The 144,179-nt window shown below is 39.9% G+C and overlaps 2 protein-coding genes and 1 pseudogene across 2 annotated transcripts; 1 reads left to right on the forward strand and 2 right to left on the reverse strand.

Moving 5' to 3' along the window:
- Positions 1-5,136: 5,136 nt before the first annotated feature.
- Gucy2f (guanylate cyclase 2F, retinal) lies at positions 5,137-84,927 on the reverse strand. The gene is given in 24 exon segments (XM_042054344.1): positions 5,137-5,170; positions 5,465-5,551; positions 5,658-5,737; positions 10,890-10,984; positions 13,927-13,957; positions 13,959-14,026; positions 17,231-17,405; positions 20,655-20,847; positions 21,983-22,146; positions 24,277-24,425; positions 27,795-27,946; positions 32,719-32,873; positions 35,164-35,187; positions 35,189-35,247; positions 35,250-35,319; positions 39,126-39,146; positions 41,064-41,120; positions 41,123-41,155; positions 48,212-48,343; positions 53,881-53,977; positions 58,353-58,437; positions 59,767-60,121; positions 74,952-75,253; positions 84,198-84,927. Coding segments are annotated over 24 exon segments (3,348 nt in total).
- Positions 84,928-84,949: 22 nt separating this feature from the next.
- On the reverse strand, positions 84,950-117,874 carry LOC119804381 (annotated as a pseudogene).
- An 11,176-nt stretch (positions 117,875-129,050) lies between these two features.
- On the forward strand, positions 129,051-139,290 carry Nxt2 (nuclear transport factor 2 like export factor 2). The gene is made up of 4 exons (XM_038315814.1): positions 129,051-129,080; positions 130,025-130,111; positions 138,195-138,339; positions 139,109-139,290. The coding sequence occupies exons 1-4, from the start codon at positions 129,066-129,068 to the stop codon at positions 139,288-139,290; spliced, it is 429 nt and encodes a 142-aa protein (XP_038171742.1). The 5' UTR covers positions 129,051-129,065.
- The last annotated feature ends 4,889 nt before the right edge of the window (positions 139,291-144,179 follow it).

Below are 144,179 nucleotides of genomic sequence, written 5' to 3' on the forward strand. Positions count from 1 at the left end.
TCATTTGGGTCCCTACCAACCCCAGCCACTGTGCTAGCAAGGAACACACACATAATCCCTTGTATATAGGAATCAGAGTATACCTCACAAAGTCAATCAAATGAAAGTGAGGAATACGTTCCTTCTTCTTAAGTAATTAACAAATACTAAGGCAAATAGAAGAAAGCTCTTAATGGTGAAAACATTCATGAAAAAGAAACCAAGAATGAGTGTAACAGCTTTACATAAAAATTCACTCATGATTAAATCAAAGAAAAGAATATGTGATCATAAGAATACTGATAGGCTAGGAAAGGTACCAGCTAAAGGGCAAGAAAGGAAGTAGGGAATAGGGTCAGGCAAATAGCAAGGGAGCACGCTCATTAGGTCTTTTGCCCAATGGAAGATTTGAACTAGACCAGTGATTCTCAACCTTCCTAATGTTGTGACCTTTTAATACAGTTCCTCATGTTATTGTGACCCCCAACCATAAAATAGGTTTTTTGCTACTGTTATGAATCACAATATAAATATCTGATATGTGACCCCCTGTTTGACTCTCCCAGTGAGCCGTGACCCACAGATTGAGAGCCATTGGGCTAGACAGTAATTATTTTGAAGACCTACATATAGAGAAGCCCAGAACTGGAGAATGATGGGATGATCCTGATCCATAGAACACTGTACCTTAGCACTAAGCCCCGTCCCTTTGCCCCAATGACCCTTCCATTTTCATAATAGGGAGCCTTGCTACCTCTTCTGAAAGAGCAATACTGCTTGGAATCATTTCTCACACTAGAAACAAAGTCTTAAAAGCTCAGCTTCTGACCAAGTCCTTGACACAAGTAGATGAAGACAATTTTATGTCTCCTTCTCCAGAACATCCAGAAAAGGAAAACGAAAGTGAGGCCCACGTCAGCCTTTCTGAATCCTCCTAAAACGCTGGCATAGAAAGTAAACCACCTGAGACTGTGATAGCAATTCAGGGAACTTTGATTCAGCACTGAAGGCAAAAGAACTGCTAGGGCTGGCTTTTGACTCCAAACTCAGATTAGGGTTAAGTTGATTATGGAAAAATTAAATAGTGAGAAAGGTACCAAATTATACCCTAGGCATTTCTTCCTTTTAAAGGGGTTGTTCCAGAAGAATTAACTTCTTTACAGGCTTACATGTTTGGGTTAGGTTTTAATAAAGAGATTATTTTCATAATAATGGGGAAGAAAGCTTGCTGAACCACTTCAAACATGCCTGTTTCTTAAGCCTTGCTGCTTTAGTCCATGTGACTATGGCAAGCCACTGCCAACAGTCTCTTGAAAATACAACCTGGAAAACTAAAAATATAAGTAAAAACAAATATTGAAAGGGCTCACTTTTAGGGACATGAATAAGGGACTGAAGACAGAGTAGTCTGAAGAGAAGTATAAAACCTCAAGGAAATTGTTCACTTGCTTCTCTGACTTCTATTATCTTTTATCCTTACAGTGTCTCTTACATTTATTCTGTCATGTTCAATGTATGTCCCTGAGGCCCAGGAAGATTCTCACCTACCAAGGACAATTCAATTGTATTATCTAGATTCTCTTTACTTAGATAAGAAAAGAGACAGTAACAATTTGGGAAAGATTTTGAACAATAAACAGTAAGAAGAGAAATTTCTTAGCCTTCAGTTATCCAAATAACACAGTTAGCCAGGCTCTTTTTCACCCCTCCATTCTCTATACATTCCAGCCAACTAAGGCCACAGTGGGACGGGAATAAGCTGGACGTTGGCTGGAGGACCCTTTTCCTGGATTTAATCTCATATTTCCCTCGATCTAATATCATAGATCAGAGCCATAAATTATACCCACTAAAAAAAACTTTCTAGACATTCAAATGAAGTTAAAAGGAAAACAAAGTGGCCCCTACTTTTTTGTGAAAATGGAGATCCTATCTTCATCCAAGTCAACCCTGCTGCTTTGGAATGAGTAAGCTGAAACATGGTTCTCGACCCTTCCTTGATGTTCACATGCAGTTGAGTTTGCCTTCAAATAATTGTCGGTTTTTTGTTTTGTTTGTGTTTGGTTTGGTTTCAGTGCTACCTTGGTAATGAACAAAGCTTATGGGCAAAGTTCCTTCCCAAGAAACCCTATCTACTGAGATTGGGCTTGACTTATCCCTGGAGACTGACAACCACTGAGGAATAGTTATTCACTAATATCTTGCTCAGGCAGAACAATGTCTTGATCTGAAATGAGCTTCTCCGTTGCTTTATCAAGAGAAGATCCAGATGCCAGAGCTCTTCCACCTAGGTAGGAGAAAGAGAAAACAGTAAGCACACTTTTTCTGTCCAGCCCCTTCCACGGGCTTTCACCAATACTAATTCTACCCACATACAACCTCTATTCTATGAAAAAGCCATAAATTGCTCCTTTCCTGGATCCTTGAATGAATGACCATCATTGCCTTGGTCAGTTTTGCATGAATACAGGATTTAATTTTCACAAATATTGGACAAAGGAGGAAGACAAATATACAGGTAGTTTCAATTTGCTAATGAATAATGTGACTAGGTGAAACACGGAATGCTTTCCTCAGTAGAAACTATGGGATTGTGTTGATATTTATATGAACATACATCGGATTTCTAGTCAGTCTGAAAAGGCTGATTTAGCTCTAATTTAACTTTTCTTCTGAAAGCAGAAGGCTAGAAAGACTTTCTCCCATTCTTTAAAGTATCCTCAAGGAAAAGGTTTTAAAATGGTGGAATAGAAACTGATTTTCCCATCTTTGTAGTCATTTAACCCATCTCTCAGGGATCCATTGTACTCCTGTTCTCCTAAACCTGCCTCTGTGACTCCATTCTTCACAAGAGCAAACTTCCATAATTCTCCCTGTCAGGACTGTCAGGTCCTCTAAACCTAGTGTTTCAGTTTCATATTCATTAGGATAGATATGGGCGATTAATTGCTTCAAATTCTGCAAAAGGCACATCCATGGATAAAAGAAGTAGCTTGTCGGTCTCAAATTCACGCAGAGTTAGTGGAACTTAAAAATTGTAAGGAGGGAATGCTGCAAAAAAGCAGGCCTTGGCAAGTCACAAGTATTTAGGGATATAGATAAAAGCTATTAGAAGAACAATGTAACCCTGCCTATCATGCATCCTGTGTAGCCAGCCTCTCAAAGCTGTGCCACTCTTTCTTTTCACCCAGTGTCAGACTACCTCACAGGGCTTGATAAAAAATTGGTTCTCCCTCAGTAGTGCCAATGATGTTGGCAGCAGGTCAGAACATTCATACGTATTATGGGTCTTTTGTACGTTGGGTTTATTTCAATAAGAAGCAGCCTGCAAATTCACAGAAATTTGCAAACCTTCTGGAGTAAGTGATCTCATTGGGTGGCATTAATACAGGGCATTTAATGAGAAATAAATGAGGTACTTGGGAATTCTTGGGTTTAGGTTAAGCTTTCTGAAATTTGTCAAGGGTACTGCTCTTTCTAGAGACTTTTGGTGATTTTCACAGGCCACCAAGATCAGAATGGTCAATGAATGTTATAATTTAAAGCACAAAATACAAATGAAGCCAGGATCAGAGGCTGAATCCCCTCCTGGGCCCAATGGTTTCCACGTTTCATATAGCCAACAGTCCTGACTAGCCTGCCAAGGGTCCAGATGAGTAAGTTTTGTATACTGCCTAAGCTACATCTGTCTAAGGCTGGAGCGGCACCACCATACACACAGCAATGATGGTAAGTCAGCTGCACTCTGTTCTGCTGCGAAGTCCTGCGCCTTTTTAGGAATAGGTGGGTTCTTCTACAGTTCCTTCCAAGTCTGCACAACTCGTTGGGGGATGGGGAATTTTTCAAGAGCTTCCAAACTCTTCCTGCCATGGGGGGAGGAGGAGGGAAAGGGGACTAGAGAAAAATAAGGGAGAGAGGGAAAGACTAAATCTGTGACTGGTGGTACCCTTGTTTCCCCTAGTCATAGGAAAGAATGTTTCCGGAGTCGGATGAACTGCGTGTCCTAGCTGCTTATCTGCTTATGTTGGTCAGCAGGAAAGAACAAAGCAGACCACAGGTGGCAGAGAATCAGTAGGTAGGACTGAAAGGCCAAGAACAGCTGCTTGTGAAACGGAACAGTTTTTGACTAGTACATAATACTTGTAGTTGTTGCAAAAGTGAAGATACTCTGTGGTTTCCTTATGACCGAAACACTCACAGACAACTGACAAAGTCCAGAGATGGCATGAGAATAGGTGTATGTGGGTGCCTTTGTAGATGTTGTTATAATTGTGATTATTCTGGGCCATGCTAGAAAGCAAGAGATCAGGAGTGTACAGAGCTACTCCACTGTTTTTCCTGACTCTTCTGATATCTATAGACATTTGTGACCTTCCTAAAGATACATGGAGAAGGAAATGAGCTTTATGGCCAAAGTTTCTTCCCTGGAAGGAGAATAAGAAATCAACATATAGAAAGACGGAGTGAAGGCCATGGCTCAGTCCAGTTAAGTATTTGCCCATCCAAGCAGAAGGATCTGAGTTCAAGACTCTGCTGCTCATGTAAGAAGCTGGGTGCAGTAGTATGGCATGTGTAACCACAACGCTGGGAAAGCGGGAGACAGACAAAATGGCCTGTGCTTGCTGTGCAAGTCCAGCTGGATTGCAAGCTCAAGTTCAGTGAGAGACCCCTGTCACAAATAGAAAGTGAAGAAGACAGCCCATCATCAACCATCAACCCACTGGCCTACACACACACACACACACACACACACAACACACACACACACGAATGTTCATGTGTACCTGTATGCAAGCGCATAAAACACACACAGAGAAACAGTAAAACAAAGACACTGGAAGGAATATAAGAAAGCAGTATGTCCCTCAGATAAAATTATGTGGTCATAATTATTTTGCTATTGCTTCTACAAAGCCATCTGATCTTAGGAAAAGGGAACAAGACATGCTGACCAAGCCAATGGACAGACAATCTTATTTGCTTAGCAATTCTACCCAAGAAAAAAAAATCAAGCAGTGCTTCCAGAGGAAATGACGTAAGTATCCCCTTCAATATAGCCATGTCAATGTATCCCACAAAACCAAGGATATTTCTGTATTGCCTAGATAAATCTAAGTTTCTTCAGACTTGCAGTGACTAACCATATGTCCCAGGTGCTTAGTAATGAAACACAGGTGCACCTGCCTGATAACTGTAAACAAAAAAATGTCATAGTTGTAAGCATTCAGACATGTGATCAGTGTAGAAGTCAAAGGGTTCTCAGGCCACGGCAGTCAATACCCCTCAAATATAACTCACTCTGTAACAGGCTTCTCCACGATACTTTTTTTTTGTCCAACTCAGTTGAGTCTGGAAGTTCACGAGCTATGTTACCTTCTGCCTTCTGCCAAATGAATAAGGTCTAAGACCAACACACATACCAAAGGGAGCCCCAGCTTGGGAAATCCGGCAAAGTTTTTGTGCCATTTTTCCCCCTGGCCATTACCTATGCCTTATTTGCACCATGCTGGCTTTCTGCTTTTCTTCTTTGAATGCTGCAATCTCCGCTGGTTGCAAGCCATGGCCCACTTGCCTGCAGGGCAAGAGACACCGAGCTAAGTATAAAGAGAGTATGTCAGATTGGGGCATAGGAAAACTGATCACATGGTTAAGTCTGAATTCCACTTACCCATCTTTGCCCCACCGGAGGAGGTACAGGAAGAGGTTTTGTGAAACCTTTTTCCCCAATGAGCCAGAAGGTCTCCTCTGTGCCTTTGCCCTTATTGAAAATACAGACAACCTTAACCCACATAAGAACCAATTTTTCTAAAGACATCCTTTGGTCAGTAGGGTGCAAGTATTCAATTCAGCTCCACAACAGTCTCCATTCTCCCAGTGTCAACATTCCTTGTACCTATTTTTCTATATGACTTCCTCACCATATGTACCTGAGGCAAGACAAGCTACAGATTCAAAGTGAGCATCATAATAAACTGTCATTCAGATATTCTGTGTACTCACCACTAGGCAGCGCCATCTTCAGCAACATGTGGACTTTTTACTTCAAAGCAATCAAGCATCTGGATGGTCAACTGAAGGTGCTGTTTATTATTTTGGCCCTGATCTTTTGGCATTAAGCAAGCCATTGGCTTTTTCTTCTAGTGTACATGCATGCAGAGTCTACTTTTCCCAATGCTCTACAATCTAACGACTTGTAGAAAAACCCAGAAGAGAATGTAAATGTCATTCCCAACTTTGTTTTTAAGCCCAAGACATCTTGATTGCTCTGAGAACTCTAGATCTACACAGCATATTTTTTAATGACAAAAATTTTCTCTTGGTAGAGTAAGACCCTAAGGATGCCCCCATTTATAGGCAAGTTGGTTGGCTGTCAAGGCTCACAGGTTACCAGGTTGATGGTGGCACATGCCAGCACCTCAGGAGGCAGAGGCAGGCAGATGGCTGGGAGTTCAAGGCCAAGCTGGTCTTGTAGAGTAAGTTCCAGGACAGCCAAGGCTACATAGTGAGACCCTATCTGAAAAAAAAAAAAAAAGGAATCACATGTCCTTTAGAAGAGGAAGATCACAAATTCATGCTAATCACCACCGGACTATCTCTCTAAAGAACCTGAATCACTCCCTATATTATTTCCCCCACTTTTCTAAAAAAATCTTTCTCTTAAGTGTGTGTCTCTCTCCTTGTTCTTTTTAATTACTTTTTGCCTGTCTCTCATTTCCTCCACTTCACAAGAAAATGTTATTTAGACAGAAAGTCACATATGTCCTATCTTAATATTAATGACCATAGACATATGAAAATTAGCATATATAGTAAAGAGTCTCCAAGAAGTTTGCAAATATTTAGTTCAAACAAACCCTCCATGAGGCAAGTAGAAAGAGGATACTACAAATCCAAGTTCTATTACCTGCCAACACGGCAAACTGACTTTCACACAGCAGGACGTTTCTCAAAGAGGAAACATAAAGGCCAGAATATACCCTATCATTCATTCTTTGATTCATATATCCTTCCTATACCATAGTTTTGAATAAAAAATGGTTCTCTCCTTACGCATCTCACCGATTAATGAACAAACAAACAAAAACCAACTACCAGGCCAATTTTTGTAACAACATTAGGCACTACTTGTCTATTCCCCTTTCATCACTATACTTAGTAAATGTGTTACATAACATTGCTAGATAACTTATTAGACAGTACCTTTAACTGCAATTTCTAACTTTTGAGCACTTAGAATTTCATAAGGTTCATGTGTGAGAACTCAAATCTTGAGGATCCAACCCTTAGCCATATTTGACTGTCTCTCTTAAGATCTACAGGCCGCCAGGACAGCACATTAATTTCCAGAGAAAATTTGTGAATGTCAAGACTATGAAGAGATTTGGGTGTGTCCTGGGTGACTCTGAAATGCCCAAACTAATGCTTGCAAAAGCTGATGGGATGCAAGATGATAGGCTCAGGCACGGTTCCAAATCAAAGAGTATGCAAAGGTGCTCCAGGGGTTTCTTGGGGTTTGGGAGCTCATCCAAGCAGATTCTTGGAATCCTGGCTCCCTGTTTAAACACCCACTTGCACTATTCTGAAGACAGGGAGAGAAGGAAAACAAATAGGGCAACAACCAAAGCCAGAAGTAAACTCTCTCACCCAATATTAATCGCTAGGAAGTCCCAGAGGTTCCCTACCCCATTCCACCCCCACATGTATGCCAAATAATAGCATCTTGTTTTGACATGATACTTTTAAGATGCTTTGACATCTCCTGTCTTATTTATTCTTTTGAAAATTCTTGAAGATATTTTTATTATCAGTCTCATTCTACAAATTGGGACACTGAAGTCCATGATGTTAAATGGCTCATTAATAAGCAAACATAACAGACTAGAATCCAAGTCTAGCAGACTGCAAATTGTCAATTCCTTTCCCTTCACACTACCTGTTTCACCAATATATTGAAGTCACAGGGCATATCTAGAGGCCAGAAGTCAACTCTTAGGATCTTAAAGGTTGTAAGACTATGGGCTTCCTGGTAATCTTCAATAAGAACACACCTCTATGTAGATAAACAGAAACACAGAGAAGATGGAGTTACTTGTCTGATATCACGCAATAATTAGAGTACAGACCTTTATAACCCTAACAATATTAACTCTTTATTTCTTAGTTATCCCAACCCCCCCCCCCGTGTGTGTGTATGTGTGTGTGTGTGTTATGGGTTAAGAGAAGGAGTAAAAGAGACTGGAAAAGAAAAATCACAGAACAGTGCTAGTATTTATATACCAGTGAACCAAATACAACTTAATACAAGAAATTAGAGACAAAGTCTGAAAGCATCCACCTCTAACACTGAAAACACACATTTGCTGAGAACAATAGTTTAGGGGAACCTTTCCAGAATGTAAGTTTACATAAAGAAAAAAACTTTGAGAAAGGGAACTGATATGATACAATATATACAAAATTTCAGCAACAAACTCCAAACTTGTCAAGAAAACAGTAATCTAAGTAAACTCAGCTGAGGGAAGGGATGATAAAAATGTCCTTGAGTTTTATAGAGCCATCAGGAGGGAACTACTGAGAAGCAGAACTGGCGGGTTAGGTATTGGTAAACTTGGTGCTTGATATAATACAACACAGGGTTAAGCTGGCGTTAGGGTTTCTCTCCTGATAGGTCAAGCTTCTCATCTGTAAATGATTTCTCTCCTAAGCTACCTCTGCTTCCTCATTTTGGTCTCTTTCTTTTTATACCCAATCACTATGAATACCCAATGTAATTATTATATCCTACTCTTTTGCCCAATCTAAGCCACTGTATGAATTCCACTAAGGGAAGCCACATAGGAAAAAAAATCACTTCAGTGAAGGAAATGAAGTAAAGGAAGAACATTGCTCCTGGATCCAAAGGTGGAGCTCAAGCAAAGAAGCTGTACTGGAGGGATTTCAAGCATCAGTCAGCCGGAAAGAGACCATATGTCGGTAGCCACCAACTCTGAAATCACCACTGGTTGGCCAGCACATGTGGTCTTTCTGCCCCCCAAGTACTAAGGCAACTTTTGTTGGCAACAACAGAGTGGATGCGGGGTGAAAATCTTGAATTAAGACACCCTGAAGTGTAGTAGCTATATGATACAGTCAGACCAGGCATGCATTACCTGTTTCTAACACAGCAACAACTCCCTATGCCCAAGTTGTGCTCTACAATGTGTATTTTCTGCCTCTCGTGGTGAGGGAGGAGGAATGAATGGGAAACAAAAAGCCTTTCCTATGCTCTCCCTTCTCTTTGGGTCTTCTCTTCTTTCCTTGCAATATTCCTTCCTTTCCTCAGCTGTCCCTTTTTCCTCTTCACTTTCAACCCCAACCTCTTGATGTCTCTTCCCCATGAGGCTCCTGCCACCCTAAAAACCAAGGCCCAGCAAGGCATTTAAAAAATACTTCTTCCTCGCACTTGCTATAACATCTTCAAAAATTCCCTGGGATAGGGGCAGCTTGAGGTTGCAAAGGCTGCTTTGAAGTTCAGCCTCCTTTCTTATTCGTGTACTTGAAACTCCTACAGATTCGACTGCTCCTGTCTAGAATATGAAGGGCAATAACAAAAAAAAAAAAAAAAGGCCATGGGACGGGACTAGGGCCGGCTTTTTTCTTTTTCAGTTTTCAAAAGTGAGAGCTCTTCAGCTTTTAGGTGAACTTTTTGAACTTTCTGTAGCAGTAATATGAGGAACCTGCTTCAGCCTTTGTCCCTCAGTGCTGGCAAATGACAGAATCACAAAAGCCTTGAGCCATCCAATTGCTGCCCAAGTAATAACCCTACCCCATCATGGCATTGTGTGAATTCTCTGCAGAAGTGATGAAAAGCCTCTGCCCCCTTGTAATTGAGTCACCCCCAACTACCAGAAGATATTAAACATCTATTGGAAGGGCCTGAAACTACAATGAGGTAAGAAAAGGGGTGATGAACTAGACTTGGGCCTTCAGAAATCTAACTAGATGGAAATCATTACCACCATTCAGGGAAAGTATGCCGATGAGAGAATCAAGTGTACCACCTTGACTGCCCCATCTTTGCTTTTCCTCACGAATAATCACTTAAACATCATCTTCATATATCATGGGGTTATGGGAGCAAATCAGGCTTATTGATATTGGCCTGATTCTGAAGGCAATGACTATGTGACCCTGTCAAAAGACTTCACCTTTCCAGGTCTTGATTCCTTTTCTGAAAATGAGCAAGTTAGATTATCAGATCATAAACTGGAGTCTCCTACATTTAGATCCACAAGACAAGAAAGAGATGAGGAAAATTCAATGGAAATTCCAAAGGGAGAATGAATTATTTTAGATGCCAAATTCCAGTTCAAATAATAACCTCAATAGAAGGAAATATGGCTACTAAGTGTTTTGCCTTTCATAGGAAACAGATTCTGTCCTCATCCCCCACCCTTCCAGTCCTCTGACCTTGAAGAATAACCTGTGTATATAAATGGGTCATTGATGTGACTGAAAAGTCAGAAAAGGGGTGGACACTGAGTGCGCTAAAAGAAAATATAAATTCATCAGTGCTGTGACTATGAGTCTGCAGTCCAAAGAGTAAGTAAAAATGGAAATTAGACTATCACAAATAATAGCAGAACCCATTAGTAAATCAAATTCTGAACAATCATTTAGATAGAAGAGATAGGACTTACAGTCTAAAAACAAAAAACAGAAAAAGATTTTCAATTCTCCACACCCAGCTAAAGGTTAATTTTTCCAAAGAAAACCAATGAAGCACAGAGAGACCCTCAAATGGAACTCGAGAATCTGCCAAAGCTGCAGCTCCATGTCCCAGACTCCTGGGTGAGCATTGTCAACAGACCGTGACCTCTCGAGCACGGGGTATCCAAGTGCTTTGGTTCCCCCAACAAAGGTCATTATACCTTGAGCTCTGTCCTTCCACGAAGCTCTATTTCATGAGCCTTCACTCAGAGTTCGCAGATTGTTACTGTGCTAAGACTGACGTGGATTCGGTACGCTGTAAAAGAAGGGGAACATCACTTCCGGCTCCCTTCCTCACCGGTAAAATCAATGAGACATTAACAATGTAATAAATGTCCCCATTTTAGAGAATACAAAGCTCTCAGAAAGTTGAGAGAGAGAGAGAGAGTAGAGAGAGAAGAGGAGAGAGAGAGATTGAGTCCTACTTGAATAAAAAGAGGAGTGATGACCTCATTAGGCCCAAAGAAGGCATTAGCAATTACACCTATGAACCTCCTAGACAATATCTCACGATGAAAGTGGTCAGGTCATGCAAGAGCAAGGGGTCAATTTGACTCAAAGGTTGAGATGTGAGAAGCAGCACTGTGCTCTCAGCTGCAATGTAACTTCCTCTGAGGGAAATGTGACTTCAGGAGCTTGTTGCACTGGCTGTTATTAAGGCTGAATTATCCAGACCTATATAATCCTCCTTTAGATTCAAAGGTGTCACTTCCAAAACAGGCACCCTTGCAGCCATCTCTCAGTATTATCATGCTGAAACATCAGTGAGAAATAGCCCAAGATTTATGTCCTTCAATATCTTGTGGGCATCAGACACCCCCAACTTTTTTTCATGGGCTGTCAGTGCTTTCAGATGTAAATGTGCATGACCATAGTCTTTCCTAGTCTTACATTAGGGAACTGGATTTTTAAATATTGATCTAGGACCAAATTGTAATTCTTTACTGAAGACCAACCACTTGCCCCCTGAGACAAGGTCCCTGAGCTTCTTGACAACTGTTACTATATGACCTGACACCTTGTTGAGACTGTGTCTTAAGCCAAAGTCCAAGATCTGCTCTCATAGATACTCACAGAAGCAAGCCATCTAGAGGCTGGTTATAATCTGACTAGGAAGGCATGGCTGAAAAGAACAAGAACCTTTTAGCATGTATATTCATCTCTTTTCTTAACAGCTCAGTCCCACTGTTTGTCTTTCTCACTGAATCACATTCCTGCAAAGCCTCCACTCAGAAAAGGCTATCCTGTTGCTAAAAGCCACGTCCCTGACTAGTGTCTTCATTCCACTATGTGCCATCCCACTAGCATCTGATCTTCAGGAAATCTTGAAGTAGGGCGAGCCTGCAATATAGCTCAAAAGGCAGTTGATTTTAATCACTAACTAGCTATGTGATAAGGAGGACCACTCTTAAGTCCCTAATCACTCCCATTCAGAACTCCCAGTGTATTTAACTGGATGTGAAGGAGATACTGATGAAATTGATTTCTTCATTAAGAAGTTTGTTACACTCCCTAGTGTCACATCCAATATGAGGTCAGAGTTTCTGTCTTATCAGACCTTCACTCAGTAGCGGAGTGTACTGACATATTCGGTTCATAGACTTTAGAAAAGCACACTCCCCAGGTTCAGGAGCACAGAGATCACAGGAGCATGCTTTGTGTCCTACACAATGCCTTCCTTGCAGAGCAAGGGCTTACACAAACACTTACTGGATGATTCAGTGCATCCATTTTCTCTTCAATGCCTGACGACTAGACAAGATGCTACCTAAAGCTCAGAATTTAATTTTTCCTCTCAGCTCTCTATTTCCAAGTGGAAGTGGTGTGGGCGTTTTCCCTAGTGCACACAAGAATATGATGTCAGCCTTCTCTGAGCTTACATCAGTCTTAAGCATTGTGCCAAATCTCTGCATTGCAGTTCATGCTCATTTTCACTCCATCTTGGGTTGTACTTCAAGCACAAGTCATATGCAAAGTCATATTTCACCCAGTGGCTCTGGATGACTATATCCATGACTTCTGCCATATCAGTGGGGTTTTAAGACTTTCCCAGATGCCAGGAAATGTATGCCACAACAACTCTATAAGTTTTGTGCTGCCCCTTAATCACGGCTGCACAGGCTAGATGGGCTAAGACTGGACCATTGGTAGAAACCCGCTTCTGCTGTGCATGAGTGATGTGGAGTGGGGTCACACAGGGCACCACCTTGCTGTGTTACACTCCCCCATATCATTGGGGACTAGTTTCAGATGTTACTGAAGTTGAGAAGAGCTTGCTTAGCAGTGGCCAGGTCCAGGGCTGCTGATGGTTTTATAATGATTTCTTTCTTTCAACCTAAAAAAATATAATCCCTGGAATCTGTATGTAGGGTTAATGATGTTCTGTATGGTTTTCCTGATGATAGCATTTGCTTTGCTTAACCATGATATAAATAAAAAGGCACATTGTGGTACTGACGTACCTCAGTAGAGGGTGGTGAGTAACAAGAAACCAATAAAGCATCTTGTCCACAAAACAAACAATGGCATAACCGTTTGTACAGTTTTTATTTGCAAAGAAAAGAAGAAGAAGCAGAATTTTTGCTACTTTGATCACTTTGAAGGAAGTAAGGGTTTTATGTGTAGGCAAGTTGGAATTAATTATTTGGAATTCCAAGCTCCTTAGATTGAAAGATTATTACTAGCTGAGTTCTGCAGGCTTATTTGATAAAGCCAGGGACCCCTGGGGTCCTAGCTAGTTGAAAAATTGGACTAAAGCAACAAACAGCATTCACCAGCTGGGAGGCAGCTGGCTCATGTGCCTTCACAAACTAGTTGAACACTGAAAATGTCAGTCTCTTACCTAGTTCTTTTCTCTACAGGGCTCCTTCGCACCCACCAGGCTGTCCAATTCTTTCTTTTGCCCAAAAGACATTTTTTTTTAGTTGTTTTGATCAAATCGACTGGCTGTTTCAGTATCCCTTAGCTACAGCTTTATTTCTATAACAGGATAGGTGCATGTTCAGTCCAACACCACCCCCTACTGGCTTGCTGTTAGAGACCAGAGAAATGTGTGATACGTCTTAATTGTCTTGAATTATCTTTCACTTTTCTCTAAAACATTACAATACTGAGTACCCCATTTTCTTCCTCCCCCTCTTGCAGAATCACTTTCCCAATCATGGCCCCACTCCATCCATCCATCTACAGATACTCCACGTAGCCCTGTGGATTCCATCCGAGAAGCTGTGGTTCACAGTGTCTCCAAACAAGCAGTATCTGGGCATGGTGAGGCCCACACTGCCAGCAAAACAGGTTCCTATTAAACCGTGGGACTGGAGTCAACAGGTGTGTACTCAGTGCTACTAGAAGAGACATGCAAGCAGGACAGGGTGGCTTTGCAGAAGAACCAAAGCTGCCATCAAACCGATCTAGAAATCTAAAGGAAGACTGGTGATTGAATAATAAACGCTGGTCTACAAGAAGGCAAATTTACTATGCTCCAGACACAACTACCTTTCTGATTTACACCTCTATTCTAGCAACAGGTTCACTCAAAATGCTGCTATCTGTCAATAATGCAGAATAAACATCAAAATCAAACCAGAAAAGCCTGAAGAAGGACCCAGGATTCAAACGGGTTTGGTGCAGTGTGGGGGAGGGGTGGATGTAACTGTTTCCTATGCCTTAAGGTTGGAAGAATCTTTTAGTCTATCTCCCAACTGTGTCTACAAAGAGAATTATTGCTCCGACAATCAGAAAATGTGTAAACAAGTGGAAGTGGCTTTCACACTGTGGTAGGAGTGTGGAAGAGCAGTGTGCAGAGATAATCTAAAATTATTTCCCATTTGTACTTGCAGGAATTTTTGTTCTTACACTATTATGGCTGTGTTACATGTTCAAGATAACTGAAAAAAAAAAACCAAATCACTTCAGCAGGCAGACAGAAAAATGAACTCAACAGTCTATTGAAAGTTCCCATTCTTACCTTTCTGATTTTTTTCTATGTTTAAAATTTTCAGCATTATATTTTTTTGCTGTTTCCTGAGTTAAAGGCATTGTTTTCTTTCCAAAGATTCTTTCTGCTGTGAATAAGAGCAAATCAGAACTAAAACTATATTTTTTTCATTTTAATTTACTTCTTTCTTTTTCAGTAGCATCTATTTGGGTACCCTGCCAGGCACTGTGGGAGTAAAAAACAAATAATGTGCGGTCTAAATTATAACAGATATTCACATCTGAATGAAGAGAAGAGACTACCAAGCAGGAAGCAAGCAAGCAATGTGGCTGAGGCCAAGCAAATTGTACAAAGAGAAATGGAGTGTTTTAGAAAGTGAGGCATTATAAGGAAGAGGGTTCCTGCAGGCAAGGCTTTCCCAGACTCTTGGAAGGTGACTAAGATTCAGTTACAGGAAAAAGAGACATAAATCAAAGGCTTGTGGTTGAGATTTCAACATGCGTGGACTTTGGGGAAGTTCTTAGAGAAAACATTCTACCAATTTAGGCACCCGGGGAGAAACTATAGATAAGTAAAGGTAAAATAGGTTGTACAAAAATGTAGTCCTTGGCCCACTAGAGAATTTTGAGCAAAGGTTATATAAAGAATATTCTTTGTCTTTTTTCTTCTCTGGTCAGTGTATTGGATGCATTGAAGCAGGAGTGGATGACCCTATAGAAAAGCTACTGGGCATTTGGTGTCACAAAAAAATGAACAGAAGGCATTGGAAAGGAGGTATGGTGCAAAGTTGGCAGCCAAAGTGGACACCAAAAAGACAGGCATTAGAAAAAGAGAACCAGCAGATTTGGTAGCTGTCTGATTGATAGCTATGACTAATTGGCATGGGGCTCTAAATTTATGTTCATTCACTGGAAAAGACAGTCTGAAAATTTAAGTATGTTCTATTTGAAATAATTAGAAAGCACCCAAACTGAGGGACACTTGGGACACTGCAGACGTGACACTGGAGCACAAATGAGAGCAGTAGATTTTCTTTGGAGAAAGAGTGAGCAGCTGCTATATTTGATGCAAAAATATGGCTAAGATATGGTTCCTGCTGCCAAAGAGTTTGAAGTCTAATGGAAGTGTGATGTGTCAGTCTCCTCTGTGTGCTGTGATTACCACTAATGAATAAAGAAACTGCCTTGGCCTGTTGATAGAGCCGAACTTAGGTAGGTGGGGAAAACTAAATAGAATGCTGGGAGAAAGAAGGGCAGAGTCAGAGAGACGCCATGGAGCAGCCAAAGTCAAACATGCTGAATCTTTGCAGGTAAGCCGCTGCTACATGGCAATATACAGATTAATAGAAATGGGTTAAATTAATATGAGAGTTAACCAATAAGAAGCTAGAGCTAATGGACCAAGCAGTGTTTTAATTAATACAAATTCTGTGTGATTATTTCCATTTTGGGTGGCCGGGACCAACAAGTGGCCCCTTGCAACAGAAGTGCAAACAAGACAATGTGGATTATGCTGATAGTTATGGGAAGGATGAATAGAAAAAGGCAAGCATGGAAGCAAAATGGTGCTATTACAGGATTCATCCAGGAAGGAGATGCTGGTAGCCTAGACTTGAGTAGTGATTGTCAAAATGGCATAAGACAGACTCAAGAAATGTTTAAAAGGGCAAAAAGTTTAAAAACTAGCAGTTGGGGCTGGTAAAATATTTCAGAAGAGAAAGGCAGTTGCCACCAAGCTTGACAACCTGAGTTTGAGTTTGAGGACCAACATGATAGGAGGAGAGAACCAAGTACTGTAAATTGTCCTTTGACCTTCACACAAGCACTGTGGCATAAATACACACAGTCAAATAGAATAACTAGAAGTTGGTTGAATACTGAAGGTCAGAGGGAGAGAGGAGTCCACGATGGCATCTAAGATGATAATCGGGTCATTGGCAGTAACACTAAATGAAAATAAAGCACGGTGGAAGGACATGTGTATGGGAAGAAGACATGTTGAGTCTGAGAACAAAGTGAAATGCTCAGGTGGAAATGTTGTTAGGAAGCGTGACACACATAGGTGAAGCTCAATAGAAAAGACTCTCCTGGAGCTGCGGTGGTAAAAGGAAGTAATATAATTATATTTGAAGTTCTAAAAATGTGGTTATAAAATAGATATATAAATCGTCTACAGTCACCAGCATATAGGTAGTAGTTAAGAGGAAAAGATATAAGGGGAGGGGCTTGAAGACATTTATTTGAGAGGGGATGAGTCCGGGAGAAAAATGCTTTTGATTCATTGATTATATTATCCTAAACATCACAAATACTTGGCAATCTTGTAGCATAGCAGACATAGTCATGATGGTGGCAAATGAGAAGGACATACTGCAGTATCTGTGGTGTGGAACATGGGCTGCTGCCCACAGCAATGCTATAGGCAGAAAGTAATGAAGCACTTCTGGATACCAGGCTAATGCAGATGTCCAGAATCAGGGGACATCTACATAATTCTCCTTCCTTGTCTAAGTCATCTACGAGGTGTGTGGAAATGGTTTATCTTGCTTTGGCTAGCTTCCATTACCTGAGTGCAGGCCTATTCGAATTCGGACTGGCACTTCTGGCATGTGTCGCATCTTAAAGGTCCCCACAGAGCTCAAGATATCCAGGGACATGTTGGCAATCTCAGCAGCATGTCTACTGCCATTCCTCTTTGGGAGGCCCGAGGCCACCATGTAGGCATCTCCAATGGTCTCTACCTAGAAATTATAAAAAGTAGGATTAACAGACATGTAACCTCTTCATGCTATTTCCCACATACACAGGGTTTCAGGAGTATGTAGAAGCCACATATGTAAAGCAAAGAAGGCAGCTCAGGGCTGTCAGTCATTCACAAGCCTAAATGTACATCACAATCATTTAAGAAGTTTTATTAAAATACTCATGCACATGCCTCACAACCAGATATTCTGAAGTATAGCTTCTTCAAAGGCTATTGAATGACTCTAGGAAAGTACCAAGCTTCTGGAAATTTCTGTATGACGAGAAAATAGAACTACCCCTAAGATGTCCCTGGCAAATTACTTGTGGAAAATGTATCCAAGATACTGTCAGAGAGAAAGTCTTTCTCTAGAGAATTTTAGAAAAATGGGCAGCCTTAGGAAAGTACAGGGAAAGGAAAAAGGGACAAGAAGAGTCTGTCCCCCTGACTTGCCTTGCTAATATGATCATGAGTGTCATTAACCTCTTGGGTATGAGAACTAGGTCTTTCCCCACCAATCACCTCCTCCTCTCCTACTGCTATATCTTCGAGAGGGCGACAATCCTGGCCTTTGACTATTCTGCAAGAACCAGAGATTAATTAATAACATTTTTAATTTTTTAAAAGAACCAGGGGTGGACATTTTGAGTACACAGAGTGTACTCATTCCGAGTTAACTCGTACATGGAAGCTTTTCAGAAAAATTCAAGTCACAAGCAAATTGGACAGACTTTGATGAAATGCGAGAATCTGGACGGCCTACTATATATGAGATTATAGCTAAAAAGCAATTTAATTCTGGAGACATACTGCCATGCACAGAGTCTCAGAGTCACCACTTACAATCTAGTGTGCCCATCATTAAAATAAGATAATGTCAGTTCTCAAAGGATTCCTAGGACTAAATAATTTAATGTACATCAAAACACTTAAAGCTGAGCAGGTGGATGATAACATATATTAATTGTAAGCTATCACTACTGCTGCCATCATGACCACCTCCAACAACGATAACAACAAAAAGCACATCTTGAAGCCAGTCTTAGGACTATGGTTATTATTCAGTTCCACAAAATGAGGTTTAGGATTCAACAACAGGGCTCACATAATGACTTTCTAAATAACCAATAATAGTAGATAGACATTTGACCCCATGGGACTTTTGCTTCAACATGTTTCCCCTCAGTCTCCCAGGATTGGTATGGTTTGGAGGGACTATCTCTGCAGTCAGATAGCATGACATCCTTCACAAAAAAAGAGTTACAATGCAAATGTTATTTGGGTGCAGTGAGTTAGTGGCTGGCCATTATCAGAGCATGGTAGCTGACCATTTAGCTTTGATAAGTTGTTACCTCAGAGACCCCAGGGATATAGATGAGGACATTAGAAGAACACAAAGCCTGGCTCAGGAGAGCACTGGAGCGTAGATGGCTATGAGAAATTATGGGATCCATCAGGCAAAGGGCACTTCAAGGGAAGCAAAAGCACAGAAAAGGATCTGGTTGAAATGGGGCAGTGGAAGAAGCAAAAGTGAAAACAAATCACCAACTTTTGCAGCTGACTTCTCACATCCATTCCAGATTACCAAGGGCCTGGGGAAGTGACGCCAATTCCATAGGTAAGGAAAATGAAAAGGCATGAAGCTTTGGTTATTCACTGATGGTTCAATTTTTATTTTCTTTGCAGTCTGTTATTTTAAATAAACAGGCTTGAAAATTTAGATTCCAGTTTTGGATTCAGACAGTCCTGTTCCATCTTAAAAAAAAAAAAACAAACCACTAACTCCATATTGCAGCCAAGAAGTATCAAAACAGCTAATGGCCTCAACCCCAGGACCCCCAATGATTGTCTGAGCAGAATCAGCTGGATTGATTAAACTAGTGGCTGTGTTATTGCCCATGCTGAATAATCTTTGATTTTAGTTTCAACTGAATTAGCTTTTAGTGATTTGTTTTTCTCTTCAGGCTTCTTGAGTTCAACAAGTTAAGACAGGTAGTCTGATTCCATAGATTTTTTTTTCCTCCACAGTGGTTTCCATGTGCATTTCTTGATTGGTTTGCAGCTCCTGCTGATTGACAGGTATGATGTATATTTCAGAACCCTATTTAGATGGCATATTTTAGCCCTTAAGGGTCTCTATCTGTCTAATCTGAGATAAATACATTGCCAAGTGTGTGATTTGAGAACTGGACCATTTGAGGCTACCATGAAGGATCCAGTACATGAAGCTACTCATTCTCCAGCTCTTCCATGGTTCCTGAGACGTGAGTTATCTAAACTTGAGGATATCTGAGGCATCTTTTACCTCCAATACAAGTATCCATGTCACTAGCAATATAGAAATGTCTCTACAGAACTATGAGACTTTTAGTCATTTTCTACCTATTCTTACCCAGAGACAATATAGCATGTAGAAAGAATAATAGTAAGGAAGCACAGTGCCAACCAGAGTGAAAGGAGTTATCTGTTATCTCCTCATATTCTGCAACCTTTGATTTTTTTAAAACAGAGTGGGACTAAGCTGGAAGGATGGGAAATGGTGAGTTAACCCTTCCTCAAATCTTAGATGAATAGATGTACTTTGGGTTAGCCTGTATCAGTCCCCCAAAGTTGCATTTGTAAGAGCACTCTGGTGTAATGCTGTGTTCCTAGAAACAACACCTAAGAGGAAGAGCAAATTTCCATAGCATGTATTGTTTAAACATAAACTTGACCTAGAATCACTCTGTAGCAGCCATCAACTATGAAGAAAATCATTAGTATTTCTATATCTTTTCATTACCCAGCATGATACTTTCTCCATTGTGAAAATGCATTCACTGAACTACAACATGGCTCCCCATCTTAACCTCTTTTTAGTCATAATTCTAAACAACATCTCAAAAGAACTCTCTCAGGCTCTTTTTCATCTTCCTCTCAGAGAGGCAACTTCGCTTCTGCCTCTCCCCACTTTTCTGCCCCCCCTTCTCTCTCTCTGTCCTCTTCTCCTTCTCCCCCCTCCTCTAAGTAATAAATATCCAATTCTATTCTGAAAAAAAGGAACTCTCTCAGGCAATCTGTTCCTTGTTTGAGACTTCTTCTACTTGGCCTTCATTTCCAGCAAAATACCAGTGGAGTGAAGTGTTGTCTTAATTTTCATTTCTAAAAGACAACATTCTGTGAAATTGCATCCTTAAATTTGGGAAAACACATAAATTTCATGTAAAAATTTTCATGTGAGAAAGCATTAATCTGCTAGTTATCATACCTTATAGACATCATGGCTACCAATGATGGCATCAAAGAGTGTATACAGGTCATTCAGAAGATCCACTACTTCAATGGGCTCACTCATGGCTGAGATGGTGGTGAAGCCCACAATGTCACTGAAGTACAAGGTAACCAAGTCAAATCCCTCAGGTTCAACTGTGCAGCCCTTCTTGAGGGATTCAGCAACTGATCTGAAAAGCAGACATAGCTATTCCTAAGAAGAGAGCAGCCTCCCCAAGTGCCACACACTAAAAACAATTTCTCTAAAAATCACTGTCAGGAAAATGATGAAAAAGAGCTTCACTTGGGCAGAGCATTAATGATATCATTCAACAAGTATATACTGAGCACAAGCAATGTGTCAAGCACTGGGCCAGGTGATGTGGGCACCCCCTCTGTGTGCTGTGATTACCATTAATGAACAAAGAAACTGCTTTGGGCCTGTAGCAGAGCTATAGGGGTACAGAACTAGGTGGGGAAAACTAAATAGAATGCTGGGAGAAAGGAGGTGGGGTCAGAGAGAAGTCATGGTGATAGACATGCTGAAACTTTGCTGGTAGGCCTCCACCTCGTGGTGATGCACAGATTATGGAGATAGGTTAAATTAATATGTAAGAGTTAGCCAATAAGAAGCTAGAGCTAATGGGCCTAGCAGTGTTTTAATTAATATGGTTTCTGTGTGATTATTTCAGGTCTAAACTATCCCAGCAGCCGGGAACCAACATGTAGCACCTCCTCCAATAGCCAGATGCTGGAATATAACATTGAAAAGATAGACCTGGTCTCTGTTTCCATGGAGTTCCTTCAACTCCCAGGGCTTCTACTTCACCCTCTCTATTTGGGGGAATGTGCTCAGTTGGTTAGTTTTTCAGAAGACTAGTTTTAGCAATGATCTCTTTGAAGGGCATGGAAATTCCAGCAAAAGATAAGGTAGAAAGTTCCCTGGAAACACAAGCCTGCTTCTTTCCTATAGGAGCTCAAAGAGCTCCTGAAATTTTGTGCTTGTTGTTTGTTTGCTTGTTTGTTTTGTTTTTAAATTGGTCATCCTCTTGGCTCTATCATGAAGTAACATATAGAAAAACCAAGCCCCCAAAGCAAAAATGATCACTAGGTTCCATAAGAAGTATGGAATTAGGATGTATGTTCTGTTTCCTTGCTTTTCAGTTCTACTTTGATTTGAAGGTATGACTCAAAGCCACTGGGAATACAGAGGGTGAAGGATGGGGCGGGGGGAGACAGTGAGTTGATGGGTAACTTTTTTCTCCTTTTTTAAAAAATAGAACACACTGTTATAATGCTTCACACTCCTCGAGAGTTCACACATACAGTGGCAGCATCTGTGTTAGAAGCTTTTCTGTTTTCTGTTTTTCAATTTCCAGTTCTTTAGTCCGTTCTCGGATCAAATCTTCCAGGTTGCTAGAATATTGCTCCAACATCCGAAGCATGGAATCTATAATATTAGTCTTTTTCCCTTTATTGAAATTTTTAAACTGAAAGTAAAAGAGAAAGAAGAGCCTATGACTGCTTGAGCCCCAAACTCAGTAATGATGGAGTAGGCCTCATCACAAATCTTTGCCTCAGAAGTGCCACATCAGGAGAGATGAGCCCAGATATAAATAGGAAACATCACATTGTCACCCTGCTCCATTCACAGAGCTCTTTCCCTTCTCTAGCCCCAAAACATTTCCCCCATTATTCTGGTTCTTACGAGTCTGGGCACAGAGGTTCAGAGAAAAACCCTCCGGCTCTGAAATGCTATAACAATAGTAGCCATTTTCAAGGAAATAGGGTTTTGTCTAGAGCCCAGGACAATTGTGGGTAACATAAAAGGGAGAAAGAGGGCAGGAACTGATGTTTTATCGCTGACATTATCAACCTACAAAATCACCCTTATCCTCAAATAATACAGTGTTGTCAAAGACTTTCTTGACAACATAGAATGTTCAAAATATAACTTGGTAAAATTTCCCTCTACTTTGTACCATGCAGTCCAATACCAAATGGTTCCATCTAGCAGCTGCCTTTCATATCAGTCAAGTCATATAGTAGTTTAGCTAGTTTTGGTCTGTGTTGTTTCCTGACTTCTAACAGGTTGCTGCTGGGTATGTTCAATACACCCTCTTGGGACCTTGTCAATCTGCGAAGAGCTTCCTAACATAGGCACTACAATCAGGAGCACATAGTTCCCTCAATGCTGCTATACTCACCATGTTCATAACCAGAAAAGATTGGTAGTGGATTTTATGAATAAACTTTGAAGGTTCTGCCCAGCAAACTTCATACAGCATGGCCACACATGTTCTTCTTGCCCCAAAGCGGACAGTAAAAGGCTCCTTCTTAAATCTGCCCACATCTATATGTTCACTAAAATCCTAAGCAGCCAGTTCAAATCCTCTGGGCTCCCCCTGTAGCCTCACTTAGAGAAGCTCATTCATCTCTTTGCACTTAAATTGTATTAGGTGCAGGAATTAAGGAGGCTACTCTTATCACTGGACAGACTAAACTTCCAGTAAAGCATTTTAGTGAGGGTAGCCCCAGTAATGTTTTGTTTGAAAGTCACATGATGGGCATTCCTCCTATCTATCAGTGACTTCTCTCCTGCCTTCTGAAATAACATCTTTAGCATCAACACAAGGACAAATGGTTTTTCCCCGTGCCTCACAGTAAGTTTTTTAGAAATGTGACCTTTATGGTCCTTTGCCTTTTCCATACCATTGAACACCTGTTTGAGTGTCCTCAAGAACTCCAGCCAGACTAATGGAAGTATTGTTAGCTGGAGGACACGGATGACTTCAAAAGCAGGGCACTCTCAGGTTTTTAGTCCAAGTCTTTCTCTTTTCCACCTCAGATACCTGTCAGTCATAAAGCAGCTCAGTGCTGGACTCTAGCCAGGTTCAAAAGCCTCTCCTCCAGAGCTGAAACAACACTCAAGGAGAGCACCTGCAACTTCTGTATCGTGCAAGTCAACAAGTCTTCAACTGCCTGCACCAACAGAGGGGCTCTGTCTTTTCTCCCAGCCTCTTGGTAGCTCCATCACCAAGAAAAGTATCAAGGTCTTTAGAAATGCAAATCTTAAGGAGAGGGGTTATCACTTTCCATGCACCCATATTCCCTCCAGTACTCTCAGGGAACCTAAGCAATCTGTGTGTCTGTTCCACGTGAACACCCTTTCAAACAAGTCCTATTTCTTCTGACCCTACATAAACAACCTGGCATCACCTAAATACTATACTAGGCAGAGTTCCCTAGGAATTTTTAAACAAACGTAGTTGTGTGAGAAGTTCTCAATGTGCCATGATACTTGTCTTCCGACAGTTTCGATGTTAAGTCTTCCAAATGACCAGTGGCTTCATTCCATCATTAAAAGGTTGCTCAAAGCAGATTATAGATGGCTCAGAAAAGACATTCATGAACAGAAGAGTACCAGAACCAACCCGTGGGATCATAGAGGATGTGCTGGTGTTATTCCAGGCTTAAGAACCTCAAAGCCAGCCCTGGGTCGCTTTTTAAAGAGGAATGTCCTCTCCCTTTGTAAGGAGCCCCTTCAACAATATAAGGACTCAATGAGCTTAGCCTCAGGGAGGCAAACTACTGTGCATTGATAATATTAAGAGATTTACCTGGTTAAATATTTCATCAAAAGTCGGCCGTTGTTCCGCAGCTTCAGCCCAGCACTGCTTCATCAGCTGGAGACATTCTGGAGGGGCATACTCAGGAGAAACCACGGGCCTATACACAGGGGGAGGCTTTTGGAGTCTGTCTATGATTTCTTACAAAGCACAAGAAGAAAAAAGTTGGTGGTGAATCAGGAGAGAGGCACCAGGAATCAGCAGAGAACTGAACTTCAACCAAGAAAGGGATTTGTCAGGAGAAACCATGAAGGGACCTTTCTTTCATTTCCCCTCAGACCACTTTAATGTTGAGTACATCTCACAAAGGGCCTTTTGGGAAGGTAGTGAGAAACTGATCAATTGGACTCTTAAGATAATTGAGTCACCATGTTATCCTGCTTCTGCAAGGTTATAGATGCAGCTTATCTAATGCCAATTCCAATACGGGCAGCTTCAGTATCCTGTCCCTTTCATCCGTCCCCAAGTCCCTTTACAATTACCACAGCACAAACACTGAGCCTTCTCTGTGAGCCTGTATCCAGCCAAGGTCCATGCACTGGGTCCTAGGATAATCACTAAACAAAGGGAACTAAGAACAACAGTGAACAATTCAGGGCCTTATTAAGACTGTTGGTCAATGAATGTCACTTGGAGTGAAAAATTTATTACATGCCAAGCTATCGAATGGGCAGTTGGCATGTGTTATTTCATCTGATGCTCAACATAAGCAGATGGGGTAAGCACTTTTATTCTTTCTGTAGATGGTAAAACTGGAGCTCACAGAGTAAGTAACTTGCCAGAAGTCACATGGGTAGTGAGAGTTCAGGTCAGAACCCACACAATCTTCATCTATTACACTGCTCTGCTTCCAATGCCTCAGGTCTCAACCACAAGATCAAAGACCCTCTATATAGAGCCAACAGTCTTCAGTGGCCAAAGGCTTAGGCTATCCAAACTGAGTCTTTTTACAAAAGCAGAAAACTCTTTATATATAGAAAATCATTAGCTCCCAATGTTCCTGACTACTCTTACTAGCTTTTAAACAAATTTTTCTGCTTTTAGCCTAAACTTCTCCAAACTATTCTAAAAATATGTATCTACTCATGTCACTCTCTGGTTCAAAATGCCTCCATGACTTCTATTTCTAACAGAATAAAGTCCAACCTCTTCAACATGGCCCTATTTCTTCAGACTCACTACCTGTCCCAAGTCTCCTCTCGACCACCACCCTCAACTTTGCTCCTCAGCATCCACCCCCAAACTTTGACTGCCTTTTCTACCTCCGTATTGACTGTAACACTGCAGGAGTGCTGTTGCATATTCTAATGCGAGATGCTAGGCTCCACAGAAGGAGTTTTGTTCTTGTTTCCAATTTCTCTCAGTTCCGTGTACAGCTCAGCCTCGGCTCCTTTAGCCCAGAGCAGCCTGTAATAGAGCTCTCCGTGCCATAGATTCCATGGCAATGAATCCCTTGGAAAGTGACTACCCAAGGGAGTCTACTTTTTATCAGAACATATGTAGTTGACTGGATCACTTCTCTGCTGAGTCCCAGCATGGCTTATTCCCTTGAGGATGTCACAGTCCAAGGAGATAAGCAATGGGAAATATTACAAATGCTTTGGCAGGTACACAGAGATGCAGGTGAGAAAAGGGGGGACACCTGACGCAAACTGAGCAAGTCAGAGGAGAATCTCCAGAGTTGGGGACCAGAGTTGAATGAGGCCAGGTGGGAAGAGAGTGAGGAAATTCCAGATACTATGAATGGCATGGGCAATGGCATAGAGGTGGGTGAGACCATGTACTCTCAAGGCACCAGAATACTAGAAGTGGCAAAAGATAAACTCAGACAGAGAGTGGATGGACTATGAAGGGCCATTACATCACGCAAGGAGCCTGAGCTGATTTCGAGAGAGACGAAGAAAAGTTGGAGAGCTTTAAACAGAGGTGTGATGTGGAAAGCTGCTGACTCTGGCAAAAGACAGCTTCATGACTTAGTAATGGTTCCTACATTTTAAAAACCTTTTCCTTTGAGGTTAATTTAGACTTCCAGAAAAAAAAACACAGTAGTACTCAGTGATGACCTGCATACTTCTCACTGAGCTTGCCATAATGTAAACACGAAAGAACAATGAGGACATTGGTATTTGTAGAGCGCCATTACCACAGTCCTTATTTGGATTCCAGAAATGTTTACTCGAATGTATTTTTTCTATTCCACAATCCAATTCCAGATCTTTTTCCGCATATAATTGTTATGTTATCTCTTCCAACCTATGATGATTCTTCATTCTTTTTCTCTCTTTCATACATTAGATACATTTGATAAGGATTGGCCAATTATTCATTTATTTATAAACCCCACACTGGCCTGGAACTTGCCATCCCCCTGTCTTGATTCCCCAAGACCTAGGATACCAAGATTGGGCCACCATGCCCAGGTGCTATTATCCCCATGAGGTTATTTAGTAGCATGTCTTTCAACTAGGATTTATCTGACATTCTCTCGTGATTAGACTAAGGCTATTCTCTGCTTTCGTCTTTGTTGTTGTTGTTGCCAAGAATGGTACGCCACCAAAAATGGTGTACCTGTCTAAGTATGAAGCAGCACAAAGGTGATGCACTATCTTACTGCATCATGCCAGGGGTACATGATGTAGGGGTGTATTATTATAAGCGAAGGTAACCTCGATCACTTGGTTAAGGTGATATCACCAGGAGCCTCAACTTGTAAACTTACTATTTTTCCCTTTGTATTTACTAAGCATCTTCCGAGATCAGATGAAACCGGGTGCATTCAGAGTGATATGACCGTATGTAGACAGTTGCTAAGCATTTTGCAAGCTCACATGTTGAGAATATACAACTAGCTTGTTAGCCCTAAAACTTCCACACACTGATTTTATTCTCTGTTGATGGATCTGACCTAACACTCATGTGTTTCAATGGGAGACAGGCAAGAAAAATCTGAGATACTGCTATGGGGAAAGGCTGGCACCACAGGAGTACCATGAGCAGTACCAAAGTACTTGTGAAGAACTATCTCAGGTGGCTGGGGAGATGGCTCAGTGGTTAAGAGCACTGACTGCTCTTCCAGAGGACCCAGGTTCAATTCCCAGCAACCACATGGCAGCTCACAACTGTCTGTAATTCTAGTTCCAGGAGACCCAACACTCATGGCAAAGCACCAATATATGTAAAATATAAATAAATAAATATATTTTTAAAAAAAATAGCTATCTCAGGGCAGCAGAGGTACTACATGGTGGGGGTAGTGCAAACTAGAAAACTAACATAGGTTTTAAAGTTCCTGGATTATACCTGAGTTTGTAAAAGGACCAGCTTCCTGGGTGAGGGAATTTCTTCCAGATGCCTAAAGCTGTCTGGCTCCAAGCCCTGCCTTCTTATAACAGACCAGCTCTTTTCAGACTAGCAGGCTGCTGTGCTAACACACACTGGCAAATTGTGACCTGCTGATATGGGATGGGACACAGTGGGTCCCTAGTATCCTGTTCTCACTTCGTGCTTACCTTTGGCAGGCAGATCCATCATGCAGAAAGGAGCACCCCGGACCATCACTTCTTGCATGATGATGGCAAAGCTATAGACGTCTCCTGCAAATGAGCCTAACCTGATGCCCCTAGGGGCTCTTAACAGTTCAGGGGCTGTCCACAGCAGCTCTGCAAAGAAAGAATTATCTAATAAATGCAAGGAGGATTAACTGACATCTGCAACGCCCTAAAGGGCTCTGAGGGTGCTGTTTTATTAACTGCCTTATATTTTTATTAGACAGACTGGCATGCTAGTGCCCCTCAGGGTCTGAATCTATTAATCTAAGGGATTACATAGAGAGAGAGAAAACTTACTATTCTCTCCACCCCTTAGAACTATGCAGCAAGACACAATATAAAGGTGTGGGGAAGGTCAGGACACCAGAAGTAGAGACACTATCTGGTGCTTGCTTTCACGCTCTCTTGAGCCTGCAAGTAGCAGTTGGCAGGTTTCCATGGAAAGGCAAGGGCAGTGCCAGACTGGTTGCCATGGATTTGCTGCTTGCTAAGATCTATATGTATCTGGTAATTTGATTTTGCCGGGGCTCAACTTGCTTGCCCCAGGTCTTCTCTGAAAGGATGAGAGCATCCCCATGCCTCTTGTGTTCTTTGCAGAGCAAAAATTCTAGCAGCTGCTTGCTTACCTGGCTCTGCAAATATTCATTGAGTGTCTACTATGTATCAGGCACTGTGCTGTGTGGAAAAATGGTGCCAAACATGACTCAAACTTTCACTCACCCAAGAAGAGTTTATAAACCAGAGGACAAGACAGCCACGTGAATCCCTTATTGCAATTGCAATATATGGAAATCAATATATTATACAAGGAAGGGAATCTAATAAAAACCAAATTTGAGTAATGGCTGTGCTCTGCTGAACTTCAGGCCCTATACAGGGCAAAAGTTTTTCTCTACTTTCAGAGATTATAGCAGTCAGAATATCAGAACATTTGTAGCAGGCACCTTAACGCAAAAAGAAAGGGACTTTTATAATATAAAGGAGGAAGACAAAAGAGGGGATGGGCTTTTTGTTATTGTTGTTGAGTGGCGATATAAAAAAAATACCATTTCTGTAAAATGAAAAAAATGGTTTAATATGGGTAATTTCATCAGATTTAAACTAACAAACATCTGAGCTGGCTAAATTAATCCAGGAAGGCTTCCTGGAAAAGTTAAATCTCAACTGTGCTCATTAAGAAGGTCAAGGGTGCAGCTTCTGCAGCTGAGAGGTGAGGGCTTTGCAGGAAGAAAGAACAGTATGTACAAAAGAACAAGAGGCAGAAAGGAGCAAGTTGCAGGTGGTGGGAAGGTGGTAAGCAGATTAGTAAAAGGCTGAAGACAAGGGCACTGTTAAAGAATAATGAGAAAGGAGAAGTGGGGCTGGTGAGGTGGGGGAAGGGAGGGTGGCAAGAAGAATGAGGGCAGAAGGTGAGAGGCCCTGAGATCCAAATGAAGGCATTTGGAGTGAATACAAAAGGCAGTAGGGGTGCTGGGGCTGAAGAGGGATTTGATGAAAACCCTGTTTGGGAAGATTAATCTGGCAACCGGCACAAGCTGGATGGAAGGAGAAAGGCTGGAGTCGGAGCGATCAGCTAGGAAGTTCATGCAGTAAAAGCTTGCCTGAGGTGAAAGGGACCTGAATGGGGGTGGGGTGCAGCAGCAAAGCTAGGACCTGAATAGCTGAGGGGCTACAATAGAAAAGGAAGTGGCAGGGTCAGGTGCTTCCTCCCTGGGCTTTGTGAAAGAGGAGTTGGGAAAAACGTCTCGAAGTCCAGACTGAAAAGCTGGAGAAAGCCTGTTAAGGGGTACAGATGCTAGGGCCAGGATTAGGGCTGGTGATGGCTAACTTTTCATCACGTGCAATGCAGGGGTATTAGGAAGGGAGCCTAGGAGACAAGCTCCTAAGAATCAAGAAGGTACGTAGAAAACAAAGATTATTTGCTTTGTTAGAAAAATTCAGGAAAGAGAAGCACAGCCTTATTTCTAGACAGCCACAATGAAGAGGCTGGAACAAGAACTTCTAGACCCAGTCTTTCTCATGTGCCCATCCTCTTCCCGCTTTGCCTTTCAAGCATCTATTTCCAGTAACAGGCACCTCTGACTTCCCAACCAACATCCACTTCTATGACAGTCTCTGGTACACTCACAGTAGAGGTTCACTTGCAGTGGCGGTTTGCTCTTATGTCTCCCTTCCTAGAAAGTCCTATTTACAAAACCACTGACGTGACTCTAGTCACTGTGAGAGTTTAAGCAGAGTAGGTTGAGAAAGGAGAGCCAGAGTGGATATTTGAAAGCAAAAACAAAAATGGCACTTGTTCCTGGCATGGTCTCCCTGCACATTTAAAAGCACGAGAAGGGGAAACAAGCCAAACCATCTGATAAAAAGCTCAGTTATTAAATACAATCATTACCAAATAGTTCTTTCAGAGAGCACAGGTGCATATGTTGTTAATGGCTGAAATGAGCTTGTATCTGGACTACACTGCAGTTGAGAGCGAACAGTAATGAACACTCATCCCATCTTCCAACCCATCCCCCCTTCTTCATGTCCACTCCAGAACCAAGTAAGAGCCACTGGCTGCCATTAGCTATGGACTGTCAGAAAGGTGAGAAAAAATACTCTGGCTTCTTTTGTATTGTTCTGCAGCTACTACTTACACGAACTTGTTATATTGAATATATAGTCAACTTGAAAAACCATGATGATACAGCATTAATAAATCAGAATGGAATTCAAGAGACCTGGTTTTAGGGTTTAGAAAGCCCAGTTTGACCACTAATCAGTTTTGCTTTCCTGAACCTCAATTTTCCCAAAGCAAAGTTGAGCAGACCCTATAAGCCTCATCATTTAGGATAGATAAGTTCCATCGTTTCATTGTTTTGCTCATTCATTCATCAACCTAACAATATGTATTCTGCCAGACACTGTGATGAAGTTACTGCGGGACCTCAAACCTGCTCCTTATCCCCATGGAGCTTAAAGTTTGGGAAATGAGTGCATAGATAATTGGAATAGATAAATATTACTAGCAAAGTCCCAAATCTACAATAAATTTGGGGACCTTAAAGATCTTGAGAGCAACTTAGCTGGGCATACGAGGTCATAGGAAACATCTTGATGCAAGAGTACTTAAGCTGAGTCCTAAAGGAAGAGAACTTAGCTGTGCTCGGATAAACATTTAATGGGAAAGGAAGAACATCCCAGGCAGAAAGTGTAGCATACGTGAAAGGGCTAAAGGGAGAGCTTGACGGAGTTCATCAGGGCTGGAGCAAAGAGACAGAAGTGAAAGGGTTAAACCCAGACCAAGTAAGACTCAGGTTAAGAATTTGAACTTTGCCCTAAATGCAATGAGAAGCCGGTCAGTGAGGGACACCTGGAATGAAGCCAGATTTGCAGTCTAGTAAGTTTAAGTTTGCCATGGCTGCAGTCTGTGGAGAACAGACAGTGATTTGGCCAGTGGAGTAAAACTGGAGTGAGAAACAAAGTTGCAGAGACAGTACACGGTACACGCCCACTCTCACGCACACACACAGAGGCACATGCACAGAGGCACGTGCATCCACAGAGGCACAGCTAAAGACAAACTGCAGAAATCCTGTCCTCACTTTACAACAAGATGTCCCTAAGGTTGAAAGTTTTGCACAGTCTGTGAATTAACGTGAATTAAATGGAACCCTGGGAAAGTATTGTGTTTTACCTTTTCTCCATGTCTAACTTTTACAGAATGTTAAATTACCGCCATCTCTGCAGCTATTATCGCAAACACTTATTGTAAAGCAAGGCAAATGGCAAACTAGGCATTCGAACTAGAATTAGACAAGTAATTACCACACAGCTATGTCAGGGACAGGAAAAGGGAGAGGGAGCAGGAGAGGGGAAATGTCATAGCTGTCACTGTTATTTTTCCAAGAGTTCAACTCCTCCAAAACATGAATGGGCAGAGAAAGAGGAAAACTAGGGTTGTTGCCTGGGTGAAGACCTGAACTGAATTGCAGTGAGGTGACTGGATGGTCTGCGTAGCTCGTGAGCCTCTGTCCTCTCATCTGTAAATGGGAGAGTTGGGCCAGATGGCGTCCTGCAGTTAGTGTTGCTACATTTTGGAAAGTGCAGCTTTGATGCCCTCATGGCTGGCTGTCCATCTCTATCCGGGCATGTGGCTCTCTGTCTTTTATTGTTCTTGCCTCCCATGAGGTGAAGTCAGCAATTTTTAAACTTGCAGGGCCACCAGGTTCTAGCTGCCTGTCTTGTGGGGATTGTGTGTTCTCCACACCTCAGGTCTCTCTTTTAGCTCTGATGGGTTGGGATTCTGCCCGGCATTCCTTATGCTGCCACTTGTGCAGCAGACCAGAAGCCAGAGCCCAAAGTGAGATGTCCCAAGCATTGCTGCTTACTTACAAGCCTTTGACTCTGAAGCCATCCTATACAACCCTTAGAGCGCTCATTTGCAGGGGGCTGCCTCTTTGCTTCTTTCTCTCTGATAGGTACAGATATCAGCACTGTTGCTGATATGCTCTAGTGACATCCCATGCTAGAATATAGTTTGGGAAGTCCAACTTCTAAATCACTTCTCCATTCAATCTGACAAGTATTTATTGAGCACCTACTGTGTGCCTAACACTCAGCAAAGATTCTCCAGGGGACTGCTGGGGTGTCTAAAACAATACAGCCTAATACTGCCTCAGCAGGGACTGAAACAGTACGGCAATGGCTTTGTTTGGAAGGAAAGACTGGGCTGAGGTTACAGACTGCAGACTGCATTCAAGTCCCTTGGCCTTGGAAATGAGGCTGGGATTTTCAACAAAGTGAGAGTTGAACTCACCCTAAGGCTGTAATTCAGTGCAGAGTTTCATTTGAACCTTGAAGTTACCTTGTGTGCACCAGGGCACAGTCCATTGCTTACCCTTCTTCAGAAGGTTCCTCTTCAGAGAGTCTCAGCATTTCTAAGATGTCATTAAAGCCGTAATCCGTCACCTTTAGTACAAAACGCCCATCTACCACACAATTCCGAGATTTTAGCCTCCCATGAATAAATTTTCTGTGGTGTAAGTATTTCATTCCCTGCAGATGATACAACAAAATTTATTTAGCCACTCATTTAACTGTTTTGTGCTTTTAGAGTCAATTTCTGCGATTGTTAGTGGCATGGGTCATTATGATCCAGAATTCAACCTTTTTTTTCCTATTTGCAGGCAAAGCAATCCTTTGACATGATATTGAGGTCTGGTCTATCCCTAAAATGCTTGGCTTTGATAAAGAAAACGTATCTTGTGCTTATTGAGAATCATGTGCTACCGGGAGATGTATTGACATTTCAAGTACAGGATGGATCCATACGCATGTAATTGCCAGGATCTGGAAGATTCTCATTCTCCCCCATAGATCTAATGCAATTCTCAATCCATTATTAGCAGAAGCAGAAAACTGGCGAGGCAATTTAACAGGAGCTATGAATTGTTTACATATGTATACTGTTTAGAAGGTTCTACCTCCTCAGAAAAACCATGTATGCTTGTAGATATGTACATAAACAAAACAAGAAAACACTGCAGTTTTGATTTTCTATAGTGCATAATTGGAAATAAACTGAGTATCAATAAGGGAGTAGTTAGATTTATGATACATTCTTATTCTTGACTATTCTGTAACACTTAGAAAGAATAAGGTTGATCAGTATGCACTTATAGAGATATAACTATAAACCAAATACAAAATAGGGAGCTGCCAAGTTATGGGATGGCATGTGTATTAAAAAGAAATACAATTGTTTTAATAGATGCAAATAAACATAAAAGGAATTCAAGTCTAGTTTCCAATGTTTTTTCAGTAGCTAACTTACAGCAGATGTGATAAAAAGGAAGACAGTTGGATAAATGTCAATATTTTTCCCACATAGATTTGTAACACTTGATTCTAATTTAATGTACTGTTTTATAAGGGAAAGAATAAGCTAAGTGGAGAAAGCTAGGCATCTCCGATCTGTGGGACTGCATGAGAGCCTGTACATGATGTTCAAATGTGGTGGTACAGAAACTGCCCATCAGATGAGTTTAATTGCTTGACACAGACATACATCTGTATTTTAGTATTTAGAATTGTTGATGCCAAGTGGCCTTCTTAGTGAACCAGGCTCTGCTTCAACAGGCCTGATACCTCTTTGCATTCTCATGCTTTCCATTTGTGCTCTCAGGAAGGCTTGCCCTTCAGCACTTCCAGGCTAAGTCTACAATGGGCATGGTTTTCCCCCAGGTTAGCTAGTGTTTGAATATCACTCATCTATGGGCCCTGAAGAAGACTGTCTCCCTTAACTAGCCGGAGTGATGTGTGTCTGTAGTGTGAGCAGAACAGAGTACTAGAAGAGAAATTGGGGGATTTGCATTTATATCAGCTATGACAATATAGCTATATTGTCATATTTTCACAGCATTCTATTATCCATCTCTGTCACACAATAGTCAGCTGATAAATTCCATATTAGGAACCTACTGTGTGTGCTAGATATTGTAAAATAAAGGCTGTCTCATGTAGCCTTTCTATGCTTCTGGGTGGTTTGGGAAGGTTAATCATGGGCCATTTTACAAACTGAGAGTGAAAAATAATGTCTTCCCCCTTTTATACCTCCTTGAAAATGTCTGTCACTATACAAAAACTCAAGGCTGTGATTAATGTGTACATAGCTCAATATGTACTCAGACCAACTCCATCAAAATGCACATACACAGAGCTTTATGTCATCCCATGGAGTTCATTGACTCTACAGAAGTTCATCCATGGACCTTTTCATAAATTCCCATTGTAGTAGGTCTATGGCACACATAATGGAGATGCTCTCTTATCTAATCAGTGGACATTAGTGTTCCAGCTCGGTAGAGGCCCACATCCGCAATTAGATTTACAAAGTCTCACCATTCAGTTCTAGACTGAGACATCTTTTAGAAAAATACAAGCCAGCAGCAGTTTTAAGTAGTGTGAAAGATTCTAGGAGTGACTGTTCCCCGATATCTACAAAGCTGCTAGAAGTGGGATATGGCTAAAGGGAGAAGAGAACTTGGCGGCAAACAGAAGAAAAAGGAAGGAAATGCTGCCCTCAGACTGAGAGGGAGACATGGGCACATACTTTTGTAGCAATACTCTATATTTATATGGACAAAAGGGCAGTGAGAGTGTGGAGAGTCAGGACTTGGGAGAAAATGCAGAGGAGTGAAATGATCACAATAGCCCACAGAAAGAAAACATATCTCCAAACCTTACATTCTATCCTAAAAGAGTAGAACAAAACAACAGTTAAAAAAATCTTTATAAATTTCAAATCTATAACAAAATCCAAGACTCCCATAGTCTTGCCAGTAACCTTGATGAGGTCCAACAGTAGTGATTGATTTGAACATCCAGTCGAGTTTCATGTCATCATTAGTCAGTATGTCTTCTAGCTCCTTCGAGAACAAAATTCTGTCACAATGGCAAACATCCCTGAATCACAGAAGAAGCCCAATAAAGGGTTGACATTCTCATCCGCAGGTCTTTCATCTGCAAAGAAGAAACGCAGAGAACAGTCACAGCTGCCTTCTGTCAGTGGCGGACGGTGGGCTGCACTACATACACAGAGGTACCAGAATGAGGATGTGCAAGATGCCAAAACTGTAAAAAGTGAGAAAATATCTTAGGTATTTACTTGAGATATGAGAAAATGATAATATGATCATAGGAGAAAAAATGAATACAGTGCAGTTACTTGTCCCAAAAGAGCTCACACTCAGTAAAGAGTAATAGGAATGTGATCTCGAAATTATATCTCATCACGCACTGTGTTTTAAAAGAGACCATGAGATGTTGAGTGAGTTCAGAGGTTAAACAGCTCATCAGACAGGCAGTAGGGGGAGGCAGGTATCAAAGGAAGCTTTCCAAGAATTGATATCTAGACTGTACTGAAGAAACATGCAAAGGATTGACCAATTGCCATGATGGAGGGGCAGAGACATTTCTGAGTTGGAGGAAACTGCAATGGGTTTAGTCTTCCCAGGCTACTATGAAAATGTGGAAAATGTGAAATATCAAGGGAGTAGAAATAGACAGAAGCCACAAACCATGATGTGACTATCAAAATTTCACTGTCCTGTGTCATATAATTTGATGGAGAATTGTGGAATAAAATTAAATAACTATACTCTATTAATAGTCCCAGTAAGTAGTATAAGGCACACACATTACGTGCATGAGAGTAATTTATGCATCTGCACAATAAACTAATTATAAATCAAATTATTTGTAAAAAGCTGCATTTATGCTGAACATGTACAAACCTTTTTCTTGTTACTCCCCAAAGCAATGCAAGCATCATGTACATAGAATTTACGTTGTAATGGATATTACAAATAATCGAGACATAATGCAAGGTATATGGGAGGGTATCCATATTGTTTGGATGCAAAGTATTGTTCTATTTTATATAAGAGATTTGAGTTTCATAGATTTTAGTATCTGAGGGGTTCCTGAAACCAATCCCCTGAATATAGTAAGTACAATCTCTGGCTATATGTAACACATATAATGTGAGTGTGCACACACTCATGTGCACACAGGCTTAGAATGGTAGCAATATTGAATGACTAGAAAACAGACTAGATCTTATATGCATAATGTCATGAGGGTGAGAAGTGAGAGGACAAAGTCAAAAGATTGTCAACATGGAGTATGGAGAAAATAGCAGTCCATTTACTGGCATGGATTATACTGTAAGACTCAACAAAAAAAGGTCTGAGCCAAAAAGAAGTTAATCTTCATGGAAATTGACTATCTCCTTTGCCTATTAAGCATAAAAGCCTGACACCCATGACAATTATTAGTCTACTTCAACCTAAACCAATTAAGAAGACATGATTAACTCGCTTACATATAGCAAATTAAGCACATTTCTCCTAAGATTTCATTCTCTTATGAACCAAAAACACCAAACCACTGGGCTCTAGAACTGTATTTAAAAACTAATGCAAACTGATTAAGAAATAATTCACATTCCCTAGCCTCTACTGAAAGTAAGCATAGCAATATGAATGAAGTCTAAGCAATGGAATAAAAGTGAAGGGATGTGTTCCATTTCTAGTTAAAGGCTTTTAGGAAGCAAGTAAATATTATTCCATATTAATTTTCTAATTCCATTGATAAAATACCACATTTAACAGGGACATCAGACATCGTAAATCCATAAGATAGCTGTAGCCTGGGTTTCTGAACCATCATATTGAAGGAAAATCACCTACCAATCAAGAAACTTGTCTTTTGTTACTGATTGAATGAGAATTAAATTTATGCAGTGTTTTAGGATATTTAATGCCCTGGGTGTGGTGGGATACACTTTTAATATCAGCACTCGGAAGGCAAGGCAGGTAGATCTCTGTGAATCCAAGGTTACCCTGCTACATAACAAATATCCATGCCAGCTGGGGCTATATAATGAGAATCTATCTCAAAAATAAAACATTAGAAGGCCAGGGTTATAGATGAGTGATTGACCAAATACATGACTTACTGAGTTCAATCCCCCAGCACCAAAAGACATTAATTATTCAGAAGCATATTTGTTAAAGCATCTAGCATTATGCGAATAGCCATAACACTGGCGTATTTTGGGCCTACATCTCTGCCTGAACTTACAGTCATCCATCCCCTATGTAAACATGAGAGAATATTCTGTGTGAAAGTAGACAGATACTTACATGGCAGTCTTGCCCTTAGGGACTCTAATACTATGGAAAGGCTAGGAAACACTTTGCAAGGTGAACAATTACTAGATAGACAATACTTTACCTCTTCCTTAATGCTTACTTAGCTGTCTACCATCAAAATTTCAAGGGTGTGAATGTGTCTTGCATCAGGATATTTGTTATTTCCCTATCTGACATAAAACCTTTAAGCATTTAACTACACAGATACCTGCTTCTGAGTCAAATACTAACCCACATAATCTTAAATACTACTTGGTTAATTAAAATGATTCTGAAATATGGCCAAATCAGATTCACCCCACCCACCTTCTCTCACACATGTATTATTAAATTATCCATTGACACATATTGCAAGCAGCAAGATATTTTTCTACCATTGGCTAATTGGCTATATATGTCTATTTCTAGCCCTTTATTTTGTTTTGATCATTGTATAAACTATTGTTCATATTCCTGTATCAACCTATCTACTACCTAACACCCAGAAGTCAATAGTCATACAGAAAATATTATTAAGGTACTGGCAATGAAACTGTTTTTTAGGATTATTTTGTCTTTTATTTATTTTATTCTTTTAAATAGTGTACATGTGTGTGTGCATGTGTATGTGTCCATCTGTGAGCACGCATGTGCAGGCATGTTTATGTGAATTCAGTTACCCCTAAAGGCCAAAGACATTAGGAACCCTGAAGCTGGAGTTACAGGTGGTTGTGAGTCATCTGATATTGGGAATCAAACTCGGATCCTCTGGAAGAGCAAGACATCCCCTTAACCTCTAGAGAGCCATCTCTCCAGCCCCATACTAGAAATTTTATGATCTAATACTACCAACCAATATACTGCAAGAGTCACAGGGCTCTTTGAATGCTTTAAAATGTAGACATTTGTATTTTTATTTACGTGTATATATGTGTAAGACTATATGAACATGTGGGTGTGCTCATGACAGTCCGTAGAGGGTGGTAGATCCTTCAGAGAGTAGGTTAGAGATGATTTAGATCCACCGCCATGTTAAAAAACAAGGAGAGGGCTGAAGGGGAAGGGGAGACAGGGAGGGGAAGCAAGAGAAAATGTATAGTTCAAAAAAATCAATAAAAAAGAAAAATAATATAATAAGAGAGGAGAAGGAACGTTCTTTCTTATAATAAATGTCAGCCAATAAGTATACAAAGTATGTTAGTATTATAAAATTATGACCAGGTATTGGTGGTACACACCTTTAAGCCCAGCACTTGAGAGGCAGAAGCAGGGGGATCTTTGTGAGTTTAAGGCCAGCCTGGTCTACAGAGTGAGTTCCAGGACAGCCAGGGGTATACAGTGAAACCCTGTGTTGAAAAACCAAAGAAGAAGAAGAAGAAGGAAGAACGAAGAAGAAAGAAGAAGCAGACAGCAGAAGAAGAAGAAGAGGAAGAGGAAGAGGAAGAGGAAGAGGAAGAGGAAGAGGAAGAGGAAGAGGAAGAGGAAGAGGAAGAAGAGAGAGAGAGAGAGAGAGAGAGAGAGAGAGAGAGAGGAAGGAAGGAAGGAAGGAAGAAATCAATTAGTAAAGAAAATAATGAATAAGAGTAGACTAAAAGAACAGAAAGATACAAACATGGTGTCTCACGCCTTTATTCTCAATTCCTTGAAGGCTAAGGCAGGAGGATTTCTATGTTTTGGGGGCCAGCCTGTACTACAAAGTGAGTTATAGGCCAGCCTGGGTTACAGAGTAAGATCCCATCACAAAAAAGAGTAAACTATTTCTATAGATTCAGATTATTTTAAAATCATGTACTAATTACTGTGGGGCAAAGTAATTCACATAGGAAGCTATGTACTCAAAGTTAACATCACCATCAATGGGGTGCGAGCTGACATTGTGTTACTCCTGGATAAAGTGCACAAAAAAGACTACATCCCTCCTGAAATTATCTGGCTGAAGATGCATAAAGAAAACCATGAGAATGTTAGGCAAACCCAGGTAGAAGGTTACTTTACCAATAACTGACCAGAATTCTTAAAAACATATTAGGGTGAAGAAAGAGAAGTCTGAGAAGCTGTCATATTAAAGGAATCCTAAGAGACAAACAGCCATGGGAACCTATAGTGTAAACTGACATGAGAAGAATTGCATTATACTGGTATTGTGTTAAGGCAATTGATAAATTAAAATATGGGTCGTAATTTAAATAGCGGCACTGTATAAATGTCAAATTGTCTGGATTTTGATCATTGTACTCTAGTGAAGTATAAAAAATGTTTTTCGGCTTTAGAAAACAAATGAAAAACAAGTTAAAGGTGAAAGACAATGTCCTGCAACTTACCTTGAAAGGATTCTGAATGTATAAGTAGATCAAGTAGACAACTGAGCAAACTGAGCACGTCCTAAATCTATGTAAATGACCCCTTAAAGATTCTTGAGGGTTCTTCCATAAAATTGAATTGATGCCAAAATAAAAACTCAACATACACACACACACACACACACCAAAAAGAAAAGGTGTGATGCACAACACTTATGTTGGCTTATCTGTTTATTCACACTTATATTTTATAAGCTTCTGCAGTTTGGGCCATTTCGCCTCTTTATTTTGAATGTAGTTTTTAGGGTTAGTATCTAAGGTCATAAAATCACTGTGAAATAAGCTGTTTCTGCTGCCTTTGGTCCTTTTCAATTTATCTGTGATTATTTTCCCTTCAGTTCCAGGCACCAAAATCCTATGTAAGGGAAATACCACATCACGATAGTTCTTCTTAACCCTTAGAAAAACCCCTGTTCCCCATGGGCCATATCGCTGGTTTTCTTTCTTTCCTTGCTTGCACTGTGGTCTGCAGGCAGTTGGTCCTCATCCAGATCTGTTGGAATTCTTTGTCTGCTTTGTAAATGTGGAGAAATTTACTATTACTATGAAAGAACCGAAGACAATATCCACAAATTTTTTCACAGACTCCAATTCAAGTTAAGGAGGAGGCAAGAATTTAAGTGGCTTAGGAGAGATCATGCCTGACTTATTTATAGGCGCTTCCTTAAGTAACACCATCCAAGGACACTTTGAACATAACCAGTGGAGGTTAAGAAATTACCATATTTCAAAACCTAATTACCAGATGAATCTTCAAGGTCTAAAACATGGGCACATGGATGATTATGGTATACTTAATTGATAATTATCTTAATAGGCATCATTTTATAAAGAAGTTATGAGGCAGGAATATGCAAGAAGCATTGGATGTATTACCTCTTAATTCTCTTCCCAATATAAAAGAGAAGCAATAAAAAGCAGACAGACCATTTTGCAAATAGGGACATGAAGGCTCAGGGAATGTGGGTGATGGGTGCAAATTAATAAAGCTCCTTCTTTGGTTCACAGTCTGTGTTTTCCATTTTCCTTGCATTTGCTATTGTGTCAGAAGATCATACCAAGCCAGTAATGGCATTTCCTTTCCTGCACAGGGCTTTCTCACACTGCTCATGCTGGCCGGCTGCTGCTAATTACTTAGAAGAAAGTATTGGTTTGAATAGGGATGTACACAAATGAGGGCTTCCTCATACCATTTCGAACACATCACTTGCAACTTGATTTGATAGCCTTAATGTCCCCATATCTCCAGGAGGGAACCTTTTTCAGCCACAACCCAGTCACCCTGGAAAGAAAAGGGAAAGAATACTGAGGAGACTTAGTTGTCAGTCACTAGAGAACTATCCCTTCCACATAAAAGGCTTACAGTAAAATTACCACTACAAGCAGATTGTCATTCTCCTCCCCCACCCTCGACCCCAAAGGAACTCCCATTCTCGGTTAAAATGAACTCATACAAAGTAGCTAAAGTTAAATGTGTCAAAGCACTCAGGGCAGGGAAATAACCCAAGTGTATGCAGATCCCAGGAAATGCAAGAATACCACTCTCAAATGTCTTCCTTAACTAACTGCAGAAAGTGCCAGGTCACTTCACTTATTCATGGCTAAGTGATGTGGCACAGGGTTTGCTTCGATTAATGGTGATGGTTGGTGATTGCAATTCCCACTGCCTTGAGGCATCTGTAGTGGGAAACGCAAGGCAGGAGATGGAATGCCCCAAATGTTTGCAGCATTTACCTTGATTCATTTTTCTCTTGTGTGACGGGCCATGGGGTCAAGGTAGGGGCTCTCTTACTCATCGATCACAAACTCACTGATTTAAATGTAGATTAAAACATTTTTTGTTATTTTGATTCAAACATGTACTGCCACGGTAACAGGTCATCTAGACCCTTTCAAAAGACTATTTCCAACTTTTTCCATTTGTAATCATTTGATTTTTTGGAGCTGAAATGTTTGTGGGTATAATGTGATAATTTGATACAAGTATACAATGTGTAAAGATCAAATCTGAGTAATTAAAATTGATTCTTAACTTTGAAACACAAACCAAGAATTTCTAAGGTCACTGTCAATTCTAACTCAATTATTTTATTCTTTCCTCACTTCACTGCTAGTACCTGATAATTTGCTTCTGCATGCACAGCCTCAAGGAGTCATCAGTCAACAAGCCCTACTTAGTTCTGTCCAACCAAAAAAATTTTAAAGGCAATATAAATATAGATTTCTTTTCCTCTGTGATAATGATAATGTCTTACACTGTGCTCCCTAGTCTTCAAAGTGCCTGCACATCTATTACCTATAGCCTGGAGAGTCCATTTCAAGCTGCACACTACTTGTCAATCAAGTAGAGATAATAAGAAGAGAGCTCTGTGCAATCAAATTGTGAAAATAGGAATGTGTAACCACTCTCTTATTAAGGAATATAGCCAGCTGTAGCAGCTCATCTGGAAAGCTGCCAGAGGCTAAGGCTAATGGTAGCTACAGGCATCTCAGTAACTCCCCTGCATTTTGTGTTACAAAGCATCTCCTTGCCAAGTAGTTCAAAGTCCCTCAACTAGGGAAAGGCTCTAGATTTGTCTGGACAAATCTACAAGAGTCAAGCTCAGAAAGGCAGGGTAGCATGAGTTGGCGCCTGTAACAGAATGGTCAAAGCGTGGACCAGCTGCCTTAGTGTCAGCTGGAAACTGTTCAGAAGCTCCAGTAATTGCGTTCCACAGAACACCTAGGGAATGACAAGGTGTAGGGTTGGGACCAGTAGTCTGGATGTTAGCAAGTCCTCGTCTTAATTCTGACCCATATTCAAGTCTGCAACCTAAAAGCCCAGCCTTTCCCCTTGCCTTATCTCTGGGATTCCCTTCACTCCCAGCCTCTCCATTTGCCTCACACTGATCTCCTACAAAGTTTGCTCTCAGGCAGGGACCTAAAACTCATTCATAGTAGTCAAGAGGACTTGCCACAAGTTTAACTGCTTTATCTCTTAAAGAACTTTGCCCTTAGAGTCAGCAAAGGCTAAGCCCTTAAGCTAAGAGAACAAACCTCTAATGGAATTTTACAAAATGAGATAATGTATAATACGTACTGATAGGTTCAAAAAAAAAAAAAAAAAAAAAAAAAAAAAAAAAAAAAAAACAACCTTTACAGCCCCTTGGCAACTATCACTTGGCCCTCAGTTACTACCAGCTGCTTTGGCACCTTAGTGCTAATTAGATTATGGTGTTTTTCCTCAGGTTAAAAAAAAGCCCTAATTCTTTGAGTATATAATTGTGCACTTTGTTTTTGGGCAGAAGCCTTGGCTGCGCAAATACACGCACATTTTATAAGCATGAATGTTCCACCCTCACATTTACTCACCCACACCCTGGCACAGAGGAGGGCATCCTGCTGGTAGTGTGTGCATTCTATGTGTCACCAAGGTCTCCCTGCCAAGGGAAGCCTCTTTAGGGGGACATGGAGTCATGCTATCAGGATGGGAGAAAACAAATGGACTCAGGGTTTCCATGAATACGAGATAGGAGAAAGAGGGAAGCTCAAGGAATTTCTGAGCATAGTCAAAATAATGATTGAGCAATTGTGTATAATTGGGAGTGGTGGGATAGCTATAGATGTGAGGCTTGACCGCCCTACCCATTCCAGAACTAGGCCTGAAAACCAGAATGTGTGCATCTCCTTCTGTACAACTCCCATTTAAGTTAGAACATATTGTCCCCATGAATAGAGCCCGCATAGATGGGAGGCCCTCATATGGTGTATGATCTGAACATACTTAGTTACTAAGATCTTAGTTACTAAGAGCTCTGACCGCCTTATAGATCACACATGATCCTTCATAATCAGAGACATACGTTGGCCTTCTATTGGGATTATTCACTGACAGAGTAGCTAAGAACACTTTTCCTGTCAAATCACTAAATTTGAGGGCTGGAGATGATCTTACATATACAGAACTCAACCTCATATCTCCATAAAAACCCAAGGACAATAACAGCACCAATATCTTCCAGTGCCCACTTGGTTCCTTTTTCCCTATCAGGCTCCCTATGTTTGGAGTATATTTGTTTAAATTTTAGTTTTCACATATTCTGTAAGCAAATTTGTATTGAGTCTGTGTGTGCCTTCATTTTATGAATAATGAGGGAAAAGGAGGAAATGGGGGAGCTTTTTATCTCCGCCACACATGGACTAAATAGCTTTTGTTTGGGGATTTTAAAACAGAATGACAAAATATTACACTTATCACTTTTACTTTTTAATTAAGAGAAAAAAAATCATCAAATTCCATTCATGGAAGTTTTCGGAAGTAATTTAGAATCTATCTGCTTTGCACTAAGGGCACTGTGAATTAACTAAAATAAGAGAACAAGGTCCTAAGCATGACTCTGCTTCAAGCTCAAGGGTAGCCTTAGCATACCCACTTAATCTGCCTTCAGCTTCCCCACCTTTAGAATAAGATTTACCAGACGATTTCATCAGGCATTGTAACTTTAATAATCTATACCTCTATGATGAGAGGCAATGGCTGATGGAAAGGAGGGGGTAGGGAGTGATAAGTGTTATAGGAAGGAGGAAAAAGGAAAGGCTTTGAGAACAAGAAATGAGTGCATAGAGGAAGGAGACTCAATGTGCAACACATAGGGAGAGGCTGGGAGTTGGAAGGTGTCCAAAAATGAAGCAGAAGAGGAATCCAGGGATTTCTCCGTGATTTGGGTCAGGATCACATTGCTTCCTACCTCATCTCTCCAGCGCTCCAGACTATGGTTATTAGAGCAGAACATGAGAAATGCCTAATGGCTTCTGCTGTCACTGCTGTCCCCTTGCCTCCCCCCACACTGATCAGCTCACCTGGTTCTCCTTTCTATATTCACAGAAAACCTGTGAAAGGTTATACAATTGCGCATGCTTCAGAGTATGAATATTGTGTTGATACAATACAATGTATGGGGACTCCCCCACCCAGAAAAGCCTGTCTTTGGCTATTGAGCATCTCCATGCATACTATGTGGAAATGCCAGGAATGCCAGTAACAATTCCCCCCATTTGATTGATTGTTTATTTCTTTGGGCTGCGTGCAAGAGTACGTGCATTTGTGTGCACACACGTGCATGTGTAGTAGTAGTAGTTGCAGTAATAGTAGTAGTAGTTCATGTGTGGGAAATTTATGAGCACTTGCGGTCATGTGCATGTGGCAACCAAAAGTTGAAGTTCGATATCTTTCTTAAATGCTCTTTGCCTTATGTTTCGTGACAGGATCCTTCACTAAATCTGGAGATTGGAGACACAACTGGCTGACCAGAAAGTCCCAGCAATCTCCGCCTGTCTCCACCTTCCCAGGGCTAGGAATATAAACACAAACTGTTGTCCACAGGTTTTTTTTTAATGGTTCTGGGGGATTAAACAAAGGTCTTTGTGCTTCTGTGGAAAACAATGTACTGCCTGAGCCTTCTTCCTGGTAGAGGGTATCATTGTGTAGCTCTAACCTGTTAAGTAATTACTATGTAGCTCAGGCTGCCCTCTTGTAACAATCCAGGCCCAATCTCACAAGAGCTGGGATTGCAAGTATGTAGCACTATGCTGGGCTACAGTAACAAGTCTTATAGAAAACTGACTTGTTTGAAACAGAATCTACTTGAGGAAGAGACTTCAAATAACTTCTAATAGTGGACCATTTGACCAGGCTGCTGAACTTTTTTTTTAATCTACTGATTCAATTGATTTATACTCCACCTTAGACACCCCTTTAACTCTAGCCAGGCAGTTTTGTAGACGGTCTTTCTTCCTTTACACCTTACTATCAGTCTAATATTTATTTCATTGTGCGGTTTTGTTATTACGAGCCTCCTGGGGCTGGAGAGATGGCTCCGTAGCACTAGCTGCTCTTCCAGAGGACCAGGGTTCAATGCCTAGCACACATGTGACAGCTCACAACTGTCTATAACTCCAGTATCAGGGGATCCAGCACCTACTTCTGACCTCTGTGTGAGCACACAGGTGGTACAGATATACATGCAGGCAAAACAGCCACACACACACTAAAATAAACAAACAAATAAGATTTTTTTTTTTTAAAAAAAAAAAAGAGCAAACTCCTTTTGGAAAGATAAAGATCCCCCACTCATGAATTGACTTACCAGTAGTCATTCATGGAAAGTTATAAAACCAGTTTCCTGTTCAATGTCCAAAACAAGAAAGGATCTGACAAAAATCTTCTAGAGCAATAGCAGACCTTTTTTTTCTTCCTCAGTTCTACACTGTAACCATGCAAGCCCACCAAATAAAGTACACCATGATTCAACACAGTATCCACTGAATCAGAGAATCATAGCAGAGCCATGGCAGATGTGGCTTTTGAGGCTTCTCTATCTAGCAATTATTAAACCTGGCTGCATATATCACAAAAGTATATCAACGGGATTTAAAAAAATACATCAATGCTTGGTTGCAGGTCCCTACCAACTGAATACCAACAATAATCAGTTGGAAAGAATGGGAGTGTGGGCATAGTTCTTTTTACTTTAAGTTTCAGAAGGGGATTTTAATGAGTCCCCAGGATTACAAACTCACTTCAACTTCTAATTTAGTAAATGAAAAGCAAAGGTTATTAATATTTACTTCAGAATCCTAATGATCTATTTCTATTGTAAAGGCCTAAGTTCATGCTGTTTGACATTCCAGAGCTATTCAAACCCTTCTGCCTTAAATTTTTTAGAGAAAAAATTCTTCAAAATTTCAAGCTCACATTTGAAACAAATCCCTCATTGATTAAGTTAAATCACAGTGAAATCCAGAGGTTTCCTGCTTCAAATTAAGATAAAACACACACCCTCGGGTATACAGAAAGACCATGTGTGATGCTAATTTGATATGTAGTCGTAGGTAGTCCACTTGTGAAACTAGAAAATTCATACACATTTATGTATTTATTATGTATATATAAACAAGAATTTATTTATCATAGTCCTGGAGGCTGGAAAGTTCAAGATCAAGGGGCAGTAGATTCAGTTGTTGAGTGACAATTGCTATCTATGTCCAAGATGGTGTTTTCACATCCTTTGAAGTGGAGAAACACTGTGTTGTCCCACGGTGGACGGCAAAAGGGCAAGCAGGCCAAATGCTGTGTGAAGTTTTGTTTATAAGGACTTTATTCATATTGATTCGATCACTTTTTAAAACCTCATATCTTTTTATTGACACATATTCATTGAAAACAATAAAGACAAGTTCTTTCAAGAATATTCTGCCCTTTAACCACAGTCATACTCCCACACCCTCCTTCTCTCTCTCCATCCCTCCCAGTAATCTCCTCTCTTCCTCCCGTCTTAATTCAACATTCACGCCATACATCTCTAAATATGTTTATATATTTATAAAAATTCTAGGATCCATAAATGAGAGAAAACACATGATATTTGTTCATTCTCACTTTTTCATTTATTATCTCAGGCTATTCCAGATGTCATCATATTGGTCATTAAACCTTAACACCTAAAGTTTGGAGGTAACATGTTCAATCCCCAGCAAATCCCCTGTGAATTATTTATTTGATGGAGGAGAGTATTCCTTTGGAAAATCCATTGCAGCCAGCGAAATAAATTCTTCCTTGTTTTAGACTTTCTTTGCAGTTACTATTGAAGCTGAGAGTCTCTGATGCTCCTGGGAGTGTCTCCAAACACAACAAGGAAAGCACACTGGGAAAGCTTCACTTAGGAGGGACAGGACGGTCTAGTTTCCCTTTACCCCCTGCTTAATGTTCTCCTGCTGAGAAGAAACAGCTCATCTCTACAACTGATGCAAGATTTGTTCTGGTTGCCAAATTCCAATATCTAAGAACAATGGGGCGGAGGTGACCTCTTAAATCTTGAAAGACAGAAACTTCAAAGGGGATTTTTATTTTATAAAGCATAAAGTAACCTTTTACCCCCAAAGATAGTACAGGTGAATAAAAGGAAAGAATTTTCAAAGTTTCAATGTCACCAAAATGTTACAAGTGTAGGAAAAACAACTAGCCAACTCCCACCAAACTAGTGACTCAGGGAGTCATTTCTTCTATTACATATAGTGTTGTGGGATGACTGGCCCATTCAACTATGTGGGTTTCCTGTCTTTCCCCCACAAAGCTAATAAATGCATTGAGTTGAAATATCGATGAGGTTTCAAGTAAGCTCAGTTGCTGGGGAAAATCGTTGTCAAAACATCAATCAAACAAGCTTGTAAATGGACACAGACAGAAGAAAACTTAGAGGGGAAAACCCTCAATATTTATATCCAAAGACCGATGCTTCGATGGCAGCGCTGTTTTAAAACCCTAGGAAGCTTCGAATCAAAGAATTTTTAGGTGTCTTACCTCGTATAGTGCTATGTTGGAGCTCTCATAAGTGGCTGGAGTTAGGCTGCCTGAAGAAAAAGACAGCCTTGGGGACCTTCCACTTTGAACTTCTGAGATAATCTGGAAGTTTACACTGGCACGACTTCCTCTCTGTGAAAGGATTAGAAAAAAAAGAATATGAACAGCAGTGTAATTATGTAAAACTAATTTGTTACACTCACTCAGAACTCTTTTATTGGGTCTCTGTGAGTTCGAGGCCAGCCTGGTCTACAAGAGCTAGTTCCAGGACAGGCTCCAAAGCTACAGAGAAACCCTATCTAGAAAAACAAAATAACAACAACAACAACAAAAGAACTCTTTTTATGCTGTTCTTGGGATCTTATTTACAGTCTATATAGCACCAAAAAGTTAGCATTCCCAAGTATTTTTTTCTCCCAGATAACTTGCTTTCTTAATTAAAATATAATCACATCATTTTCTTCTTTCCTTTCCTCCCTCCAGCCCTTCTCTTGCATCCCCAATTGCTCTTTCTCAAATTCAAGGCTTTATTTGTTGTTATGTATATATTCGTGGAAATATACTCTTAAATCTATAAATATGACCTGCTCAGTCCCTATAATGTTACTTGTTTGTTTGTTTGAGACTGGGTCTCACTGTGTGGTCCAAGCTGGTTTAGAACTCATAATCCTCCTGCCTTAGCCTGTCAAATACTGGAATTTCAGGCATGAGACACACCATCCCTGGTCCTCAGAGAGAATTTGAATTATATGTATGTGACGCAATCACTATATATATATATATATATATATATATATATATATATATATATACCTGTCAGTAGTTTAACCTGGAACACTCATTTTATAGACTTGAAATTTAGAAAAAAATAATGAAACTATTTTCCCAATATCATCTAGTCAGTCATTTAGTTAAGAGAAATGTGGTTGTAGAGAAACCAAAACTTTTAAAAATGGAGCTAGAGATAAGTTCAATCCCTCACCTCCCAACACTGACTCCATTTTCTTCCACCCTACCAAATGGCATCATTCTTTCTGAAGATGAGATTAATGACAGAAGGTCTTCCACAGAGCAATTAATTTGATACAGAGTAAGTGGGTTATCGGTTTAATGGTGAGTGCGCAAGCTTCGCAGGTGAAGGACAAAATCAAGAGTGTTCTCTGCAACTGTGTTAATCTTTAAAGATAAGCTTCTATATGTTCAAATAAGCCAGTAGACTTATTTGATGTGAATATAGACCAAATCAACAGGTACCCCAATATTCACAATAATTCTTAAAATGGTTTTGAAAAGAATTACAATGAGAAGAAATTAATAGATACCCTTGTTACTATCTAGGAAAGGCCCCCCTTCCAACACCCATACCACCACTTATTCATTTATTACTGTTTTTATTACTAGTAGTCATAATAGTGTTTTCCTTATTTTGAAACAAAGTCTCTCTATGTATAACAGGCGGGCCTTAATAACATAATCTTCCTGCCTCTGCCTTCACAGGACCAAGATTACAGGCACACAGCACTAATGACCAGCTTCTATACCCTCCTTCTGATAAGGAGGAAAAAGACAGCTCAAGAATACGGGGTTGAAAAAGGATTTTGGTGTGATAGTTCCCTGTCCTGTACACTTTCTCCTGGAATCGTGCTTTTTATCAGTCTTGCTTGCCAATAAGAATTTATCTTAAGTCATTTTTAACACTGTGATTCCAGTGGTCTTTGATCACCTGAAGAGAACTGTTGCCTTAGCCTTGAGTTAAGTTTTTTTCGATATCAAAACTATCACAAAATCCAAAGACAATGTTCTGCATTTTAGCAGGGCAAGACTCAGGTAACATGTAAAACCTGACTTTTCGCATAACCCCTCCATCAAACCTGCGCTGCCTCCAACAGAACGAGGCCAGGGAGTCATCTACTTTCCCTTCTATTCTTTATTTTCACATCTCAGCAAGAGCACGTAGATGTAATATTAGGACATAGACCTCTCTGTGCAGGGGCAAGGAGAAAGTGATAAAATCTGCCAAAGCCACATATACTTGGATTTCAGCTTCACCTTCCTCTAAAATCTTCTTTTCTGACCTGCCTTCTCCTGACCTGCCAATTTTTCTAGACTGAATTAATTCCGTATTCTCAAAGAGTTTACACTTTCAGACATTCCTCTTGGATGGAATTTTTGGCTTGGTTTCTTGACTGATTAAACACAGCCAGCTGCAAGTTTGTGACTGCAGAGCAATTAAGCAAAATGTATGCTTCCCTATCTGTTCCACTCCAAAGCCTTGAGAGAAGCCAAATGCCAAAAAGGGACTTAGAGGCAAAGAGCTGTGTTCTTCAGGCGTAATGCCATTCTTTCCCACTTAGAGTTAAACACTTAAACAAGCAAATGAGCATTAACATTCCCTAAAGGGCTGTTGATATTTGCTGTCTTTTGCTTATGCTTACAGTAAAAAGTTGCAGTGATGTTTTTATCCTCTTCGGGTCAAAATGTGGGCCTAAATGAAATGATCTATAATCACGTCTTCAACCCTAGGCATTCTGTCTGTCTGTCAACAGCACTGTTGTGCTTTTTGTGACATTTTGCAAGTACTGGCACACTCCTATAATGCAAGTGCATTTTATAAATTAATATAAATGAGAAGACACATAATGGATATTTTATAGATGTCACATGACCTATGCATTGAAAAAGCCAATTTCGTCCAAAATTGAGCACAGTTATTGTTTTCGCTACTTTAGAGCACAGCATCCAGACAGCTGTCAGGGGCCATCAGGTTGACATGGGTAATGCCCAATTATATGGGTTTGGGAAATAAGTTGCATGTTTTGACCAAAACTTTAGTACATTTATCTCCATTTTCACAATGACTTTTATGACTTATCACATTCATAAATTAAAAAAAAATTAACCACAGGATTGAGTTATTTTATCTTGGTATCAAGTTATAGATTGGGATTGTTTTCACTTCAGCGTCTGAACTTTTGCCTGCTTCACATGGGGAGTTTCATACAAAGAATGCTGAGTTTTGAAAAACCCAGACACATCGACCACCATGACTGCTAGTGTACTCTGGTGGTTTCAAAAATGGAAGTCAATTATCAATGAGATTTGTGGCATGGGGGCAGAGTACAGATTTCAGGCACAGCGCTAGGCTTGCCTTTCATCAGCAGATTTCTAGGAAAGTGATATTCACCTCACAAAATCATCAGAGAATTTAAACCAGAGGATTATAAATGACCAGACAGCAGGGCATTACCACATAAATCCATTTTTCATGTAGCCTGCTAATTGCATGTCATTTTCAGTGTCCTTTTTAAGCAACTGCCCAATTTGCCACTGAGATAACCAAGTCTTCAATCTGGTGCGGTAAGATGACAACAGTAAATGGCACACGAAAGCAATATAATGCCTTTGTACCTTCTCTTGCCGCCCCACAGCACATGCAAGGATCAGTGTCATCGTTGCAACCAGCAAAGCTAGCAAAAGGAAACACACCAACTCCCTTGACAAAAATCCCCACCATCACCCTCCCTCTGCCACCCATGCACACGCTCTTTTTTTCCACGCTTCTGTTTATACTGCTCCTTATGTCCAGGATATCTATATTTCAGGGTTAGGAATAAATAGGAAGACAGGACGGAAACTGTATAAAGCCCACAGAAAGCATGTCTTTTACAAGATTAAAAAAAATGTAACTACTCACTACTGAATTTTGGACAACTGCCAACAGATTAAAAATGCATTGATAATAATTATACAACTTTATGGGGTACAGTATGATGCTATGGTAGACACATACATTGTATATTACTTGAGTCAGGGTAGTTAAATTGCCCATCATTCCAAACATTTATCCTTTCTTGGTAATAAGAACATTTAAAAATCTTATATTCTAATTATTTTTGGAGAATATGACACAACAATGTTAGTTTGCAATCACCCTTCTGTAATAAATATCAACATTCACAACCCAGATTTTACAAAAGCTCATAAATCCAGACTTTTTATGTGTAATTTCAAAGTTTGCTGCTAATTTCTCCTGGGAGGGTCAAAGAAAAGTGATTGATAAGCAGTCTGTAATCTATGACATAGACAAATTCTACTTTCCCTTCTCTTAAGACTCAGCTTTTGATGTGGATCTCTGAAAAAGCTCCTTCCACTAATCTGACTTCTCTAAAGTCCTCTTCTATTTCCAGTTCATTTGTACAATCTGGCACCTATTGATTTCCTTGCATGATTTCATTGTCTTCAACTTGACTCTAATGCTCTAGAAGGTAAGGATTACATGTAATCTCAGAAAATGTAACCCAGGGACAGTAGCAGGTTCTTATGAAGATCACCTGTTATGACACAAATACAAACAATCATCCTTTCCCAAACTTTTATTAGTACCTCTTATACTGTAAGCACCATGTTGGGTGTTAGAGGCTAATATAAAGTTTACCTAAAAGGGGTTATATGAAGTCAAAGCTCAACTATTGTCCAGAATGAATTGTGTTCGCTTTCAGAACACGGTGCTAAATAGCATTATCTAACTGAAATATAACACGAACTATATATGTAATTTTAATCAACAGTTAATACTCAAACATATGCCATGGTATAAAATAGTTAAATAATTGATATAGTACATAATGCATAATGAACAAATCATAATAATTAACATTTCAATATCCTTAAATATATATCATTTTCTTTTTATTTATTCTTTTCTCATACAACACTCATTTCTCTTTTAAATGTATTTTAATTTTGTCAATTTTTTTGTGTGTATGTGTATGAAAGCTACATGCATGCAGGTGTCTCTGGAGGCCTGAAGAATGTGTTGGATCCCCTGGAACTAGAGTTACAGGTAAGCTTCTGGACACAGGTTCTTGAGAATAAATCCAGGTCCTCTGTAAGACCAATACAGTTTTTAAGTGCTGAACCATATTTCTAGTCCCCTGTCTCATTTCTTTAGGTTAGTAAACTTTAGCATCCTTTTTTTCCTTTTCATTTATTTTTTTGTAATTTATGCACTAAATTTAAATTATAGTCACCCAAGTGTTCTATAGAACACTGGAATTTATTCTTCCGTCTAACTGTAATCTAGTACCAGTTGTATAATTTCTGTCTATTTCCCTGTATTCTACTCTTCCTACCCTCTAGTGACTACTAGTCCATTCTCCTACTTCTACATTTGAGCAGGATCATGTGACAGTGCCTTCCTATATCTGACTTATTTCCTTTAACCTTATGTCCTCCAGTTTGCTCCATGTTGCTACAAATGACAGATTTTATTCTTTTCTGGCTAAAGAATATTCCATGCCACATATATAACTATTTGTGTTCTAACAGTTATAGTAAAATATAAATAAAATAGATAAAAATAATTTAATAATATGCCTTCTTTAACCCCATATATCTAAAATAGTTTTTATTTATAATCAATTTTTCACAAATTTTCATGAGATTTTTTACAGGTCTTTATTTTTAGTGTTTTAAATGCAGTGTGCATTTTTACTCTTGTAGTTTTGGTTGTGAGCCTAGCATTTAATGGCTAACCCATCTCTCCAGGCCATGCATCTTATTCTTAAAGCGCATCGTAATTGAAACTAACTACATGACATACATTCAATGGTAACTTGTAGCTTCTGGCTATGATATCAGGCAATACAGCCAGAAAAGAAGCTACTTACCTTACTACCAAAGTGAGGATTAATAAATGTCACATCCTCCAAAGTCAGTAGAATTCTGTTGGGTCCTTTAATCAACTGGATTTTATTTATACGTCGCCTGAAACAAATATAAAATAAGATGGGGGGGGGGCTGGATATTTTTTGCAAAACCTGGGTTGATTTGCTCTAGTGTGTGTGTGTGTGTGTGTGTGTGTGTGTGTGTGTGTGTGTGTGTGTGTCTTTACCATAATATCTACAGTGAAGAGAAATAACAAGCCTGGTCATCATAACTTACAAAGACAAAAATACAAACATGAAAATATTATTGAAATCGTATACAAGCCTGGTCATCATAACTTACAAAGACAAAAATACAAACATGAAAATATTATTGAAATCGTATCCAAAACTAACGCAAGGGTGATGTATAGGGTAGTATTTCAGACGAATAAAATAGTGCTCTCGCATCAGGAGCATGTTTAAAACACCTCTGAGTAATGTTTAAGAAATCCTGCATACATCCTACTCACAGTAGGCACCCGAATAATCTTAAAGCCAAAACTCAAAGATCTCTATTTTATAAACAAAAACACACTATGGAAACAAAGCAAAATAACACAAATTATGTGCAATTCCCTAGCCTTAGGCAGAGCTGGAACTGGAATCCTTGGTCCCTGGCTCTATGCCCAGATTTCTGCCCATAAGACCACTTGTCTTGTAAAGTTGCATGCACGCGTTGCCAAAGCAACAGGTTGAAAAGTGGAAAAATTCAGTCAGTTGTTTGCTTTGTCCAAACAAGTGGGCTGACTCGGATTTTTTTGTTTTGTTTTGTTTTCCCTTTTACCCAATTAGTCTCTTGTCTGAGCATTACATAGACATGGTTTAAACATGATTCTCTCCAAACAAGCCCATGAATTCGCAGTCAATGTAATTATTTTATACAAATCAATTAGTAGACACCTAAGAGTGTACGATGTCTATTTCACACAGTCACATGGGTGTCCCAGACAATTTAGGATCAGGAAGGAACCTTAGTTTGTGTGGTACTCTCTCTCTCTCTCTCTCTCTCTCTCTCTGTGTGTGTGTGTGTGTGTGTGTGTGTGTGTGTGTGTGTGTGCTTGAAGCTAAGTTCTAATTTTGTTTTCTTTTCCATAATACAATAATGCAATGTGTTCACTGCAACACTGCAAGAGCCAGGGTGAGAAAAACAACCACTGAGAATCAAATGCTTTGCCAAGTTGGCCTAAGGAGACTTTCTTCTGTAACATCGCTGTAACTTTAAGTACCAGCAACCCAGTCAAATGTTCTCAGTGACGTCACTGGTTTGGAAACAAACAAACAATTAATGTGTTCCTAGTTGTCTGCCAACAAATATGTCCCTTATCATAGTGGGAGCTGCTGCCCTGCAGAGAAAATTAAAAGAGCCCTGTAGTGACTTCTTGGGTAATACACATGAATCTTTTGGCAAAGTAAAACCTCACTCCCTAACTTATCTGCTTCATATGTGTAGAAAATTGTCTTAAAGCAGGCACACCTGTAAAAATAATTGTGCTTCAAAATACAATCTAGTAAAAAGCAAATTGAACTCCCAGGCTGGGTGGGGGGTTGTACTGATTCTGTCATTAATTAGCCAGGTGCAGGTGACCTTGATAAATGAGTTAACCTCTTTATGCCTCAATGTCTCCTATCTAGTTGGATAATAGTCCTTACATTCCCTGCTTTTGAGAGTTGTTTTGAAAATCAAATGAGATAATGTATGTACAAGTGCTCTGAAAACCATGAAGCACCAGGAAAGTAGCAGGGCTCATTATTATCATTATCATCATTAGTATTGCAAAGCTCCAGAGCGCTCTACAGAGAGGCAAGACAATCTGGTTCAGAGGAGTAGGGAGAAAAGAGAGTTCAAAGAATCCTTTGTTTTGGGGCAGTTGGGTTCTTTGCATGGCTTTCTTTCTGAAAAAAAAGAAAAAAAAAACCTTAAACAATCAAAACACACAAAAAGGAAAGACCAGAGAGTCGCTCTCCTATAAGTAATCATCTATTACAGAAACTCAGCAGCCACTCAGCTCTTCTGATTGCAGCCATGGTGGGCAGAGAGAGGGAGGAAGGCAGCAAAGAGGGGTACCTTTTATGCTTTGTTAACTGAGGAACCAAGGACCTGGAGACTCTGGGAAATGGTGTGCCTTGTTCTCATCTTTGAGTTTTCTGTGACCACTTGAAGTACCAATTGTCTCAAACTCATTTCCCTCTCGAATCATTTTCCTCCTAATCACGTCCCTCTCCAATCATTTTCCTCTTCAGTCTTTTTACCCTTTAGCTCACAAGCTTAAACAACCCCGTATCCCCCCCCACACACACACACACATACCTTTGTGGGACTTCTGTTTCTTTTTTCCTTGTCTTTACAAAGATTAATGAATTGGACTCACTCAAAGTCCAGAGTACCAATCCATTCAGTTTAAAAGGCCAGCAAGAATTATCATTTGGGGATGTTGATTAGTAAGCAGCTGACTGGGTGGAAAGAGCCTATGACTCCTAAAATCTCGGGGGTGGAGGTTCTTGTCCATCATTTGTTTTTGCCGAGAATCTAAGGATGCTAATTAAATATTAAATTATTTGACAACACATAAAGGATATTAAATTTCTGTTCTTAGCAGTGATATATCCCAGCCACAGAAGTTAGAAGATAAAAAACTTTCTTTGCTTTATCAAGTGTGTTTTAACAATTTGTAACCTATCTACTCTTTTGTGTGTGTTAAGATTTTTACTAGGTACCAACATATTAAATAGGAAGAATAACACCCCCTATAATGGTTTCAGTCTCATTTTTGTAAGTTCATTAAAATAGCAAAGCTGGAAGAACTTTTCAGCATCATCTAAGCTAATTCTTTCACTGTACAAATGAGAAAATCCTGGCCATGAGGTTCAGTGGCTGGCCAAAGATCATACACTCTATGTACTTTTTCTTGGGACGTACCAAAACAGTTTTATTCCCATTCCCAATGAGTCCATCCATACTACTGTTGAGACTAGCCTTACGAAGAGATGACAAGGTAGAAAAGAGAGACCTACTTCATTTCTCACTGTCCCCAAACTACTCTCATATGGACACAGTCCAACTCTTCGAATACAAAGATCAGAAGAAAGGATTTTCAGACTAAGTGACATTCAGACCAGTCGTGAAACATGTCACCAAATTAGTGAACCACCTGTTAAGGGATTTGAGGGAGGAACCCAGAGTTAATGGTAATGACGATATTGATGAATAGAGAGGGGTATTCACGGAAGAAGAACAGTAGAAATCCATATCATGATATTCTGGTCAAGAGGCATAGATGTTGCTCTGTGGTGGTGGCATACAAGTTTAATCCCAGCACTGGAGAGGCAGAAGCAGGTAGATCTCTGAGTTCGAGGCCAGCCTGAGTTCCAGGACAGCCAGAGCTTCAAAGGGAAACCGTGTCTTGTGGGGGAAAAAAGAGAGACATAGATGTCCAAATGGAGATTCTGAGTTCACAACAATTAGCAGGAGAATCCAGTGTATCTACAAAGGGCTTAAGTTTTTCCATTCATTGAGTGCCTACTCTGAGTCATGTACTAAGGTAAGCGCTTTACTCACTTTTGCTTGTTTAATCTTTCTTATAATCTTGTTTTAAGACTTTATTTTTAATTATATGTACATTTGCATGTACTTCTAGATATGCACATGAGTGCAGTGCCAGCAGAAACCAAAAGAGGTCATCAGAGTCCTTGAAAATGGAGTTTTGGGCAGTGGTGAGCTACCTGACATGGGTGCTGGGAGCCAAACTCAGCAGTCAATCTTACCCCTGAAGCTATTCTCCAGCCCCTAAAATATGTTTATGTATTTTATGTGTGTGCACGGAGGGAGGGGTATTGAGCACTCATGTACCACAGCATGCATGTGTAGGTCAGAGGACAGTCTGTCAAAGTCAGTTATCTTTTTTCACCATTGTGGGTCCCAGGCTTTACACTCAAATCTTCAGCTTTAGAAGCAATTTCTTCTATACACTGAGTGATCAAAAAAGCATACCTGATACTCCAGAGTTAGGAATTAGCACCACTATTCATAAAGCTTGGAGTCTAGCTAAAGTCTGCCTACAATATTCCAACTCTATTCCCTACCATACCATTTGGGGAAGAAGATAGTTCCTTTTCCAGCGAGGGTGGTGGGTATGGGAGTAACCATAGATAGGCAGTAATAAAGAAGCTTAAAACCATGGTTCTTTTACTTCACCATTATGTTGAGAGCCAGATCTACTCATAGGCAACATCACCACTGACACTACAAACTGGGAAAGCTATTCTCAGCATCATGAAAACACTTCACTCTAAATGGGGCCAGTAGAGATGGTAAATCACTGCGGCAAGGAAAATCAGTGGGCAATTGTACTGAAACATGACTTCCTGGAAATCAATATTAACAAGGCTATTGTGGACTTCTGTTTTGTGTACACAAAAAGGAACAAAAGATGTACCTTATAAAGTAAGCAAATCCATTAATAGACAGCAAGGCTACAAGCAAAGCGAGGCAGACCATCATGGCTAAGGCGGGGTCCATACCTGCTGAGAGAGAATGGAAAAGCAGTAAATACAGCGCACCACAGAGCGACTCCTTGTGCTTCCTGGTGACTCTAAAATCAAGCCACATGTACCTAACCTAATTCCATTTTTCTACAGCACAGTCTGTCTTGTTGACTTTATGGACAAGAAAGCAATTTCACTGTTCCACAGCAAAACCACTCACCACTCTGACAATAACAAATCACACGAATTAAGGCTGACCAGGGTGTTTTCTTTGGAGGAAAAAGTCTACAAATGGAAAACTTTAAGTGCATTCATTTAAGTTGGACAGCAGTAAAATTCTTCAGAATAGGTGTGGTATCTTACCTGTGAAGGCTGAGTATTATGCTGTCTAAAATAAAAGACCTTCCTAATCCATCTGAGTCCACAAACCTTATGAATTATATCATTCTTTCTCTTTCAACGGTGAGATACAGTCCAGTTTTGATAGTGTCTTCATAAGCATATATGTCGGTCTCTATGAAATCTAACTATCTAAATAGATTATGAATACTTCAGGGGGAAATACGTGATGATGTGAGTAAAGAGGCAGTTGGATGTGCCCTGTTGAAATAAAATCATGCTATTTCAAATAGATGCTCTTGGTTTTGGAAAGGTAGAGGCAAATACTTAAATCAGAATACTGTGGGTCCTTCTAAAGGTACCCTTTGGCTCTCAGAGGTTTGATGAGATTTCCCTCTCCCAAAAGCTAGAAGAGTCCTACCAGTCAATCAGTCTGCTAAGGGACATCAGAATTACTAGCTGTGGTTCCTACCCTCAAGGAGAAGTACATCTTGGGGATAAGGAGACACCACCAATGCATGAGAAACAACTGAAAATTGATTTCGTGCTAAGCTATAAGGCAGAAAATTTTAGTATAATAGTAGTTCAGAGAGGAGATGGTGTAAATATAGTGTTCTTATGGTAGAATCTGACTGACAGGATTTGGGTATATCACGGGATACCCAGGTGATGTTTTTTAGCAGAAAAAAAAAAACCCACAGGCCACAGCCATCTAAAGTCAGGGGAGCAGGAAGACACTTTCATTTTTATTAAAATTATGTCTTGGAGAAAGATTGAGACCTCTATCAGGACCAGTGATGGGTTAGCTTTCAGATTGCGAATGATTCTTTAAGACTGGGAAAGTGCCTTTCGTGGTTCTGATTATTTTTAAATCAAGGAGATAAAATACTAAGACGTTTGTGCAATCTGAAACGCAAACGTATGTCTTTGTGAGTGTTTCAGTATTGAGATGGACCTTGTCTCAAAGAAGGGCCCCTATAACCCACACTAAACCACACTGATGCCCAGTGACTTCCCATTCCTTACCTCCTCGGCAGATCTTCCCTTCTGCAAACCAGCATTTTGCATCTGTGCTAGGGGGCCTGCCACCAGGGAAGTGAATGGGGGTCCCTCTGAACCAAAGCTGTTCAGTTTCCATGTCCACGGTGTAAGTGCTGCGGAGTTCCCATTCTTCCCCGTTGCTGTCCAGGATTACATATTCAGAAATTCCGTTTCCATTTGAATCTGTCCTTATCAACTGGCTGAAGCCATAGAACTGCATGTTTCTGGAATGCTGGACTAGGCCGGCAGCACTAGCCTGTCCATTTTCTTTCATAGCCTTATTCATGGCTTGTGCGATAAAGTAAATTGAATTGTAGATGGTTCCAAACAACGGTGAAACCTATTTTTAAAAATTACAATTATCTTGAGCCCTAGTCACCCTAGAGCAATTTCAGGGTATATTCCAAGCTTCTCTTCATTATTATGTGCCACACGTCTGAATGCTGCAGAGCTATGAAGACCCAGAGGGAGGAAATATTTCTGAGGACTTGCTTGGTTTCTCCCCTGAATTTTTCTGTTATTTCCCGAAGGCCTCCACATCTCTAAACATATCAAATATGACAATTTTATGAGCAAACCAAGTCATACACAGTATATGTTTATGCTCCTTAGCTAAAAAAGTGATTTAGAGCAAAAAAAAAAAGCATAAAACACAAGCATGAACTAGACAAGGGGAGTTCAAAGGAAATTTACCAGACTAGTTATTGGTGCCCTGCACATGGGAAAAATCACTTCTTTGCACTACTAGGGTAATAGGTGTGTATGGCAAGACTGTAAATAATGGAACTCCATAATCCATGTCTGTGACCTCCTGTCTTCATCCAAAATAACTAGTCTCCTAAACACATACCCCTCAGAGAAGTGGCTACTAACATTCCATTTTAAATGCATATCTACACACTAGACAACATGCATTCAAGTCAACAAATCGTATATCCTATTGGCTTGCAAAGTTGCAATACTCTGATGAGAAAACACTGTAAGTCAGTAGTATGATACAGAAAATTGCTTGACTATGCCTGCTACACTGTTCATTAACCTTGTAACTTATTTTTGGAATAAATCTTGTATCTTTTATCATAAAACGTGAAGAGAAAGATCAGACAACTCTTCTACTCTGCAGCCCCCACAACTATGACCTCATGGTTTCCTATAGCATTTCAAATACAGCATGGAAGTCAAGAAGGTTACGATCATGTTATTTTACCAAGTTTTGAGTAAAGTTGATTCTCACTGTCTCTGTATCTTAAGGTCTACAAAACTAACCTCTTTTGACAGGCTTCAGGTGAGAGAAAAAAATACTTAAAATTAACCGAGTTATGTTTGTGTTGGAAACACAAGCAAATATGCAGAGCAGTGTAGTAGCTAACAGAATAGTGCCAAACTTTGTTTACATAGAGTATGATGGTACAACTATGATTACATATTAGCATCACCCAAGGAATATCAAAAATGAGCTCATAGCAACAAACTGAAATGCTAAATTTGAGACCCAGGGATCAGGATTATAAAAAGCTTCTTAGGGATTCTAATATATCTAAAATTTAAAAAAAATGGACAATGGCCTGTTCTAAGAAAAGAATGTTGGGGTGCATCACACATTACCTCACTCAATGTCTTCTTAAAATGATAATACAGAATTATGACTATCATAAACTTTTATGTCATCTGATTAGGTACCTTTATACTTAGAGAAGGGAGATTCAGAGACACCAAGTAATCTAATAAGTTTCCTCAATCAAGCATAAAATCAGGGCTAGAATACAGGGTTCCTATATCTTGGGTTAGTATTCTTGATTGGGAAAAAATCTGGCTGTAGTCTCTTCTGCTTCTGAACTCTTCTAAAAAATTCTCGACTTTTGGACTAGTTAAGGGACTGAAGTTAGCAAGCAGTTATTTTTGTTTGGCCTACATGTAGGTCCTTGTTTATCTTTCTGTTCTCCTCATATTAGAGTACCCCAAACTCAGGTCTTTATCTTTCTTTCTATCTATACTCTCTCATTTGGTGACCACTTCTGCTTTTATGAATTGAAATGGCATAACTATATCATGACTCTGAGTTGAGGTTACAACTCAGACCTCTCTCCTATATGACAGACTCAAATAGTCAACTGCTTACTTCAATAACTTTACTTGCATGTTTGGTCTCAGATCTTCACCCCCTTGTACCATCTCTAATAAGTATCCCTCATTTTTTCTGGATAGCTACTGTATGCTTCCAGTGTTTTAGACTACTGAGTCACAGTCTCCTGAATTCTGTTTTGATGAACTCTCTACCCAACCCCAACACACACCCTTCAGAAACAGATTAGAAATAGATCAAAACAAGATATCCACCTTCAGTGGACAACCATACACAGAGATCCTTTAGGAAGTTTTCAGTAATCACATGTCTGACTTTCTTGGACAGTGGTTGCCTTTAGTATTCCTGCAAAAGCCCAACTCTTTCTGAGACATTGGTGGGTTATGACATAAAGTGAAGGAAAGAAGGCAAAGTACAAAATCAATACTAGTAAAATAAAAAAACAACTAGTTTTTAAACACCTGCAGGGCAGCAAGTCTCTGAAAGCAGAAAAGAATGCTAGTATTCTGTTTTGAAAGGCACAGAGCCTTCTGGGAAAGAGACTGTATCTATCTATTTATCTACTACCAAAATAAAATATTGAAACTCCTTTTAAAAATCTGCCTCTGAGTTGACGCACTGCACTGTTTCCTGCTGGCCAGTCTATCCTGCCATCTGTGTTCTTAGGCAGCGCCCTGTGAGAACTAACTGACAGCAATACCCTCAGATTACTGAAACTTGGAGCTTATTCTTTGGGATTCTCTTGCCTATGCCATACTGCAAACACATACATACATACACACACACACACACACACACACACACACACACACGCACGCACGCACATCCATACCCACACACACATACATGGGGGGCGGCGGGGATCTGATGTGAGTGCCTCATAGTCACAATGGTATAATGAACAAGGGGCTTGAAGTTAAGAGAAAAGCCTAGCAACAGCATTCAATCACAAAAGGAGCTGTCATCATGGCTGGCCAACTGTCCATGAAATGCCTCCATTTCACCTGTTCCACTTTTTAGCAATGGACACTTCCCCTTCGTTTAAGTCCAAAGTCCAAAACATGCTGTGTTAGGATCAGTTACAAAAGTTCTCTAGTTGTATTTAAGGCAAATGATGAGAGTAAGATGAGGATGATGAAACAAGGTCCTGTCCTGGCTTCTCGCTAAACCACAAAGAAATGGTTTGAAGAGAGACTGACTCCCTTAGACTCAAATGTTTAAAATATGGTCCTGTGTTTGTGGAAATGTTTGGGAAGAATTGGGAGGCGTGGCCGTTTGTTGGAGTAGGCATGGCCTTCTTCAAGAAGGTGAAATGAGTGGGGTTGGGTTTTGAGATTTCAAAAGCCAATACGCAGGCTCATCTCTCTCTCTCTCGCTCCTCTCTCTCTTCCCTCTCTCCTCTACTCTCACTCTCTGTTCTCCCTCTCTCTCTCTGATCTCATCTCTCCTCTCCCCTCTCTCTCTCCTCTCTCCCTCTCTCCCTCTTTTCTCTCATCTCTCCCTCTATCCCTCTCTCCTCTTTCTCTCTCTCTGCCCTCGTCTTCCCTCCTCCCCTCTCCCTTCCATCCCTCTCCCTCTCTCCCTCTCTTCCTCTCTCCCTTTTCTTCTTGTGGATCAAATGTAAGATATCAGCTACTGCTCCAGGACTATGCCCACCTGCCTGCTTCCATGTTCCCAACAATAATAGTCATGAACTCCCCCTCTGAAATTATGTGCCATTAAACACTTTCTTCTATGAGTTGCCTTGGTCATGATGTTTTGACATAGAAATAGAAAACTATAACAAGAAGCAAGACAGAATTGATGGGAATACCAGCCAGATAGATGACTTTGTTGATATCCCAGTCCAGAATGATAAGACCATTAATGGTCTGTGCTACTGTTTTTGCCTACCATGTAGATCTGAATCTGAATAAGTGAATTAAATAAATGGCAATTAAGACATACCATTGGTTTTTGTTTCATGACTTTAAATAACTTTATTCTAAGCCTTTTAGAACTTTTAAAGAGGAGAAGAAGGTCACAGTAAGGAGCAGTGATATTTGAATTTGTTCAGTGGTTTATGCTATTATCAAGCTGGTTATCATCACTTCAGATTTGTTATGCTCTATGAGAAGCGCTCAAACCGCCTTTGAAGGAACTTTGTCCTCAGAAGTGTACATTAAAATCTACTTCCTCAAAAACTCATTATCTGAATGATAAAAATAGCAACATCACTTTCAAACAAGAAACTGAACACACGTAGAGATTTTAAAACTTTAAGTTAATTTAATTTCTGTTGTTAAAAAATGATACTTATGCCAGGCATTAGTGGCTTACATCTTTAAGCCCAGCATTAGGGAAGCAGAGATAGGCAGATCTCTGAGTTCCAGGCTAGCCTGGTCTACTGAGTGAATTCCAGGGCTACACAGAGAAACCCTGTCTAAGAAAAAGAGAAACAAAATTATATGTACAATAATTCATAATCACAAACCATGGACTTGGCCAAAAACTGGATGAAAAACAAATTTTTGATATGATGCTCATGGATACAATATTCTTATTTTACAGAGAGTGAGATAGACAGACAACTGTGGTCACTGTCAAGGTTGGGAAATCTTTCTTTATACCCTGCCTGCTGGGCTTCCTTCTAGAAAGCTCCAAGCCCAAACTATCTCCTCTTCAGCTTAACAGCCACCTGCTAAGCACTCATATTTAAGATAATGGAAGACATTAAGTATATGGAACATCTTAAGAAACCATACAAGGCCACACTTGGTGAAAATATCCAAAAATATGTATTCCAGCAATATATGACTGTAGCCAATAGAATTTCATTTGAAACAAACAAGAAAGTACAATAAAAAGAGGAGAATTAAGGCTTCAAAACCTAATTTCAGAAGTCTATTTTATGCCCAAGTATACAGGTGCATAGTGATAATCATTGCTCATTCATCCTGAGACCAAATTAGGAAGTTTGTCAGTAGTCTCCCACCCGTAAATCTCTCTTTTCTGATTTACTGCTATTTTCACAGATCCTTGGAACATCTTACTACCTCCTACATCAAAGGAAAACAATTCAATAAACATGTTCAGATCAAAATATCTGTCACTTGGTTCTGTGACTTTCCTGTAGTAAGGAATGAGCACCAGCCCAGCTAAGCAAAATAAAAGCACAACAATCCTGAGGTGCACTTCCATATTCAGGTTCTGATAGCAGTCTTGGGTGGAATCCCAGGTACGTCACTTGCCTTGACCTTTAGGAAACTGCTTGAGCCTTAATTTCCTTACACATAAAATATAGATGCTAGTGTGTACTTTGTGGGTTGGTTTGAAGATAATGAGATCATTTATGTAAACTACTTAGTACTGAGGAATCACTGAATTGCTGTGGGACAATGGTCTGTACCCTGTCACTTGTATTTTAAATAAATGCTGATTGGCCAGTAGCTAGGCAGGAAGTATAGGCAAGGCAACCAGGCAGGAAGTAGAGGCAGGGCAATGAGATTTATGGGAAAAGGGAAATTTCAGTCTACAATTGTCACCCCAGACAGAGAGGAAGCCAGACAAAGAGTAAGCAAGATGTGACTGCCTCCCAAAAAAAAGGTACCAAACCACATGGCTAACACAGACAAGAATAATGGGCTAATATAAGTTATAAGAGTTAATAAGAAGCCTGAGCTAATGGGCCAATCAGTTTATGATTAACATAGACCTTTGTGTGTTTATTTGGGATTAAATGGCTGTGGATGGCATGGCTAACATAGAGGGACTGGGTAGGACAGAAACCTCAGTTAACACTGAATACACAATGCCTGCTATTGTTTGTATTTATGAAGAAGAGCTCCTGTCCCTGGCAACATCATCCTGTAAGTGTGGCGTTTATCCCCTTGTTCCAGTCTTGAATCTGTGATGAGTTGTAGTCTCAGTGTCCCCAAATTTTAAAATCATTCCTTTTTATTGGGACAAAGATCTGTTTATATTTTGTTTTCTATTATAGTCCTTAAAGAGTTCCTGAGTCATAATAATTATAATAACTACTTTATTAAGAATAATGGCTAACATTGATTGAGGAGTTATTAAGGATCAGGAAAATTCATTACTGTCTTTACTCATCTGATACTCAGAATTCTGTGAGGAAGTACCATTACTATGTGCACTTTAAAGTGAAGAGAAGACACAGACTTTAAGTATATTCAGGATAGTCTTACTGAAGCTTTTAACCAATGTTCTATGTCTGAGCTTAATAAATACTTATTGAATTAATTACAGACCTATAGAAGACAGCACAAAGGAATATCATATGCACCCTTTTATAATTCTTTTTTCTTTCGTGTTTTGTCTATAACTTCCTGGTACCGGGAAAAGAAGGAACAGAAACATCATTGTTTCATAATTAGCAATATCAAAGTTGCCTGCAAATCTGAGCCAGAGATCATGAAGAAAGAAGGTGGCTGTAGGAATGGTAACTGATTTTGCAGAGTGGAGGCCAATCAAACTTAAGTATCTTCAGTAGAAAGTATTAATAAGCAGCAAGCAACTGTGCTTACTCAGAACACTAGAAAGGATTAGTAGAGGATCTCAGCACTATGCTAGTAGGGGTAAGGCTGAGCATTAGGGAAAAGTCTTCGGGATATCTGAGGGAGGAATGCTTAGACATCTCCCTGTCCTGATACCCACTGAGAAGAAAAAGACCTCTGGGAAAAACAAAAAAACAGAAATGCATTATGTTGATTCACAGCAGCTCCAGAACCAAAACAAAGGAAACAAAGAAACTTGGAATTGAGATGGAGCACAAGATCAGCGATGAAGTTAAAGTACTCTTGAGACTGATAGTGAGAATCTCAGGTTCATTCACCCAAATTTATGGCCAGATTCTGGCAGTCAAGATTACGAAGTCTCTTCTCTGAAGACAGTCACTGTCCCAAGGGTCAAAACTTAACAGATATCAACCAAAAACAAACAAGCAAAATAAAGTTGAACAACAGGTGCCTAGCCAACTGCTCTCTACAGAAGCTCACTACGCAACACACCTACCTTCAAATTCTTAACCATAAGCAGATGTTCAGATTGTCAGATATCCAAGCAAAGCTTCTAACAGTAAATACAATGATTAAAACAAAGAAACATGAAAAATGAGGAACTAAAGGGAAAAAACAGAAGTGAGCTTCAAAGAAACTATGATATTTTCAAAAAATAGGAGCTCTATGTTCACAAATTCAACCAAATGCAGATCTCAAAAAAAAACCCAACACACATATTTGCATACACATAAATATGTGTGCATATATTTGCATGTATATATACTTGAAAAGAATGCATATATGTTTGAAGCTTTTTCTGTTATTCCCCTATAGCACTTGTATTAGAAATCCCAAATCATTTAAAGTTGATTCAGAGCATGTGGGAGGATGATCATGGGCTATCTACAAACGCTATATAATTTTAAGTAAAGGACTTGAGAATGCATGCACTTTGATATCTGGAGAGATTCTGAAGCCAATGTTCTATAAATACTGAAGGACAAATGTAGTTTGTCCTTGATGAAACAGAACACAAATAAAACAGAAATTAAAAATGTTGTAACTAGGATTTTTTCAAAGAATTGGTAAAAGACTAAGAGCACAAAGTTGAGAAATTCATAAGGTAAATTAAATCAAATATATAAGATATATAAGAGAATAATAAAGCATCAGTCCAGCATATAGAGAAAGCAGATGAAATGTACAGATCCTTGAACCTATTCAGCACTATTCAGAAGAGGCAGACTATGAAAGCAACCCAGATGCATCATCTCAGCAGATGAACAGACAAGGGGAATGAAGCATATGGGCCACTCACCTGTTAAAGAGAAAAATTTGTCATTTGTCGCAATATAAACTGGAAAACCTTACTTTAGGTAAAAACAAGCCAGAAATACAAATACCGTATGTCCTTAGTCAATTAAGGAAAATAAATATATCAACTTGTAGGAGTATAGAACAGTACAGGGGTCTCTAGAGAAAGAGAAGAACAAAAGAGGGGGAACAAAATTTAAAAATTAAGAGGAAGATTTAGGAGCTGGGAAGAGTGTTGGGGATGGACACTATGAGTAACATGATGGGTGTGTATATAGAAATACTAACTTGAATTCTATTTATTTTGAAAATATGTGTTGATAATTATAACAAAAGTAGAACTAAAAACTAATAATTTAAGTCTTATTTGTTTATTGTTGTTTTGTAGTTTTATTTGTTTGTTTCAGACAGGGTCTCATGTATCTCAGACTGATCTCAAACTTTCTATGTAACCAAGAATAACTTTAAGCTTGTGATCCTCCTGCCTCTACCTCCTTGAGTGCTGGAATTATTGGAATGCAGGACTGGGGGTTAAAACAAGGGCTTTCTGATTACAAAATAAGAATTCTACCAACTAAGCTACATCCCCAGGTCCTCGTTACTTATTTAAATAAAAAATGTGAATACTTTTAATATAAAAGAAAATCTAGAGAATCTTACCTAATTGTCTTCTGAGAGATAAATAAGATAAAATTACTGAGAATAATATCAAATAAATGATATAAAGAAATATCCCAGGAAGAATAGGCTTCTAGATCTACCAAAGGAAAACTATAGATGTGTTAAAAGCTCATATCTTATCATATTTCCTAGCATCAGAAATAAAGGTTAAATAAAGCTAGAAATTTAGCTGGCAGTAGAGTGGTAGTTTGGCAAGTATTAGACCCTAAATTCAATCCCCAGTACCTCGCTACCCCCATAAAAAGAAAGTCAACTTTAAAGGACTGAGGGAAATGATTTTTCACCAAGATTGATACAGTAAAGATAGACTAAAGACTTTCCCAACACACAAAACTTGAAGTATTTACCACACATGCCCTTTTCAGAGGCTGGTAGGAGATGTGCTGGACAAAAATAAATGAGAGAACAAATCAAGAAAAACGGGAGTCGTGAGAGTTATGAAACGTGGTGAATCCAGTACAGAGAGAGGAAATAGGAATGTGTAAGGTGAAAATGGCGATTTCAGACAAATTGCTGTGTGGCACTCTTAGAAAGCGTAAGCTTAGATGGGACTGGGAAGGCAAAGAGCCTCAAGAAAAACAAAGTTGATAAGGGATTTTACAGGTTTTATCATGTATAAAATTATTTTGAGAGGATTTTGCAGTCTTATCAGAAAGCGTGGAATGACTTAGAAATGCAAATGAAAGTAAGTTTATTTTGTTTATAAGGTAAATTTTGCTGGTATTGTTGTAACATATGTCCCACACAAACTTTTGATTTCTGCAATATCATCATTGAATAATACTGAGATGGATACTATACATAAAATACTGCTGGGTGTAGTAGCCAGTAATAGTAGTAAGAGGATCAGGAGTCCACAGCCATCTGCCTTGGTTACATAATAAATTCATGGTGTGCCTGGGATTCATGAGATCCTGTGATAGAGAGATACAGAGACAGAAACACACTTGTACTTAACTTAAAACTGTTAAATGTGATATTATCATATTGTATATATGTGTGTGTGTATGTGTGTATGTGTGTATAACATTATCATATATATATATACACGATATTTATAATAACACAGGTGTATACAAGAATAAAGACGCTAAACCACATAATAGTGAATACTTCTGATGAAGGGGAAGATGGAAACTTAAGGCTTTTTTTGTTTCTGTAAACATCTCAGCCCTTCAGTTTCTCAGGAAACTGGGAGTCAACCTACCACAGGACCCAGCAATTCCACTCTTGGGAATATACCCAAGAGATGCCCAATCATACTACAAAAGTATTTGTTCAACTATGTTCATAGCAGAACTATTTGTAATAGCCAGAACCTGGAAACAGCCTAGGTGCCTCTCAATAGAAGAATGGATAAAGAATTTGTGGCACATATACACTTTAGAGTACTACTCAGCTGTAAAAAACAATGACATCTTGAATTTTGCATGCAAATGGATGGAAATAGAAAACACCATCCTGAGTGAGGTAACCCAGACCCACAAAGAGGAATATGGGGGGTTGGAGAGATGGCTCAGTGGTAAGAGCATTACCTGCTCTTCCAAAGGTCCTGAGTTCAATTCCCAGCAACCACATGGTGGCTCACAACCATCTGTAATGAGGTCTGGTGCCCACTTCTGGCTGACTGTATACATAATAAATAAATATTTTAAAAAGAGAAATATGGTATGTACTCACTCATAAGTGGATTCTAGCCGTAAATAAAGGACATAGAGCCTATAATTCGTGATCCTAGAGAAGCTGAATAGGAAGGTGAACCCAAAGAAAAACATATTGTTATCTTCCTGGATATTGGGAATTGACAAAATTGCAGGGCAGGGGTTGGGAGCATGGGGGTGGAGGTAAGGTTGGAATAAGGGGAGATAGGGGAGAGAAGGGAGAGAGGATGGGGAGAGCTTGAGGGAATGGGATGGTTGGGATGGAGGAGGGGGGATATGGGAGCAGGGAAGTATATATCTTAATTATAAGAGCCATTTTAGGGTTGGCAAGAGACTTGACTCTAGAGGGGTTCCCAGGTGTCCAAGGAGATATTCTCAGCTTGTTCCTTGGGCAGCAGAGGAAAGGGTGCCTCAACTGGCCTTGTTCTATAGCAACACTGATGATTATCTTGCATATTACCATAGAACCTTCATCTGGTGATGGATGGAGATAGAGACAGAGACCCACATTGGAGCACTGGACTGAGCTCCCAAGGTCCTAATGAGGAGCAAAAGGAGGGAGGACATGAGCAAGGAAGTCAGGACCGCGAGGGGTGCGTTCACCCACTGAGACAGTGGGACAGATCTAATGGGAGATCACCAAGGCCAGTTAGAATGGGACTGAAGGAGAATGTGGTCAAACTGGACTCTTTGAATGTGACTGACGGTGGAGGCTGACTGAGAAGCCAAGGACAATGGCACTGGGCTTTGATTCTACTGCATGGACGGGCTCTGTGGGAGGCTTGTCAGTTTGGATGTTCACCTTCCTGGACCTGGGGGGAATTGGGAGGACCTTGGACTTCCCATAGTGTAGGGAACCCTGACTGCTCTTTGGCCTGGAGAGAGAGGGAGTGAGGGTGTGGGTGGAGGGGAGGGGAGGGAAGTGGGAGAAGGAGAGGAGATGGAAATTTTTTTATATATGGTTTATTTTTTTATATTTAAAAATTTCCATCTCCTCCCCTTCTCCTCCCCCTTCCCTCCCCTCCCCTCCCCTCCACCCATACCTCCTCCCTCCCTCTCCAGGCCAAGGAGCCATCGGGGTTCCCTACTCTATGTTAAGACCAAGGTCCTCCCAACTACCCCCAGGTCCAGGAAGGTGATCAACCAAGCTGAGAAGGCTCCCACAGAGCCCGTCCATGCAGAAGAATCAAAGCCCAGCGCCTTTGTCCTTGGCTTCTCAGTCAGCCTCCACCGTCGGCCACATTCAGAGAGTCCGGTTTGGTCTCATGTTCCATCAGACCCATTCCAACTGGAGTTGGTGATCTCCCGTTAGTTCTGTCCCACCGTCTACATGGGTGAATGCATCCCTCACGGTCCTGACTTTCTTTCTCATGTTCTCTCTCCTTCTGCTCCTCATCAGGACCTTGGGAGCTCAGTCCGGTGCTCCAATGTGGGGCTCAGTCATTTTCTTCATCTATCGCCAGGTGGAGGTTCTATGGTGATATGCAAGAAATTCATCAGTATGGCTATAGGAACTGGCCTTTTCAGGCTCCCTCTCCTCAGCTGCCCAAGGAACTAGCTGGGGGGGTCTCCCTGGAAACCCGGGAACCCCTCTAGAGTAAAGTCTCTTGACAACCCTCAGATGGCTCCCTAAATTAACATATATGCTTCCCTGCTCCCATATCCACCCTTCCTGTATCTCAAGCATCCCATTCCTCCGAGCTCCCCCCATTCTCCCTTCACGCTTTTCTCTCCCCATCTTCCCTTGGCCCCGTCTCGCCCCACCCTCAAGTTCTCAATTTTTGTCCGGCGATAGTGTCTACTTCCAATATCCAGGAGGATTACTATATGTTTTTCTTTGGGTTCACCTTCTTATTATCTTCTCAAGGATCCCGAAAGGGAGGGAAGTGGGAGGAGGGGAGGAGATGGAAATTTTTAATAAAAAAAAAATTTTTAAATCTCAGCCCTTCCTGACTTTGTTTTTTTCTTTTTTTTTTTTTTTTTTTTTTTTTTTTGGTTTTTCGAGACAGGGTTTCTCTGCAGCTTTTTTAGAGCCTGTCCTGGAACTAGCTCTTGTAGACCAGGCTGGCCTCGAACTCACAGAGATCCGCCTGCCTCTGCCTCCCGAGTACTGGGATTAAAGGCGTGCGCCACCACCGCCCGGCTCCTTCCTGACTTTGAAATCTATGTGTATTCATCTCTTTGATAGTTTATTTGCTTTGTTTTAGTCTTTGTATTTTAGCTTTTAAATAAGGTATTTATCATATTACTAATATAAATAAGGCATCATTCATATAATCTATAATTTAATAATGAAAATATTTAAAAAGCCTTTCTTCTACTTTTTTGAAAAGCATGCATGTTATCTACAGTCATCCTGTTATGCAACTTCTTACTCCTACTGGACTGTAACTAAGTCTTCACTGATGAACCTAGAGCTAGGGTCCAGACCCAAGTTTGCCTAATCCTCATTATAGTCTCTTCCTGCTATACCAGCTGCCTTCAAAAATACCTTTTAAAACAGGAAGATTTTTGAAATGGGGGTTTTGCTCATGAGAGACATGAGGCTAATTATCCCGCCTCCTATCATTCTTTACAGTCTTTAGTTATACGGGTTTAGCCTGTGCACCTGAAAAGTGAAAACAGAAAAGCATCCAAGGAGGCTCTTTAGAAAAATAAGCTCTGTAGGCTTTGTTGTTGCTCTCTATTTCATTGTGTAAAGCGGAGTGCAGGCTGCCTAGCAACCAAGCTAATGGCATCTTTTTTTTGGCGTTAATTATCTTATGTTTCGCACAAGTCCAAAGGAATTGAATCAGATACCTAGAGTGCAAGGTCTGAATTTTTATACGAAAATATGTGTTCGTATACATATATGTACACCACATACACACACATACACACACACACACTTCTTTTTTCAATCAGATGACTAAAGGAGACTATATTTATATGATCCTGTCTCATTGGTTCCAAAGGCACAAAAATTTACAACCTGATCATTTGTGTATAATCACAACACAAAATGACTGATTTGAGAGAAATGTAAGGGACTCCTGTCACTCCTGACTACATTGAGCACTTGTTTTCAGGTGTGCGTATTTCCTAAAAGACAGTTTTCTAATAGACATATCAGCAGTGATACAGAACAAATGCAGTACTATCAGTATTTTTGTGAGTCAGTTTTCTTAAAAGAAAAACAATCTGAGAAATCTTTGCCATCAAGGCAGGAAATCATATGTAATCCTAAATTTTATCTGAATCGCTTGTTCATAGAGAAATAATCAATAGTACAAAGAAATAAAAACTGGATCAACAGCATATCATTTGAGGGATGTGAGAATTAGACACAATCTCCCTTCTTCTTTGCTAACTGAATTTCAGTTTTATGCCTACTCTGCTGGCAACTATAGACTATATCACACAGCCTCATTCATCTCTCCAGATTATGGAACCAGGCATTGGTAGGAGCCACAGTTGTAACAAAGAAGGTAAAGGTATCAGGGAAAGTCTACATTTTCTCAATCTTGAACAGAGATACAAGAAAGGAACATTCCTGTTTTGCATTTCTGAATATCTATACCTGTGTACAATGTCTGGAGCTGTGGCACTCATTTGAGGACCTTAAGGAGAACCAGTTCATGAGTGCAAGCTAGCATGGCATGACTTGCAAAGTGGTAACAGTGAAAAACTGGATGGCATTATTGATTTGCTGGGTTGATCACCAGTAGAGCTCTCTGTTTCACACTTTGCAAAGTAACAATTACTTAGGACAACACATGTTGAGTTCTCTATTATTTATAGTGAGATTCAATAGCACTAATATATGCGAAAAAATTCTTGAACTTTGAAATTTATCCACAGGCCATTCTAACCACTTTTGAAAATGCTTACTGTCTGTGTCTAACTTCCAACCTATAGAAACTACCATATGAGCTGAGAGTTGGTCCACATAACTGGAATTCTAACATTTGGGAAGTAGAAGCAAGAGAATTGCAAGTTCCAGGTTAGCATATGCTATAATGAGACCTTGTCCAGAAAGAAAAGAAGGGGGGATCAGGAAAGAGGGATCACGGAAGAAGAAGGTAGGAAGAAAGGAAGGGAGGGAAAGAGAGGGAGGGAGGAGTGAGAAAGAGATAGGGAAGAAGGGAAGAAGGAAGGAGGGTAGAGGTAGGAAAAAAGAAAGAAAAGGAAAGTAGGGAGGGAGGGAGGGAAGGAGGGGGAGAGGAAGCTTCCATGTGTATTTATCTAACATAAACAGCTCCTTTGTTTTCCTGTCTTCCTCTTTCTTCTATATGTTCTTCTTCTATTTTTGCTCTCCACCCACTTCTCTACTTTCTTCCCCTTCTACTTCTTTTTATTTCTCCAGGCCTTAAGTGACTTTAACATCATACATACATGCATATATATATATATATATATATGTGTGTGTGTGTGTGTGTCTGTGTGTGTGTGTCTGTGTGTCTGTGTCTGTGTGTGTGTGTGTGTCTGTGTGTGTGTGTCTGTGTGTCTGTGTCTGTGTGTGTGTGTGTCTGTGTGTGTGTGTGTGTGTACATATAATAAAGAGAACCTGATCAATTTGAATAGTGTTCCTTGTATGTATGTTCTCCCTGGGGAAGACCACCTCTCTTGCTCCCAAGCTTTCCTCGGTGCTTATAGTTAATGCCCACTGTCTTGTCTTCCTGGTGAATTTGTTCCAAACTTGGATCACAAAAAAGACTTCTATTTTATTAGCTCCCCTTGAACAGCCCCAGCATATGTACAAATATGTTTCTGTTTCCTCGTTTCTAGTTACCAGAGAGAAGAGAAAGCTGGCAGAATTGGAGAAAATGTTGGCAGCTATTCATCTGACAGGGATATCTCAGAACATGTAGTAAGCGGGGGGGGGGGGAAGCCATCTTTTACCCACATTTTATGTTGTCAGCCTACGACAACTTGTGAGTCTCCACTTACTTGGTGTGAATCCAGCTTCTCCGGAATTTCTCCCCTGGTCGCTGCTTCTGTATAGGCATCATAGAAGGTCTTTCCATGGGACTCCACCGTAACAGTCAACACAGCATCATAGGCTTCCCGGAGCTTTTGGTTGTTCTTCAGGACCTGGTAAGGGGTGTGCTGGTAAGGTAAACTGTAGAGCAGTGCATCATAGGGGACAAATACGTAAGTGCCATCCGTCATTTGCAGATCATGAGCCGATTCCAAGAAGTGTGTCTGAGTCTCTCCCCCAATCAAGGCGGAATGCATGCACATGATGATTACTGAAACCAGGGGGAAAGAAGTTACGGTAGCAAAACATAGAGGTAGAAACCAAACAAGGGAAATACATAAATGTGTTCTAACCAATCGTTTAGAAATGATTTCTTTTCCTATGCTCACCGGGTAAACAAAGAACCTGAGGTCCTAAGTTAAGGCTGAGTTATGAATGGGAACTCAAAGTTGTGTATAGAGGCAAGAAGGACATTTCTACAGGCTGCAGAGCCTAATCCTAGATTGGAACAATAGCTTAAGTTGGGGATAGAAAACTAAGAGGCCCTGAGGTTGAAAGGTCTATTGAGTTTATATCCTGCTAGCACTAGGTTTTAGCTGTGTACTTCTGGGTAAATGACTTATCCTCACTGTGCCTTCAGATGTCAATACTTCATGAAGAGAGAGTGATAATTTAAGGAGGAAACCCATAAGATGAGTCTAGTATCTACTCTTGAATCTCAAAAGGGTAGATTGGGAGAGAGGCCCACAGCCACCATTGCTTATTGCTGTCTGCTCATTACAAAAATGCAACCCAGCATATTTTGACTAATGTCCCCCGCTCTTACCAAAAGCCATTATAAACAATGACTGGCACTAACACACTCTCATCCATAAATGCTACTAATATTGTGGATGATATGTTCAATTTTTTTCAATCTAAATTCCCTATAATTGAAATTACTTTGCACTCAATTTAATTCTTCCCAGACTTATGAAACTATGTTGTTTGGCAAGGTTATGTTAGAATAGACTGGATTAGAGGGGGCCACGGTTGAAGAATAGCGGCTCGATCATGAGACTGAAAGTCTTATATCCAATTTTGTCCTTGGCATGCTAAATGAGCTCAGTTTAAGCCCACTTGTGCTTCAGTGCCCACATCTTTAAAATGCAGATGCCAATGCGTTTCACAGGTACATTGAGTAGTTTAATTAGATAATGCCTGGCAAGTATTCTGAGCTCCTTGAAGAAAAGCAAAAGTCCTATCACCACTGGTAAATATTAATTATACATGCTTCTGTGGAACCTTTAATCTCAGGAACTAAGTGTGCTTAACTACATTCAATGAGTGGTCTCTGGCATGACCGTATTGCTTCATGTGTTTTCCAAAGCTTTCTTTACACTCTCTAAATACTCCTGGAAAGTTTGGCTTTGTAACTAGAGCTGCCATCCCTCAATTATAAGCCACTCAGGAAGTTTTAAGGTGGATTTTTTTGTTTTTTGAGACAGGGTTTCTCTGCAAAGCTCTGGTTATCCTGGAACTCTCTCTGTAGACCAGGCTGGCCTCAAACTCAGAAATCTACCTGCCTCTGCCTCCTGAGTGCTGTGTGTAAAGGCATGCGCCACCACTGCTGGCTTAAGATGGCTATTAAAGATACACACACAAAACCCACATACAACTTGGCCAAACTTGAGTTTTTAAATGACAATTAGATCCTGGAAAATAAATACTTTCAGAGGCTCTACATGTATTCTAATACTCAGACCATCCTTTGAGTGCCCTAAGGAGGTCTTTGGAGCTATCTCATGAGCCACACAAAGAATTCAGTTTCAGTTGTTGTGGAATGGGACATACTGTGGAATGGGACAATATGGTACCAGAGAGGTTTGACAAGGCAAGAGTTGGGTTTAGGAAGAGAGATTAAAACTGGCATCACCCTCTCTGTTTGATTACACCATCACACATGAATTCATTTGATCCAATGACTCAAGTGGAAGGTCTGTTGTGGGGGGAGACAGGGTGAGTTAAACTATGTGCTTTAGTTAGTGGCTATTTCATCAGTATTCTTGGCAAGTTAAGCCAGTGTTGGCATTTCTCCTGCAAAGGCCGTGATAAACTGACTTGATCAAGGTTACTAAACACAGTTCCATTTAACTCCCTGAAGGGATATTGAAATTACTGCATGGAAAACATTAAATAGAATGAAGTACTTTGTGTTTGTTAAGATTCAAATATCTCAGTGACTGCAGTGGGAGCCATTCCGATGCGCCACCCAGACACACACTTCAGGACCGACACACTCACTCCTCTAGCTGCTGGGAATGTTAGCGTGGAGTAGCTAATGCCTCACCAGCAATTAACCTCAACTGAAGAGAGCCACCTCTCACAAGGTCACATGCCTTTAGCCGTGAACTGGAGCTTGCGGGGGTTGACTCACACTGAGCCTATGGTTACATTTTCCCGACCACTGTAAGCCAGTAAACTACATGTTATTAGCTTGAAATTGGCCATAGTGAAGGCGATTTACTCTACAGAAATCAGCAAACTACAAATCAGGGCTTTCTCATTCCTGGGCCGATGCTGCTAAAACAATTATTAGCACATCATAACCTTTCTTTGAGTCAGCCTACACCTAATGAACAATCTGCATGGAGGTAAGAAGCCCCAGACTCTTTATCTCAATTCTAGTTGTCCCAGCTCCAGAGTACCCCTCGGGGACTGGATGAGGCCTTTGTTGTTAATTCTTTCCACCTAATTCTCTAGCTTTCTCTTTCTCATGGGTGTTATACTTGAAAACCAATAAGCTTCATGCACTCAGAGTCACAGCTAACACCAACTTCAAGCCACCACTGTACCCTAAACTGGCTTCTATCATGCCAGCCATGGTATTTATTGCCCTAATTTGTACATGACAGCTTCGATGAAACTGTGGTCTTCTTAGGGTCAGAGACCATGTCCTAGTATCTTTGCACCTGGATACACACACACACACACACACACACACACACACACACACACACTTGTTTAGATGGATGTCTCCATGCTAGCAAGTTACTGGGAATAAAAAGTCTGCATTCATGTTTTTGTTTAAGGGTTTCATGAGGTGTGTGAGACAAGGACAGATTTGCATTAATAAGAAAGCAGAACTATTGGCAGTTACACTCTTGGGTAAGGAGACACCAGCAAGCTTATATTTAATGCCAAGTGCCAGTATCTTGCCCCTAAATCTGAACCTCTATTTTTTTCTCATTGCCGCATATAAATAACATTTTTTAAAGGATCCAAATTTCCAAAACTAGAAAGACCATTTAAGAGTATCTAGCCCCATTTTGAGATGAAAAAAAATGAAAACTTTGAGAGGGAATGATCTCAGGCCTCTATTTGTACAGGGCAAGAACTTGCCATTGAAGACAATTCAAGTGGAAAGCATAAACACTGAATTCAAAGAACAGCATCTTAATTTAATAGATTGAGTGCTTCGTGCACAAGGCTTTATGGATGCATCTGTTCTATGAGATGGTTTTCACTAAATAGCTTTTATTATCTCAAAATTACATTCATTAAAATGGGATTTGACCTCTAAGTTGTTGTCAGGAAAGGATTAGTATACAAAAAGCTGAAATCCTAGGCAAGGTTTAGGTCAACAGGTGGTCACCAAGTAATATTAATTTGTAAGTTTCCATCTTGATTGTGGACAGTCAAGCCCTTTTGTAGCCAAAACAAGAGCCAGAAAACACCCCCCCCCACACACACACACACACACAAGAGGTCATATCTTAGAAGAATGATATGAGCACTTTCTCTGGTATCTGGGTACTCCACTTGAGCTGCCTAGCAGCCATATCTTCAGACTGTGGCTCCCACCTTCCGTGTTTGTAGAAAGGAATACTATGAAAGCCTAGAGAAAGCCGGTCCCTGGGTTCCTCAACCCTTCTTTCTCTTCCTATATGGAAAGTCTCTACCCTCTACTTCCTTACGAGAGATAATTTGTATTCTCCAAAGTGCAAAACTTGCAGACACTGTTCTGCCTGCCTATGATCCCCAGAACTAGGAAGACGTGGGCAGGATGATCTTGATGAAGTGTTAAAGTGCGTGGCCAGCCTAGACTATAATGAGTCCAAGGTTAGCCTGAGATACACCAAAAGGCCTTGTCTTAATAATAGTAATAATAAACCAGCAGATCTCTATCTCTCACAAATACACTGACTACAGAATCCTCTGTGGAGAAAACTGGGGTCTGGTTTCACATCTTGTGCTAAAAAAGCTTCTGGGGCCATACTCATGTTTGTGAATGCTCAATTAACAGAAACCCGCATTCTACCCTCCACCTGCATTTTAGACCTTTTCTTTTAGCCCTTTTCTTCCCCTGGCCTTCCTTTTAGTCTATTTCGGTTGAATGATTTGCTAATATTGAAGGCAGGGCAGACCACAGGAGGACAGACACATAAAGGACGTTAACATTGTGGAGGAAGGTCTAGATGTTAAGAGGTTTCCAGCTGGAGAGACATCTTAGTGGCTAAAAGCACTGACAGCTCTTCCAAAGGATGCAGGTTCAATTCCCAGCACCCACATGGTGGTTTACAACCATCCATAACTCCTGTTCCTGGAGATCGGACACCATCTGCTGGCTTCTACAGGCGCCAGGCATGTACATTGTGTACAGTCAGACATGCAGACAAAACACCCAGACACATAAAATAAGTTTAGAGGTTTCCTCTAGTGCTGGGTCTTCGATGCTGGCAGTGGATCTGCTCATAAAGACGAGTGGTCTTCTCACCATTTATATTTATGTACACTTACATATTTCTATAGGAAATTGTATACCAAAAATCCCTCACAGGACTAGTAGCATTTACCACAGTACTGTCAATATCACTGTTATTCGTGTTGGAAACAAGGCTTACACCTGACACACCTGGGGGCACTTAAAAGAAGTCATCAGTGGGTCTTAGAATCAAGAGAATAACAGAAAAGGAAGGGCTGAATCATACATGATGCAGAGAACACAGCCTCTCCAGCGCTTGTGTTTTAGGAGCACATCTCAAGCAGAGAGGAAGCAGTCAAGAAAAGGAAGGGCTGAATCATACATGATGCAGAGAGCACAGCCTCTCCAGCGCTTGTGTTTTAGGAGCACATCTCAAGCAGAGAGGAAGCAGTCAAGTCCCTTTCACAGATCAGTTATCAAGGTATAGTCCGTGGGTCAGCAGGGTGAGCATCACTTGGGAACTTACTAGAAATGCATATTCTGGACCACACCCCAGCTTTTCTGAATCAAAAACTTCAGAGAAGGAATTCAGCAAAGTGTTTTTAGAAGCCCTTCGGGAAATTCTGCTGCTCACTTGGATTTGATAGCCACTACGTCAGGTAAACCTGAAGACATATATCTCAGCTCTCCCATTTACTAGCTGTGTAACACTAGGCAAGTGTTTAACCTTGCTGCCTCAGAGGTCTTACCCATAAAAATGGAAAATAGTGCTGAGTCTTATTTTATAGGGGCATTGAACGAATTGAATGAGACAGTCCACGTAAAGTCCCTTCAAAATGCCTAGGATATAATAAATTCTCAATAAATATTAGGAATTATCAGCTATTCTTTTATGTGCAAGGATATAATCAATGGAAAGAAGCTGGTCAGACCCTGGCTATAAAAATAGAAGAAACTGTATCTAATTTGAGGAGAACAAGAGAAAGCTATTTGGACTGCCACAATAAAGCAATTCCAATTTGGAAAGATTTAAAGGAAACCCCAAATGGTGGACAAGCAGGTAAACTCAAATGGAAGGATTTCAAACAAAGAAGACAGGAGGGGTTGAAACAGTCATTTGAAAAGTCCTCTTAGGAGCTAGAGGTAAGGCCTCCTGCTGGCCTTTGTAGGAATGAGAAAAGGAACCCCTTTTGGGTGGACACAATCCCTCAGGTGCTTTGCATGGCCACTGAATGCTCTCCTTTGTGTCAAGGGACAAAAACCTCCAGCAGGGCTCAAGGTTGGAGGAGCAGAGAGTGGATGGAATTTGGACCCCCATATCCACTCTGCTAGGTTCCCAGACACAGGGCAAAACCTACATAATCTCACACATTATTCCTGATCGTGTCTTTGTCTTTGATTAATACCTCCACTTGACTTTGTGGTCTTTGTTTTTGATTAATACCTCCACTTGACTTTGTTAGAAATAAAGATAACTGGCAAGCATTTCAAGATTGAAACGAAATGAGTTGATAACCTTGAAAAGGCTGAATCCCCCTACTCTGAGGCTTTATTGCCCCTATCATTTGGTGCTCATGATGTCTACACCTATCTACTTGCTTTTGTGAGCCTCACAGGTATTGTAAACTTCGAAGAAGAAAAACAATAAAACCTAACTCCTGGAAAATAGTGAGAAATGAGATGGTCAATGTGTACATACCTTGGAAACTGCAGAGCCTGCTTATGTGTAAGGTAAAATGACTTAGGTTTCTTTTGTTGCCTCTGTGACCAAACAATAAAGCCTTTGTTGTTCCCCCTTCCAAAAGTCTGGAGCTATATTATTGTTACTTTACTGTTTAATTGGCCATTGCCTTTGTACTGTGTAAACATGATTCAGACTCATTTCTGAGAAAGATACTTCCTCTTAACACCAATCATGCACCAGTAATATGACCTAATTGGAAACACTAATTTATAAGGAACAGAAGCGGCACATGGACTAGAGTCTGCTCTTCTCTTCCCTCCATTCCTATTACCTACCACCACTAGTTCCACAGCCCCACATCCACTATCACACAGGAGTGTCATGACTGTTACTATGAAACAACCTTCCAACTCTTACCAGATCTGCTCAAAAGAAGAGGTCCCTTCCCACTGTATTCTGTGTTACAAAGTGTTCTTCTATGAAAAACTAAGTACTATTGAGTCACTTTAGTATCCTGTGAAGAACTTCCATCTTGGGTTACTATGTTTGGAGCTCTTGGTTTCACAACCTAACCAGACCTATTTTCTTTAACACTCATTCCTCTTCTGAACTACTGCCATACGTCACCTACTGGCTGGCACAGACTCAAATCCCAACACTTAATTGCACCAGTTGTGGGAACTACATACTCCTTTGCTTGTTCTACACAGAGATACTTGTAATCAAACCTGGTCTACAGCCCCATTTACAACTCAGTTTCTGTGACTCATGTCAGTGAGGTCCTGGGACATCTCATCTGAGTTTGCTTATATTTGTCAGAAAAACAAAGAAAATAATCCTGAAGCATAGAGATTCACCTCCTCTTCTACCTGCTACTGCTATCCTTGTTACATAGCGGCTTTTCTTGCTCCATGAAAGAGTCTGCCAGACATTCTGCAGGACACAGAAGAAAATGTGACTGACAAACTGCCAATATAGGTGGAACTGTCCTTGAAATTTCCCATTTCATGGAAAAGTCTGCTGGATACTGTGGGCCTGTAGGCCAAAGATAGATGCTCCAACGTTACAGAAGAACTTTGAGTGACTGTCCAGGTAGTGAGATGTCTCTGTCAATTCTAGAATTTTGGAAGTTGCTTACAATGTACTTCCTGTTTACTTAAGTAATATTATATCTTTCTGGACTCTTTGATGGAGTTGAAGAATAGATATAGTTTTCCTTAGTTATGATAAAAGATAAAGTAGATATAAATATTGTAACTGTAATTCTTGCTTGATAACTGTTTTGTTATATGTAATTTTACTAATATTAAAGTTAAAACCTTCCTCTTTGTTTAAACAGAAAAGGGGAAATGGTGGGGAGGTCCTTCTGTCTATGTGTTGCTTTGACTGCTTTGAGCCTATGGCAAGGACAGAACAGAACTAGGCAGAGAAAGCTAGGTTGTATGCTGGGAGAAAGAAGGGCAGAGTCAGAGAGATACCATGGAGCTGCCACCAGAGACATATACTGGGAACTTTACCCGGTAAGTCACAGCCACGTGGCAATATACAGATTAATAGAAATGGGTTAAATTAATATGAGTTAGCCAATAAGAAGCTAGAGCTAATGGGCCAAGCAGTAATTTAATTAATACAGTTTCTGTGTGATTATTTTGGGTCTAAGCTAGCCGGGTGGCCAGAAACCAACAAGCAACCTTTCTCCAACAGCCTATCCCTTAAGATTTTATAAACTGGAGCTTACAGACCCCAGGAATAAATACTGTAGATCCTGGAACTAACACCTCAGGCCTTCTTCCAGCAATGATCATAAATAAGGCCCAATAGTGGAGACACTTGAATTTTAAAATGGATTCTGGTTAAAAGCCAGGCCTAAGATGGACTATTCTCTAGCAAGTCCATTGTTATGTTAAGAAAAGGAATGGAGTCAGCTCTAACTCTAGAAGCAATCAGTTAAGAAGGGGTTTCTGAGCTCCAGGTCCTGAAGTGATGAAGTGGCTCCAGTTTGACAATAAGCATTGTTCCCATATATCACTGCCACTTCCAGAGTAGGTAAAGAAGAGATTTATTTTTAAGAAACAAAGAGGATAGAAAAGAAAATATTAAAACGAAGGGTCAAAAACGTAAGAAAAAAAAAAAAAAACAAAGATCTGATTCTAGAGAATGAGGAGCGTTCCCTCCCCAGATCAACTCAAATCCTGGGTGTAATTGCAGCTTCGCTGAGTCAAGTCCTCTCTTGCACATTTTGCCCCTTTCCTCGGCAAGAATCCTTTCTGAGCACAGAGCTTCCCTTGCAATGAGAGCCATATTAACAGAAAGCATGCTCATCACCCAAGTGCCTTCCATACCAACGAGCTGCAAGCTGCAGGGAGAAGAATGCCACTTTAGGAGGAAGGGAAGAGATGGACTTTAGCACTCGAGATAAGATGGGTTCTGAGTGAGATGTGACGATGCAGGGACTGGGCATCTATGAACAAATGACTTGGACAAAGGGCAAAAAAAAAAAAAAGACAGACATTTTAAAAATGAAATCCCAAGAGCACATTGCTGTGGTTAGCCTGAAACTGCTACGGTTCTCTGGATAACTGTCTGGCTACCGTACTCTTGATGTCTTTCTTCTACACCACGGACAGAGCTCAGGTGCTGGTACACAAGAGCATTAAAATCCCTGGAAAGTTTTTACAATTGACTCCACTGAAGCCACATTCTTGGGGTTTGAGTAGCCATGAAAGAGGGTATGCACATAAAGAAGTAGGGAGCAATGTGCCAGCCTAGGGTATGAAGGCAGAAAACCTTTTAGAGACTGTCATGCTTAAACCACATTTAAACCTCCGGCGGGGTGCAAGCACTCACTGCGAATTCTGTCTGCCTGGCGAATCTGCCGCAGAGCTTTCTGAACGCTGTGGCTGTCTTGTCCTGTGCTCAGGATGACCCCTACAGGTAGACCGTGGCTCTGAAGAGCACTTGAGACTCGACTGGCTGTTTGCACCCAAATGTCTTCATCTGAGGAAACGACCCCAGCGTGAGCCCACTGGAAATACTTCATGACAGTTACAAGCACCCGGATAGGAGAAGGGAGTGTCCGAGAGAAGGTCGGGTAGCTCTGTTTGTTATCTAATTCATGATTCACACAAGCCCAAGAGAAAATCCCTTTGTCCCAGCTGTTTCCCAGGAGTGAGGCTGCTTCGCAGTAGCCAGGGTTGGCAGGGCCAACAAATCCTGAGGCCATCTGCTGGTGGGAAATAAAACTGGAGAGGGCTTTGGAAGTCCGGCAGTCTTCATTAAGAATCACATATTCGAAGGAGTAACTCCTGTCAAATTCCACATCCCGGCTGATTCGTTCAATTGCTAAACCAGCAGCAACATCAGGCAGGGCCTTTGAGAAGAATGGATCACACGTCCAGGGGCCTATGACCCCTATCTTGTAGGGGAGTGCTTGCGTCCACCGCAGGAGAGACACTAGGGCCAGGAGGCACACATATTGCTGGAACTTGGAGGATGCAAGGCCATGGTGTCCTGACAGTCTACTGGAAATGGCAAACCAGGACAAAAGGTGAGAAAAAGGCCAGGGTCTGAGGAACATAGCCTTGCTGCCTTCCAGGAAGCTAACGATGAGATACTGGAGGGTTACTCTGCCCTCTGGAGATGGACAGTGGTGTTTCTGAGTGCCTGTCAACCAGAGTAAAAAGTTTTGTTACATGAGTCTGAAGCCTCTGGGGAAAATCACTTATGAAACAATGCAGTCTCGCAAGAGTCCAACCTCTTTTGATGAACTCTACCTTCAAGAAGCAATTGAAGTGTTCCTCCACTTCGTGCTACCTTAGTTAACCCTCCCAGGTTGAGTTCAGTGCACTCATATCCATAACTGTGAGAGAAGGGATTCCTTTCACCCAAAGCTCTCTATGTTTCTGGCTGAGATACACATACAGGACTGACTGATGCCTCTGTGCTTACAGAATGTCACAGGGAATAAGCCGTGACAAGGGCAGCTGTGTGGAGAAGAGATCCCACTGGACTAGGAATTCCTGAAGCCAAGTTCTCAGCAAAGAAAATCAGATGAATGTATGCAAAATGGATAAAGAACGTTCAAGTTGGCCCAAGACCATGAATGCCTTCAGTAGATAGAATTAATTGCTCACTACTGTAATCACAACATTTCGAAAATTCAGACTGCAGAGAGCTCAGCCCAGCATCCAGTGTAAAGACTGAAACCCTGTCTCAAAGGAAAATTTAAAAGAGAGCTATATATAAGGAAACATGAATCGATCAAGAGAAATGATACTGATTAATAAATACTTGCTTGAATAAAATGTCAAAATAATGGCTTGGCTCTCCTCGGGGCTGATAATCAGCACAGCTGTGCACTGATCAGGCCATGCTATTATTGTTTTATTAACTGTAATCATTTTGCCTGTGGTAGCCCTGTTGGATGTTATCCTGGCTCCAAGCCCTAATTTTGTGAGAAAGCCTAATTGGGGCACACCTGGTAGATTTTAAAGACCCACCAAACTACTGTGACTAATATTCACACACCAGAGCAAGCTGTTCTAAATGACAGTGGGGGGAGGGGGGACAATGTGGGAAAGGAAGCAGTTCTAAAAGTAACATGCCAAACACTGAGGGGTACGAGGGTAGGAAAGAGAAGCTCCCAACTGCTTTAGGGGTGCTTCTGGAATGGCCACATGCCTGAAGATCTCACATTCATTACAAGACTTTGAAAGACAATGTGGTCTTATTTCTCTTCCATAAAAACCCACAACCAATCTGCACACTGTTGTGGAAGCATGAGGGTCAGACACAAAGTATAAGGCGTGGGCTACAAGCTGAGATCTAGCAAACAGCCACACGCTTCTTCTCCCACCTTCTTCCCATTCCAGGATTTTCCATTGTGTGTGAGGGGGTCCCTGTTTCAAGTACATTTTGCGATGAAGATATTGAATTATACAACTCCTAGCTCACAGGGCCTCACCCTTTCGACCACCAGGAATGGACAATAAAAGCAATCCATGTGGTGAACCGACCAGAAATTAGGTGAAGCAGTTGCCATCATTCATATGCGGCTTGTACATTATAAAATTTATGATGAAACGTCATCCCCAGTGTAATAGTGCTGTGGTAGGACATTTAAGAGGTGAGTAGCCCTTTAAGAGAGATGGGCCAGCTTCGGGGGGAACCTGGTGTTTACACAGGGATGAATGAGCTCTTGGGAGGATGAGTGTATTCTTATAGAGTGAGTCCCTGGTGTTTCATGCCACGTGATCTCTTATATGCGTTCCTATTGTTCTATGTCACCTGAAATGTTACAGTGTACCATGAGATCCACAATGGATGCAGCTGCCAGATCTTGAATTTCCTATTTTCCAAGCTGTGAACTTAACAAGCATCTTTCTTTTTAAAAGTACTAAGCCGCAGATATGTTGTCATAGCAACGCAAAATGGACTATGGAAGACAAACAACTGGTTCTTCTAACACAAATACACCAGTCTTATGAGTTCTTTTCCATAACCTGTACATTTAAATTAGAAATCAGCACCCAGAATAATAAAGGCTAAAATGTACTGCATTCTTAGTATGTGAAAAGCAGTAGGTTATACCCGTTGCATATATTATCTCATTTTAATAACAACTTAATTTAAAGAATTCATTATAGCTCTTAGAAGTACCTGCTGTCACAATTAATTATAGATGAGGAAGAAATGCAGAGAAAGAACAACTCGCCTGGGGGTGCACCATGGTAGACCGAGGATTTACACCCCAGTTGATAAACACCGTGATAGAAAGCTTATACATATCCCCTAATCCATAAAATAATTGAGATCACCTCATTATACCTTCTATTCTACTCAAATTGAATTTTATTGGCTCATTTGTGGTTTAAGACCTCCTTAGTCCTCCCCTCTCCATGAAAGAATAAATTAGGTAAAGAGGTAGAGAAACAAAGCACATTGGAAGGAACAATGAAAAATTCGCTATCTAAATAGAAGGAACCTACAGTTTGTGTTTAATCCTAGCTCTGCCATAACCTGACTTGAAGCACACTGTTGCAAAAGTGGAAATGGGGGTCACTACTTAAGCTGCACTATATCCCAAGCCTACACTGCTGTTCGGGAATGGAAGTCTCAGAAGCACATCCCCCAGTGCTCAATTTCTTCATCTGAAAAATGGGCTTAAATATAATCTATAATCTTTTGAAGAGAGCTGGTTAAATAAGTTATAATGCTAAGCACACAACTGACTTTCCATAACACGGGTTCTTCCCTGCTGCTCGCAAAGTGGATCATGCTGGCAATCAGAAGGCCAGGTCTCTGGGTCCAGCTCTACTAGTGACTCAACATGCAACAGGCAACAAATTGCTCCCTTCTTTGCCCTAACCTTGACTTTGAGCTCTTCAATTATCTTTCTTCTCTGGCATACAGTGATCCTTGCTTCCATGTTTCTTCCAGAAAGTTATTCCAAACCACTCCACTGTTAAAATTTCTTGCTAGACCACCTTTAAAAGGCTTCTTCCTCAGTTTCATCCCCAACTCTTTCCCACTGGATCCGGGTTTTTTTGTTTTGTTTTGGTTTGGTTTGGTTTGGTTTGGTTTTTGGTTTTTCGAGACAGGGTTTCTCTGTAGTTTTGGAGCCTGTCCTGGAACTAGCTCTTGTACACCAGGCTGGCCTCAAACTCACAGAGATTCGCCTGCCTCTGCCTCCCAAGTGCTGGGATTAAAGGTGTGCACCACCACTGCCTGGCTCAGATCCAGTTTCTTAATTTCGATTTAGAGTCCTTGATCAAGGACCTCCCATGTGAAGCCTACTCTCTCCTTCAGTGTGAGTTAGACTATGCTGAAAGCCTGGATTCCTAAAGCCACCACTTACCATTATTACTCCTAAACACACACTTAGAACCTAAGCACTTTGCACTGTGTCTGAATCATAGTAAATGCTCACTAAATATTTGTTGAGCAATTAGTGAAGAGAAAAAACAGCTGTAATAAGCCATTTTCACATCGAAAAGGCCCTACTTTAGACCTGAGTCAGTATTCACTTTTCAAAATGATCCACAAAGTGAAATTTGCAGTCCCATTTTTTTCTCAGTTCTCGCTGGCCTCTCCATTAATAGAGAGCCCAACAACTCCATAGAAACCTCTCTTCAAATCATTTGCATGGATATGTGAAGAATGAAGACATTTGATGCCTTCTCCCACTCCGCTCAAGAGAACAGTGCTGGAAATAGAGGTACAGGCACGTTTGTGCCCAAAGAGTCAAATTTGCAGTACTTTCAAACCTAAAGTGCAGGTAGGTGAAGAGCACCCACGCTTTGAAGAGGAAAATTAGAGCTTGCAACTCAAAGCCACCAGCTAGCCTTTCTAGTATAAGCCTGGCATTCTAATGGGATAATCCAGGCCACTCTTCCCAAGCACAGTGCCTGACCCATCTTAAATTCTAAAACATTTGCATTTCTGGAAGCAATTTCAAAGTTTATATGCACTTATAACATAGGCTCTTCCTCTAGCCACTGGTCAGAAAATGTCCCTTGCCTATCCCCCCCTCCCCCCGTTACTGCTGCTCTTTTCCTTCATTAACTGCAGAGTGAATGCTCCGCCAAGCTGAAGATCTACCCTCTCACTCTTCCTGGCACGTATGTCACGCATTAAGCGCTACTGGCTCTGCTAGGTCTCCCCGGAGAACCACAATTGCCTGTGTTGCTATCGTATTTCATCTTGATTCCGCAGCTCAAGGCTTTACCGGAGAAAAACTTATTCTTTAAAAAAAAATGAATAGAGGAGTTAAAGGAGGGATGGAAAGGGGAAAGTGGACATAAGAAGGAGGAGGAAGTAAGGAAGGAGGAAGTAAGGAAGGACACCTTCACCTGTTGGTTTTGATTTAAAGACAAATTATAACACTCTTGTGTAAAAGGCCTGTGTCTATAGCCTTCTAAACAAACCTGCCGGAAGGTCCCCTAGGGTTAATGGGAAGTATAGACATAAATAAAATGAAATCTGAAGTTATGAAATTTTGGAACTAGAACACTACCAACCCTACAGTTCTGGGGTTGTTGCCTAGGTAACTCCTTGGTAACTCAGGTGTGAAGATCTGTATGGGGGTCAAGCTTCCTCCAACTATGCTTAGCACGTAGGAATGCACCATTTCCTCTCAGATTGCCTTCCCAATATGCTGAACATACCCAAGGAGAGAATGTGACAGATAGAGCTGAGGGAAATGGCTCCTCATCTCAGCTTGTCACGCTGGGGACTTCTCCGGATGATTGATCTTCACAGTTATAGCCTGAATCAAGTTAACAGCTTGGCTAAGACAACATCAGGAAGAAATAAAAAAGAATCATGAGAGAAAGTAAATGAAAGCTTGGAAGACAGTTTTTAAATCCAGATCTTGATTTAAAAGCATCTTCAAGTCTCTCTCTCTCTCTCTCTCTCTCTCTCTCTCTCTCTCTCTCTCTCTCTCTGTCTCTCTCTCTCTGTCTCTCTCTCTCTCTCTTTCTCCATCCTCTCATTCTTTCTCTCCCTTTCTTTCCTCTCCTTCTTTTATACCACGTATCACAGTAAAAGTAACATACCTCCGGCAGTGTCTGAGCTCGTACGTGGGCTGTTTTTCTTCTCCCATCACAATCTCTCCTATCACAATCTCTCCTATAAACAAGACTTACCAACTACTTACCATGTAATTCACTATTCACTTATCTTCAGTGGACAACCTGTGCATGCAGATCTCAGGCACAGCTACTCCAACGCATCCATTTCTGCACATCTTCCAGGCTGTCATAATCCTGCTAAGGACTCCAGTCTGTTGACAACTTTCATTGAAAGAGTAAATGATTGTGAGGTATAGTGAACCTTTGGGAAACCACTCCAGCGTCCCTACACCAAAATCCGGATTAGGATTTAGAGTGACACTTCTAATCCTTTAAATTGATCCCACCTGTAAGAACTGACCTAAATGCATTGACCCAGAGATTAACAATTAGAACCCTCTAGATGGGTGCATCCTCCACAGGCTAGTGCCTTCAACCTTTCCAGCCAGACTCACATAGCCGTGGCTGTGGCCTGTGTGTTTCTCCTTTCTCTCCATCTGTCTAGTAACTACAAAGCTCCCTTTTCTCCAGGACTGCCACTTCTAAATGCCAGAACATTCATGAGCTGTTCTGGTCCCTGATATGAATGATAATGCAGGCTGGCTCCCTGAAAACTACAAAGTAGATGACATTTCTCTCCCTTATGGAGCCCCCTTATGGGCTCGCATTTTCTTTCCTTTGGAAAGGGGGTTTCTAACTTCCCTGCACTCCAGTCCCTCTACTTCCTTGAGAGTTCAGATCTCTGCTTTTCCCATCATCCCTCCCTCTGGGTGCCTGCTCACCATTTATTCAGGACGCTACTCTGGAATACAGAGTTTAAAAGTTGAGATATTAATGAATAAAATTACTTCTCTTAAGTAACGGTTACTACATGACAGTCATTTTTATAATAGCTTAATTCTGGCATAATTCACCTGTCATATTTACTCTCATAAAATGTATGATTTAGAGTATTTTGGTATACTCACAAAATTTTTTTTTATTAAAAATTTCCGCTTCCTCCCCGCCTCCCATTTACCCCCCTCCCCCCTCCACTCTCCCTCCCTCTCCTGTCCAGAGAGCAGTCAGGGTTCCCTGCCCTGTGGGAAGTCCAAGTTCCTCCCCCCTCCATCCAGGTCCAGAAAGGTGAGCATCCAAGCAGGCCAGCGCTCCCCCCCCAAAGCCAGTATGCGTAGGTTAATTTTTACCAGCCTCCCTTCCCAAAATAATATTTGTTTTCCCCACAAGCAAATTCTATCCCTTGTTAAAAATTACTCTTGGTACCCCTTTGCTCCTATGCCTAGGTAACCACAGATCTGCTTTCGTTTTCTGTAGCCTGCCTTTCCTGGACACATATAACTAGAATCATGCAGTATGTGGCCTTTAGTATTTACCTTGTTTCACTTACCATTATATTTCCAAGATTCATTTTTGTCCCATCATTCATGGGCACTTTATTCCTTTTTATTTATGTAAAAGGATTCTCTGGGCACTTGTGTGCATATATGCTCGTGTGTGTGTGTGTGTGTGTGTGTGTGTGTGTGTGTGCGCGCGCACAGAGACAAGAAGATCAGTGTCATCCTCAATCACTATCCACCTTTTTTTTTTTGATATGGGGTTTCTCACTGAACCAGAATCTGTCTAGAATGGTAGCTTGTGAGCCTTGGGGACCCTCTTGTCTCTGCCTCACAATGGCTGAAATTACAAGAGCACGCCACTGTGCTCAGTCTTTTTATGTGTGTTCTGGGAGATAAACTCAGATATCCATGCCTGAAAGTAAGCATTTTACAAACTGAGTCATCTCTGCAGCTGCAATTGCACCTAAAATGTTCAAGAGGGCCAGGAGGTAGTAGCGCACACCTTTAGTCCCAGCACTCGGGAGGCAGGCTAAGGTGACTCTCTAAGGTGAGGCCAGCCTGGTCTACTAAGCAAGTTCAAGGACAGCCACAGCTACATAGAGAAACAACATCTCGAAAAACAACAACAAAGACCATTAAGTGGAAATATTTTTCTTTTCTCTTGGGTACGTACATAGAGAAATCCTAGGCACATGTATCCCCCCCCCACCTTCGTTAAGTGCCTGCAGAGGGAGCCCATTCTTTCCTTCCCCCTTTACATAAATTTAGGGGATTGAACTTGAACCTCTAAGATTGTAAGTTCCTTTACATACTGACCACTGAAATGTCTTTCTTAAAATATTTTTGAGCAATATTTGCTATCTTTCTATGTCTGAGTATTTCGTCTGCATGTATGTCTTTGCGCCACGTGCATGCAGTGCCTGCCAATGGAGGCCAAAAAGGGGCGTCAGATTCCCCAAGGCCAGAGTAACAGATGATTGTGAGCTGCCATGTGGGTGCTGGGAATCGAACCTGGGTCCTCTGAAGGAGCAGCCAGTGCTCCTAACTGCTGAGCCCCATCACTGAAATTTCTTTCGTCCACTTAGCAGTAATCGCAAAGGTCTCTCTCCATTTATCATGCTTATCATTCCCAGCAGGAGGTATTATCAGTATGTATCTTTTAAAAGGACAGTCTGGGGTCAGGAGCAATTTCATAATTACCAATTACTGTGCACGTCCTCACACGTGGCACTGAAAATGTATTATTTATTTTTCACAACAACCCTAAGACACAGAGACAATTCTGAACTTCACTTTACATGCGGAAAAACTGACTAAGCCCATATGTGGCTTGACTAAGGTCACATAGTTAGTGAATGATGGGGTCATGACTGGAATTCAGGGAGAGTGGGTTAAGAGCCTGGCACTTAATAATTTTGCTATATTGCTTCAGATTGCACAGAAACAATAGGAAGAGGATTTTATGCATATATAATTTTGTGTGCATATGTGTGTGTGTATTTATCTATGACATTACAAATGGGCTTGGTTTTCTGCAGTTTTAACTGAACAGGTGGAATTTTGCTCCAGCTTTCATAGTCAGGCCAGAAAACAAAGCCCGCATAAAGATCAATGCTGCCCTCTGGTGGTCAGTTTTGAAACTGAAGTTAAAACTAAAGCAGTAATGACAGCACATAGCCACAGGATGTCACTATATCATCATATAAAATCCCTCTAACTTGAATTTTTAATATTAATATAAGGGTACACATGCTGGCTGTGAAAACATTTTGTGCTGCAAAACAGTACAAAGTCATTAAAATATTTTGTTTATATTGACTATAGTATATGTGTGAATTTGGTTTTTTTGAGACAAGGTCTCACTCTACAATGCAGGCTGGCCTACACTTACGGCAATCTTCCTGCTTTGATTGGAGGTGTCAGCCACCACACCGAATTTACACTTTATTTTATTCTATGAGACAAGGGCTCATGTAGCTGTGGCTGGCCAGGAACTAACTATGTAGACCAGGCTGGCCTAGAACTCATAGACCTGCTTAATTCTACTTCCCAGTTGCTGGGATTAAAGGCATGTGCCATTACACCCAGTGCAGTTATTTTTTAAATATGACATTACAACATCCATGCTCTCATTAAAACCACAGACTACGGAGTTAAACTGGACCTACCTGCAAACACAGGATCCACCTTTCCTAACTTTCACTTCTGAAGGCCATTCCCCATAGCTTCTCCCATATACATTGACATGAAATGTTACATGGATATTTGAAGAAGAATTTAGAGGCTGGAAGAGATGGCTCAGTTGTTAAAGAGCACTGGCAGAGGGCTAGGGTTCAGGTCCCAGCACTTACATAGTGGCTCATAATGTCTATAACTCCAGTTCTGGGGATTCCAGCATCTTCTTCTGTCCTCCCCACAAAGCAGGCATGGATGTGGTGCAAGCATCCATGCAGACTAATACTCATGTGCATAAGCTAAAGATAAATCTTTTATTTAAAAAATAAGAATTTGAAGAGTTTAAAGTTTTGATTTTAAAGTTTGTTGCTTGTCATTTTTTTTGGTGAAATTTCTGTGGTTGTTCTTTGACACAGATTCTCACATATAGCCCAAATTGGCCTCAACTTGCTATGTAACTAAGTAGAAAACTATATTTATTTTTATTTTATTTTAAAATTTGAGTGTTCATGTGTATATGCACATATGTTTGTGTTTGTGTATGTGTGTGTGCATGTGCATACATGCTACAACATGCTAGTACAGGTCAGAGAACAACCTGAGAGAGTCAGTTCTCTGCTTACACTATGCGAGACTTAGCTACCAAACTCAAGTCATGAGGCTTTAGGCCAAATGCCTTTACCCACTGAACCATCTCATTGGCCCTGACACTGAATTTGTGATCCTCGTACTTCTGCCTCCCAAGTATTGGAAGTATAATTGTACTTCTTAGTAGAAACAATATATATTCATTCATTCTTTTAAACATACCATTCAACCAGCCATTTTGACAAACTACTGAAGTTTTCTGAATTTAAAGTGTAAGCATTCATAAAAATCAATGCATTGTATGTTTTGACATTTACTTAACATTTATTGACTTGGATTTCAGAGTTATCTTGATGTGTGAGCCAGTTAACTCCAACAACTTTAGTCAAGCTTCAAAGTCCTTTGCAGGCCCTTCAGAACGTCACAGGCCTGAGGCATTGTGCCTATAATGGTTGAAAATGAAAACTTCTGATTAATATTATTATCATGTCACTTATGTATTATTTTTATAGCTGTAGAATATTTGTATCTATTTCAAAGTGGGCCCATCAATATTCTGTCACTAGAGATTTAGTTGGTTTCCAGTTCTCCCATTATAAATGAGGCTACAATGTGAAATCTTTAAATATAAACCTATTTATAATATATTAGATGATTACTTTAGGATGAATTCTCAGACATGAAATTTATCACATCAGTGTATATGAAGATCGGTTATAGTTCATAGCATATGTGGTGCAATTATTTTACAACTATTACAAACAACTTGTGCTCTTATCAACAACAAATACAAGTTCCCATTCTACTGTTTCTCAGTAGATTTGCGGACCCTCCAAAATGACATTTTGTTTTAGTATGTATTTCTATAATATGTGATTGAATTAAACAATCTGTGGGCAAACTATTTTGTAAGCCAAACCCTGACCGTGCTTGATGAATTACCTTTTTCTGCATCTAAGGTTCAAGAATAGGCAGAGAATGCTCCAAATTAGCATCTCTCCTCACTTATGCAAAACTACAGGGTGAGGGGCCTGTGAGACGGCTCAGTAGGTAATGGTATTTGCTGCTAAGATTGAGAACCTGAGTTCAAATCCTGGAACCCACAGGGTGAAAGGAGAGAGTTGACTCCCATAGGTTGTTCTCTGACCTGTGTGTGGTGGCACACATATGACCACACACATGCATGAGTGCATGTATACACACACACACACACACAATGCATGTGCATACATGCACAAAGTAAATAAAAATGTAGTTAAAAACTAAAGCAAAAGGAAAGAACTGTGTAGTGTCTAATACTATAAAAGCCTTACAATCAGATAGTAAAAGGGATTGGTTCTGCTACCTTTCCCTGTCAGAACATTATACAGTTAGGATTATTCATATAAAACAGATGTCATCAAATAAATACACTTGTGTAATGTTTGGTAGTTGAAAGCAATCTGACAAAGTAGAAAGACTGTGTGTGTGTGTGTGTGTGTGTGTGTGTGTGGTTTTTATGTAGTGTTCATTGTCTACCTTACTGAGTACAGAGAGTAATTGCAGTTTTGTACACAGAGAAGTTATTAAAGGCAGCTTCCTGACCTCATTTCTAATCAGTGGGTCTCACATGGGGCTGTTCTTATGATGGGCTACATAAATGAGATAAATATGAAAGAATATTCTCAGAAATGCCATACCAAACAAGGGTCTTGCTTGTAGTTTACTAAATACTGTTGCTGAGAACAACTAGCCGAGTCCAAAGAAACATCAGCCTGCCTGCCTGTCTGCCTGCCTGCTCAGATTCTCCTCTCAAGATCTCAGGACACTTGAGTCAGGACACACGTCTTCAGTTCCCAGAAAGAAGGGGAGCTGTAGATGGAGGCTGTTTGGTTTGTGGCTGCCCAGACCCAAAATAATCATATAGATTATTTTAACTCTATTAATTAAAACGTTGTTTGGCCTATTAGCTTAGGCTTTCTGTTAACTAACTTTTACATCTTAAATTAACACATTTTTACTAATTTGTGTATCACCATGTGGCTGTGGCCTACAGGTAAGGTTTTGTCTGGTGTCTTTCTCCTTCAGTGGCTACATGGAGCTTATAAGACAAGCCCAAATTTAAGCATGTTAGTTTTTTTCTATGGTATTTGTTAGCCTGTGGTCCAGACACATGCTAAAAGGAGCTCCTAAGAGGCACAAAAGGCAGCATAGCTTTAGATAATGTTTGCGAACTCAAGAGAACAGAAATAGGAGTTTGAAGAAGCCACAAGCCCTGCTAAGATCTGAGTAGCCTTGAGTTTGAGGAGACAAAAGGTGCACAGGCATTATCATCTGTTAACCTGCCAGTCGTGCTGCAAAGAACAAAGACTAGAAATGAAGAAGAGGAGCTAAAAAGTAGCGTGGAGTAGCAAATGCTTCACAAAGTTAATAGGCACTTCTTGAAGAACACCGATGCTGGGAAACATCCGTCCCTGCATCTCATGGTGTGTTCCCCCCTTTGATAGTAGAAATGTGGTAGGCTAGATATAAATGGATTCTAGCAAATATTGCAATCTAGCCTCCAGTTATAGCCTAGAAGCTTCATTGATTCAAATAATTTGTGTTTCTGTCACTTGGCAGAAAGCAGTATTAGTAGCCACACCTGTTACCAACAACTTTGAAAGAGTGAAAATAAGCTCAAACTCTCCGACCTTTCGTCAAGGTGGAACAGAACTCACATCTGTGGGCCCTCACAACTAACATCACCATTTCAAAGCAGAGGTAGTGAGATGGCTCAGCCTGTTAAGGTACTCCCCACAAAGCCTGACAATCTGAATTTCAACCCTGAGACCCACATGGTAGAAACCTGCATTTAAAAATGTTTCTCTCCCCCTCTGCCTCCCATTCCCTTCCCCCTTCCCATGCCCACTCCCTGCCCATGTATTCTGAAACAGTCTCACTAGCCTCAAGCACTATAATCCCATTGGCAGAGGCTCCTGAGTCCTGTGATCATTTATGTATGCCAACACTTTCAGCTAAAAGGCCCATCTCTTGCTCACCTTTTCATTGTGTACTCATAATACGTTGGGCTCATGTGTTTCAAAAGAACCCTCTCACCAATAGGCTAGACACAGGCACATTATAGACTGGGGTCGAAATTACCTGGAGTGAGTGAGAAGGAAACATGGAACACACAACAAACCCACTTAGGACTTTATTAGAGGGAGCGTATACAGGCCTGTGAAAGTCAGTGTGCAGAGAGAGAAAGATGGTGCATCTAGCTGTTAAAAGCTGCCTAGTCCATGCATACAGGGAGTTGATGTGGCTACGTCATAGGCAGATGACCGGGCTTACGCATGCATGCAAGGGTTTAGCTGAGTCATATGTGGATGATGTAACCACATGCACACAAGGGCTTAGCTGAGTCATGGTGTGGGAGGTTCTTCTGTCTATGCATTGCTTTTACTGGTTAATGAATAAAGAACTGCTTTGAGCCTATGGCAAGGACAGAACAGAACTAGGTGGGAAAAACTAAGCTGAATGCTGGGAGGAAGAAGGGCAGAGTGGGAGGGACACATGGAACCACTAGAGACAGACACTAGGAATTTTACCCCGTAAGCCACTGCCACATGGCAATACACAGATCAATAGAAATTGGTTAAATTAATATATAAGAGTTAGCTGCTAAGAAGCTAGAGCTAATGGGCCAAGCAGTGATTTAATTAATACAGTTTCTGTGTGATTATTTTGGGTCTAAGCTAGCTGGGAACGAAACTAGTGCCTTCTTCCAACAGTCATATGTGGATAATGCAGCCATGCATGCATGCAAGGCCTTAGCTGAGTCATATGTGGATGATGTAATCCATGCTGTATGTGGGTCACACGGGGCCATTAGGCACTTCTGCCTGAGAGCTTGTCTGCACATGCATGGCCCCTAGAACCCAGAAGTATCAGCCTTCTTGTGGCTGAAATCATTACAGAGGTCCTATGTCAGATTCTCCAGTGTCTCATAACCCTACACTATGGAAGAACATTGCTTGCTTCTAGCAACAGAGTTTATTTCGCAGTGAGATGTTACTATGGCTTGTGTACCTGGGCTTGAATAAGAAAGATGAAATAGTGACACTCAATGATCGGTTTTTTCCTCAGATCCCAGAGCCGGTGTCTCAAGAGGCCAGCAGCTGAAGCTCAGCTTTGAATAGGCCAAAGCATTACCTGGAGAGTGAGCACATTCTACCAGTAAGATAGAGGGACCTAGAAGAGGAGCATGGAATGCATCCCAGAATTGTTAATAACCACATACCTTCAGGCACCCAAAGGATACTGCTATCAGCAGCTTGTACTCTAGAAGGAAGGGAAAGGGGGCTCATCTAGGACAAAAGGAGGTGCTTCTGGGCTGGATGGGGCTCAAAATGCTCTTTTCCTCTAATCTCATATGTCTGATGAGGATCCACTGGGATGTGAGTATTCACCTGTCTTGGAGTTTTATTGCTGTGATGATACACCATGACCACAGCAATTCTTATAAAGGGAAACATTTCATTGGGGATGGTTTATAAGTCAGATGTTTAGTTCATTATCAGCATGACAGGAAGCATGGTGGCAGGCAGCCAGACATGGTGCCAGAGAAGTTTCTGAGAGTTCTACATCTGGCTCCTCTGGCAGCAGGAAGGAAGAGAAGCAATGATCCCATTTTGAGCATCTGAAACTTCAAAATCCACCTCCAGTGACTTCTTCCCACAAGGCCACACCTACTCCAACAAGGCCACACCACCTAATGATGCCACTCCCTCTATGCCTACGGGGGCCATTTTCTTTCAACCCACCACACAGTTTCCTTCCTATAACTGACTGCCATCATAAGGGTTATATTTCCACTGGTGCCTCTTGTTGGCTGCTGGATGTGATTAACTTGTTCAAAAATGTTCCCTCAGCACTCTCTGCATCCTGCTGGTGGAGAAGGTATTCAAAGACATTGGCTGTACCAAATGCCAAACACACTAGAGAGGTCAGATTGATATGTGAAATAACCATTAAAAAGTGATGTTTCCACCATATGCAAGAACTGTGTAAAAGAAAAAGAATATACATTATACATCACAATTTGGATGCCACAGGATAAACAGATTGCAAGAAACATATCATCTGAGCTAGAGAGATGGCTCACACCCTAGACCAAAACATTCTGTACGCAAACTACTCCCTGGATAGAATACAATGTTATCTCCATAAAGGAACTGGACCCTTAGTTGGATCCTTAGACTTCTGTTTGTGGTAGGAACATATGTACTTCTCAATTCTGAAATACAAGGTCTGGATATTAGCCACACCTGTTGATAATAACCTTGAAAGAGCAGAACTCTCTGATCTAAATCTAGGTGGGACCTTTGTTTGAGGTAGAAACACAATAACCTTGAAGGGATAGAGGTAAGTTCCAATTCTCTGACCTTTAGTCAACATGAAAATAGGCTCACATTTTCGGGCCTCCACAATTCTTCCCTTTTATTAATTTTAATAGAGCCCGTGCTTCTGCAACAGGACATGTGATTATGTCTGCCTTAGGCGAACACTTTCCATTTCCCAGACCTACCCATCTTCAGAACATGCATTCCAACTATGCAAATCAATGTCTTAAGTACCGGTGGGGGTGTAGTGATGGGCTGTGGGCAGGCCTGCTTTTCGTCCCGCCCGGAATCCACACACAAATTGTATTCTTTTAAACACTGCTTGGCCCATTAGCTCTAGCCTCTTACTGGCTTACTCTCACATCTTGATTAACCCATATCTAATAATCTGTGTAGCACCACAAAGTGGTGCCTTACCAGGAAGATTCTACTGTACGTCCATCTTGGGCCGGAGCTTCATAGAGTCTCCCTCAGAGAAGAGAGGCATGGCGATTGCCCGAGGCATCTGACTGAGCCATTTACCTCACTTCCTTCTTCCTGTTCTGTCTACTCCACCCACCTGAGAGCTGGCCTATTAAATGGGCCAAGGAAGTTTCTTTATTAACAAATGAAATCAATGCAAACAGAAGAGTCTCCCACATCAGTGGGGGGGGGGGGAATCAAACCATCACTGACAGCTGATCTCTGTAAACAAAGGGCCTCCACAGAAAGACCCTCTCTAGCAATGGCAGTTGAGAGAGCTAGCTAGCCCTGTGGTCATGAGAGTGAGAGAACTAGCCCTGCCCCACACCAGCTACAGCACACAGGAGAGTGGGCCCTGCATTTCATCTGGGCATCACAGTAAACCAGACCCTGTTGTCAGGGGTGCAGGTGAGCCAGCCTTGAGGGCATGAGAGTAAGAGAGCTGACCCCACTCCTTGTATTCCCACTACAACAACCAGGAGAGAGGGCCCTGCACCTTGCCTGGGCAAAATAGTAGAGCTGGCCCTGGTAATAAGAGTGTGAGGGACCTAGATCTGAGGGTTGGAGAGTAGGAAAACTAGCCCTGTTCCTTGCTGTAGGCTGCATTAGGTGAGCTAGCTGAGGCAGTGCTGGAGAGCTTGCCCAGGTAGTGAGAATAAGGGAAAGCTAGCAAGCTGACCAACCCACCTTCCACCCAGGACTATGAGGTGGCCCACCCCAACATCCAACCCATAGATGAACTGCTGGAGCATGTGAAGAAGACAAATCTACAGATCCAAAACACAGGATCTTCATGACCCAAGACAACAACAGGATATCCAAGAGGAGCCCCAGTGAGAGCCCATTATCAGTGGTGTAGCAAAAGCCAGAGGCCTTGAACCAGAACAATGACTCAAGTAAAGATGAAAGTACCCCCTTCCTTGGGGAGTCAATGAAGTCTGACATACCAAGCTGAGGCAGAACCAAGCTCATCCCCGCTGTATCAAGGCTGAGCAAGGTATCCCACCATAGGGAATGGGATCCAAAAAGCCAGTTCATGTACACAGGATAGGTCCTGGTCCCATTGCCACTCCTCCCCACAGTAGATCAAGCCATATAACTGTCACTCACATTCAGAGGGCCTAGTTAGGTCCCATGCAGGTTCCCCAGCTTTCATTCCAGAATCCATGAGCTTCCACAAGCTCAGTTAAACTGACTCTGTGGTTTCCCCCCATCATGATCATAATCCCCCCTTGCTCATATGATCCCTCCTCCCTCTCTTCAACTGAACTCCAGGAGTTCAGCCCAGTACTTGGCTGTGGATCTCTGCATTTGCTTCCATCAGTTACTGGATGTAGAATCTATGATGACGATTCAGATAGTCACTAATCTTATTATGGGGCCAGGGCAGTTCAGACACCCTCTCCACTATTTCTAGTAGTCTTAGCTGGGGTCATCGTTATGAATTACTGGGAATTTTTCTTTCTTTCTTTCTTTTTGCTTGTTTTTTTTATTTCTTTAATTTGGTTTTTATTTGGGGGAGGTTACAAGGACAGAGGGCAGATTCAAGGAGACTGGAAGATAAGTGGGATCAGAGTGTAATGATGTAAAATCCACAAAAAATCAATAAAAGGGAAAAAAGAAATATCTGAAATCAGTAACTTTATACCTCAAGGAATTAGAGAAAAAAGGAGCAAAAGAACCTAATGTCACCAAGAAGAATGGAATAATGAAAATTAGCATACATGTCAATAGGGAATAAAAGTACCTGAGAGCATAAAGCAGATAAAAAAAATAATTTTGTTCCAGGACAGCCATGGTAAAATAGAGAAACTCTGTCTCAAAAAACAAACAAAAAAATTAATTTTGTGAAATGAATAACAAATAGGCAATGATGGAGGAGTGTCTATGTGTTACTTTCATTGGTTAATTAATAAAGAAACTGCTTGGCCCAATAGAACAGAAAATTAGGTAGGCGAAGTAAACAGAACAGAATGCTGGGAAAGAGTGGGGGAGACGCTTCAGGCAGTCGCCATAGTGAGTCTCCATGCTTCTCCTCTCTGAGATGGACACAGGTTATGACCTCTCCTGGTAAGTCACCCCTCGTGGTGCTATATAAATTACTAAATATGGGTTATTTAAGATGTGAGTAAGAGGCTGAAACTATGGGCCAGTCAGTGTTTTAAAAGAATACAGTTTCCGTGTAATTATTTTGGGTAAAGCTAGCTGGCGGCCGGGTGGCGGGACACAGCCCGCCATTCCTTCAACAGATTGGCGCTCCAACGTGGTGACTAAATCCACTTAAAAACCTGAGAGGGCTTTAAATAAAGGAGAGAGAGAGTTTAACACAGCTTTTTGCTGTTTGCCTGGACGTGCCGTAGAGAGATTTCCTGTTTCGGCAATAGCGGCAGAGAAAAAGCTGAGTCATTTTAAAAACGCAGCTTCCTGCCCTGTGCCGCCAGCGCGAACTCTGGCTTTAAAGCATTTCAGTGACTTTTATGGGACTGGATATTTGTGTTCCCGCTTGGCATCAGAAGGAGAGTGCTCTGAGACCATGCCAATGGCTCAGAGCTCGCTCCCCGCCTGCACCTGGGCAGATGGCAGAATCAGGCTTAGGCAGGCGGAAAAACATGGCAGATTCCTGCCATTATACAGAGAGATGTTTTCAGACTGTGTGGTGCTCTGCATGCCAGATTTTATTGTAACTTGGATGAAAAGAGTTTCTGTGCCATACGCTCAGTCTCAGAGTTAAAGTGCTGAGTGCGGCTCCTACCTGGTGGCCCCAGAGCTAGTAGAAAATGGTACATCCTCCATTTTGAAATTGGAGAGAGGTGGAGCCAACATCCAGAATAGCCCAACAGCTCGCCACTCTGCAGCTCAGAGGTGCAACGGATTTAGAGTCACAAGTGGCTCTGCCATGTTGGACTGGGCGGGGCAAGCACACAGTAGCTGTTTTTGACCTAGGAATGTCACAGCTTAGAGTCTTAAGCGCTTAGCGGCGTAAAGGCGCAAATCAAATATGTTTCTCGACAGTAAAAGAATTACAGATTCACAATAGGACAGATTCAGACAGAAAAGACTTTTAAATGGGTCACAATGTTGGATGACTGTACGTAGACTTGAGAGAGAGAAAAAATAAATATATAGAGAATGAAGTTAATGCCTTAAAAAGGGGTAAAGTCTTTAAAGAGACAGAATAAAGTAAAGTGATAGAATAAAAATAAGCCATGTAAAAATGGAAAATTCACAGAGTCTGGATTATGTATTTTATTGTGCTTTCTTTGAAATTTTTGACTGTAAAGGAGCTAAGTACAGAGAGACATTTCATTATATGGGCTGCCAAGCTAAACCAGAATGGATATTATAACGGTATGACTTCAGAATTTGGATCTAAGAACATGATGCTTTGGAAAAGAGGGTCTTCTTTTGTTTTCACAGAGGATGACACCCTGTGGATTGCTTCTATTCCAATATGGTATGATAGACCACGCCCTCCTGAAAGGTTGCTGTGAACACCCTCAAAAATTACTTTGCTCAACTGCCGACTGAGATGAACCTAGCAGACAGGTTATACTATGAAAGACCTAAATAACAGCGCCCCCATCAGCAGAAAGCAGTTTGGAGAGAAAAAACTGCGCCCATTTTCCCAAATATTGTTTATAAATGTTCTTTTACATTTAAAGGGGGATATGATATAGAGATGAGTAATTTGCATTGGTATGGATTTTAAGGTCAATTTTATTATATGTATATGTATTTCTGATCTTGATTAAGCTATTGTGATTGTAGTTCATTTTAAAGAATGTAATGTATAATTAGGAAATATAGGTTGTTAATGGATAATCATCGATAATAGTCAACCTTGTAGTCATGTTAGTCATTTTTTTAGATGTGCATAGATATATTTCAGATAGGCATTCTTCATATCTTTCAAAGACTGCAGAATATGGCATTTTAAATGTTTTAATAACTTAGGGTTTTTCATGACAATGAGACACGTCTGCTCCTGGCAGCACCAATCTACTTCAAGAGGAAGATGGGCATCAAAGAGGCTCCTTATGGAGTTTGATAACCATTTGGGCAAGAAACTGCTCTTGCCTGGACTGTTGCATAAACTGGACACAAAGAACCCACAGAAAGAGGACTGCTGAACTTGCCTAAAGGTGAGATGGTCTTTTGGGGTTCCTGATTCGTGAAAAAGTCTGCAAGACGTTCTGCAGGACACAGTAGAAAGTGATTGAACTGTCTTTGGAATTTTCTGTTTCATGGAAATGTCTGCTGGACACTATGAGCCTGAAGGCCGAAGATGGATGCCCACCGGTACAGAGGAACTTTGGGTGACTGTCCAGGCAGCGAGTTCTCTCTGTTATTTCTAGAGTTTGAAAGTTGCATATTTCTTGTTTACTTAGGTAGTATTATATCCTTTGGGAGTCTTTGATGGAGTTGAAGAATAAATAGATAGCTATAGCTTTCCTTAGTTATGATAAAATATAAAATAGATCTAAATATTGTAACTGTAATTCTTGCTTGATAACTGTTTTGTTACATGTAATTTTACTATGTTAAAGTTAAATCCTTTCTTTTTTGTTTAAACAGAAAAAGGGGAAATGATGGAGGAGTGTCTATGTGTTACTTTCATTGGTTAATTAATAAAGAAACTGCTTGGCCCAATAGAACAGAAAATTAGGTAGGTGGAGTAAACAGAACAGAATTCTGGGAAAGAGTGAGGCAGACGCTTCAGGAAGTCGCCATAGTGAGTCGCCATGCTTCTCCTCTCTGAGATGGATGCAGGTTAAGATCTCTTCTGGTAAGCCACACCTCGTGGTGCTACACGGATTACTAAATATGGGTTAAAGGAAGATGTGAGAATTAACCAATAAGAGGCTACAGATAATGGGCCAGGCAGTGTTTAAAAGAATACAGTTTCTGTGTAATTATTTCAGGTGTAAAGCTAGCTGGCGGCCAGGTGGCGGGACACAGCCCGCCATTCCTTCTACAAAGCAAATGTTGCCAAGTTAACAAGGAAAGCAGAGAAAAAGTGAATCAGTAAAATAAGAAATTAAAGTGAAAACACATCTTACAGATAGAAAAGTGAAAACTAAGGCTGACAGGATGGCTCAGCTGATAAAGGCACTTGCCACCAAGCCTGAGGACCAAGTTCAATCTGAGACCCACATGGTAGAAGGGAAATTATTCCTGCAAGTTGTCCTCTGACCTGCATACATGCTCTGTGGCAAGAAGTATATGCATGTGTGCACATGTGCACACACACTCTCTACAACAGAAATAAATAATAAATTATATTTAATAAAAAGGAACATATGAAAGAATACTATTAACAATAATAAAATAATAAATTATGTAGCATAAATAAAATACACTCATTCTTATACACATACCAATTACGAAAAATAGCTCAAATTAAATATGGGTCATCAGAAAAAATTCAATGGGTAAAGTGCTTGTCACACAAGCCCTATGACCCAAATTCCATCCCTGGAACCCACGCAGAGATAGAGAGGAAGAACCCCACAAAGTGTCTTACACATGTACTTAATGGCACAGCCTCCCATACACATCATATGCCCAATAACAATAAATAAATTTCTAAAGGAGGGGCAAGAAAAAAGATTATAAATAGAAAGAAACGAATGTAGAAATATAGTAACTGAATAAACCATTAAAAATTTTCCTGTTAAAGAAATCCTGGAGCTGATGCCCTCAACTGGGGAAAACTATTACATATTGAGGGAAGAATTAGTGTCAGTCATTCACAATGCCTCCCACAACATTCAAGATGTAAAGACATGTCCTATCTAATTTAGACTACTATGATCCTAATGTGAGTAGCAAAGACATCACAGTAAAAGAAAACGACACTCAATGCCCCAAAGTATTGAAAACAAATACACATACGTGTGCATATTCACAGCATCACTATTCATAACAACCTAAAAGGGAGCAACAGCTCAATATCCATCGAGAGACAAATGGATAAATAAGATGGGTATCTTTACAAAAAAAATGTTGCTCAGTCAAAAAGAAGGCCATTGGTTATCCACCCTTCAACCCCCACAACAGCAGAGACTTTAATACTGTGTGTTAAAATTTGAGTACTTGTAGAAGACTGGAAATAAGAGAGGCCACTGAAAGAGAGTTGGCTTAAGAGGACTGGAGTGTGGGGATAGAAGACTGTAGATAATATGAAAATAGAGAGAGGAAATACTGGGGATTGAAAGGTTCAATCAGGAAGGGCTGGGGATAGGAGAAAACAAGAGGCAGCAAGAGAGTTAATCAAAGCAAAAAGGAATGAAAAAGTCATATGGAAATTTACCATACAGTTGCCAAATTAAAAATATAATTTATTTAAGCCTGGCGGTGGTGGTTCACGCCTTTAATCACAGCACTCGGAAGGCAGAGGCAGGCTGATCTCTGAGTTTGAGGCCAACCTGTCTACAGAGTGAGTTCCAGGACAGCCAGTGTGACACAGGGAAACCCTGACTTGAAAAAACATAAATAAAAAATGAATAAAATTATTTGAAATGAGAAAGTGAAAAATAGGTACCCTCCATTTGCTAGAAGAAGCTGTTCCCAGATGCTATAGGTTATTAAACAAAAATTCAAATGCTAGGGGTGTGAAACAACTCCAGAAGTTGTCAGGGACGCCCCAGAGGCCCATAAAACAACACAGGCTGTTGCCATTGCTCTTGATTGCCCACCAAAACTAAATGATAACACGACTATTCACTAGCCAAAAGAATCGATTTAATTATTTAAATTAAACATTAAATTATTTTAAATATTTAAAGAAATATCAAATTGGTTAAGTTCAAATATTAAGCTATTTAAATTTAAGTATAACTACTAAAAGTAGTTAAGTAAACACAAGAAAGTACTAGATAATATTAAACAGACAAAAATCATTTATATGTGTATATAATTATCAGGAAACAACTAGAGATGATTTTAAAAGAAAGACCAGATTTGTTACTACATGCCTGTAATCTCAGCAGTTGGGAGACTGAGGCAAAGGATTTCTGTGCATTCAGGGCAACTTTTCTTTAGAGCGGTGTCCAGGCCAGACCAGATTATATGGAGACACCATCTAAAGAAGGTATTTTTAAGAAGACAAGACTATTTACAATATCATAAAATCCAAGCTACCCAGAAGGAACTCTAATGAGAGTTGTTTACCACTTCTCATATGAAGCATTACTGAGAAAAACCAGAGACCAAAATAGTAAGAAATACATCATGTCATTGTTTTGAAAAGTCAATATTATTATGATTTTAATTTGAAAAGTTTTTGTGTCCCAATAAAACTCTCGGCCAATGCAATTATCTGAATCAGACAAAAATCAAACCAAATTTCTAAAAGCCCAGGTTTAATGGATACCAATGCTCCCAGGTGGCCTTTCAGCCCCCAGAGAGAGGAGACAGGGAAGGAAAACCAGAAAACCACGTTTGTTCTCTGGGGGGCAGTTTAAATACCCTGTAGGAGTGGTCTTGAGCATCTCTGGGGAGGTGGTCATCGTTTGGTGGGCTTTCTCAGAGGTGGAGTCTGGGCTGAGGCAACTCTCAGAGAAGGGACTTGGGATGGAACTTCCAACCAAACAATCCAGACTCTTTGGGTATATAGATGCCAGGGGTTAGGGTAACACTTTCACCCAAACATTCCAGATTCTTTGGGTATATCGATGCCAGGGGCTGGGGGTAAAGCTTCCACCCAAACACTAATATTCAATACAACCCAAACCCAAGTCACAACATAATTTATCGGGAAATCAGAAAAAAATTGAAAGTTTATACCAAGTTGCAAAAGACACAGAACAGGCAAAAATCATTGAAAAATCAAAGAAAAAGTTTTATCTTCACTCTTAGTTTTTAAGAGATGTTCTGAATCTCTAACAATTAAGACAGTAACTCAAAAACAGAAAGAAAAAAAAACTCAGGGGAACCAAGTGACATCTGAAAAACAAAGACCTGAATTATAACAAAGACTACACTGCTGTTTCCCGGATGAAGGGATGGTTTTTGCAATAAGAGGTTAACTGATCCATGTCCAATCACACGGTGTAATAAAGAACACAAACTGCTCGAGTATAAGAGAAATATTAAAGACCTCCAACTTAGTCAAACTTTCTACACTGGGACACACAAAAAAAGAGAAAAGTGACCAATTGCATCTCATCAAAATTAAAACCTTCTGTGCATCAAAACACACCAGTAAGAGAAGAAAATGGAAAGCAATGAATCTAAAGAAGACGTTCATAGTACATACATACTCAGTTTTGACCACTACTCTGTATGTTTACTGGATGTCAGTGATCTCAGTGTTAATATATAAAAATTACATATTGTAATTCCTGGAACACTAAATCCACTAAAAATAAGTATATAAATAAGAAAGGGGAGTATTATAATAGCTTTTTAAAAATATGACTAGAATATAGGAAGAAATATATAAATCAAGTTTTAGAAACACAGACTACCAATATTTTTGATGATTTTGTTTGTTTGCTTGCTTTTTAGTTTTTCGAAATAGTATCTTACTATTTAGCCCTGGCTGTTCTGGAACTCACTCTGTTGACCAGGCTGACCTCAAATTCACAGAGATTAATTTGCCTGTCTCTGTCTCCTGAGTGCTGGGATTAAAGCATGAACCACCACTGCCCAGAGAGAATGATGATTTTTTTTTAAGACAGGGTTTCTCTGTATAGCTTTGGTGCCTGTCCTGGAACTAGCTCTGTAGATCAAAGTGACCTCTAACTCACAGAGATCTGCCTGCCTCTGCATCCCAAGTGGTAGGATTAAATGCGTGCACCACCACCACCTGGCTTAGATTGCCAATTTTTAATTGAAAAAATTATACAAATACCCCTTTCTCTATAAAGAGCAAATAAATGAACAATGAGGATCTTAGCTAATTACCTACCGAGCCCACATCCTCCAAAATAGTTCAAAATAAAATACCAACCACAGAAAAGTGTTATTTGCCAGAATCTCACAGAGCTAATCACATTTGGACACTATAATCTAGCAATTACAACTCAATACACAAAGCAGATGAGATCTCTTCACAACACAAACATGTTTATCCACAGCATTTTTATTTAAAACATCTCCAAACTGAAAACAATGCAAAAGTCAGCTTCTAGGAGAGGGAGCAGATACACTGTCATACATTTATAAAAATAAATAACACAAATTAGTGTGAAACAACAGACTATAAGACAACAAGGATGAATTTCACAATAATTTCCAATAAGGGGATAACAAGATGTGCTCCAAGACCTACTGTGTATCAAAGTGAGAGTAGTTAATAATAAATCATACTATACTTCGAAATTGTAAATGACAGATTGTTATTAAATGTTTTCTTGGCAGAAATGATAACTATGCCAAAGTTAGTTGGATTTGTCTGATACAGTTATTCTGTGATGTATACAAATAATTAGCATTTTAACCACTAAGTTATCTCTCCAGGTCCTATTAGTCAATTAAAAATTTAAAATTACATTTAAAAAGCTAAGCACTGAAGAATGTGTACTATGTAATGTTATTTATATGAAGAGCAATAACTGTCAAGACCTATCTATAACCACAGAAGTCATTATAGGTACCTTTGGGAAGTATGGACTTGGAAAGGACTGGAAAAAGCTCTGGAGCAACACAATTATACCATTTTGATACAAGCCTTACATGAACATATATATAAAATCCAGAAATAAATCACTTCAACATTATGAAAATTATTGTAATTATGATGGCTAGTCTTGATTGCTAACTCAAGGACATCTGGAATTAATTAAAACCCCCAAATGGAGGGGCACATTTGTGAGGGATTTTTGTCAATTTGAAGTGGAAAAATTCAATTCTAATCCAGATCTTTGAGGTAGGAAGGCCCACCTCCAATCTGGGCCACATCTTTTATTGAAAGCCTTATGTAAGGGTGGAGAAGAAGGGAGCTTTTGCTCTTTGCTTGCTTGTGCTCACCTCACTAGTAAGTCCATTCCTTCACTAGTATAGAAGTTACTTCTTTGGGATTCCAGTTTATACTGAAGACCAGACAAGATATCGAGTGTGGTGGATTGAACAATTACTGGATTCTTTCTATATTTTAAAATAACTTCCTTGTTGCTTGCTATATTAAATATACATCCTTACATAGACACTTTGCCACAAAAAACAGCGAAAATAAGGCAATTTCTCTAGATGTGCTTGGCATACAAATATCATCTTGTAGAATAGGAAGTCTGGATCCCTGTATAACAAAAAGCTGAAAAACAAAACGCATTGTATTCTAAATATACCCAAATGTGTGTATAAAGCCAGCACATACACAATATGGCTTACTTAGTTTTCTTTTTTAAAAAAATATTTTATTTATTTATTTATTTATTTATTATATATACAATATTCTGTCTGTGTGTATGCCTGCAGGCTAGAAGAGGGCACCAGACCTCATTACAGATGGTTTTGAGCCACCATGTGGGAATTGAACTCAGGACCTTTGGAAGAGCAAATGCTCTTAACAGCTGAGCCACCTCTCCAGCACTTACTTAGTTTTCTATATGAGCATAATTCCTTAATCATCCTTTTGTGAAGTAAGGATGAATATTAAAAAATATGAGGCCAGGTGATGGTGGTTCACACCTTTAATCTTAGCACTCAGGGAGGCAGAAGAAGGCAGACCCTCTGTGAGTTCAAGGTCAGCCTAGTCAACAAAGTGAGTGCCAGAACAGCCAGAGATACACAGAGAAACACTGTCTCAAAAACAAAAAAATATGAAATCCAAACTACATTTGTTTTCATAAATCAGTGAAATCAAGAGAAACAACTTCATTGACTAAGTTTCAAAAGTAAAAAGTAACCTTAATTTTTAGTAACCATCTAAACAGGGTCTTGAAGAAAAAAGGTAGATTTTTCTCTCTTGGCATGAATTAGGAGAGCAAAAAAGTATCATTGAGAATGCCCACAATATATAAAGCTATCATGGGAACCATGCTCTTTCTAACATAGCAAGCCAAATAAGAAACCACCAGAAATATTGAATATATCTCAGGCAATAGAAGCACAAAGTTAACTCTATACATTTGTTAGAATTTTCAAGTTCTTGCTTCTAAGACAATTTTAGTACACCTAATAAGTATAGCAGGTCATTTAGAAAAACAGAAACAAGATATATATTCGGTCTTTGTAATTCAAAATTTTTTTTTACATGAGCAATATTCAAATATAAAATTTGTACTTTTTTTCTAAATACAATTTATGCAATCAAGGTTTTATTAAGCAAGGCAAGCTTTAGGAATATGATGTGTACAAACTGACAGTAGTGTATATTCCAATCTCATTCTTCCTGTGTTATGATATGACATAACTTTTCTTAAGGAATGTTTATGTTAAAGCTTAAGGTGTAAGCACTTTAGAAGGTAACTTAGTGAAATGATCGCTCACTTAAAAATAAGTATCATCTCATAACAGGCTTCTGAATGTTCAAAGTTACATGTAAAATACATTTACATCTTACATTTCTAGAAAAGGCACGTTTTATACAAAAAAGCAGCAAAATCTTAAACCAACCAATTTACTGAAAAAGTCATTACTTTATTACAAACAATGATTCTAAAGATGTTGGCAACAAGGTATAGTACAGGACATACTTCATGCATTATATTTAATTATATTCCATGCCTCCTTGGCTGTGGAAAGCTGGTGTATTTGATGAACAATGTAACCTGGTCTGCTTCTACACAAACCAAGCATTTCCTCCCCCAAAGTATCATACTCAGAAATCCAAAGATCACAGATACATTTAGGGATCCTATACTAGTCACAGAGCCAAAGTGACACATTGCTACTTTTGACTGACAAGGCTCAAATTACTGAACAATATTGTGTCTGGTAGCTATTTTAATACCTGTAAGAGATTTAACCCAGGCAGAGATACAATAGTAACAATCAAGTCAATGGTGGGAAGTTAGCAACTATCCCAATAGAGAGAGGTTGGTGTACCCCACATAGAGCACTAGGGCATTAATGCAGTACATGAACACACAGTCTGCAAATGTGGTGCAGAAGTGTGTAGGAGGAGAATCGTCATCTATGGGGACATGCTTTTCCCATTTCCCATTGCACACACTGACATGTGATGGTGGATTAGATGACGCCTGATTCAACCTGAATAGATAACCAAAAGTAGTTGTAATCGTCTTATTGTTGCCAACACTATAAGAACAACTCACTTGGATTTTTGTTTTGTCCTTAAACCCATCACAGGTGGCAAAAGCAAAGATGGAAGCAAACCCCTCCACAACCTTGATGAAGCCAAGAAGCTCCTGAGCGGGTTGAGGTGGACATCCTCTGAGGAAAGGAGAGAAAAGACAATTACTCAATTATTGAACCTTCTGTATATAGGCAACTATTATTGGATTAGCTGGACCACAGCCTATAAGTCATTCTAATAAATTCCCTTTACATATCTAGAGATAGATAGATGGATAGATAGATAGATAGATAGATAGATAGATAGATAGATAGACAGACAGACAGATAGACAGAGATAGATAGATAGATAGATAGATAGATAGATAGATAGACAGACAGACAGACAGATAGAGATGGATAGATAGATAGATAGATAGATAGATAGATAGATAGATAGATAGATAGATAGAGTTCTGTAAGTTCTGTTATCCTGTAGAACCCTGACTAATACAGTAACTAAATTCATATTTGAGGGTTGGGTTGAAATAGGGTCTCACTATGTAGCCCAGACTGGATTAGAACTCACTATGTATCACAGGGTAATCTCAATCTAATGGTGATCTTCCTAACTCAGCCTCCCATGTACTCAGATGATGTAGGTGTGTTTTTTATCCATCTGATGATTTCATTGGTTAATTAATAAAGAAACTGCTTGTCCTGATAGGTCAGAACATAGGTGGGTAGAGTAGACAGAACAGGATGCTGGGAGTGAGGCAGATGCCTCGGGCAGATGCAATGAAGCTCTGACCCAAGATGGACATAGGCTAGAATCTTCCTGGTAAGCCACCCCTCGTGGTGCTACACACATTACTAAATATGGGTTAATCAAAATGTGAGAGTTAGCCAGTAAGAGGCTGAAGCTAATGGGCCAAGCAATGTTTAAAAGAATACAGTTTCCGTGTAATTATTTCGGGGCATAAGCTAGCCAGGCAGCCGGGAGCAGGGAAGTAGAAAACGCGGCCCGCTGCTCCTCACTACAGAATGGCGCCCACGTGGATAACTGGATCCACAGAAAGCCTGAGAAAGCTTGGGAAAGACTAGATTAAAGCATGTTTTCTTGGTAGCAGCAATTTCTCGGGTCTGACTCTGCTTGCAAGAGGCAAGCAAGTGCTCTCGTCTAAGAGAGGCTCCCTGACTCAGCCTTAGCTGCAAAACTCTGCAGCTCTTTTAAGAGGTCCTGCCACAAAACACTTAAATGGTGTTGATGAAAAGCTGAACGTGTGTTTTTCGGTTTTCAGCCATAGCAGGAAAAAAGCTGTGCCGTTTTAAAATGCCAGCTTTCTGGGCCGTCCTGCCAGGGCAAACTCTGACTCTTTCAAGCAGGCGGTCCTGACTATGGAGCTTTTGATTGTTGTTTAACACTGTTGCAGCTTGCTTGCTGGCAGGGACCTTGAACTGCCACAGAGTTGTGGTGATAAACATGGCTACAGCCTACAGCCGGTACCTCCACCATGAGGCTGGAAAGCGAAGGAATAGGCTGGATCCAGCTGCCAAAGTCACAGCTTTAGTCCTACCAATATTGTTTTGTAAATTAAAGATTCATGTGGCCACAAAAAGAGAGATTCAAAGTCGAAGAAAATGTCTAAATGGTTTACTATGTGTTAAAAATATATGCAGGCTAAAGGTTAAAGTTCTTAAAAGTAAAAAAGAAAAAAAGGAAGTAGTTGGGTGTGGTAGTACACACCTTTAATCCCAACACTTGGGAGGTAGAGGTAGATTGACCTCTGTGACTTGAAGGTGTGGTACCACACACCTTTAATCCCAATGCCTGGGAGGCAGAGACAGACAGATCACTGTGATTTCAAGGTGTGGTAGCATACAGCTTTAATCCCAGCACTTGGGAATCAGAGGCAAGTAGATCTCTGTGAGTTCAAGGACAGCCTGGTCTACAGAGTTATTCCAGGTCAAAGATATACAGAGAACCTGTCTCAAAAAAATAAAAGTAAAAATAAACGAAATAGAGGTTAAAATAAAGCCGCACAAAGATGGAAAATACACAGAGAATCTTGATACTGTATGCTATTATGCTCTCTTTGAATTGTTTGAATGCTGAGGAAGGAGCAAAAGATGCTAAAAGATATTTGTTTATAAATGCTGCTCAACTAATCCAACATAGATATTTTGAAAATACCTTGACTTCAGAATTTGGATCTAAGGATATGATACTTTGGAATAGAGGTTCTTCTTTTATTTTCACAGAGGATGAGACCCTGTGGATTGCTTTTATCCCAATATGGTATGATAGACCACGCCCTCCTGAAAGGTTGCTGTGAATACCCTCAAAAAATTACTTTGCTCAACTGCTGACTGAGAAGAACCTAGCACACAGGTTACACCATGAAAGATCTGATTAACAGTGCCCCCATTCAGCAGGAAGCAGTTTAGAGAGAAATATCTGTGCCCATATTCCCAAATATTGTTTATAAATGTTCTTTTACATTTAAATGGGGAATATGATATAGATATGAATAATTTGCTTTGATATGGATTTTGCTTTAGTGATTTAAATTTAAGGTCAATTTTGTTATATGTATTTCTGATCTTGATTAAGGTATTGTGATTGTATAGTTCATTTTAAAAATGTAATGTATAATTAGGAAATATAGGTTGTTAATGAATAATCATTGGTAATAGTCAAGCTTGTAGTCATGTTAGTTAGATTTTCTAGATATATAGAGATATATTTCAGTTAGATAGGCATTCCTAATATCTTTCAAGGACTATAGAATATGGCATTTAAATGTTTTAATAACTTAGGGCTTTTTATGATAATGAGACACATCTGCTCCTGGCAGCACCAGCTACTTCAAGAGGAAGATGGGCATCCAAGAGGCTACTTATGGAGTTTGATAGCAATTTGGGCAAGAAACTGCTCTTGCCTGGACTGTTGCATAAACTGGACACAGAGAACCCTCAGAGAGAGGACTTCTGAACTTCCCTAAAGGTGAGATGATCTTTTGAGCTTCCTGACTTATGAAAGAGTCTGTGGGAGATTCTACAGGACACAGCAGATAGTGACTAAACAGTCTTTGGAATTTTCTGCTTTATGGAAATGTCTGCTGGATACTATGAGCCTGAAGGCCGAAGATGGATGCCCCAACGGTACAGAGGAACTTTGGGTGACTGCCTAGGCAGCGAGATGTCTCTGTCATTTCTAGAGTTTTTGAAAGTTGCTTATTTCTTGTTTACTTAGGTAATATTATATCCTTTGGGAGTCTTTGATGGAGTTGAAGAATGGATAGAGAGTTATGGTTTTCCTTAGATACGATAAAAGATAAAATAGATCTAAATATTGTAACTGTAATTCTTGCTTGATAACTGTTTTGTTATATGTAATTTTACTATGTTAAAGTGAAAGCCTTCCTTTTTTGTTTAAACAGAAAAAGGGGAAACGATATAGGTGTGTCTTCTATTTATCTGATGATTTCATTGGTTAATTAATAAAGAAACTGCTTGGCCTGATAGGTCAGAACATAGGTGGGTAGAGTAGACAGAACAGGATGCTGGGAGTGAGGCAGATGCCTCAGGCAGATACAATGAAGCTCTGACCCAAGATAGATGTAGGCTAGAATCTTCCTGGTAAGCCACCCCTCGAGGTGCTACACACATTACTAAATATGGGTTAATCAAAATGTGAGAGTTAGCCAGTAAGAGGCTGAAACTAATGGGCCAAGCAGTGTTTAAAAGAATACAGTTTCCGTGTAATTATTTTGGGTAAAGCTAGCTGGTGGCCGGGAGCCGGGTGGCGAGAAGCGGCCCGCAGCTCCAGCTACACTTGGACTACAGGTATGTGCCACCACAACACCCAGCTGCCTCTATGTGTTTTTGTTTTTTTGTTTGTTTTTAGGAATATTTCCTGGCACACAGCCATAATACAACTATATGCATTTTTCCATTTTTTTAATTAAAATATAATTACATCCTTCCCCCTTTCCCTTTCCTTCCTCCATTTCCTCCCATTTATCTCCCCATCCTTTCAATTCAAGGCCTCTGGCCTCTTTTTCTTTACATGTTGTCACATATATGCAATTTTGAAAAGGCAACATATCAGTACTAGAACTCAGAAACACTGGAAATAAAATGATGGAATAAAGTTATTCAAGACAAATACTAAAAAATACTGATTAGGAGCATAACTCGGTGGGAGAGTGCTTATCTAGCTTAGGTGAAATGCTAGGTTCAATTCCTATTACCATAAAATACTTTGTTACTAAACATTAATAAATTTATGTTAATATCAGGAAATATAATTAAATGTATCGGAAGAACTGAACCATGACATTAGGTCCATAACTACATATTCTTTCTGTTTGGGAAGGCAGCAAAGAAGGATCACATATTGTCTTCATAATTTTTTGTTTTGACTTGAGTTTGTGGAAGGGTGAAATTTGGAACTTGATAGGAAAGAATACAAAAGAAATGGATTCTTAGAATGAAGAATAATTTGCTGGTAGAGCAAAGCAAGATAAGGATTTTTTTAGATTTTAGTTTGACATCTTGCTAATTAAATGCACATCTCTGCCAGAATCTTCCATGCCAACATCTTGACCATCACAATCATATTTTCCTAAGACGTTTGCAGTCTGGATGAAGTAGCGTCTCTGCAAGACTCCCTGAAACCAGAGAGCTCAACCAATACAACAGAATTAGTACATGTTTTATTCTGAAAATAATTAATTGAAAGCAAAGTTTCCAGCAGGGAGATGAAAGACTTGTTCTCCTTGAAGAGAAGAGTTGTGAATGCCCCATAGAGGGATGCAGTCGAAATGTAATGAGGTGAAAATGGATTCGGCTCTCACCTCTGTGTCACAGGAAGAAAAAAAAATCCAATACAGGAAATTAATTCACACCTTCACTTCTTTCCGAATGGATTTAGAATGTGGCTGTAAGGAGGTTTACAAAAGGAAGAAATTCTATTTGGTCACTCAGCTTCAGTCATATACTCTATACAATTTTTACTGAGTGTCAAGGGTTCAGGTGTTAAATATGTGAAAATTGTACAGTTATTCACAGGAATGTCAAATTTACTAGAAAAATAAGTACATAAATAATAAAAGGAAGATTACTTTAGAATATTTTAAAATATAAATTTCATTTTGTCTATTTAAGGTAGACATCATCTAATCATCAACTATCATCTCACAGTTACCCAATAGCCTTCTATGACCAAATCATCTGCATTTTCTTTGTCCACCCAATTCCTGAATGCAATACACCACTATTACCTAGGAGTCTGTGTTGTATGGTAGCTCTTTAGACTGCCACTTTGAGTCCTTTGACCTGCATCTCCCATTCCCTTCCCTACCCTGCTCCCAATAATCACTGTTTTATCCTCTGCATGTGACAGCTTTTAAATTCTACATGTAAAAGAAAGCACCCAGTATTTTTCTTTCTATGCCTGGCTTATTTTACTTATCATTCATATTTTTTTTCCAAATGACAGCTCTTTTTATTATTACTTTTAATTACTATATTTGTTATTAGATACTGAGGGTTGAATAAACATGGCTCACATAGGCACATATATTCGAATGCTTAATCACCAGAGAGAGACACTATTTGAAAGAATGGAAAGAACTAGGAGATGTAGCCTTGTTGGAGGAAGTGTGTCACTGGAGGTAGGCTTTGAGATTCAAAAGTCCATTCCAATATTAGTCTCTGCCAGCCCACCTGCCTGCCTTCCCATGCCTCCCTCCCCCACCAGCGATTAAGATATCACTCTCAACTACTTCTGCAGTACCATGTATGACTGCATTGCATGCTGCCATTTTCCCCACCATGATGATAATGGACTAAACCTCAGAAATTGTAAGCAATTAATTAAATACCCAATTAAGTGCTTTCTCTTATAAGGGTTGACACGGTCATGATGTCTCTTTACAGCAACAGAATAGTCACTAAGACGGATAGTATGGAATTTTTTCACAAAGTGTTGCTTTGTTTCCTTCTAAAGACTGAATAATATTCCATTATGCCCACACAGACACACATATTCCAGTTTATCACTTCTTACATTCCTGGATACCTATTATTCCATATCATGGCTACTGTGAATGCTGCTACATATCAACAGGCTATAAAAGTGTCACTTTCTAAAGTTACTTATACTCTCGTCGTTATTGTAGTATTATATAGATATTAGTTCATATTCACTAGTATGGTTATACTCCAAAAGACAATTAAAAGTATTGGGAAATACATAGAAAAATCGAAACTTTTGTGTACGCTGGGATGGAATGTAAAATGTAGGCACCATGGAAATCAAGTTAGTAGTTTCTTAACATATTTAGTATGTTACCATGTGATTCTGCAATTCCACTACTTGGTATTTGAAATGTACCCACATAAAAATTTATACAAATATCCACAGAAGCATTACTTAAAATGGCCAACATGAGGAAGCTACTCAAATAAAAATCAATGGATTACTATGTAGATAAAATCTGTTGTATATGTATAATGGAAAGTTATTCTGCAAACTGAAGTAAATGTCGTCTTGCCATTGTGCTATAAAATAGTCAAACCTCGAAAATATTATAAATGAAAGATACCAGACACAAATGATCACATTTTTATAATTCCAAGTCCATGAAATGTCCAGAACTGGAAGACATCTAGAGAGAGGCAGAATACAAGTCTGCCAGGAGCTGAACTGAAAGAGTGAGCAATAATCAGCTGAAAAGGGGAAACATGTTTGTAATAATGCTTGAGTAAATCTGTCACTACATGAAAACTCTCCGAATTGTATGCTCTAAATGAGTAGTAGATCATGTGGTATATAAAATATACATTATTCGGTATGAATAAGATGCTTTCTAATTAGAGACCCACAAGAAAGTGAATGACTACTCAGAACCCTCCTCCCCAGTTTTCTAGATTATCCCTGCTCAAATACGATGCAAAAGAAAGAATTCAAGTAAGAATTGTGGTAACTACCAAGAGCTTTAATTCTCCTAGGTCCACACCACACCAGAGCTGGTTGTATAATACAGCTACAAGGAATCCTAACCAACCCCATCTATGATCCTATAGTATGTTTTGCCACAATTCCCAACTCTCTCCTGAACTGTACTGATGCTGCTCCCTACCTCTCAAATTATCTAATTTCTCCCAACTTCATTTTATCAGAGGCTGGGCTGTCTAATCTCTGACATTTTTCAAACAAAGAACACATGAGATTCTGAGTGACTCATTTAATGTTTATAACAATGGGCTTTTCAAAATAGAGTTATTTATTTCTAATTTATCTGTTTGGGGGTGGAGAAGGATTCATGCCATGATGCATGTGTGGAGGTCAGATGATGACTTGTAGTGAGTAGTTCATTCTCCCCTTCTGCCATGTGCATCCTGGGCACTAAACTGGGGTTCATCGGTATTGGTGCCAGGCTTCCTTTCCAATAAGTCATTTTGTCTACCCCAGCAATGTTTTGAAATATATACTATTATTATTTCCATTTTACAGGTTGAAAGACTGAGTTTTATAATACCTAGGTAATTACTTCAAAGTCAGAGAATCTGAACTCAGACTGATGACAATAATAGTGTTATTTTGATTCATAAAAAGTCCATTAATACAGTTCCTAGTCATTCTCCACACTTTAAATAATTGCACAGTTATGTAGTGAAAATGAACCTTATTACCCACCTATTGTTTTCTTTCCCGCTGGCTGTTTTCTCGTCCTCCCTACCCCAACACACATCCAATGTGTTTTTCAAATGTTTCAACTCAAAGTTCCAACAATCAGAGCCCAATATTTATTTTTATGGCATCATTTTCCCCAGCCTTGCACTTTCATGTAGTCGTTCTCCCATCATAACATAAAATTATGTGCAATAAAAATCTGTGTAAAGCTCTGATATTTTCATTCCTCCTCTAACTCAAATATCCCTTTCCCAAGCCCAACACTTCTCTACTCTGCTAGCACTATTGTCCCTCCCAATAGCCACTTCTGTTGTCCTAAGAGTAGCATCCTATAAACTATGTTTCTAGAAAAATGAAATGAGAGAAAGCTTCACAAAAGTGATTATACTTGCCCAGATACTTGAAGGACAAGTAGAGATGGAGTAAACAAACCAAAAAGAAAAAGAAAATGAGGAGGAGGAAGTAATAATATATACACAAATGAATAAACAGCACAGTGTGTTAATCAGACAGTTTGGGGTTTAAATTATGGGTCTACCATGAAAACATACCACACACGGTGGTGCCAAAAAAGCCAGAAGATGTCTGAACTCCTGGAACTGGAGGTACAGACAGCTGCAAGCTGACTAACATGGCTGCTAAGAACTGAACCTAGGTCCCTTGCAAGAACAATAAATGTTCTTAACCACTGAGCCATTTCTCCAGCCCAGAGCTGTGTCCTCTTAGCAAATTTTGTTTTTGTTTTTGTTTTTCTCTTTTGAGTTTCATATCAAATTCTTAAAAATATGTGTCATATTAATAACTACTTCTCTGTTTTGTGAAGATTGAATGCAATCATATAAAACATATTTCCTCATTCAAGAAAAGCCAACACCAATATAACAATGAACAGGAGTCATTTTGGGAAAAAACATAGTTTACTAGCCTTTCTTAAATTTGGGAGAGAACTCTGGGAAAAATAAAATAAAACCACATCAAGATAAGCTTTAAATATTAGGATAACTGTGGAGTGGGAATAAAAGAAAGGGGTAAAAGTGAGAGGGAGGAGAAGGGGGGAGGAAAAAGAAAACGGGGTTAGAAAGGCAGAGATACAAAAGAAAATGAGGTAGAGAATGTTTTAGAGATTGGCTAAAACTAGCTACTTAGAATTCATTGCTTGGAATTCCTTTAAAATGTATTAATACTTACCTGATCATTCGCTGCTCTGGTTCATCCGTAAGCTTTGTTTTTTGTTTTTTTTTTTTAAGTCAGCTTTAATTTTTAATTGAACTGGGACTCCCAAAAGTCCATTTGCATAATGACAGTAGCCAACAGCAGAAACAACACTTGGAAAGATTTGTGAAATTTTATACTCTTTTTTTTTATAAATACCATTCAAAATTTCCACTTCTTCCACTCCTCCCACTTCTCTCCTTCTCCCCCGCTCACCCTCCCCTCACCCTGCCTTCCTAAGAGAGGGCAGGGTACCCTGCCCTGTGGGAAATCCAAGGCCCTCTCCACTCCATTTAGGCCTAGGTAGGTGTGCATCCAAACAGACTAGGATCTCAAAAAGCCAGTACATGCAGTAGAATCTAATCCCAGTGCCATTATCATTGGCTTCTCAGTCAGCTCCCAATGTCAGCCACATTCAGAGAGTCCAGTTTGATCACATGCTCACTCAGTCCCAGTCCAGCTGGCCTTGGTGAGCTCCCTTTAGAACAGTCACACCTTCTCAGTGGGTGGACAAACCCCTCGCGGTCCTGACTTTTTTGCTAATCTTCTCCCTCTTTCTACTCTTCAACTGGACATTGGGAGCTCAGTCCAGTGCTCCAATGTGGGTCTCTGTCTTGGGTCTCTATCTCCATCCAACGCTGGACAAAGGTTCTATGGTGATATTCAAGATATTCATCAGTGTGGCTATGGGACAAGGCCAGTTCAAGCACTTTCTCCTCTACTGCCAAAGGACATAGCTGGGGACATCCCCTTGGACACCTGGGAACCCCTCCAGAGTCAAGTCTCTTGCCAACCCTAAAATGGCTAGCTTAATTAAGATATCTTCTTCCTATATCCACCCTTCATCCATCTCAACTATTCCACTCCCCCAAGCTCTCCCAATCCTCCCTTTCTCCCTTCTCTCTCCCCCTCTTCCTTTCCCCACCCCTTGCTTTCAACTTTTGCCCAGCAATCTTGTCTACTTCCAATTTCCAGGAGGATAAATATATGTTTTTCTTTAAGTTCACCTTACTATTTAGCTTCTCTAGGATCATGAACTATAGGCTCAATGTCCTTTGTTTATGGCTAGAATCCACTAATGTGTGAGTATATACCATATTTATCTTTTTGAGTCTGGGTTATCTCACTCAGTAAAGTGTTTTCTATTTCCATCAATTTTCATGCAAAATTCAAGATGTCATTGGTTTTTACTGCTGAGTAGAACTCTAATGTGTATGTTGCCACACCTTCTTCATGCATTCTTCCATTGGGGGGCATCTAGGTTGTTTCCAAGTTCTGGCTATTACAAATAGTGTTGCTATGAACATAGTTGAACAAATGCTTTTGTAGTAAGATTGGGCATCTCCTGGGTATATTCCCAAGAGTGGAATTGCTGGATCCTGAGGTAGGTTGACTCCCAGTTTCCTGAGAAACCACCACACTGATTTCCAAAGTGGTTGCACAAGTTTGCATTCCCATCAGCAATGGATGAGTGTTCTCCTTACTCCACATCCTCTCAAGCATAGGTTATCATTGGTGTTTTTGATCTTAGCCACTCTGACAGGTGTAAGATGGTGTTTTCATTACTGTAGCTCTGGAATAGAGTTTGAAGTCAGGGATGGTAATGCCTCCGGAAGTACTTTTATTGTATAGGATTGTTTTTGCTATCCTGGGTTTTTTGTTTTCCATATAAAGTTGATTATTGTTCTCTCAAGGTCTGTGAAGAATTTTATTGGGATCTTGATGGGGATTGCATTGAATCTATAGATTGCTTTTGGTAGAATTGCCGTTTTTACTATGTTGATCCTACCTATCCAAGAGCATGGGAGATCCTTCCATTTTCTGGTATCCTCTTTAATTTCTTTCTTCAAAGACTTAAAGTTCTTGTCAAATACATCTTTCACTTTTTTGGTTAGAGTTACCCCAAGATACTGTATGCTATTTGTGGCTATCGTGAAAGGTGATGTTTCTCTGATTTCCCTCTCAGATTCTTTATTCTTTGTGTATAGGAGGGCTACTGATTTTTTGAGGTGATCTTGTATTCTGCCACATTACTGAAGGTGTTTATCAGCTGTACAAGTTCTTTGGGAGAATTTTTGGGGTCACTTATGTACACTATCATATCATCTGCAAATAATGAAAATTTGACTTCTTTCTTCCCAATTCGAATCCCCTTGATCTCCTTATGCTGTCTTATTGCTATTGCTAGAACTTCAAGCACTACCCTGAAGAGGTATGGAGAGAGTGGACAGCCTTGCCTTGTTCCTGAATTTAGTGGAATCACTTTGAGTTTCTCTCCATTTAATTTGATGTTAGCTGTCCGCTTGCTGTATATTGCTTTCATTATATTTAGGTATGAACCTTATATCTCTAATCTCTCCAAGACATTTATCATAAAGGGGTATTGAATTTTGTCAAATGCTTTTTCAGAATCTAATGAGATGATCATATGGTTCTTTCTTTCAGTTTATTTATATGATGGATTATATTGATAGATTTTCATATGTTGAACCAGCCCTGCATCTCTGGGATGAAGCCTACTTGATCATAATGGATAACTTTTTAATGTGTTCTTGGATTCAGTTTGCCAGTATTTTATTGAGAATTTTTGTGTCGATGTTCATGAGTAAGACTGGTCTGTAATTCTCTTTCTTGGTTGACTTTTTGTGTGGTATTGGTATCAGGGTAAATGTAGTTTCATAAAAGGAGTTTGGCAATGACTCTTCTGTTTCTATTTTGTGAAACACATTAAGGAGTATAGGTATTACCAGCTCTTGGAAGTTCTGGTAGAATTCTGCATTAAAACCATCTGGTCCTGGGTTTGTTTGTTTGTTTGTTTGTTTTTTTTTGTTTTTTTTTTTTGTTTTTTGTTTTTTTTTTTTTTTTTTGCTAGGGAGGTTTCTGATAACAGCTTCTAATTCCTCATGACTTAGAAGTCTAAATTGTTCATCTGGTCTTGATTTAATTTTGGTATATGGTACGTATCTGAAAATGTCCATTTCTTTCACATTTTCCAATTTTGTGGCATACAGGTTTTTGTGGTAAGATCTAATGATTCTCTGAATTTCCTCTGTGTCTGTGGCTATGTCCCCCTTTTCATTTCTGATCTTGTTAATTTGCGTGTTCTCTCTCTGATGTTTGATTAGTTTGGATAGGGGTTTGTCCATCTTGTTGATTTTCTTCAAGAACCAGCTTTTTGTTTCATTGATTCTTTGGATTGTTTTCTGTGTTTCTATTTTGTTGATTTCAACCCTCAGTTTGATTATTTCCAGTCTTCTACTCCTCCTGGGTGAGTCTGCTTGTTTTTTTTTTCTAGAGCTTTCAGGTGTGCTGTTAAGTCTCTAATGTGAGCTTTCTCTGTTTTCTTTATGTGGGCACTTAGTGCTATGAACTTTCCTCTTAGCACTGCTTTCATAGTGTCCCATAGGTTTGGGTATGATGTGTCTTCATTTTCATTGAATTCCAGTAAGACTTTAACTTATTTCTTATTTCTTCCTTGACCCAGGGGTGGTTCAGTAGTTGACTGTTCAGTTTCCATGAGTTTGTAGGCTTTCTGGGGGTAGAATTATCGAATTCTAACTTCATTTCTTGGTGATCCGATATTACAAGGGTGGTTACTACAATTTTTTTGTATCTGTGGATGTTTGCTTTGTTACTGATTATGTGATCAATTAGGTTCCATGAGATGCTGAGAAGAACGTATATTCTTTTCTGTTTGGATGAAATGTTCTATAGATATCTATTAAGTCCATTTGGTTCATTACATCTGTTAGTTCTCTTGTTTCTCTGTTAAGTTTCTGTCTGGTTGACCTGTCCATTGATGAGAGTGGAGTGTTGAAATCTCCTACTATTAGAATGTTGGGTTTGATGTGTGCTTTGAGTTCTAGTAATTTTTTTTTTACATATGTGGGTGCTTTTATATTAGGGGCATAGATATTCAGGATTGAGACTTCCTCCTGATGAATTGTTCCTGTTATGAGTATAAATTGTCCTTCTCCATCTCTTCTGATTGATTTTAGCTTGAAATCAATTTTGTTAGTTATTAGTATAGCCACATCCACTTGTTTCTTTGGTCCATTTGATTGGAAACCTTTTCCTAACCCTTTACTCTGAGGTAGTGTCTGTCTTTGAGGTTGAGGTGTGTTTCTTGTAAACAGCAGAATGTTGGATCCTGTTTTCATTTCCATGATCTTAACCTGTGCCTTTTTATAGGTGATATTAAGTGATATTAATGACCAGTAGTTGTTAACTCCGTTGTTTTGTTGTTTTTTTGTTTTTTTTTTTTTGGTGGTAGTGTTTGTGTGTTTCCCCTCTTTGACTTGTACTGGTGGAGGGTTGTCAGATGTTTGTGTTATTATGGGTGTTGTTGGCTTCCTTGGTTTGTGGTTTTCCTTAAAGTACTTTCTGTAATGCTGGGTTTGTGGCTACATATTGTTTAAATCTGTTTTTGTCCTGGAATATCTTCTTTTCTCCATCGATGGTGAATGCAAGCTTTGCAGAGTATAGTAGTCTGGGCTTGCATCAGTGGTCTCTTAGTATCTGCAGCACATCTATCCAAGACCTTCTGGCTTTCATGGTTTCCATTGAGAAGTCAGGTGTAATTATGATAGGTTTCCCTTTATGTGTTACTTGACCTTTATCCTTTGCAGCTTTTAATATTCTCTCTTTGTTCTGTATGTTTTGTGTTTTTATTATAATATGGTGAGGGGATTTTTTTCTCAAGTCTATTTGGTGTTCTGTATGCTTCTTGGACCTTCATAGGAATATCCTTCTTGAGGTTGGGAAAGTTCTCCTCTATAATTTTGTTGCATGTATTTTCTGTGCCCTTGAGCTGTAGTTCTTCTCCTTCTTCTACCCCTATTATTCTTGCGTTTGGTCTTTTCATGGTGTCCCAGATTTCCTGGATGTTTTGTGTTAAGAATTTGTTGGATTTGCTATTTTCTTTAATCAATGAGTTTATTTCCTCTATAGTACCTTCAGTGTCTGAGATTCTTTCTTCTATCTCTTGTATTCTGTTGCTTATACTTGTCTCTGTAGTTCCTGTTCATTTACCCAGATTTTTCATATCCAGCCATCCCTCAGTTTGTGTTTTCTTCACTACCTCCATTTTCATTATTCAAGTCTTGAACTGTTTCCATTACCTGTTTGATTGCTTTTTCTTGGGTATCTTTGAGAGATTTATTCATTTCTTGTAACTTTTTGTTTATCTTCTCCATTTCTTTAAAGGAGTTTTTCCACATCCTGTTTAAGGTCCTCTATTATTTTCATGTTACGTTTAAAGTCAATTTCTTCCACTTCTTCTGGAATAAGGTGTTCAAGTCTTCTTGTTTCGTGTTCACTGGATTCTTGTGTTGTCATGTTGCTTTTCAGGTTGTTGGAAGAATTCTTGCATTGTTGCCTGCCCATCTTTTCCTTCAAATGCAGCCAGGAGAGTCTTGGCATCTTGGTCCAATCTTTGCTGTGACTGACTGTGTACTTGGGGAAATTTTCTTGGTCTGGCCTCTCTTAGGGCCCCTCGGCACCGGTGAAGTCAGTCATGCTGGTTGATCTCAGGACCCTGCAGATGTAAAGGAGTGCCCTCTGGCTGGATCTCCTCAGTGCAGGAGCAGAAACTGTTCCTGGGCCAAGGACCTCGCAGAAAATAGGGCAGGCTTGGGGGAGGCAGGATCATGTGGAACAAAGAAGCCCCTGCAGCAGGAGCTGGAGGGGCCCTGTACTCCCTTTTGGACTGTCCAGCCCAGCGGGCACACACTCATCCCTCTGGATGGATCTCCTCAGCACAGGAACAGGGACTCCTGGTGGGCCAAGGACCCCACAGACAAAAGGGCAAACTTGGGGGGGCAGGGTCATGTGGAACAAAGAAGCCCCTGCAGCAGTAGTTGATAGTGCCCTGCACTTCCTTCTGGGGATCTTCCGGCCGGGCAGGCACACACTTAACCCTCTGGGTGGATCTCCTTAGTGCAGGAGCAGGAACTGTTCCTGGGCCAAGGACCTCGCAGACAATAGGGCAGGTTTGGGGAGGCAGGGTCGTGTATAACAAAGAAACCCCTGCAGCAGGAGCTGGAGGGGCCCTGTGCTCGGTTCCTGGACCGTCCACGCCAGGATAGCACACACTCACTCGTCAGGATGGATCTCCTCAGCACAGGAACAGGGACTCCTGGTAGTCCAAGGACCCCCACAGACAAAAGCTCGAACTTGGGGGGTGCAGCGTCGTGTGGAACAAAGAAGCCCCTGCAGCAGGAGCTGGAGGTGCATTGCACTCCCTTCTGGGGATCTTCCGGCCAGGCGGGTGCACACTCACCCCTCTGGTTGGGTAGCCTCAGTGCAGGAGCAGGAACTGTTCCTGAGCCAAGGATCTCGCAGACAATAGGGCAGGCTTGAGGGAGGCAGGGTCGTGTGGAACAAAGAAGCCCCTGCAGCAGGAGCTGGAGGGGCCCTGTGCTCCGTTCTGGACTGTCTGCCCGGTGCGGGTACACACTCACCAGTCTGGATAGATCTCCTCAGCATCTGTCCGTAAGCTTTGTAAGGGTATTATGTCAACTGTGTTCACTGCTTGGCAGCGAGAGCTTTGCACAATGCCTGAAACACAGTAAATGACTATAAATATATGTTGAATAAATAAAAAATAAGAAGAGAACCAAAAGTCAATCAATAAATAATGCAGATTTGTACATAGCTGACTGAGAAAATATAGACTAGAAATAAACTGGAGAAAAAAATCAGTTTAAATTTTGGACTTGAGAGTCTGAGAAACTTGAGAAACACGAAGAACATTTTCATTTTCACTATAAGTAAGATTCCATATGTATCATTTCATCTCCATAAAGGTAGAACTGAAGTTATAAAACTGTGATTCTATAGTATATGAAGAACAGTGGGGCGTCACGTGGGCATAGCTGCCCCGGAAGTAATAAGTAATGGCGGTAAGCATCATAGCAGGCAAACCGGAAGTAACTGAAGTGGAGTCCAGAGCTCGCAGTCAGTCAGAAAAGAAAGCCGTTGCCGGGAGTACGCTCGTGAGAGCTGCGTGGATACTAAAACTATGAAGAAATACAGTAGTGACTGGTCCAATGGGGACAAGCTCTATGAAAAGCCTGGCTGTTCTTCTCAAGAGTCACAAACAAGCTACCAATAGTAAGTTTATAGAAATATTTGATTCAAAGTTTAGAAGTCTGTCAGGGCCATGTTGGGATTAACTGTTTTAAGAAATGGCGCGGGAAGTGAGGGGAGGGTACTAAGACCAGTTTGTCACGGCGGCATTTTTATTACTTCTTAAATCATAGCTAGTCACTGGTTAATCACTGTTTTAATAATGTGATGGTAAAAATAGCCTTTAACTCAAAGTTTCCATAAATAATTAAAAATGCTTAGAAAAGTGCTTGTTTGTTTTTGTTTTGTTTTGTTTTTGGCTTTGGGGGGAGTGCTTGACATTTAATTCCCTCAGTGTGGAGAGAGTAAGTAAAATATATGTGTTTTAAACAACAGAAAAATTTTAGGCATTCAATTATGGCGTTAGTAACAGAGACAGAGAATGAAGAATATTCTAGAACTTTAAGTGGTGTTCCAGCCCCTCGTGTAGTAGGTGGTTTTTCTTATCCTTTTCTCAAGTTCTGCACCCTTTTCCTATTGGCTACTAACCTAGGTTATTCCGTTTCTCATTGGCCTGCCTCCTGGAATAAAGCCATCCCCATAACTGGGCCCTTTATTTTTAACTTGTGCCAGAGCAGGTAACTGGAAAATTGAGATGCAGTTGTTTTCCATGTTAAGATTACAAGAACAAGGTGTTTGTTTTTATGGGAGTGAGGTGGGGGTTGTTTTGTTTTTACATTGTTTTGTTGGGATTTTTTGGATGATTTATTTTTGCTTTTGTCTGTTTCCTTTATGCTAAGCGAACAGTGTGCAAGTAATTAAAACAGATGGGTGGAATGGGTTGAAACTGAACTGCTGCTTAACGTTGGAACATCGGGGTGATTTTAACATTGGGATACAATGGGCAGGTTGAAAAATACGTGTCTTTTGCAGGTTTCATTTTCTTGCTAAACATTTCATCCTTTCACAGTCAAAGTAGCCAGATACGTGAGGAGGAGGTGACACCTCAGCTGGCAGAGCATAACATTTTAAGCACCCCACGCACCTCGATGGCCTTGGCTATGGTGAGTGTGTGACATCATGGGGTGCTAAGGAGCTAGGGCCTGGGCAGCAGAGGGAAGGGAAGGCACACGTGGAACTTGAATACAGAGCAAGGAGCTTGGACACCTGAGCAAGTGGCGAATCAGAGTCTGGTCCGCCAGCCCCAGGGGATGGGACTTGTGCACCCTCCCCCACCATCCTGGAAAAGATCACAGGTGGGAGGATGGGGGGCTCAACCGTTTAATGGCATATAGTATCAGCCTTTCTTTAGGCATTTTAAAAGTTAGAATCTCCTGATCACTCACAAAGAATAGCAATTATTTTTAATTAAAAAAATAGAACTTCTCAGTAAAAGGTGGAGGCAAAATTACTTAAGTGATCTTTTTGCGAGACCACTCTGAGAAGTTTTATTTCTTGGTTTTTGCAGTTCATTTACAAACACCAGTGAATGTTTATGTAAGAAGAATTTATGAGTGAGGCCACTTAGACTTTCATGTCATACTTAACTTTTAAAAAAAATAACTCATTAACTTTTGAGTTTGGTCCTAAGTTGAAACTCAGCAGTGACTGTCCACCCCTCACACCTTTTTTCCTACCCACACTCACCACTCACCCTTGAGTTACTATCCCTATGGTATCCATTTGTAGGTGAATAGTTTATAAAACACTGAGTTTGTTTTGTTTTTTCTTACTTAGTTGCCAAGCAAAGACCCTAGAGTTATGTGTGAAGAATGCAAAAAGGACAGATGAATACATTCTAAAAACATAGACCTAAAACTAGCAGCAGATTGCTTTTAAAGCTGAAAGTATTTGTGCCTTGACCTTTATAATACTCAAATTTATGTGATAGTTGATTTCATATGCAACTTCATAATGATGAATATAGATAAACAACTTCTGCTGTATATTTTGTGCTTGTGGAAGATTGGTGGAATTATGATTTACCTTTGTGAAAATTTTCTTGTAGGATTTTAAAACTTATGTGGAGCAAGCATGTAGAGCTGCTGAAGAATTCATCAATATTTACTATGAGACAATGGACAAAAGAAGACATGTGAGTCTTTCTAGTTTCTCTTGCTCTTTAAGTACCCTTTCTTTGTTTAAATATCATCTATCTGACCTACATAAGTAATTATTGTACACACATTCTTTGAGAGTTGTTTTTATTTTGTTACAGTTTGGTGTGTTTTTTTTTCTTTTTTTGGTGTTTTATTTTGTTTTCTTGGTTTGAGGGTTTTTTTGCTGTATAGGGATTTTGTTTTGCTTTTTTTGAGAAACTACTACTTGGGAAGCGAGGGAAAGGATTTGGAAGGACTTGGGGGAGGGGGAAATATGAGTAATATATATTTAAATTTAAAAAATTGTTTCATATAATAAAAATATAATGTTGCGGGATATTTGATCACACTGTAAACCCCAAGAGTGCATTATTTACATTTAACCCAAGAGTTTTCTGCTTGAATATTGTAAACAGGATTAAATAAAGTCAACCATAGATCAAGAGGTGGAGCAGTTGACAGGAAGTGAATATAGGATTATCACGAAAAAAATAGAGAGTGAGAGGGAGTCAGGTGGATCAGTAGAGAGACACATAGGAAGTAGATGGGAGGAACATTCTGTTTGAGGAGTCTTGCTTGAGAAGGCATAGGAGAAAGGGGAGTCTTCTGGGATATCAGATGAGGAGAAAGGCCATCTGAGTGCTTTCTTTTCCTCTCTGAGCTAGCAAGCTTTCACCCTGGCATCTGGCTCCTGAGTCTTTATTGATAAAATTGAACAATTAAGATTTTGTTAAAAACAACATTTGTCACCCAATATCAGACACAGCCACATGGACAGGGAAATCATGTCAGCTATGGACAAACTGAGAAGCCATCAGATTTGGTTAGATACCTGGGAAATCCTCAAGGAGAGAATCGAATATGAAAAGGAAAACTCTTCCCCATGTTAAGGATGGGAAATATCATAATACAGGACTTTATGACCCTATATAGTATTACTTTAGATGACTTGAAAATAGAAGCAGAAAATGAAAAAATAAATGGCTTAACTGAGATTGACGTAGTACTAATAATTACTATCAGTCTGGAAATTTGTATTTCATCCCTAATAGCCATAGTGGGTTTTTGTGCCAAATATGAGAAATGGTTTAATAATTGTACCAAATATGAACAGTGGGTTGATAAGGTACAAGTCTTAGAAAGACTTATGAGTGAAAATAAGAAAAATGCCCAAAGACAGAGGAATTTAGATAAGAATCAACACATGATGAAACTGAAGAGGGGTGGGACAAGGTTCTTAGAAAACCAACCTTAGCTTAGTCAGTTACTATACAAGAACTAACATCAGACAGTAGGCATTGCCAAGGTTATGAAGAAGTTAAATGGACTCCTAGAGAAATACTGGATTTGAGGAGATTTAAGGAAGTGGTAATTTCATATGGTATACATATGTATATTTCAAAGATGTGTTGACCTCAGAATGGAAACCAGGATATGTATTACATTAGGGAAGAGGTTTTGCCTTTGTTTTCACAGAAGAAAAGCTGTAAATGCTGTCAAGATTGATAAAGATTAGATTCAAACAGGAGAGTGTAACCCCACCGGCAGGGTCAGCTATTCAGGGTTCTCTGAAGGGGCGCTAACCTGCAAGACATGAGCTGAAAAGAGGAAGGAAACCAAGCAAGATTCTGTTGTCAAGGTCTCCGTTTATTGGGGTGAAAGTTACAGCTTATATAGCCCTTGAATGGGGTAGAGGTAGGGGCAGGCAGGAACTCTGCCAGGGTAACTGAAGGTCATCAGTCAGCACCTGGTGTAAGCCGAAGAATGTGATCCATTAACATTGGAGTAAGGGGCGGGTTCTGTTAACAGATAGTTCTCAAGATAGTTGCGATGAGGGGTGGGATCTCCGTAAACATCCTTAGGGCAATGACCTCTGCTATCCCTGTAAGGACGATGGTCCCTGACAGGAGAGGCCTCCTGAATAAAGAGAGGTGTTAGTTCATTATACAGCTTGGTCCTTCAGTCCAAATCAACTTAAAGAGACTAACAAATGCCTTTCAATTGATCAGACATGAAAAAATAGCAATACAAAGAATATTATTTTAATGATAATTTACTAAAGGCACACTTGTTTTACTGGCATGAGATTAAAAAATGGGTTTTCTTGAACCATGTGTCTTAATTCCATGTTTGAATATTAAACTCAGGTTCAAAAGTGTGTGTGTGTGTGTGTGTGTGTGTGTGTGTGTGTGTGTGTGTGTGTGGTGTGTGTGTGTGTGTATGTATGTGTGTAGTTGTAGAAGGTATGCTCTGAATCATGATTTAAATGTTCTGTATGCAACACTTGGTTCTGTTTTGAAGGGACTGGGCGGAATGTCCTAGGTATTTAATTGTTAACTTAGCAGCCTGGGAGACCTCAAATATTTAGAGGTGCTGACATTCCTCCAGTTCCTGCCACGCAGCAATCTACATGCCATCTTGGACATCAGCTTTTGAGGGTTCTTCTTAAATAAAGAGGATATTTTTGTTGTTTTGGTATTAAAAACATAGTTAAAATATAAAAAAATTTAAGTAAATTCAAAGTGTTACTATAGTTCAAGATTGTCTTTAAATCTCAATGAGTTGGAATTATTTGAAGCTAAAATAAAATATTTGAGCAGGACACTAGAGCTGACCCTGCAGTGGGGGGAGGTGTCACAGGTGAACAATCCCTGAGGGCATGAGAACAGGAGAGCTGACCCCCTCCTCTGTATGCCCCCTACAGCAATCAAAAGAGAGGGCCCTGCACCTTGCCTAGGTAAAACAATAGAGCTGACCCTGGGAATATAAATATTGGGGACTCAGATATAAGGGTGTGAGCAGGAGAACTGGTCATCCCTCCTTGCAGTAGGCTGCATCAGAGGCAGGCACATAAGAATTACAGTGAATGGAAATTAAAAGCCACTTGTAAAAGGCAAGCCAAAATTCAAAGTGAATGTCCTTTGTAATCTAAAAATAAACACACTTAAACCTTGAATTTATGTATAAAAAGAACAGGGAAAGAGGTATATTTATCTACACATGCTACAGTATATTTAGTTTAAGAAGAATTTTTTAATTAAAAGATAATACTTTTTGTGTTGCCAAAAAACCATTTTGCGAGCCAGGCGGTGGCAGCGCATGCCTTTACTCCCAGCACTCGGGAGGCAGAGGCAGGTGGATCTCTGTGATTTCGAGACCAGCCTGGCCTACAAGAGCTAGCTCCAGGACAGGCTCTAAAGCTGCAGAGAAACCCTGTCTCAAAAAACCAAAACAAACAAAAAAAAACATTTTGCCCTAAAAAAGATATAACCTGCCAAAAAAGGAATACCTTTTTATTATATTGTTGTTAAAATGTAGTGAGAAAAGAAAGCAAGTTGCTTATAGACTATATGGTAAGGTATTAGGGGGGATGTCAGCTTAGGAATAATGTCATTAAGTTTGCCTTTATCAAGTACTATGCTCTTAGGGGGAAAATTTTTGCAATGCTAGAAATTAAACTCAGGGCCTTAACAAACTATGTGAGTGCCCCACACCTGCCCTAAGTCCACAGCTCAGAGGTTAAATACTGTGTATAACACTGGGTCCAGCACAACTGTACTTAAATAGTTGATCAGGTTCTTTTAGCCCCTTGAGTTAACATAGTTTAATAAATAGCACAGTGTGGAATTGTTTACAATTTCAGGGATGTCTCCTGGTTTTCCTCTTTTATTTTCTATACTAATGAAAAATTTCTGATTAAGGTTCACAGCTGTTGCTGATGTTCACAATAAGGATCCAAGTTAGTTTTTAATAGATCAGGTTTCAGATCAGATTTTCCATTGTAATTTACCTCTCAATTCTATTTTTATAAAGGAATTATTTCAGTATGTGATCAGATAGTTTTGACTTGGTTTCCCACCAGTACAGAACTCCTTTATTATTTAAAAAAAACTTTAATTAAAACTGTCTTGTATAAACTATATTAGTATTGCTGACATAGTCCTGGGCGTGGAAAAGGCTATGACAATGGATGTTCATTGTCCCTTGTCATGAAGATTTGTTATTTGTCCTGTCTTGTTACTTTCAAAACTAAAGTAGCCTGTTGGGTTTATTATAGATGGAACGGTGGGGCTGCGTCCCACCACCCAGATAGCTTTACACCAGAAATAATTACACGGAAACTGTATTCTTTTAAACACTGCCTGGCCCATTAGTTTCAGCCTCTTATTGGTTAATTTTCACATTGGTTAATTCTCTTATTGGTTAATTCCTTTAACCCATATTTAGTAATCTGTGTAGCACCACGAGGTGGTCACTTACCAGGAGAGATCTTAACCTGCGTCTGTCTTGGAGAGGAGAATCATGGCAACTGCCTATGGCGACTGCCTGAAACATCTGCCTCACTCCCAGCATCCTGTTCTGTCTACTCCACCCATCTATGTTCTGACCTATTGGGCCAAGTAGTTTCTTTATTAATTAACCAATGAAATTCCTCCATCATTTCCCCTTTTTCTGTTTAAACAAAAAAAAGAAGGCTTTAACTTTAATAGCAAAATTACATATAACAAAACAGTTATCAAGAAAGAATTACAGTTACAATATTTAGATCTATTTTATCTTTTATCATAACTAAGGAAAGCTATAGCTATCTATTTATTCTTCAACTCCATCAAAGACTCCAGAAGGATATAATACTACCTAAATAAACAAGAAATATGCAACTTTCAAACTCTAGAAATAACAGAGAGAACTCGCTGCCTGGACAGTCACCCAAAGTTCCTCTGTACCGGTGGGCATCCATCTTCGGCCTTCAGGCTCATAGTGTCCAGCAGACATTTCCATGAAACAGAAAATTCCAAAGGCAGTTCAGTTACTTTCTACTGTGTCCTGCAGAATGTTTTGCAGACTTTTTCACGAATCAGGAACCCCGAAAGACCATCTCATCTTTAGGCAAGTTCAGCAGTCCTCTCTGTGTCCAGTTTATGCAACAGTCCAGGCAAGAGCAGTTTCTTGCCCAAATGGCTATCAAACTCCATAAGGAGCCTCTTTGATGACCATCTTCCTCTTGAAGTAGATTGGTGCTGCCAGGAGCAGATGTGTCTCATTGTCATGAAAAGCCCTAAGTTATTAAAACATTTAAATGCCATATTCTGTAGCCTTTGAAAGATATGAAGAATGCCTGTTTAACTAAAATATATCTCTATGTATCTAGAAAATCTAACTAACATATCTACAAGCTTGACTATTATCAATGATTATCCATTAACAACCTATATTTCCTAATTATACATTACACTTTTAAATGAACTACACAATCACAATACCTTAATCAAGATCAGAAATACATATACATACAACAAAATTGACCTAAAATCCATACCAATGCAAATTATTCATATCTATATCATCTCCCCCTTTAAATGTAAAAGAACATTTATAAACAATATTTGGGAATATGGGCGCAGTTATTTCTCTCCAAACTGTTTCCTGCTGAATGGGGGCACTGTTAATCAGATCTTTCATGATATAACCTGTGTGCTAGGTACATCTCAGTCAGCAGTTGAGCAAAGTAATTTTTGAGGGTGTTCACAGCAACCTTTCAGGAGGGCGTGGTCTATCATACCATATTGGGATAGAAGCAATCCACAGGGTGTCATCCTCTGTGAAAACAAAAGAAGACCCTCTTTTCCAAAGCATCATGTTCTTAGATCCAAATTCTGAAGTCATACCATTAAGATGTCTGTTCTTGTCTAGCCTGGCAGCCCATATAATGAGCTGTATTTAGCTCCTTTACAGTCAAAAATTTCAAAGAAAACACAATAAAATACATAATCCAGACTCTGTGAATTTTCCATTTTTATGTGGCTTATTTTTACTGTATCACTTTACTTTATTCTGTCTCTTTAAAGACTTTACCCTTTTTAAAAGGCATTAACTTTATTCTCTATATTTTTTTCTCAAGCCTACATACATTCATCCAACATTGTGACCCATTTAAAGGTCTTTTATGCCTGAATCTGTCCTATTGTGAATCTGTAATTTTTTACTATCCAGGAGCATTTCCTAAAATGCTAAGCACTTCTTAAAAACTTTAGCTTGTGCCACAAAGGAGTAATACAGTACCGCCCGTTTCCTGCCAAGTCTAAACCTTAACTGCACTGTTATTATGGTAATTAGGATAGTTCCTGCCTGAGGTCAGCACAGTTCAGCATGGCAGAGGGGAGCCGAGCCACTTGTGACTGAATCTGGTGTGCCTCTGAGCTGCCTCTGAGCTGCAGAGTGGAGGGCTGCTCTGGATGTTGTCTCCACCTCTCTCCAATTTCAAAATGGAGGACGTACCATTTTGTACTAGCTCTGGGGCCGCCAGGTAGGAGCTGCACTCAGCACTTTAACTCTGAGACTGAGCGTGTGGCACAGAAACTCTTTTCATCTAAGTTACAACCAAATCTCTCTGTATGGCGGCAGGAATCCGCCATGCTCTTCTGCCAGCCTAAGCCTGATTCTGCTGTCAGCCCAGGTGCAGGCGGGGAGCGCTGAGCTATTGGCCCCGTCTCAGAGCATTCTCCTTCCCATCCTGAGCGGGAACACAAACATCCAGTACCATAAAATCCATTGAAATGCTTTAAAGTCAGAGTTTGCACTGGTGGCACAGCCCCAGGAAGCCACGTTTTAAAATGAGTGGCTTTTTTTTCTGCCACTATTGCTGAAACAGGAAATCTCTCTACAGCACATCCTCAGAAAAATTTCTCTGCAGCACACTCTAGCAAACAGCAAAAAGCTATGTTAAACTCTCTCTCTCTCTCTCTCTCTCTCTCTCTCTCTCTCTCTCTCTCTCTCTCTCTCTCTCTCTCTCTCTCTCTAGATTTAGTCCATCATGTTGGAGCGCCAATCTGTAGATGGAGCGGCAGGGCTGCGTCCCACCACCCAGCTAGCTTTACACCCGAAATAATTACACAGAAACTGTATTCTTTTAAACACTGCCTGGCCCATTAGTTTCAGTCTCTTATTGGTTAATTCTCACATCTTCCTTTAACCCATATTTAGTAATCTGTGTAGCACCACGAGGTGGTCGCTTACCAGGAGAGATCTTAACCTGCATCTGTCTTGGAGAAGAGAATCATGGCGACTGCCTATGGTGACTACCTGAAGCATCTGCCTCACTCCCAGCATCCTGTTGTGTCTACTCCACCCACCTATGTTCTGACCTATTGGGCCAAGCAGTTTCTTTATTAATTAACCAATGAAAGTCCTCCATCAGTTTATAGTAGCACAGGTGCTTAATCCCAGTACCTTGGAAGCAGAAGCAGCCAGATCTCTAAATTTAAGGTCATCCTTGTCTACGTAGTGAGCTCCAGGACAGCTAGAACAACATAGTGAAACCCTGTGGGTGCAACAGAGCCAAGTTCCATTCATATCTGTAATTCTAACATTCATGAGGCGGAGACAAGATCCTGAATTGAAGGCCAGCCTGGGATACAGAACAAAAGGAAAAGGAGTTAGCATTGTTCATTATCAGTGCAAGGGTGTGTTTAATCCTTTCAATCCAACTTAACTTTGAAAATAAAACAAATAATGTGTCACTTGACCCAAAAGAGTTAAATCTGCTAGATTTGCCTCACGTGCACCTCGACACATTTATTCTCATCACTCCACTTTCTGTGCTTTGGACTCTTTGGTGCTTATTATGCTAACACTGGGAAAATAAATTCTTCCCAGCATAAAGGCATCAAATGAGTCACATGTGTTTAGTCACTAGAATGAAAGCGGATTAGGACTTAATTCTCAAAATTGGAAAGGAGTAACTGAAAACGTGTTCGAGACTGGGTGTGCTTGGGATTTGTGATCATTTAATTTATTTTAAAATAGCAAGACTGTAAAATTCTTACTATTTGAGGGGATGCAAGTTTTTTGTCATTGAAGCTAAAGCTGAAATACCAGGTCTGTTGAGTCAGATAATACCTATTTAAGGCAAGCTAGATATCATGGTCACATTGTTTTCCAGTAGCAAGGGGGCAAAGGAAGTAGAGATGGAGACAGAGTCATGAAAATGTTTACATTCCATCTACAATCTCTTACTGTATTTCTAAAAAAAATGTTGCAGAAAAAATTCTTTTCTTAAAAGTTTTACTCTATTTTTAGACAATTGTCAGGATGTATTTGGACAAGGCCACCCTAATTTGGAATGGAAATGTTGTTACAGGGCCTGAAGCCCTTTCTAATTTTTTTGAGACGTTGCCTTCCAGTGAGTTCCAAATCAATATGCTGGACTGCCAACCAGTGCATGGTAAGATCATGATCTTCCAAAGTATCTCCTTTATTTGCTGTTAGTAAACACTGAGGTTTACACCTAAAGCAGCAGTAAGTTTTAATAGGAGATAGATTTACTTATTTGAGCAAGTGTAGTGTCACGAAAAGTACTTTATACAGTCAAGCTTTGGGATTGTTTGATGCTTTTCACTCCAGAGAACTACCATTAAGTTTGGAATAGTGTACGCTTATTGGTTATTACAACTTATATGAGAAATTGCAACTAAATGTGATTTTTGTTGAAAGGGAGAGTGTCTACAGAAAAAAATCTATGCCATATTATAGATTAATGTGTTTGAGGGTCTGTTAACATTTCAGAGAACTGTATTCTGTGAAAGAATGACTTAGGAAATGACAGAATTTGATTCGGAGTAGATAGATGTAGTACACAATATTTACCACTAGATGGGGTGCTTACTATCTTAACTAATTATTTAAAATGCTATTTCCCCTTAAAGTTCCTGAAGGATGGCTTAAGAAGCAAACTATGAATGACGTTAGATATCTAATGAAATATTAATACATATAGGAAACAAATGGTCAAGTTAGATTTATAATCTTTATTTTGAAACTTGAGAGTACCCCATAAATCTTTCTGGATAGAAAAAAATCATATTTTTTTAAATATTCAAGTTTTGACTTTGGGATGTATGCTCAAAGGACAGAACGTGGAAATCTTTAGCATTACATCGTAAGCTTATTGAGACATGTAAATTGACATCTTTCTCTTGTTTGTGTTGCTAAAGAGCAAGCTACCCAGTCTCAGACTACCATTCTTGTTGTGACCAGCGGAACCGTAAAGTTTGATGGAAACAGAAAACACTTCTTCAATCAGAACTTTCTTCTGACTGCACATAGCACTTCTAACAACGCTGTGTGGAAGATTGCAAGTGACTGCTTCCGTTTTCAAGATTGGGCTAGTTGTTAAAGAAGTAAAAGCCCATTCTCTAAGTTCATCAGTTTCAGCAAGAGAAGTTGAATGTGAATTAATGGATTTCATTGCAAAAGTACTATAAACCAGTATTGCTGAAACAAAAATGTATTGTTTTTTTATTGCTAGCAACACTTTTGCTAGAGCAGCTGCCAGTTTCAATTACTGCACCTAAGAGCTTTAAAGATAGGTTTTTACATACCTTATGTATACATTCCACTACTGATATTCTCAGGGCAATATTAAACTTGATCTAGGTACTAAGATACTGTGAATCCAATCTATTACACAAATGGAGTCCTTTTGTAATACTGTCTGTGGAAGACCACAACATAGCTCTGCAAGAGGAAGTAGTGGTGTTACGTTATTAAGATAATTTTTTAATGAAGCACATGCCTGTTTATGATTAACACTTGTCATATGTTTTAATATTTAAGTGTGGATTTTTGAAGTCAGTTCAACTTAGTTTATACTAGTATTCTGACATATTTGAATTACTAGAAGTGTTTTTTTACACAGCCCATTTTTATTTTTTATCTTATATTTCTTTTTTATAATCCATATTGCTTTATAATCCATATTTAAATCCATATTGTTTTCTTATTTTGACATGTATCCTTTTGAAAATGAGGTGATCAACTAAATAGGTGAAAAATGTTCTTGAACTGATTCTGAGTGTTAGGTGCTTTTTACTGGCAGTAACACCTTTTCGACATTTTCTGGCAGCTTCAGGTCAATTTTTATGTGATAAGTGGCAGTGAAACTCAAAGCTTTAATGGGAGAATAGGGAATAAGAAATGTAGAAATTCAAGACTGAAGTCAAAAAATGTGAGAGATGACCAAGTGATGAAATCAGTTCTTGTTTCCTCCTCCTGGTAGTATAACCTAGTTTGACGATTTTAACTCCCAGAGTCTCTAAGTATTCTTGCCAAATGGTCATAAATTGTCTTTCGTTCTAAGAATTGTATTTTAAGATCTTACTTCCCTTTGTATCCATCCCAGTAATCCATCCCAGTTTCTTCAAGAACTTCTGTGAGTCAGCCATCAGAAGTAAATGTAACTTGTGACAGAATCTGCAAATTAGGGCAAAATCTACTGCTGTCCTCTGTACATACTCAACTCCTAAGGTTTCCCCATCAACTTCAGACCCCAAGACTTCTGTATATTACCTACCACCCACCATGAATAGTTTTCTCCTCTGGTTCTGTACTGCCAACTTATTACCTACAATTTAAAGTTGTCTTCAGTTTTTGTAATTTGTTTTTGTGTAGCACTGGATAAAAGAAAAATCAATATTAAACCATGTCTGCAGTTAAAAAAAAAGAAAAGATATTCATGATAAACTTCAAAGGAAACAAAACTCATTAATTTTATGTCTTAACTTCTAAAAACAAAAGATATATTTTAGTTTTTAGCTAAACTTTAAAATTCTTTGTAATTTTAAATATCTAAGCTAAATATGCTAGCTTTGTTCTTTAGTACAACCAAAATTAAATTTTTACTACTCAATTTAAAAAATTTAATTTAGTTTGGCCCAGAAATAAACCTGTATTCTAATTAATTATTATGAAAAATTGAATTAAATAGGAGAGGATGGAACTGATACTAAAATCATGCTTTATTTCAGTGTTTAGCAAAACTTACAATTCTATTCAGAGTTTACTTACTCTTATTTTGAATTAGTTTTTCTTACCTACATCTTTAGCAGAAACATTAAAATACCAAGTACTGCCCTTTCTGTTGCTAGAGAAAAGTATCAAAAGCTATGTACAACTAGCAATAACAAAATTGACACCATTGTGAATTACTTTATCCATACTCTGTATAACTCCATAATCTGTATGACATTTAAATGGCTGGAACTTCTCATATATGGACTAAACTCTATTTTTGACACATGTTCATATTTTTCTAACTTAAAAAATATAATAAAAATTGCATTTTGACAAGTTTTCTCAAGTGTTTCTTCCTCCTCCTCCTCCTCCTCCTCCTCCTCCTCCTCCTCCTCCTCCTCCTCCTCCTCCTCCTTCTCCTTCTCCTCCTTTTTGGTTTTTTGAGACAGGGTTTCTCTCTAGCTTTGGAGCCTGTTCTGGAACTAGCTCTTATAGACGAGGCTAACCTCAAACTCACAGAGATCTGACTGCCTTTGCCTCCTGAGTGCTGGGATTAAAGGCGTGCGCCACCACCGCCTGGTTCTCAAGTGTTTCTTAAGGTGTTTTTGTATTAAAGGCCCCCAAATGGGAACCTATTCCTTTTAAGTCTTCTTAAAACAAGGGAAAAAATGTTGAAATGTTGAAAACAATGGCAGATAACTTGGGCTTTTTTCTTTCTCATTTCTACAGTCCATCTTTTTCTCCCCATTTCCTGCCAAGTATTCCCATTGCAACTCTTTAAAGTTCCAGTGAAGTTTGGGGTGAGAAGTTAGAATTCTTCGCTGGAGAAAATAACCAAAACATTTATTCAGTAAGCATTGAAACAGAAATATAGTTGTATTCTAGAAATATTTGTTCCTTCAGATTTAATATTACATTAAAAATATGCCAGGAGAATCTGGAGAGAAGGCTCCATGATTAAGAACTGGTGCAGTACAAAAGAAAAAAAGATGAACCTTGGTGTTATTTACACAAGAGTTGGCCTGATTTGTGCAAAAGAGTCTCAATCTTGCCCCTGACCTCATTGATCTCTTGAACAAAGGCTGTCCTCTTGTTTATTGAACATAACAGCAAATATTGTACCAAAAAGGAATGAGGAACTTTTGTCTTAACCCTTTAACAGAAGTCTTGCAAGAAAGGAAATTTGTTTTTGGTTATTTTGACTCAGGACAGTACACAAAACCACAATTTATATATATATCCCCTATGTTGCTTTCAACATTTTTCTTACCAGTTGAGGTGGACATTGCTTTCAATGCCTCACTGTTTTCAACAAATGATCTTAGGTCTAGCCACAACATCTTCTGCACATGCTTTGTTCCAATTAAAGAGTAAGTGTGGTATTTGGAAAGGAAATAAGTCAACTAAGCAAATAAAAGCCAAAAAGCTAATCCTTTTATTCTGAAACTTTGCTGGATTATCTATTGCCAGAAATTAAAGGGGAAATTTGGTAGAAAATGCTTTCATTTGAGGTTTTTTGTGAGATAAGAAGGAGAAGCATGCTTTATTCTGGCTGATGTGATAACCCAGCACTCAGGATGCAGAAGCAGGGGGATCTCTGAATCTGAGGCCAGCCTGGTCTGCAGAGTGAATTGCAGGACGACCAGAACCACAGGAAAAAAAAGATTAAATGCAAATACTTTATGTCTTTTAACATACTCACATATTTAACAGGAAAATGGTAAGCCTTTTGGATTTGAGAGTTGATTGTAAATCAGAGCATTTTGTCAAAACATTACAAAACTGTTCTAGTAAATATGATTCTTTTGCCAAGTCCTACACAAAAAATTTTTCATTGGGCTATATAGTTAAATCTAGCCTTCTATAAAAGCAATAAAAGGTAGAGAAGTGTACAGATTATTGTTGCAGTAATGTGTCAGATGAAGGCTCTTAGGATACAACGTATATCTGTGATTAAATGTGCAATAAACTTCCAGATAGTGAGGGCTGGTGTGACTACTTAGTTGTTAAGAGCACTAGATGCTCTTCTAAAAGACCTGAAGACCTGTATTCAGTTCCAGGCATCCACATGGTGGCTCACAACCATCTTTTACTGCATTCCTGAGGTATCTGCTGCCTTCTTCTGGCCTCCACAGGAACTGCATGCATGTCATACTCAAGGATATATGCAACCAAAGCACCCCTATACATGTCAAATAAAAACAAGTCTTAAAAAATTATACGTCCAGATAGTTTGTACAAAGTTTACTCCTACTCATAATCAGTAAGTTTTACTTCACAACCAATTATTAGAATGCACAAATAAATGAAATGTAGCAATCTAAAATACAATTCATACATAACCACATGTGATATACTCCTAGAATTATTTTTACTTATTTATTTTTATTTTTCAAGACAGAGTTTCTCTGTGTAGCCCTGGCTGTCCTGGAACTCACTCTAAAGACCAGGCTGGCCTTGAACTCAGAGATCCACCTGCCTCTGCTTCCCAAGTGCTGGGATTAAGGACATGTGCCTACAGTGCCCTGCATGGGATTATATTTTAATTTCATTCTATTATTGTTTTGTTAATTCCAGTTACAACCTGATCAGCTAACTTTCACAGCATCTTAAAGGACTGAATCAATAGTTTGGAGAAGATAAAAATCAAACCACACATATTGTTGTCACTATCCCTTTTTCGTGGGGAATGTAGGCTCAGCTTCCAAAATATGGGGCTGTGTGTCAGTGTGTATGTCACCCTAACTCACAAATTATCAAAAATGTTCTCCTCTCATGCTTGTCTGCTTGGTGAGGGCAGTTGTACTGGTTACTTTCTATTGCTGTGATATAACACCATGAACTTATAGAAGAAAAAGATTATTTGGTATTAACAATGCCAGATAGTATCCATGATAACAGAGGAGAGATGACAGGAACAATGAGCTGAAAGCCCAAATCTTGAACCACAAGCAGGATTCAGAGAAAGGGAACAAACTGGGAATGGCTTGAGTCTTTAAACTGTCAAAGCCCACCTTTAGTAACATACTTTCTCCAATAATATACCTTCCTAAGCAGCACCACTAACTGGAGAATGAGTATCCAAATTCCTATGGGAGTCATTCTCATTCAAGCCAATATATTCCATGGTGTTTTTCTCTTAAAACTATACATTTTTATTTTCTTTAATTTTGCTTCAAATGATCTTTTTTTCCATTGTTGATCTGAATAAGAATGTGGTATTTTAAGTGAAAATAGCCCTCATAGGTTCAGATGTTTGAATACTTGGTCCCC

The sequence above is a fragment of the Arvicola amphibius genome, chromosome X, assembly GCF_903992535.2.
Source record: "Arvicola amphibius chromosome X, mArvAmp1.2, whole genome shotgun sequence".
NCBI lineage: Eukaryota > Metazoa > Chordata > Mammalia > Rodentia > Cricetidae > Arvicola > Arvicola amphibius.

Coding starts and splice junctions, on each gene's coding strand:
- Nxt2 (XM_038315814.1), top strand. Junction 130,112..138,194: donor CAATGGACAAAAGAAGACAT/GTGAGTCTTTCT, acceptor CTCTATTTTTAG/ACAATTGTCAGGATGTATTT. Junction 138,340..139,108: donor GGACTGCCAACCAGTGCATG/GTAAGATCATGA, acceptor GTGTTGCTAAAG/AGCAAGCTACCCAGTCTCAG.